General features: G+C 50.1%; 1 pseudogene; it reads left to right on the top strand.

Moving 5' to 3' along the window:
* Window positions 1-24411: 24411 nt before the first annotated feature.
* On the top strand, window positions 24412-136545 carry LOC141938239 (hydrocephalus-inducing protein homolog; annotated as a pseudogene).
* The last annotated feature ends 6319 nt before the right edge of the window (window positions 136546-142864 follow it).

The following is a 142864-nucleotide window of genomic DNA, read 5'->3' as shown; positions in this document are numbered from 1 at the left end:
ACGAAGTCCCTGTGAGCTCATTTCTCCATCTTTCTGAAGTCTCTCTGAATAGCAGCCCCATCCTTCAGGATACTGACTGCTCTCAGTTTGGTGTTGTGTTATCAGTACATCAAGAACATGGTACATGAATAATTGTATGCCATGACCACCGAAGGGCAAAGTGCTTGATTTTGATAGGGTGCATTTCCCCTCCTTACAGTTCAGGACTATTGTTGTATTTGGCATGCAACAATATCCAGATCTGTCTCAGTAGTTGCCCTGAGGGCAGAAGACATATATAGGTTTAGAAGACAACTATATTCTCAGTGTACTACCATGTTTGATACGTTCTCCGTTGGCTCCGTTGCTGTACCTCCAAGCAATACAATGAAAGCCTTTAAACAGTTTAATTTGGGAAGCTCTGGGAAGCAAATAATTTCAGAGCTGGAATAATATTGTCAGAAAGCATCACCAGATGCTTACCCTGCTCTAAAATTATTCTGCAGGCATCTGCTGTTGGCTACTTCTACAAACAGTGCCCTGGGTTAGACTGATCCTTTCTCTGATGAAGCACTGTTGTTCTTGTTGCCTTTTGAAGGGTTTCTTTATTTCCATGGATGCGAAAGAGACTCCATGTCACAAAACAGTTGTTCCAAAAGGACTCAGCATTTGCCTGGTTACTCTACTATTGGTACTGAATTGTCTTGACTCAGAACAGAATTAGCACAGTGTTGAGCATTTCTGAAAACCCTGTCCTGGCCTCTGAACCACACAGACCAAGAGGGAAATCAGGTTGTTCTGTTCCTGGGTGAAGGCTGGCAGGTGGACAGTGATAGTGTAATCCCTTAGTTTATAGGAGTTTGCCAGAAGGTCTGCACACCCTTGTCAGTAATTTATCTTGACAGCACCAACTGTCAAAGAAAGATATCCCAGCGCTGCTGTGCCTGCCACTTTCTTCTGTGCTGATGGCTGAGATAAATGCCAGATGCTGGGTTGCTTGACAGTAGAGGAATGGATTGTGGAATACTCTCTTCAGTCTTTTTTTGCTCATTATAGATGACAGATTTTCTTAAACATAAGAGGTGTTGAGCAGAAAAAATTGAGAGAGTGGTACAGATTGGGAAAGCAAGTCAGTCATCTTGTGCAGAGTACCACTTGTCCAACTTTTGCAGTTTTGATTTTCCACATTAGCTTGTGTAGAAGAAGTGTTTCCACAGACGCAGTTCTCCTGGCTCCTATCCCAAAGCTGGCGGTGTCTACTGGGAGTTTAGGTTGATTTTCCTCGCAGTCCACAAAAGCATTTTTTAACTTTTGGAAGAAGCGAAAGGTAGACACCCCTGCCTAGGTCAAATGTTGTATTTGGGAGCCTGCATTCAGGAAGAAATTCTGACCCCTTAAAAATCAGTGACAGCTGTGTCATGACCATAACCTTACATTCAAGTTGTTGATATTTGGGCAAAGTTTGTGTGTTAATACAACTGCTGAGTAAAGTATGTAATGATAAATGACATTCAAAACAAAAAATTTTCCCCCCCCATGCTTGGATTCATTTAGTATTCTTATAAAATCATGGCGATGCACTCAAAGAACATAATGCAGACCCCCTGTAGGTCCCATAGTGTCAAATCCTGTTATTGAAGCAAATTGGAATTTTGCCAATAGCTTTACTTAAAGCAGGACTGCAGCTGTGCAGGTGTCAAGGCATGCCGTTTGAATTACTCGTACCTGTGTTGGTGCTTTGATAGGTTTGCATATTATCATATAAGAGCAGTGGGATTCTTTCTTGGAGAAGTAATGTTCGGGTTTTGTGGATTTCCAGGTGGTTCTTCATATGAAAACACATCTGAGATAATACTAGCAATTGTGATTAAAAGGAAATAAATATATGAAAATAATCATGTGCTTATTCTCAAGATTAATATATACAATAGATTTGCAAAACTAAATATTCATTACCCTTGATCTGGCCTGAGGTTGAAGTAAGGCCAAGAGCAATATTTTTGAAAAAATTGCAACTTTTATTTTTCTGGGAACCTACGGAGTTGTAGTTAATAGATACCAGAATAATAAATAAGAATGGATATTGCTTTTTGTCCCTCCAAATTTTAAGGATTGCCTTAAATCGCTAAGATCAGATGAGTAAAATTTCATTTGAAGTCTACACTCCTGATGAATTGCACTTGAAGTTCATTTTTTTTTTTTTATAGGATTAAAAAAAAACAGTTTTCAAGGACCCCCCACCTGGGCACTGATCTGGCTAGCCTCCTTGCATGCGAAGGTATTGAGGGTTGCCCAGGGAGAAAACTGGAATGGGAACTTTTCAGCACAAAGTAATGTGTAGGCTCAGGGGATTCCTTTGCTCTCTTTCCAAGTGCCAAACAGCATATTGTGGAAGAGTAGCAGAATGCATTGTATCTGTTCCTAGTCATCAAATATGGGGGATGTTTCGTTTTGTCAGGATCACTGGTTACCCAGGCAGGGAGGAAAGTTGTGTGTGCTGGAGAAGATTTTGAAGATATCTTTGAAGAAGCTATGACTGATTTCTTCTCCCTCCTCTCCCAGCTGATCCCATAGTCAGTCAGCCTCCATTGCAGCGATTTGACCCATGGCCCCATAGACCTTTCACAGTTGGTTTTGGTACTTCTCATGGCTTCTCCAACTTGTCTGAGGCCTGGCACCAGTTATCCTGCACAGAATACTTGCCTTACTCTTTTTTGGCTCTCTTAGTACCCATTCCTGGACACGTGTATGGTTACCACACAGGCAGTGTGACCTTTGGCTGACCCCCTGGTGAATGCCAGTCTTTGGCAATCACAGTATGTGTTAAATGTTGCAGGTAACTGAACTAATAACAGAGTTGCTGTGAGTTGGTTGTCACAAAGATGACTTAGATTTTTTTATGTATAGTCTGTAGTTTTAAGGTGCTTTCTCTGTGGCCCAATAGGATGAGAAGCAGGAAGGAGCTGAGAACTGTGGAGCTGTGCTTCACGGGACTTCTCTGTTGGCATACAAGGCGTAGGGCTGACAGGTTTGTCCGGGTGGTTACAGGAAAGTTGGGATACAAGAGCAGCAATGGCTATGCTAGCATTTACCTCTGTTACAGCAGTATCCCAGGTTTGAAGGGATGGATGCCTTCCCGACAGACTTTGTTCTCCCTGCTTTAACGGGGCTGAATCAAAAGCGAGTTGCCTGCTCCTTTCTGGCTATAAAAGATATTGGGGCTGATGTTTGTACCTACTTAAAGTTTATCTTGTGCTTTTAGTCTCACCACATTAGTAAGTTGTTAAAGCAAGCCACAGAAGAAAAGAGGGGGAGGTGGAGGACTGTGGAAAGAGAAGTAAGTAGGAAACAGCCAGACTTCCATTTAAGTTCTTTAGCTAAAAGTTTTGTGGGCCTGGTAGTTTGGAATGAGCTTCTGATCAATGTGGAGCAGTAGCTGTGTTAGTCATAGTGTCAGAGGGCTGAGCAGTGCGTTACTACTGCTGAGGCCTGGACAAACAGACTGTTGGAAGTACTGCAAGACTTGGAGTGCTTTATGCTTGCTGTAGGACCTCAGCCAAGTAAAAGCTTACCTGTGCTTTAAGTGGAAACACTGGGAAACCGAATACTATAATGTTGTTTTTCTGTGTTGAGATATCTAAAACAAATTCAGATCTGGGGGGAAAAAAGTCTCAATGGGCTACTTGAAACATCATCCTCTCTTTTTGGATAAAGCATTTTGGGTTTGAAATAAGGCCTTAGTATAGTAGTTTACGTATGCATAGCTGGAGGAAGTTTGTCTCAGGGCGAAGAGTGCTTGCCATAGATAGATATATATCAGTATTTGTAGAAGGATGTAAGTGCACATATGTCAGTATTTAATTTCACTTTGTTTTTAACCTGGTTTTTTGATACTTAAGAGAAAGTCTTAAGAATCTTAAGATACTTAAGTCTTAAGATACTTAAGAAAGTCTTACCTGGAGGTCTTTCAGGGCTGAGCAGGACACACTGTATTAAATTTTCTGCTGGAACTTCCTTAGATGTTTTTCCTGAATGGTGTTTGCTGATTTTACTGGGTACCTACTGTGACAAACACATCAGGCTGCCTTGATACTCCACAAGTTTGTCTTGTGTGTTCTTTTTCTGCTCTAGGCCCATGGCCAAAAGAGCTAACATTGGTGTTGTGCCTAAGTGGAAAATCAGTACCCTTAAAAAGACAATGGTTCAATTATGCTGTGGCATAACTCATCCTGCAGAGAAAACAGCTCACTGTAATGACTTCCTAGACTTCCTAACAGGTTGACAGTGGCCTCAGGGTGTCTTGTAATCACTGTTCTCCCTCCTTGCTGCCAGAGGGGCGAATTTCTGGATGAATGGTCACCTTTTCAGTGAAACCCTGTCCCACAAAGCCATGGGAACACTATATTTATGCAGTGACATAGCTCTCAACGCTGTGCTGATCTCTTGCCAAACAAATCACCTGCAAGTGGATTTGACTGGGGTTGGTATCTACCAGGTACAGAGAGAAGGCTTTTCTGTGCTGGCTTTTTTTCTCTTTGACTTTGGGGTAGTGTTAATACTTAAGTTTGTATGCTCTACACAAAGCACAAAAGTATCCCTAGAATTGAAAGTATTTCTTGAAGGTCCATACTCAATGTTTATGGTGAAATAATCTTTTGGCTACCCTGTTTGACAGGGAAAAGTATAAACATTCTTTAGCATGCCTGCTGTCATCAAACACTCAGCACGCTTCTAACAAATTATTCAAGTACATCTTTTCCTAAGAAGTTTTAAGAACAGAAGATGCATTAAGAAAATAAAGGAGGTGAAGAGGTAAGGGATTAGTTTATCAAAGAGACTTGGGAGAGAGGTGCTGCTATTAATTGTCATTATTGCTTGTATTGCTGAAGAAAACTCAGAAATCGAATTAGTCCTGTGTGTTAAACTCTTTTTGATGATGAGGCTTGTTTTACTTGCTATGTTCAAAAAGAAGTTCTGAAGAAATTAAAGCCTAGGAAAATGCTGATGTCTGTCAGTTGTAAATCCTGTTCTTAAGGCTATTTGCTTGCTGTGTAAGAGTTCTGTGGTTTGAGTCATGCTGCAAACAAGCATGCTAGAAAGCTAGATATTTATAGATAATTTGCCAACATGCAAAGGGTCTCCTGTTCAGTCTGTTGTGTGACCATGAAGATCAGGATGAGAGTGCCTGTGGAGTTTCCTAGTGCAAGGATGGGAAGAAAAGAAATCTGCAGATGGTAGTGGTGCAGGAAGTGCTAATAGAGAACTCAGTTCAGCAAAGTCCTCCCCAGAGTAGGCAGGACATGTGCCAAGAAGGGAGGGAATAGGGGTAGAAAGCGACTCTACCTAGAAGGTCATTACAGAAGCAGGTGAAGATAATAGTTGCTGTACTGAAGAGTTTTGAAGAGAGGAATCTAAGAAGATGCACTTCACTTTCAGAAGTGAAACAGAGTTCTTCATGCACTATAAAACTGGAAAGACTGTAATCTAGTCTGTAGAGTGTGTGGGCCAAAAGATATCTGGAAATTAATTTGTTTTTACAGTAGCATTATTAGTTTAGAAAGCCATCTAATCTTCGCCATATCTTTTGCCAGTGATGGGAGTTCATGTTATTTGACTTGTTTGCAAGTTCATTATACCTTAGTCCTATGCTTCCTTGGGATTTTTTGGTGTTTGAAAACTGTAGGCCAAGACCTGATTTCTGTGGAACCCCTGCTACGGAATTAAATGCATCTAGTGATTATTTACTGTTTGTAATTGTGTTCTGGGAATGCTCTCTTAGCTAGTGTTTAAGACACTGCGTGGGATTCAGGTTGTAGCTTAAGGCACCTAAACTTAGGTGTTCATGCGTAGGCATGTAAGCTACAGCCAAGCATCTTGTCTCTGTTTATAGTCAGTGGAGATCTATAACGGACAATGGAGCTTATTCCTAAGTATAGAAGTGGAGACAAGGTAGTCTGGAAGCTGAATCCCACTCTTACTGCACATTTTATGTTCTAATTTAATCAAACATCTTGTAATACCAAATCATATGCCTTCCTGGGGTAGGAAGGGCTATTGAAGAAAGGAGGGAACAGTAAAAATGTGGAAACTAGTAGCTTTATAAGAAGTGGGAAAAGGTGTGTCAGAAGGGAGAAGGAACAGTCCTCTATGTATGACTGAAATTAAGGGGAAAGTGCTGAGATGTATAGAAGAGAAGTCAGGGTTAGAAAAAGGGAGTTGAGGGATACACACAGGAGAAACAAAACATAAGAGCCTCAGGGTTGAAGGTGAAGGTACCTTTTGGGGGAAGGTAAGTACTACAATAGCTCTTGATAGCTGTCTTGCAAGTAATCAATTACATTTGGGTTAGAAGCATGGGAGAGCAGAGCAAGAGAAGAGAGGAGACTGCTGGTTATGGGTCTAGAGCTATTTTAGGTTTTTGGAATAGTAATGAGGAAGCTCTGAAGGAGGGGGAATGAACTGCAGCAAGTCATCTGTCATCACACGGTGTGGTTGTGATGAGGGTGGCTTTGTGGTGGGAACACAGAAGTGACAGTCAAGAAGATAACCTGAATTCAGTTTCCATCACTGCTTTACATTTACACAGTGACCTAGCTCTCAACACTGTCCTGCTGCTGTCTCCCGTGGATAAAAGAAAGCTGACAGGATATTATTTGCTTCTTTTGCAAGAGTGTGATAATTTAGGCCAAGTTTCTTGGACTGCTGTTTCTAGTTGTTACCTATTATTTGGAAGCAGTGATAGAGAATTTGTTAAGTTGCTCAGAACTCCCAGATTAAATCTTAGTCTCAAAACCAAGCCTTGATGGACCTTCACAGCCTCAGATTAAATTTTAGTCTCAAAACCAAGCCTTGATGGACCTTCACAGCCTCAGATTAAATTTTAGTCTCAAAACCAAGCCTTGATGGACCTTCACAGCCTCAGATTAAATTTTAGTCTCAAAACCAAACCTTGATGGACCTTCACAGCCTCACTGGTTTAACTGTCTTCTTGACTGACCAGACGTGGCTCTTTTAAATGAACTTGGAAGCTTTCACACAGAGTTCTGGCACTGACAACTGATATTGGCTTTGAAACTGCTAATTCAATTGAGGCAACTTGAGAGTGTGGCCTTGGAAATGCAAGATCTCCATATGAAGGAAGACAGTGAGAAGGATGGCAGTGTCTTATGCATATACGCTTTCTCGAAGTCAGCACTTCCAGATACGCAACACTATTAGGACAATCAAATCGAACATAGCCTTTTGTCTTCCCACCTTCATGACTGTAAAAGCAGTATCCTTCCATCACTTCATGAACTGCAGGGTTTGCATTGTTTGTTTGGGCAGTGTTCTTACAGAGCAAACTTGAGGATTCAAGTTAAGGCCTAAATATGTTATTGGCACTTTATTATAATGCACCACTGTTCTACCCCAGTCTGGAAAACCAGGTTTTAGTCTCTTACTAATGGACACCTGGTGGTCTGTTGGCTTCTCAGTGGTTTGTTAAAATGAGCAAGCAAATGCTGCCCATCCCACCTTAATGTTACTGTTCATAGGTTTCTTGACTCTCCAAAAGATTGTAAAGGGAGCCCAGAATTTTAGAAGAGGTTGAAGAAAATCACTTAGTTAAAAAGAGGAGAGGAAGTTTTGCTTCAGTGTTGTGGTCAAGTATCAGAGACACTCAGAGGGCTTGTTTATTTGACACAGTTTGCCCTGTTCTGAAAAGAGTAGGGCTTCATCTTGGGCAGACAGAGTCCATAAGGAATATTTGTGTCGCATTTAACTCATAGGCAGCTGCTATCCAGAAATGTCCGTGCTTGCTTGATCCCAAGTGGGTAACTAATATTCCAAATGTCAGGTCAGAGAAAGAGCATTAGGAGTCAATCTGGTCACAACCCTGCTTATATTCATTAGAAAATTGTTTCCTTTGGGGCATTGCTTGCAGATGTAGTTTCTTTACACACTTACACAGATAGATGTTTTTCAACAGCTTTTCAGTATAAAGGGTAGAATGCAGCTACTTCCCAGCCGTGCAATATTCCTCTGTAATAATCACTGCATATGTACCCTTCAGACAAACTGCAGTGCTGTTAATGTTTTGAAATACCATTTATATGCTAGACTATCTAGGAGGGAAGGAAAGAAGTGTGGTCCCTTTCAATCTATAATCCTACTTGCAAATAAGAGGGTTAAATCTCACCAAGTCTTTGGCTCCATCTGTTGCTTTCTCTCCTTCTCCATCAGTCTCACAGCAAGCAGCACTGAAATCCTAGCCACAGATTGCTTTTCCTCAAATGCGGGGCCAGGGGCACTGTCCAGATTATGTAGAGACAATAACAGTAAATGGGCCTCAGTGCAAGTCTCAGTTCTTTTAATTTTGCCTATAACTTTTTAGTGTGTTCTCAACTTTACTTCTTGTAATTGTATGGCTTGCAAAGGGTGTTGAGCAGACATTCTCATTGTAGCAATTTCATGTCAAGCATTTGTCTCTTGAGCTGAGAATGTCAGGTTCAAAAAGTGCTTTGGTAACATTTTCCTGAGTGATTTTATAGCGAGATATATTTTGTATGGTTTTATCTTTCTATTTTTGTTTCTAGTAGACGGCAAGAGACACTCTCTCAATTTTCAGCTTTATGCCAGAGCAATATCAGTTACGGGCAGTGAGTCAGTCGTAGCTCAAAAAAAAATCTCAGGCTGTATAGATAACTAGAATGAAACCCAGAAATACTTTTCTAGGAAAAAATTGTCACAGGTGCTTCTGTGAAACTTAATACATAGAAGTGAAGACAGGAGGATTCAACGTTTTGATTACTTGGTTGCAGCACTATCAAATGGATGAGACAGAGCAAACCAGATATAAGAAATTATGAATGCAGGCAAAAGTTATATTACCTTCAGCTAAATGTTGTGTACATTGAAATGACAGCCTGCCTCTTGACTAATTTTTTTTAACTATCCTTAGGTCATATAACCTTTAAAGAAAGTAAGTTTTAACAGCTCTTTCAACGAGCACTCTTAATTCTCTTCTAGATGAACGAAAGCTTCCAATCTATTTTAGTAATTCTCAGAAATAGAAAAATGGGAAAAAATCATAGGATGCTTTGGCTCAGCTTCTTGTGAAGGTCAGGAGAAGCTTGAGTAGGCTTCATATTCCTGTCATAAGCCCTGGTAGAGGTGGAGTTGGTGCTTGCCCATGGTGCAGCCATGACAGTGGATGTGTCCCTCAGGTGAGGGTGACAGCTACCCTCTGTCCTTACAGGTGTCTCTGTGTGGAGTAGTTCCTGCAGCTGCCTGTTCTGACTGGAGGACTCCTTTGGAAAAATACACTCAACCCACTTCCCACTGCCTCAGCATTTTGCTCTGGGGAGCCAGGCTGAGCAGCCCTCAGCCAGCAGCCACATCTGGCCCTTTGGTCCATTCAAAAGTCAGTCTTTTGATGTAGGGTTTGTGGATGCCTTGGGCTTTGTCATGTGGTTAGGTTGCTATTGGCTTTCTTGTGTCTGTGGTTGTGATTGCAGGGAATTAATGCAGTTCTCCAATTGGGAACAATTGATTTGTAGATGAAAATGCATCATGCCAATCTTAAGTGTCCTCTTTCAGAGATGAAAGAGGACCCTTTTGTAAATGGTCATTTCTGTAGTGCTTCAGGATCCTGCTTGGGTTGTGCTTGGCAGGAAAGCTGGTTTTGTGTTGGAGGCAAAGGAGTGAAAGCCATGTCTGCTGTGGTAGTCTTTGTTAAACGGTCCTGCTATTTAATTTCCTGTTGAAGGGACGTTTATTTAAAGCTAATTACAGGCCTACCTGTAATTTCAGCTCTCCAACTAGTTCTGACGGTTTCAAAGTAAAAAGGCTGTTTGTCTGGAGCTGGTGAATTATCATCACACAAGCTCACATGACATGCAAGCTTAAGAAATTAAGTGAAAAAATGGAGCTTGGAGGAGAGGAGCTTGCCTGATTCTAAGACATGTCTCTATGACAGGAGGGTGGGATGTGTGTTATCTGGTCACTTGGACAAGAGATGGAAAGTCTGACCAAAAGGTATGATGAAACTACAGTCACAAAGACCTTAGCATGAGACACAACACCATATTCCTACCTTGCAGAAGATCAACCTAAAGATGTTAGGAGATAAAGTGATCTTTTCCCTAGATGGTCGTCAGTTCAGGACAGAGCAGACCATAAGCATGCGTATGCCAAGAGCTTCAATAATTTACATCACAAGATCATCAAAATACTTGTGTATATGAATGAGAATATTCTCTTTGTACTTCATACTCAACGTGTTCTCCAGGCTCGTAAGAATTAGCTGTTATGGTGTCCCCTTGGTATGTTTCCAGAGTGTTGGCAGTGATGTCCTTTCTATTGCTTGAGAGCAAACATTCTTGATGATGGGTGGGACTTGTTCTTCTGTGCAGAAGGCAGAGGTTGAACTGCACAAGTACAGACAACATGAAATGTTCCATCAGTGAGACCTGTTACAGCATCTCTAGTCACAATGGTATTCTATGGTTATAGGTATGTGTGCAGAGCACTAAAGGAAGCAACAAAAATTCAGTTCTTCACTGTTAGAAATCATTAAAGTAATGGTGGGTGGCCCTCATCTGATTCTAGTTCAAGCTAATTTTCTTGACTTTTAAGTTGTGCTGCTATAAACCCAGTGAAATCTAGACCCAGGGCATTTGTATGTCTTAGTTCCAAAGTCCATAAAGGAAATTCATGGTGGCAAAACTTGGACACAGGTAGATTGGGCAAAATTAGATGGATCTTTGGTCTCCTGGCCAAAGGTATGAGACTTTGAGCACTTGGACCTATGAACAGAAGCAAATGTGGTTCTGTTCTTACTGACCGCTTTGTTGTTATTGCTATGTTTTGTAATAAACCAGTGGCTTCTTTTGCCAAAAGGGTAGTGGTGATCTTATTTCTGTGGTGGGCAACTGATGTTGCAGGGCTGCATAGGGAAATACGTTCAGTGTTTGTACGCAGTTTGCCTCTAGGCAATGGTGTGGGTTTTTTTCCTGAACTGCTTTAAGAACTGTAAACATCTGTTATACTGTGAAAATGCATATAGGAAGTAAACCTGAAATCCTTGTGATCTTCACTTTTTTCCTTGTGTTTGGAAAATTTGTTGCTCATATGGACGTGGTGGTTAAATACCATTTACATACTACTGTGACAGTGACATAAGTATCATGGCAACAAAATGTGCTCCTGGCATATTAAGGGAACGTTATAAAGGTGGCAAACTTCAGAAAATAATGGATCTTCTGTGCACTATTTCTGCTTGCTATTTAACTGTTGCAAGGCAATCCGTAGCTTTGGAGTCATTGCTTTGGTCGATAGTCGAGAGCCGTGCTAGGGCCTAGTGGTAAAAAAAAAAACCAACAAAAACCAAACAAACAAACAAACAAAACCCCCCCAAAAAAACCCACCAAATTCTGTTGGCTCAACCAGCTACTCATGAGCACTTTGTGCCCTGCTTTCCACTAGCTCTTCATGACTGTATTGCTACTGGGGAGAAGGGGTATTTGAAAGATGTCTTTCAAAAACAACCCACAAACTTAGTAAAGCTGTGGCTTCTTCACAGCAGTAAAGCGGGGCAGATTGTTGGGAGCAGAAGAGGGTTCATTTTGGTTCTCTGCTCTTTTTTTGTTCTTTCAACAATCTGGTTTCAATGCATCACTTACATTATTTCACTCCTGTTGTGATCAGGAACTGGTGCTTCAGTGGCAATCATAAATACTGGATCTTTTAGATCTGTTTGCACAATAAATTGTGACTGGCTGAATAGGCAGTATTAGAATTGGTGCTTGGGAAAATCAACTTGAAAATTAAGTTTATTGCATGTGTGAGTATCTGAACAGTCAATTCTTTCTCAGTTTGAAAAAAAAAAGTTTTCTACTTGGAAGTTCAAAGCATGGAGTCTTGGAGTTCAGCACTAGAGTCACTGAAGCTGCTTCCCCTGCCCCAAGCCCCTGTATGTGTTTTTACCTGGATCTTTTATCCCTGCTTGGAAGCTTGTGGGCTTACAAGTGAGAAATCTAGCCTTATGCTCTGACAGCTCTCTGGGTTTTGAATGGAGCTGAAGAAGTCCAGATGCAGAGCATTTTCTTACAGTAGAGGGAGTAGATTGCCAATTAATGCAAAACTTGCCTTGTGTGGTCAGTAGTCTACTATTATGCAAAACATAGTTATGCTTGGGGGCATCCGTCTATTTTAATGAATGTTAAATTTGAGTAACCAGAGGTAAGGGATGGTATATGCTAAAGGGGATTTATGGGATTGTAAGACTCAGAAATGCGTTCAGGTGCTGAATTTGGACAGCCATAAATTTGGTGGCAACCAGGGTCCAGTTTTACTTGCCTTCTCTTAGGTGAGATGGAGGTGCATGCACCCTTAAAACCACTATAGTATTGTGCTATGGAATGTATTTTGTAGATAATATTTTCCTGACGGAACCAGTTAGGAAAGATGGAAGGAAAAAAGCTTCTGCATGATTCTTCTCTGTTCTATCTGCTGTTTCACTGTGTATATGGCCAAAATGGTTTGTATTGATGTTAGAGACTTGTCTCGTGAGCCATTGGTGATAGAAGATGGGTCAGTGAACCAGGCTAACAGCTGGTTCTGCAACTGTTACTGCAGTATCACTATTACTGGCTTTATAATTCTTATTATTATTTTTTATTTGGTAATATAATAGGCATATATTAACCCTGACTGAGATCAGGCATGTTCTCCAAACGTACGGTGGAGAATTAGTCCTCAGTTTAGATAAGACAATAGCATTCAGCAGAGGCTGGTTTTAGCTGCTTTTGAACTTGGCAAATTTGAAGGCTGAAATTTTTCTTGCTAAATGTCCAGATTATCTTAATATTTATATTTTCTAACTCTGGAAGTTTAACTTTGTGTCTTTGTTCTTATTTATTGTAGCTTATAAGTATCATTTCTGTGTAGTGCTTGAGTGGTATCTTAGGGCCTGTGTCAGGTACTGTCATATGCTATGCAATGCTGTAGTTCAATGGTTACAGGTGCTTCTTTGGAGAAGTAGTGGCGAAATGAACAGTGATTTATAAAAATAAGGGAGATCAAATTGTTCACTAAGTTGCGTGATCTGAACAGCTCACAAATGTTAAACTCTTCTGCAGCAGTTTAAAAATCAGTACATTAATTAACACAATGTTATTTGTCTGATTTTTAAGAATCTATAGATTCATTCTAAATGCCCAGAGATGATTTTCTATGCAGCCACTTGGAGCTTTCCATTTTGTAACTGTTGTTCAAAGGGAAGCTAATTGAAGAGGTAACTGAAATTGCTCCCATTCCTCTTTACACAAATGAGTTTTATAAAGTATGTGCTACTTACTAAATTATCTCACCACGAAGACATTAGAGAGACATTTCCTCCCTGGATAAGAAGGTCCATTATATAAACCTCACTTACTACCTGAAATGTAGAAGGGTTTACATTTTTAATAGAAAAGTTATTGAACCTTTGTCTCAAATGACAAAACAGACTCTGCTTGATTACTTGTTTACAGTAGGGTGTTGCAGAGTGTTCCCGAAGTCATCTGTTGAAAAATTGCTGCCATACCGAAGGGAAATTTGGCATGATTTCTGTGCTCTTGACTGCTCTCCTCGGACTTCTGTGTCCTTCCTGCCAAAGTACTTATCCCCAGGGTACAGTGAATTAGATTTGGATATTGCTTATTTTTACTTTTGGGACATCCTGAATTGTGACCGGCTTTTGCGTTGAACCATAGGTGTGTAGTCTGCTTCCAAGATGAGTACACAGCATACACTTGATTTCATTGTGTGGTGCCTTTTGTCTTAAAAGTACTTGTTTTCAAGTGCTCCGTGAAAATACTGATAGAAAGGTCTGATGACTCTGAAGAACCTAGTTGCAAATACTGCTGTTTTCAGTGTATTGGGCGCACCCATGGAGGGAGTTGCTGCTCTGTTTAAGGTGAGGTATAGCAGCCTGACTGAGAAGGGCTGGGGGAGGCAAGTAGTCATGTGCTAATGAAGGTCCATTACTTCCTTTGATTAAACCCTTTATGCCATCTCTCCCTTCTCCTGAGCAATGCTTTTGAACCACAGATAAGCAAGAATGGGGCCAGGTACTTTTTTCTGTAAGCAGCTTGTATCGTTTTGTCCTCTGCTCTTGGTTGTCCCGAGTGTTTGGTTTTTTCTCAGTTGTAATTTATCTCTCTGATACTCCCCCACCTCCCTGCCTTCCCCCAGAGTGACAGATAGCAGTATCACTGATTGCATCGCCTAGGCAGCATTTCAGGTAGCAGAACTCATGTACCTGAATACTTCATTCAGGTTAAGCACCAAGGGCTGTTCCCAGGTATAGTTTATGAGGCATCTAAAGGAGGAGCCTGATCAGGCTCCTTGTTAAAAAGGAGACTGTGATTCAGCTAAGAGCTACAGCCTCTCTCTGACCTTCAAGTGTGTAATCTTTTTACAGTTCAACATATAACTGAGTTTCTGAAACAACACTTGTGAATGCTGGAAAGTGAGTTCTCTCTTTAGTCTTCTGAGCTTTCTACTACAGTGCTGCATCCTGGTTTTACTGCTGAAGAGCACTCTGGCTCATGGGACAGGCTGTTTCCCTACATGTGTGCATTTCTGAATTCATACATTCTTCAGTGGTTGACATTGATTCTTACCAGTGGTCTCTAGGACAGCTTTTTGATGCCAGCAGTAAATGATGGAAAAGCTACCATTTGATATTCCTTTAAAAGACCACTTACAGCAGGAGTCCTCTTCACCGCATTCTTGGCTAAAGCCCTGCCTTTATTTTTGCTCATCAGGGCATTGAAAACAGAGCAGGAGTTGCTGTCTTGAGCAGTGTTTCTCACTGAAGAGGTTAACCTGAGCAGCTTTTTCTTGAAAAAGAGCTTAAAGCTGGGGGGTCCTACATACAAGAGCAGCCTCCTGAATGGTGTTGACAAAATCAGGCTATTAAGTATGGTTCTGAAAACTTCAGCTTCTCATGTGATTATTGCTTGGAATAATCCTGAAATAATAATCTCGCTTGGAAATCCTGCAGGTTCAAAAATGAAAAGAGAATGGGACAGGGATCCTGTACTTGCAAACATGTTATAAGTAAATTCTCAAATTGATGTGAGACAGGGCCAATAAAAATTCCAATTGTTTATTTAGCAAGCGGCAACAAGCAAAACAGCGCTGGGCAGCCGGGGAGTTCAACTCTGCCAACGGTGCGCGCACACTTCCCAAAAGTCTTTCTTTTTATATCCTCCATCTCCCGGTATCTGTGTTTCGTCAAAGGGTGTATTCTGTGTCTGCGCGCCTTGTTGCTAGGGGGTCGTTTTCTGCCTCCCCGTGGTCATGGGGATGAAGGCTCCGCGCCTTCCTCGCGTCACGAATTTCTCGTATTTCTTGCTTTCCTGAGGGTAGTCTCACAAAACTTTTGTTTATACCTCACAGAGTACAGACACTTCCCCTTTGCCCTTCTCAACCCCCCCTTCCTTTTCCCTGCTTTTAGTCTCTTGCAGTGTAAGTCCTTGCTTCAGCATTTTAACTTAGATAAGCACTTATAGTCTGTTAGTATAGTCTGTTAGTCGTTACACAATGTAATAGTTAAGATTAATCCTAGGCTAGGTTTACATAGTTTATAGAATAACATAACACAAGCTTCCAGTATCTTTGACGGGATTTGATGAATAAACAGTTTACTGTCTATCACAATCCCCCCTTTTTCTTTTTACCATTTTGTTCATCAAATCGTTGCAATTCCTGTTGACTTAACAGGAGAGTTTTTCTCAATTTAAAGTCATCACCCAAAACAGATGTCAGATATGTTACCCGTTGCATCATTCTCCAAGTCATGACGTATAATATTACTGACAAAGTCAGACTAATCAGAATTAATATCAAAAGAACCACAATGGGGTGACACAACTTATTTAAGATGCCTGTAGTAGTGGGTGACCACCCAAAAAGGGTGTCCCACCAGTTATGCTCTGCATCCTTTTTTGCTTTTTCCAAAACTCGGTGTATTTCTTCCACATTGTGATAGACAGTAAAGTGTTTATTCATCAAATCCCGTCAAAGATACTGGAAGCTTGTGTTATGTTATTCTGTTATGTTTGTGCGGACACTCCCGCCCCCCGTGCAGGACACGCCCCCCATGGGCTGGGCCAGCAGGCCCAGGCGAGGGGCGAGCATGGGATTCCCGGGCCTGGGACCCACCCCTGGGTCTGCCCCCGCCACCCCGGGCCTGGGCCCCTCACGGCTCTGAACCCTCCTCTTGAACTGGGACCCCCTGGGCCGGGAACCCCCCACGACTCCCCCCCGCCCCGGCTCTGATCCCTTCTCTCGCCCTGGCCCCAGCTCTGTGCCCTCCCCCGGGCCTGAGTCCCCCCACTCGGACCCCCCGAGGCCGTTTGACCCCGGCATTTGCCCCTCCCTGGCAGATGCTGCCGCGGGGGGGCAGCGCCCGGGGCCCGAAGCAGACTCGCAGCCGTTGGTGAGGGGGGGGAGGCACCGCACCCTGCCGCATGTCCCCCCCACCCCGTGTCACCCCCTGGCTGTCCCCACAGTGCCCCCCGGCCGTCCCTCGCGGTGCCCCGTTGTGTCGCCTCTTCCTCTCCTGGTGCCCCCCTGCCTCCCCGCAATGGCACTCGGTGTCACCTTCCCGTGCCCCCCCAGTGTCACCCCCATTCCAGTGTCCCCCCTTTGGTGTTCCCCTGGTGTCCTCCCATGCCCCTGTGTCCTCCCATGGCCCCCCAGTGTCCCCACTATGTACCCCCCATCCATGTGGCCCCCCCATGTCCCCCCCCCACTGTCCCTCCTGTGCCCCCTGTTGTCCCCCCACTTGTGCCCCCCATGTCACCCTTCTGTGTCCCTCCCTGCCATGTCCCTCCCCAGGCACCCCTGCCGGGACTGACGCTCGCTGCTCCCGGACCTGGAACAGATGGTGCCATGGCCCCGCGGTGGGGGGGGACACCGCACCCAGGTATGGGGGGGTCACCCTTGGGAGGGGGGACTCACTGGGGTTTGGGGGCAGGGCAGGGTGTCGGGGTGTCTGTGGGAGGATCCTGAGTGCTGGGGGGTCTCAGAGAGGGCTGATGGGGGGCAGGGTGCCAGGGGGAGACTGGGGAGAGGATCTGGGTGCTGGGGGTCATCTGGGTGCTGGGGAGATCTAGCGGGGGGCTGGGGGCTGAGGGGGGGCTGCACCCCCACACCCATCTGCACCCCCCGGACTCCCCTCCCCAGGCGCAGGTACTGGAGAACATCCTGGGGTACATCCGGTACCTGCAGATGATCCTGAGCATCGCCCAGGGTGGGGCAGGTAATGGGGACCCCCCCACATCCAGGGACCCCCTCCATGACCCCTACCCCAAATTTTTGAGAACCCTCCCTGGGACCCTCCACCCGTTGGGCCCCCCTGACCCCCTCTTTTGCCCCCCCCCCTTCAAGCTCTACAGGCCACCCCTAAGCCCCTCTGCATTGGGGGACTGCCCCCCCAGTGACACCCCCCCCATCTCCACAGGCCACCCTGGTGACGGTGACACTGTGGAGGTGGGACTGAGTGCTGGAGGCACATGGGGGTATGTGTGTGTGTGGGGGGGGGCAAATGGATGGGGGCACCACTGGGTGCTGACCCCCTCCTCGCCCCCCTCAGGCCCCCCAGGCAGCGGCTGGTGCCCTACAAGGAGGAGGAGGAAGAAGAAGAGGAAGAGATGGGGGGGGCAGCGGCCCCTGGCTGGGCCCTACTGGGAGGCACTGGACTGGGAAGTGGGGGTTCTCCTGACACCCTGCCCAGGGCGGGAGGGGCTGCTGGGGCTCAGCCCCTCCCTGCTGGCCTCACTGCCCCCCCCCAGAGCCCCCTGATGAAGTGGTACGAGGTAGGTTTGTGGGGGCCGGGAGGGTGACGATGTGTCTGTGTCCCCCAGTTCAGTGTCGCCATCCCCCCCAGCCCTCTTCGCAGACGTCTATCTCAGCCCACAGGTGGGGACTGTCAGCCCCCCAGTGTCACCTCCCCCCCCCCCAATGTCACCCCTCCCAGTGTCACCCCCAGGAGACACAACTGTCCCCGCAGGCCCCAGCAGTGGCACCGCAGGAGGCAGCGGCCAATGGCAGCCCGGCGACCCCCAGGGTGGCCGTGGGGATGGGAGGGACACCGTGCACACAGGGACAGGGTGCCCCCCCCGCCCTAAGAAGAAATGTGTGAACGGGTTCATCATGTTCTGCCATCTGAACTGGAAACACTACATGAGGCGGGGACACGGGGACCCCAGGGGGGTCATGGGGGCCCCAGAGAGAATGGGGACTTTGGGGACACGGGGACCCCGGGGGGGACATGGGGACCCTGGGGACAACATGGGGACTCTGGGGACATGGGGACCGGAGGACAGGGATGTGAGGACAACATGGGGACCCAGGAGGTTGGAGACCCCAGCGAGGAGGGGGGATATGGGGACCCCAGGAAGGACATGGGGGCCCTGGGACAACATGGGGACTCTGGGGACATGGGGACTGGAGAAGGATGTGGGGACGACATAGGGACCAAGGAGGATGGAGACCCCAGGGAGGAGGGGGGGTGTGGGGACCTCAGGAAGGACATGGGGACCCTGGGACAACATGGGGACCCCAGGAGGATGGGGACAGCCAAGGGGGATATGAGCTCTGTGGGGCGACACGGGGACTGGCGGAGGGGTGTCCTGAGGTGGTGACACCCCAACGATGGTGCCAGCGCCCACCCCCGGGGCTGGCCTCCACTGTGGCCATGTGGGAGCTGGCGCAGCTCTGGCACAGCCTCAGCCCCGATGAGCGCTGCCCATACTGGTACATCCTGGTTCATACTGGGTGCCCGGATGCCTGGGTGTCCCCCCCGGACACCTGGGATTTCCCCCCCCGGACGCTGGGGTCCCCCACAGCGTCCCCTGTCCCCCGCACCCTGTGGGCCCGGCAGTTCAGCCGTCTGCACAACCGGTGACACGGCCGGACAGGGATGGGAACGGTGACACCAACCCCCCTGTGCCCCTCCAGCTGCTGCTGGCTGCCTGCGCTGGCACACCTGGGGGGGGGCCCTCTGCCACCCTGATGTCCCCTCCTGTCCACATATCCTTGTCCTTATCCCGTCCCTGTTCTTGTCCCCATTCCTTGTCTATCCTGGTCCCTGTCCCCACCCCTGTCCTTGTTCCCATTCCTGGTGGTTTTAACCCACAAACCATTTATTCCCCTGGGGGGGGCTGGTCCTGCCCTGCAGGGGACGAGGACACCTGTGGACACTTGTGCCCCCCCCAGGCAGTGGCTGTCCCAGCTGGGCGCTTGCTGAGTTGGGCAATAAAATCCCTTCTGTGTCTCTGTCCCCCTTGTCCTTCCATGTGTTTCATGTGTGTCCCAAGTGTCCCCCCCATGTCACTGGTGTCCCCAGTGTCCCCAACAAGCCTGTCAGCTTCATAGGAGCCTTTTATTGGGGGGGGGGGGGGGGGGCGGTCTGGACCCCCCTCAATTCTTCTTGGGCCTTGAGACCTGAGCCAACACCCACAGAGAGTAGCAGGTGCCTGCTGGGACAGGGGGGCTCAGGGACACCCTGCCCCCCACAAGGGACCCTGTCCCCTGGGACCCCTCCCTGCCCCCCCACCCCAAGGGACCCAGGTGTCCAGGAGGGACCCAGGCATCCAGGGGGATGTGATGGTGGTGGGTGCAGCCCAGCTGCTGGTGGGGAGGGGACATGGGAGTTTGTGGAGCCTCATGGACAATCATGCAGATGGAGGACACATAAAAGGGGGGGCAGGAAGTTGGGGAGCACAAGGGGGGTTTCAGGTCCCTTGGTCACCCCAGGGTGGTGACAGCGGCGAGGCGATGGGGACAGGGCGGTGGCAGCGGTGGCCGAGGAGGCTGAGACCTGGCGCTCTCGTTTCCCAGATGAGCGGCAGGAAGGTGCAGAGGTGGGGTGGGGCAGGGGGACGAGGTTGGGGACAGGGACACTTGCTGCTGGACATGAGGAAGACACTGCTGGGGTTGATGGCCAGGTGGCAGGGGACGGCATCCAAACGGGCACCACGGAGTGTGCGACTTGACCCGGCGGGGAGTGATGGGGGTGGCAGCAGTGACAGGGATGTCCCCAAGTCCCTCCCCCAGCCTCGTTAGGGCTAATGAAGCGCCCCACAACCTGTCTGGTTGTCACCTGTTCCCCTGCGGTCCCCAATGTCCTCTTGGGTCACCCCAGGGTCCCCAATGTGGGATTTAAGAACTGGTGGTTACACCAGGTGTATCTGCAGAGCGGATCCCCCACCCCAGCGGCATCACTGGGACTGCCCTAAGGAAGGAGCTCAGCCCCTGACCCACCTGGGGCGCCGGGGGACTGCCCCGACAGGGACCTCATCCTGCACCGTCGGTCAGCCAGGCCCAGGGAGCTGAGACCTCTTCCTGCAGGTGCCGTGGCCTGCGCTGGCTCCAGGGTGTTGAGCAGGAAATGGACAGTACAGAGAGATGAAGTTTCCAGGCGCTTTCTGGCTGGTGCAGTGATCAGCGTCTCCATCCGCAACTGCACGTTCACCTGCAATGCCGTCTGCAGGTGTGTCTGTGCCTGGAGCGGGATCTGCCAAAGCACCTCTACCTGCAGTGGGACCTGCGCAGGAATGCAAAGCGCAACAGCATCTGCGGTGTGGCGCAGGCAGTAGTGTCTGAGGGAAAATAGTGTCTGCAACAGTGTCTGCCCCTGCAGGGGCATCGGCAGGGGTGTCTGCGTCCGCAGAGACATCTGCAAGGGCTCCTGCAACGGCCGTGGCAGCTGTGGGGGCATCTGCCGTGGTGTCCCCATCTTCAGTCGGGTGTTCACCTGCAGTGCTCGCTGTTGGTGTTCGCTCCTGGAATGGCATCTGCAGTGGGGTCTGCGGTGGTACCTGTCTGCAGCTGAACTGGCTTCCGAGGGACCTGCAGCTGGTTTGGCGTCTGTAACGGTGGGTGCGTCTGCCGTGGTGTGTCAGTGTGCGATGGCGTCTGCGTCTGCCATGCTGTTAGCACTGGTTTCTGCATCTGCAGGGTTAGGGGGGATGGACCGTGTGTCTGCAAAGGTGTCTGCAAGGGTATTTCATTCTGCAGGGCCATCTGCAGTGGTATCTGCATCTGCAGTGGTGGCACCTGTCGCGACCCGGACTGGAAGCCCAGAGAGTCACAACGGTTCTGTGATCCCCTCTGGTTAAATTACGGTGAAACAACACCAGACAACCGGTTAAAATGTTTTATTTGCAGTAGAAAACAATTTAGACTTGGAAAAGGATAATGAGCAACATGGTCTCTTATAAATCTATAAGAAGGAAAGGAAAGGAAAGGAAAGGAAAGGAAAGGAAAGGAAAGGAAAGGAAAGGAAAGGAAAGGAAAGGAAAGGAAAGGAAAGGAAAGGAAAGGAAAGGAAAGGAAAGGAAAGGAAAGGAAAGGAAAGGAAAGGAAAGGAAAGGAAAGGAAAGGAAAGGAAAGGAAAGGAAAGGAAAGGAAAGGAAAGGAAAGGAAAGGAAAGGAAAGGAAAGGAAAGGAAAGGAAAGGAAAGGAAAGGAAAGGAAAGGAAAGGAAAGGAAAGGAAAGGAAAGGAAAGGAAAGGAAAGGAAAGGAAAGGAAAGGAAAGGAAAGGAAAGGAAAGGAAAGGAAAGGAAAGGAAAGGAAAGGAAAGGAAAGGAAAGGAAAGGAAAGGAAAGGCAAGGCACAGGAGAGTCAAATCCAGATCAGCACCCCTGGATCCAGCGCTGTCTCATGTCCAGTGATCCTGGGTGGTGGGTGCACACCCAGCAAAGTTTCTGTCCCCTTTTAAGTTCATTTTATCAGCTCATTAGCATACTAGACAAGAGGGGCGGGAACTCCATAAACTTATTTCCATGAGAGACGAGGATAAAGGTGGAGCGGGTTCCAGTTGAGTCGGTGGGTGGCCGTACTCGCCCTGCCCAGCTTTGGTTTTTCCTCTGTTCCAGAGATTTTTGCTGACTTTACGCTTCTTATTGGTCACCCCAGAGGTGATCCCCTCTTACCAGTTCTTGTTACCACTTCAGCGGCGAAGGTGTGAAGTCATTAGCAGGGCAAGCACGGTGCCTGGCTTGCACAACAGAGCCTCAGAGTGTCGGGCTGAGGGGTACTTGTGCCTGAGGGGAGACACCTGGTTTCACTCAGTCCACTTTCACCCCTTTGAGCCTCATCTGAGGAGTTTGTCAGTGCAGCTGCAAGGCAGCGGGGGGTGCAGCCTTCTATACACTCCCGCTTCCCTGGGGGACATTCCTTCAACTAACCCAAAGGCCACAGCTTGTCCTGGAGGTTTTCTGTGTCGATGAATGTTTGAGGCATCAATTCCTTCAGTTCCTTACAGCACCTGGGACGTGTTTATTGGTACGTGTAGTGGAACTGGTACCTGTATGTGAAGAATATGGTGGTGATTCGTGTTGTAAAATATGGTGACTTTAATGTGAAGGGCAGGTATGCTGCAGGTACTTTGCAATGTATATAAGTTAAAGGGGATTTACTGTGGTTTTGTTGTTAAAATGGTTCAGAGTTGTTTTCTGTAAACACAGACTCCTATGGACTGCTATTGCGCAAATGGAAAAGTACTGGAGGGACCCTGTCAGAAGTCCCTAGCAACACCAGAAAGACCCGGGAAAGTTCAAGAGGCTCTACTGTGCATGTGCAGACAGGGGAAGGTTCAAGAAACTCTATTGCGCTTGCGCAGCCAGGAGGTGGAAACCTTTTGGGGAGAATTACGCCCATGTTGTGAATATGCATGAGGGTAGACTATAAGGGGGGTGGCACAGCTCCACCTGGTGTCCGTCGGTGCGGAGTGGAAACCCCCCCCCGGCTCACCGGAGTACCGAGCCTTTTTGTTTTACTTGTTCTTATTGCAATAAATTTTTAAAAGTTATTTTCTGGCTCTGCCTCTGCATTTATAACATGTATGTGTAATTGTTTCTGTACCTCCGACTGTATCTGTGTCAGCAATTGCATCTGAGTGTGTTCCAGTGCCCATATCTATAGCTCTTCCTTTGCCTGCGTAGAGGAAGAACAATGTGTAATTGTGCCCATCTCTGGAGTTGTACCAACGTCTGTCACTGTATTTGTATCCATCTCTATATCCTCATCCCTATCTCTGTCGGTGGCTGTTCGTGCAGTTACCCGTTAGTTACCTCTGCCTGTGGCAGCACAGCTCTGTGCTGGTGCTGTATTTGTGTCAGTGCCTTTATGTGTAACGGCTCCTCTGTCTCACGGTACCTCAGTCAGTCATGGTGTCACTTGCTGTATCTGCCGCTGCTTGTCTGGTTGAATGTGTCCTTGTATCTGTGATTGTACTTGTATCCTAAACTGCATCTGGAATTGTAGCTATTTTGTGCCTCATCTGCAACTGTATCTGCAATTCAGTGTGAGTCTGTGTCTGTAATTATATTGACACAGGTGATGGAGCCAGTGCCTGTATTTCTGATAGTGCCAGTATCTGTCTCTCTAATGGTGCCTGGACCTGTAACTGTACCTGTAACTGTATCTGCATTGATAACGCATCTGCAGTGGTGTCCGCAGTGCAAATCCTTTCTGTAGTTCCATCTGGAGTAGTATTTGCATCTGCAGTGGTATCTGCAGCCGGAATGGCATCTGCAGCTGCATTTGTGTCTGAAATTGCACATGCATGGGCATGAATAAAAGAATTCCCTTTGTAATCCTGTATGTTGTGTCCCAGCCTCTGTCCTTGGTCAGCACGAGCCAGTTGCCAAATTTTGGTGACAGCTCCCCATCATGGCCACACAGTAGCGGTACCAGCACCAGTTCTACCGCAGTTGGGAGTGGAGAGGAAGAGGACAACACCAACCCAAAAGCACCCCAACCCCCCGCTCATCCCCACGGTTGGGGCAGGATGGGGCAGCACACACACGTCGGCATTGCAGGGCCACTGGTGCCGGCCCCATCCCTTCCCCTTGGACACAAAATTCACCTCCCCCAAAAAAATCATGCTTGCGATGGGAGATTGCAGATCTGGGGAGACTGTTGGGATAGGAAACCATCACGGGGCTGAGAAATCATCATTGACATGGGAAACCATTGTGGGGATGGGAAAGATTCATTGGAGACAGGAACTCAGCAGGATCGGGAACCGCTGAGATGGGAGTTGTGGTGTGAAGAAGCAAAACCCTGTAAGGCTGGCTGAAGCAGGTGCTGGTGGGATGATCGCCATGGGGCCAGACTCCCAAAACCCTGTTTGCCCCAAACAGACCCCGCACTGCCCAACCACCATGGTAGGTACAGCAGCAGGCTCCCGCTCCTCCTCAGGCTCCTGCTCTCCAGGGAACTCCCCCGCCAGCTCTGCCTGCCAGGCTCTCACCCCATCACCCCTCTTCACTTCCCCCTGCAGAGAGGTTCCCTATCCAGCTGCTGACGGCATCAGAGGTGCCTGGCGGGAGCCTCACCACCCCAGCCATGTCACCGCTGATCCCTGCCTGAGTGCTGCCCTCTGTCATGGTGCTGCCGGTGTCCCATGAGCCTGCCCAGGTCCACACTGTCACCTGCCAGCTGGCCCAGGCCACCGCCTGGCAGGGGGTGCCCAGGGCCCTTGGGGTCCCGGGCAGGTGTGTTGTGGGTGGGTGTTTTAGATCACTTGAAGAGACACTATGGAAGGTATTAGCAAAAAGTGATTTTAATGTGATGTTATAAAAGTGTGCCTTTGCAAAGTTCTATGGCAACGTTCACTCTATGACTTACTACATGGAAGAAACATACAAAGGAAAATCAAGTTAGAATTTATTTAAAATTATTTACACAGAGACCAGAAACGTAAAAAGGTAAGGGAGACCCTCCTGTTCAGTCACAAAGTTCAGAATGGACCCCCTTGCTTTCTAAACTCCTGATGGAGCTTAGATGCAGCTAGATTCAATCTTAATCCCAGACTTGGTCAATGGTTTATGCCTAACGGGAGAGGTACAAAGGGTAAGGAAGACCTCCTGTTGAGTCTCGAGTTCAGAACACACCCCCTTGCTTTCTAAACTCCTTCTCAGAGAGACGTCTAGGTGAGGCTGGATCCAGGCTTAGTCGCAGACTTGGTCAACAGTTTATGTCTAATGGAATTAATATAAAGGGTAACTCTTATTAATATAAATGGTAACTCTTATTACACCAATTTGTGGGGGAACGAGTGATTATGGATCCTACACAATTTGAGGTAGCAGTAATTAAAGATTTATTAACACTGTGTTTTGCTGATCAGGGATATCAATTGAACTCAGACACCAGAGTGAAAAGAGCAGGCGTATTTTACTAGAAATAACTAAATAATATAACAGAATAATACAGAAAACATACAGTAAGAAAAGACAGAACAGTGCACTTAAACAAATAGGAAAATACAGGGTAATGCATCAAATCATTACTACCTGAGAGAAAGAACAGTGATTAAGAAAGATCCATCACCACTTGCATACGTTACCATCATCCAGATCCGCAGTCGCTGGGGAGCCCCGGTTACAGCGAGGGTTTGGAGAACCTTTCCCTGCAAGTGGGAAATCCTACGCGGTGCGTCCACCCGTAGGTGAGGCTTCCAAAGTCGCTGTGAGCGGGCCCAGCCTTATATACCTAAAAATCAGTAAGCCAGAATAGCTGGCACCTTTGTTTTAAGCGGAAATATCTGGTTTTCATCTCACATTAGGTTCCCCCCCAGAGCCTGGCCAGGGCTTAAGGGAGAAGCTAAGGGAGTTTCCCTGCTTATCTAGTTAATTTATGAGCAAGGTCACAAGGCCAGACAACTGTTTCTGTGGCCTTGTTATTTGCTCACACATAAAGAAATATAAGGATACATTCAACATAGACATGTTTTATGATGTTTAAGCTACGTCTTCTATGCATATTTCACTAATGACTACACACGGAGTTAGCAGTTTCAGTTCAGGGCCTGTTGCTCAGGCTTCAGTATTCCCACCTTTTACATCAGAATAGTTGGTTTGCTATAACTTAGTATAATACCTATTAGCACAATGGTTATCAGTTATAAAATGTACAGGATTCATCTATAGGTCAACTCTGGCTTGGGCTTATTGTCCAAGCCTTAGCACTTCACACTGTTACGGTAAACCACAAGATTAGATTGAATGATTTTTAACAATATTTAATCATCAACCAATTATCAGAGTGATTTAACAGAATTTGTTATAATCAACACTACGAAGTTTCCTAAATCGAATGTGCAAACACAAACACACACACACACAGATACAGAATTTAACCTATGATAGTAAATTATTGGTACCAAACGATCTTTGAAACTTTGGAGAAATCTGATTGTAGTGAACTACTCACTATTCTCCATCATCAGCATTTGTCAGCAGATGATCGTTGAACCCTTTATCTTCACTGGCATCTATCAGCAGATGATCTTGGAAATCTTCCTTTGAAATCTTCAAGAAATCTATTATTTGAAATCCTCGTGATATCTACCCTGAGAGGCATCTCAACTCAGAGATACTGGGTCACAGCCTGCTGTGATCCTGGAGAGCTCAAAGGGTCTTACTCAGGATTGCTATTTATAGGATCACAAGATGATTGACTTTGGTCAGTATTTTTTTTTCATTTTGGCCATATTGTTGTTTAAACCCAGCCGGCAGCCAAACACCACACAGCCGCTCACTCACCTTCTCTGCACAGGGGATGGTGGAGGCAAGGCCAGCGGCGGCAAGGCAGGCAGCCCCCCTCCCTCCATGTTTCACCCACAGCCCGGGTGCACTCACAGCCGCAGCCCCGGGGAAGAAAGGGAGACAGGCCGGCACTTTCTCTCTCTGGCAGCAAAGCTTGCTCCCTGCCCAGCTCCGCTTGGGGGGAGAAGAGGCTCCAGCTCCCAGCCCCTGACAGGGAAAGTGCTTCATCCTCCAGGTGCCTCTCGCCCAGCACAAGAGCCCCCCCTGCCCTGTGCTCCGGGGGCAACCTCCCCCCTCAGACCTTCCCCAGACCAGCGGCTGCCGTGCAGGGACACAGATCCCACAGGAGGGTGAGCACAGCCCACGGCCCGCAGAGGTTGGGCAGGACCGTGGGCCCCCTGCCCCGGGCACCACCTTGCCCCAGGCACCCCACTCTTGCACAAGGGATGCCCCCAGCCCTGTGGCATGGGGCAGGGGGTGTCACCACCCCCCCCGAGTTCCCCCGCAGCCCCGGTCCCTGCTCAGCCTCGCTCCCAAGACCCCCCTGCCCATGGGTGAGCCTCCTGGCAGCACCGGCACCCAGAGCCACCCTTCGGCTTTCGGTCGGGGAGGGGACACAGCCACCCCCCCCACCCCAGGATCCCTCACCTCTCTCACTCCGCAAGGGCCACGGGGACACACTCACGGGAGGATCCCCAATGCCAGACAGGCTGTTGCCCCCATTTCCAGGGCAACTGGGCATCCTGGCTGGCCCCCAAACTGCCATGGCAACAGCGGTGATGTGCCAGGGGTGGGGGGAGGCGGGCATCTCCGGGACACGGAGGCAGAGGGGACAGGGATGCTCAACGCCCAAAGCCCCCAGTGAGCACAGCAAGCAGGTCCTGAAACTGCCTCCAGCACACCCGCCAAGCTCCAGCACAGCTGCAGCCCCGGGTGCATTACCCCGGCACGGGGCAGCGGCTACAGCCAGTCCCTTGCTGACCCTGCTCCACTCTCTGACCCAGTCCTGGGCCTCACCATGCCTGGAGATGGAAAACTCCTCAGACAATCCCCCCTCTCACAGAGCTCCCTGCCCAGGTACACGGGTGCAGCTGAGACAGGGAAGTTGAAGGAGGACCAAGTCTCTTCCGGGCTTCTTCCCAATGACTGGGCTTATCGGTTCCAAGAAGGCTTGCAAGCCAGCCACAAAAGGAAGCATCAGCCACTACCCCTAGGGGAGACCCACGCTTTCAAAAAGAGAGCCCAGAAGCTGAAATTTCACCACCGTAGATGCTCAGGACCATGGAGTCAGAGGAGGGACGGGGTTTATATCGCTGCCCCCTCTCCATTCCTGGGGTTGGACATACCCACCTCTGCTCCCTCAGGGACCAACAAGCCCCTCTTCCCTTGCCAACACTCCCTCTGCCCCATGAGCTCCCCTCTGCTTTCCTGCACAATATCCAACTGTTACCAGTAAGCTCAGCTTGGAGCCATCACTCCCAGCTCACACTTGGCTCTCAGCTGGCTGCCTGCATTTCTGACTCCAAGAGGACACATGTGGAGCAGCCCAGGGCATGGAGCGGGGATCACACTGGCACACAGCCCAGCACAGAAGCAAGCCAGCCCCCTCAGCACTTCAGACAAGCCACCCTCCTCCATCCTAGCAGGGTCTGACCAAAGCAGGCTGCTGGCCCTGCTCTCTTCAGAGGCACAGGGAACTGTTGGTTCACGCAGGGAGCTGCTCTACAGGGCTGAAAATCCTTCCCCCATCCCCTGGGAAATGCCACTGACAGCTCTCATCCTCCTGCAGAAACACACGAGAGTACAGCCAAGGCCAGCAGCAGGTGTGTGGCATTATTAACCTCTCTCTTGCTGCAGTGCCAGAAGGACACAGGGTACCATCAGCCTGCATCCCCCCACAGCCCTGCTGCAGACTCCGAGACAAAGCCCCAGCACAGGCACTGCCCAGCTTCTGGACACCAGGACCAGAGCCCCTGGGGGGTGACACAGGCACATCAGAAACGTCTTTCCTGGCATCAGTGCTGCACTCACCAGATCGAACCCACAGAGTAACTGGGCACAGCTGGTGTCTTGCAGAGGACATGGAGCTGCAGCAAAGACAAAGACAAGGGCTGCAGTGAGGACCAAGGGAGAGGAGGGCAGTGCTGGCACAGACAGCTTACACCATCCATGGGAGCATTCCCTTCCCCCGTTTTAACCCATGAAGGAAGAACTCCAGCGCTCAACGAAGGGACTGACTGCAACACTCAAACCGTTTTAGATGCTATCAAAAGGTTTCCTACCAAATAACTGCAGTGAGATCACTTACCCAGCTGCATCGTCACGAAGTCCCAAACATGAATTCCCAAATGGGCAGTCCATAATCCTCTCTAATCCAAGCAGGGTTTGTACTTGTTTTCTTCTGAGAAAGAAGGGAAATAAAGTTGGCTCCTTTCAGACATGTTTCTCCTGCCTTCCCCTGAGCAATGCAATCCCACATTGCAGGGGAGAACATTGATTTTTTTGGTAGCACACACCTCAACACACAGCCCTGGGTTTGCTTTCTCCCTTTCTATTCCCATGTTCGGAATCAATTTTTTTCCTCACTTTCTGTTTATTTTACATCTCACTTCCAAACCCTGAGCTGGTTCTCTACTCCTTTTCTAAATGAAGACAATATCTCAAATGTCTACATTTTGCACACCCTGACATTAGCGGTGCAACCACGAAATCCAAAAAGAGTAAACTCATTTTTCCCCACTACTTTTTGAAACAAATCAAAGTCCTTGGCCCCAACAAATGTAATGCCTCCTAGGTTTTCCTTTTCTGTAATACTACGAAACCATTTAATCCAGCCAGCTGTCTTTGTGTAAATGCAGAAGAAAATTTACAAGCCTCAACAAGTTAATCACAGCTCAAGGGGAATCTCTGACATGGAGGTCAGCAAGGCAGTAACTGTGAGGCTGTGACTGCCAGGAGACAACGCCACAGGAAGATGGGTCGATTCTGGATGGAGGTTCAGGCCTGACTCAGCAGGGTACTGCCCTTAGGCATCTCAGCCTAAACAAGAAAGTGGACAGTTGTCAAGGGCACTGATCACCTACACAGTTACAGGATGCTTCGATAGTTGTTCTGGGGATCACTCTACCTTAATCCCAACTCTCCTGGCCTTGTGTTCCCTCTGGCAGCTAAAAGACACCTAAGTCCCCACCATATTGAGGGCAGAAACACACTGCAGTACCAGTGCACTGTAGGGGCAGGGCTTAGTGGCCTTTCACAGTCACAGAGGCAGAGCAGGGGTCAGTCTCTCCTCCTCCACACCCAGCTCTTCTCCTCAGCTGGCAGGGTCCTGCCAGGGCATTCTCCATCCCACCCTGTGCCATGGGGCACCACAGGCTGGGGAGCACCAGGCCCTCCTCTCCTCCACCCAAGGAGGGCACAGAGCCTCCTTCAGAGCCCAAGCACATGGCAACTCTCTACCACTGGACATCTCATGCATTTAAAACCATGGCAATACCTGAGCACCCACAGCCCAGCAAGATCATTCCATGGTCAGCTCCAAGGACCATGCTAAATACCACAAGTGGTCCTTCCCTCCAACTTCTCCAGGACAAGAAAAAAAAACAATGTGCTTTACCTGGTCCACCACAGCTTGGTTTGCATTTGCAGCTTCTGGCATCACTTGGCAGCTCCATTTGCAGTGGGACGGGTCTCCTTGGCTCCTGGTTTCACAGCAAATCAGTCATCCAAAGCCCCAGCAGGTCCAGTACCTCTCCTGCAGGGCGCTTTCAAACACCAACATCTGTTTCTGTGATTTGAAGCAAAGGAGAGGAAGATTAGAAAAAACAAGAGCTGTAAGTGGGACACAGGGAAGGGACAAACCCAGCCCGTGACATGCATTTCAGCCTCAGCCCACAGGAGCCCCAGGCACAGTCACGGCAGCTACAAAGCACCACAGCGTGTTCAGAAGCAGTGCTGGGAAAGGAGCAACTTGCTTTCTTTATGCCTTGTGAAGCACTGAAGGGACAAACTGGTCTCCTTGCCACTGCCAGGCCAGCGGGTGCAGCTCCCTGCAGCACACGGGCTGTGCCAAGAGGTGCTGGGGCAGCCTGAAGGCACCAGCTCTGCTGGGCGAGGAAGTTACAATGTGAACAGGCATCAAGAAAAAAGGCAAAGTGGAATGTAGTTTTACCTGCTCTGGGCAGTTGCCTTCAGAGGCTTAATACAACCATGCAACAGCCACAACTGCTGAGTTTGAACTCAAGCAAAATCCCAAAGCAATTGCTGGATTTGTCAAATATTTGACTGCATTTGTATCCAAAAGTCTTTTGCCAAAAAAAAATGGGCATTTTGTTAAAGAACAGCCACACAGAGGCAGTCCTGGACTGGAACCTGAGCCAGGGCTTTATGATTTTTAAACAGGGCACCTAGTGCACCCCACAAAAGAGCCTCTGCTCTCTGCCGTGGAAGTACTGTCAGACTCCACAGCTTTGACGTGATCGAGGTCTCCATGCTGACTCCCAGCACATCACATCCTGGCAGTGGGAGCAGAAAGGCAAGTTTTCATTTTCCACATAGAGATCGTCCAAGCTGAACTGTTAAACGAGCTCCTCAGGTTCTTCCTTTGAACCTCTTCCCACCCTTCACACATCCCAAGAACTACCATGAATCAAAGAGCCAGCAACAAAACCAGCCCCAAACATCTGCAGATTCTCCTTGAGAGAAACCTTCCCACTCGTGAAAAAACAGCTCTGTAATAAGCACACGGCCTCAAAAGCAGAGGGGAAAACCCTTCAAAACACAAAGCAGGAGTGGAGCCACTCGTGAAATCAGACTGGTTCATCAGAAATGCTGATCGGTCTGTGCAGGGAGCACCAAAGGCCTGAAAGAATGAATCTGCCAAGCCACTGATATCATTGAAAACAGCTGGGATTTTAGAAGACAAGACAGTAGCCACATTAAAAAAAAAAAAAAAAAAAAAAAAAAGGAGGATAAAAAATTAAAAGATAGGCACCCCAGTGGGTCCAGAATCAGCCATGTTTGCATTTCAGTGACCACCAGCACAAACATCTCCGAGTTTCAAGGCTCAGCGTTGCAGGACAGATCCACCCAACCCGGAGCTGTCAGCCTCACGGCAGAGCTTTTGCTTCCCATTACCAGGTCTGTTATAGGAGCAGCTCAAGAGGGTGCAGGTTTGGTTTGAGCAGCCTCTCTCTGCCAAGGATGAAAACAGGGATCTGAGTACCCCACTTGTGACTTCCTCTCACACTGAAAAGTCTTCCTAGTGCATCCTGGCACCCGATCTCATTAAAAGGGAAGAGGGGAACAGATGGAAACCAAAAGCAGCTGTCAGCTGCCAACCACTGACCCCATCCGACTCCATCCCTCGCCCCACTGCGGCAGAGGCACAACTGGCTGCTCCTGGAAGGACAACAACAAGGCCAGCAGGAGACAAGGAGGATTTCAGGTGGGCAGTAAACAGCAGGAGCAGATGAAATCTTGGTAAATAAGAGATCCTTTGTCAGGAAGAAATTCATCTGCAATCAGGAAAGACAACATGTGAGGACTGTGCCATGTCCGGGACCATCCTGTCCCTGCAAACAGTGAGGAGCGGGGTGCTGGCTGGAACAGCCACCATGTCTCAAGCCTCTCCAGCACATCTCTGCCTCCAGGCACCAGCAAACCCAGCAGCAAAGTCCCGGTACCTGAGCTGGGATCCCCGGCAGGGCCTGTGGGAATCACACTCCTATCCCACAGCCTCTAGTTCAAGTATTCAAGCACTCCAGGAAGCCTCAGCAGACCCAGGTGATGTCCTGTAAGCAAGAGCATAAGAGAAGGTACATATATCCACCACCCTTCCCTCCAAGGTGTTTGCTTCATTGCTATGCCCAGAGCATCCCCCGTGAGCTCCACCACAGACACAGCCCTGACACTTTCCCTTACAAAACTGCACGGGAACTTCCAGGGCAACTAGGCCAGAGAAGAAACCTTCCCCATTTCCCGAACCAACCCAAAACTTTTTCCTCTTTCCTATAGATAGAAAAAAAATCCCCCCCACGACAGAGGCAACACCTAAGATGGACCAAGGGTGACACTGAAGGTCACAAATTTGCACTCATCTCATCACAGCTCTGCCAGGGACCAGGCAAGGTGTTTGATCTCACAGGGACTCAACTTTCCTACCTGCCAGGCCAGTCCAGCAATACAGATTTGGGAAAAGGCAAAGTCACAAGGACAAGCAAACAGCTCACATTCAACACGGTGCTGTGAATGCTGCAGAGAGGCTTAGCTATCCTCTCTGTCATCAGCCTCTCTGAGCAGCCTAGTGTTTTTCACAACATACAGAATAAACTTTCTTAGTAGAAAATGGTATCTTTTACCAGACTAACTCGATGGGAACAAAAAGTTTTACTGACAAACTTTACCTTCTCCATATCCTTACAGCATGTTGGCTAGATCAGCATTCCTTAAAGTATGTGCCTACAGCAGTCCTGAAAGGCAGAGAAAAAAGCATCTCAGCTTGGTGGATAGAACTGTGATGCAGATGATATTGCACAGCAGAATTAAGGTGTAAGTCTATTATGCATCAGATTTTCTCCAGTAACTGCCTACAAGCAGGGTCCTGTCCCACAGAAGACACGAGGTGTCACACTCCCCATTTGCTGTGGGCTTCGATGCCCGGCACATCTGCAGCCAGGTTACAGCTGCCTGCCTCTGGCCTTGGCCACCCACCTAAAACCCTTGAAGAGCGAAATGGAAGGGCACCAAGCACCCAGCTGATGCCTTCAGCCTTCAGCATCTTCCATCTCTAAAGAAAAACAGAGCAGGGCAAGTAAAATTATGCCCAGGCACCAGGACCTTCTAGAGGCATCCATCAGCTGAACTTCTGACTGAGAAACAAATATCTAGGGTTGCCCTTTAGCACAGCCTCAAGGCACATACCTTCTTTTAACCCTCCCTGGCTGTTGCTCCCACCTTTTTAATCAGGAACTGGATGCTGATTTCTCCCAGACAGGTTCACAGTACGTCGCTGGGCTGAATGCAGAAAGATGGCTTCTGTTTAATTTTCCTATGACTAGAAGACAGAGGTTTCCAAACCTGTTTGGAAACTTTGTTTTTCCCTGTCTGGTCTCACCAGCACTGGCAACCCATTTTACAAATGATATCTCATTAAAAATACATCTGGTATTAACCAAGCCAGCTACATCAAACCGTCCCAAGGAATAGCTGGGCTGCAGGGGAACTGATGAACCTCCTTATGGAGCAGATCTGGGTAACCAGCCCAGCAAGGAGACTGGTCAGGAAGCCAGCTTGTCAGTAACACTTCTTCTCCATGAGCAAGAGCAGTGACAGCTTTGCAGGCTGACTCTGGGAGGCTCCAGCTGCTGGCAGAACACAGCTCCCTCCTCCACCACTTTGCAAGCCCTCCCTCCCCAGGCAGAGGCAGCAGATGAGGTAGCCAACCTCCCTTCAGACAGGACATCTGAGTCTATAATGGCAGCTTCGATCCCTGGGCTTAGCTTCCTTCCTCTCCACAGCTCAGAGAGCTTTTCTGTCTCGTTGGACACACTGGTCCCTCCCTGCCCTGAACTTGGGAGAGGGCCCTGGGGAGGTTGGACTGGCCCCTCCATGCTTTCAAGCTTGCTGGGCTGTATCTCTGTGCAATCCACAGTCCCTGCACATAAGGGAAGCCCTTTTTTCAGTCTCTCTGGCAAAGTGAGCTGAAAAGCAGCTGAGGAGAAGGATTCACTTGGGACAGTCGGATTTCTCCTTCCAAGCAAGCAGCATTTGCAGGGCAGCAGACAAACTGGCTGACATTTGCCGAGAGCTCTGAAGGCACACAACCCTCCAGAAATGCCCATCATTAATCCTGCTGCTCTTGACCCACAAAGCTTGTCTGTCTCCCACAAAAGCTACAACACAAAAGCACAACCCTTGCACACATCCTGTCTCCCTATTCTCGTCCTCTTTGACTTAACTGTCCCCTTGAGCCCACAGAAAAATTTCAAGGCCTAGAAACACCTGGTATGAAATGAAAACAAAGGTCAGACATCAAGTGCAACCCCTCCTGGGGATGTACGCCCAACAAGAAACCCTCTCTCATTATGGTCATAATCCAGGTAAGCCTGAAACAGCTGCTCTTGAGGAAAGAAGCAATACAAGGAGCTCCTCCCCAGCACATCACTCCCAGAGTCCTGCTTGGTCTCCGAGCAGGGCAGGGGCTGCTGCCAACATGGGCTCCCTGCCTTCCCAAATTCCCCCCTTGTCATTCCCACTTGCCCCAGGTCTATGTACAGGTTCATCTGGACACTTCACAGCAACAGCAGTTGCCTTTCCAGTCAAACAAATTCATCTAGAAGAGAAAAGGCAGCTAGCATCTGCTCCCTGGCAGAGCTTGCAGCAGACAGCGATATTGACACAATTCTCCATGTTTTACAATGATTTTTCTCTTCCTTTCACTCATAAAGCAGACTGCATGGGTCATCAGCACGATCAGGTAGAGAAACACGGAAAAATTTAGGAGGAAGAGACTTTGGATGTCTCTGGTCCAACCCCTCTGCGCAAAACGGACAATTTCAAAGTTAAAACAGATTGTGCAGGGTGCGTCCAGCAGCGTTAAATGTCTCCCAGGATGGAGATTCCCCACCTCTCTGGATCACAATAAACTTTTACCTGCCTTTAAAGTTACCAGACGTTTGTCCTCAGCTACAGCACAGGCTCCAAGAGAAACTGTGTGTTGTGACCCTGCAGCCTTTGTTCTGGAAGTGAACCTCAGCACGTGCCTTCAAAGTCCTTGGCTCCTGGAAAAGAAGAGAAAGTCTCCTAGTTTGGGTGTTTTTTTATTTTTAAGCAGCCATCTGCTGAGACCAAAATGCCAGTTGCTTCCTACCAAAGACAAAAGCCAAACCCAGCATTCAGCAGAAAGGCAGGGAGGTCATCGACCTTGTGCACAGGAGTGCCAGATGTGCCATGGACAAATAATCCCATGGAAATAAAAGGTACCACTTGCCTTTAAATATGGGTGATTGCAACAAACTGGTGCAGATTTGTGTCTGCTCCAAGTACTTTAAAGTGCTAACGTCTGCCCTGGGGCCTTTTCAGTAAGAAGCCCTTGGAGACACAGGCTGCCAGACTTGTGCCAGCCAGAAGAGAAGAGGGCAGCATGTCAGTGATTCTGGCTGAACTGGCTCTCGCCACAAAGTCAGGAGGAAGAATTTGATTTTTTGGTATGTTGGGCTACATCTCTTTGTGTTTCTCTTACCTGGAAAAACTAAAGGTGATGGTTGGAGCAGTAACACAGAAAGGGCACGTCCCAGTCTCAGTCAGGGTCACCTACGTTATAGGAATGGTAAGGTCTGGTCCCCCAAAGCCACCCGGAGCTCCCTGCAGTGGTAGGAGGGGGTTAACTGGGAAGCAGCGATGCCCGTTCCACTTCCTGGTCTGTCAGCTGAGTACAGACAGAGCAAGTCTGAGATGGACATCCAGACAGTTGCTTGTACAAACCAAACTCTTTCAGCCAGAAAATACTGAGGAGAGGCCAGAGTCCCAAACAACCTGATAGTAGAGCATGTGGTAAATGGGCTGATGGAAAGAAGGAAAAGGGTTCCTCAAGCCCCCAAGGCCCACGAGGCAGGAAAAGTCAGAAGGCAGGTAGCATTCCTGAGAGTCAGGCCAGCTGTAAGTGAGCCCAGCTCATGGGCTCAGAAAAGCAGAGCTGTAACTCGTACTGAGCGCCAAGATCTGCTCAGCTAAGATATGTCAAACAATAAAACAGCAGTTCCGGTTTGGGGCTTTTTTCCCACTGGATGAATAATCTTTTCTATCGGGATGCAATCAGGAACCCAACTCCAATTTGGCTGGGACAGCCCCTCCTCTGATCAGGAACCTGGAAATCTCAGCTCAGCCACTCACAAGTTTCTTGCTCGCAGGGAGACTGCTTATAACAGCGCAGCAGACTAAACACAACAAGCAGCCACTGCAATAATCAAGGCAAACCCAGAGCTGCTGCTTGCCAGCAGAGCATTTTAGTTGAGGGAGCAGAGCAAAGGATCCTCCTTTCACTGATCCCTTGAAAGTATGCAACTGCTTTCCATCACTCATCGCCACCCAGATTGAGAAGGCTGAAGGGGTTCAGTTCTTCCTGCAGTCAGGGCCAAATAACAGGCACTTGTCACCTCACATCTGCACTTGGGACTTACACAACCACTGCAATAACACAGCACAAATCCAAAAGTCTGTCCTAACACTTGATAACCACACCTAGAGGGCACAGCTCATGGAACAGCAGGGCCAACCCTGAAACAGAGATCTGCCCAGGGCATGGGGGAGAACGCGGAGGAAGATGCAGTGCTGGAAGCACTGGCTTCCTGAAGCTAACAGCAGCACGGATGCAATCTAGACCAAAAGCTCTGCCTGCTGCATTCCCATTGAGTAATTAGTGGGAGGTTCAGCTTTCTGTATTTGTAAGGGTGGCCTGTACCTTGCTAGAGGGGTATGTCTCGTGCAGATCTGCAGTAGGGGATGTGCCAATTCACTCAGCCCTGGCAAATCAAAGCTGTATCCTAATGACAGAAAGCAGAGCTGAGCTGAGAGATGGGACCCCTGTGAAAGCCACTGCCTGACGTCCAGGACAGAAGAGCAGAGGTCTCCAGTCTCCATCACAAGGGGCCACTCCCAAAGTGACTCCTAACTTCTGGTCAGTACAGCCATAACTTACAGAGCGGTGACATCTTTGAGAAAGGGTCCGAAACCTCCACTGCGAACAGCAGACGAGCCCCAGATGTCTTCAGCACAGGGTTGGCTGGATTATTCACAGCCAGGGAATCAGCTAAATGCAGTTTAACTCAGTTGCCTGCTTAATCCAGAGCACTTTTAAATCCCCATACACTGATCCAAGTTGCCAGAGGTATTTTAACCCTTGAGACCCCCAAGATGCTAAACATTGGTTAAGAAAGCAATTTTTAATATACAAATAGAATTTCCTTCAGTGTTTAAGCAACTGTGAATGAACTGCTCATCCATCCTGGCTACCAGCTCTTGCTACGAGGAGGATTCATTCGGCTCCATCTTGCTTAAAATACTGAGCTGAATCAGCAGATCCTGTCCCGGAGGAACAGGTAACCCTGCCCTGAACCTCTGTGCATCACGCAGCCCCAATCTGCTGCTGCAGATTAAGGGCCAGAAGCAAAACACAAACAGGACAAAGAATAAACTGACAAACTGCTGGATTTGGAGGCCTGGTAGCCCCCTCCCAAAAGACACGTCCAAAGACACCCGGGCTAAAGGATTGTTCCTTCAAGTACAAGAGGTAATACAGTAAACCCTCTTGTTTTCTCCTGGATTTGGTCACCAGAGAGCTGCCCACCAGCCCCTGGACAGAAGAGCACACATCCTAATTAAAGGCAACACATAAAAGCCCAAAGCAACAAGGTGGCATTTGGCAAGTGACAAAGATACAGAAGCTTTTGGTAACAGTTCTTTGAAGGGAAAGCCAGAGTTGATAGGCATCACCGCTGGAAGGCTCTTACAGAGGAGAGTGTTAAATAGCATCAACTGGCAGGTTTAAGCATTGTCTGGGAAATATCAAACACTGTCAAGATACCACAAAGCTCTCTGCAGCCAAGCCCCAGCGAGGGACTCCTGTGGGCTCATCTCTGAGAACACAGACTGATGGGCCACCAGACCTGCCGACAGAAAACACCTTATTAGCAGCTGGTGCAGAGAGTACAGCGCCCTCAAAACAACCAAACCAGCCAGGTCAGCCCACCCAGACACCCAGCATCTCCCCGCAGTACCTGCAGCCACAGCTGCAGCCCAGCCCTGCTGTCAGGAGTCCTCTCGGACTGGTCGGGTCAGCGCTCCCAGCCTTCCAAACCCCGCCCTTCTGGGAGCTGCACTCAGCCCAGTCCAGGGAAAAAAGATGAAGACACCCCTTAACTCGATTTGGAGACTTCCAGGAATTCTCCCACCTCAAGGAAAAGGAAAAGGAATGAAAATTTTTGTTCAGTTTTTCCAAAGCAAAATAAAACTCAACCACTGCAGCAGCGAGACAGCTGTCACAGGAGTACAGATCTTCAAAGCTCTGAAATAAATAGTCTTGCCTCTGGCTTCCAGCTGCATGGGATTGCTTTATAGCACCTTACACAAAACCCACAATAAAATACCTCCTACAGGTTGTCAAAGCAACAGCATTAAGGTTGTCCACGGGATTAGGCACTGGCTTCTAAACCCCCCATTCTTTGGTACCTTCAGCAAACCGCCAGCTCTGATTCAGCCCTCGGTTGGTTTTCTGAAAGGGTGACAAAAGCAGCTTCAGCAAGATCAGAGTCAGACCACAAAATCTGCTTCCTTTAGAGATCAGGCCCTGCTGTCTCTGAGCAGCTCAGATCCCCCTACAGCCGCTGGGCCTGCAGGAACTGAACAGCTCGAGTCTGACCAGGGGATGAGGCAAAGCCTGGGGAAGAAGGCCAGCTGTGAAACAGTTTGACAGAGAAGAGGGGAGAGAAAAAATGTGGGACAATGGAGCTTCCAAAGGAGATTAATAGAATCAGGTGTTCATGAACCCAATCCATGAACTAGAGGTTCTGTATCTGTACAGATGTTACTGTACTTGGAGCGGCAGAACACTAAAACCCATTGCCCAGGGAGAACAGAGAAGCTTTGGAGATGAGCACAGAGCACAGCGCTGCCAACTCTTTTAACAGCCAGCAGAGCACACCTCCTCCCAGGGGTGGCCAGCTCTAACTGCCACACTGCTGCTCAGGGAGGACAGGGAAGGAGAGTCAGGACAGCTGCAAAAAGTTCATGAGACTTCTCAAAGGGGAAAAAAAGGAAAGAAAAAATAACCAAGATCTTTTTACCAGGCTGTCTGTGACACGAGCCATCAAAACATGAGAGTGGGTGATGGACAGTTGGGGAGAACAGTCAGGATTGGACAAAACAGTTCAGGCTGCATGAAATCAGAATGAAAATGAACATTCGTCAAAAAAATCACATAGTATTTTGCTTTGCCCGAGAGGCACCTCTGTGTCACAAGGTAAATATCCCATTCCGCTGCCCAGATGCAGATTTATTCCAACAGAGAATTATTCCACTAACCAAGGGCTTTTCTACACAATAACCTCTGCAGCCTGGGGCAATGCAGCCGTGCATTCGAGTACATGCACACCCAGTGTGTGCAGGCTTGCAGCTGAAACCTTCCCATACTTCTCTCTTCATTGCTGCTGAAACATTTTGACTCCCCAACCCTACACTCTGGTTCTGCAATAATTCCCCACACAGTCAAACTACAGTTTCAGGCACATCCCATCACCTGCCCAGGATGGAATCCCCAAAGTGCGACTGTTCCCAATTCCATTTTTCCCGTAGGAAACAATGGGATAGAGAGGAATGTGTGCAGGCGCCTCAGCAATGCACACAGCTGAACCACCAAGAACAGCTGGTGTGATGTGGAAGATGGTGAGACAGAAGCGAGACCTCTGGGGTTGTCAGCTACCAGTTCAACACCTGGTAATGACAGAAGTAGCAGAGGAAATTCTAACTGTTTTTAATATACCAAGAAATAACTGCTACTTGCCTGAGGTTTAGAGTGGAAAATCCCTTTATAACACAAAATTAAACTTCATGATGTCCTGGTGACCCCGTGTGACCCATCTTCAAACAAATCACCATTCTGAAACCTCTCAGCTGCTTCTCCTGTGAGACTGAACACCTGACAACTCTTTCACTGCCAGTGGTCCTGCTGCCTCTCCTGCTCCATCACATTTTCATCAACACCTTCAGATGCCTGCTACTCAGCAAGGTCAGTGAAGGATGAAGGAAAACAGGACCATGACAACAGTAACCAGAGCAGGGTATTAAATAACTGACAGCAGAACTCTGAAACAGAAGGGACAGACAGCAAGGCATTACTGTGCACAAGCTTTCACAGTGCAGATGCAGTATAGACAGGGTAAGAATCTGCTCCCCAGCTCTGGAAAAAACAACTGGTTACAGCACATTTACAGCAATCCACAGCCACATGCAGTGAAAAGCGACTATTTTATGCAGAGCTGGCGCAGAGCAGAGAGCTGGAGATGAAGGAGCAGCTGACGGGGGAGGCTGAAGCAGTGCCACCCACGGCAGGAGCTCTGCCGGCTGTTTGCAGCCTGAGAGCAAGTGGTGCTGCCGGATTTCACAACCAGAAGCACTCCCAGGATCCCAGCACACAGAAACTTGTCCTTTAATTACTTTTCAATTACTTCTTGTACCTTCATTGTGTGAGACTTCTGCTCTGCCTGCAGATGTCAAGAGATTCTTTTCTGAAAGCAGAGCAGGGTTGTTCCAACTTGAAACAAACAGGATTTGTCTTTTGGAAAAGGTGCAAATTAGAAGCTCAGCACAGAAACTGAACTTCGTCCCGAAAGCCAGAGGAGCAGCGGGGCTCTGCAAAGGGGCTGGGCTCCAGCACACCCCCATGCTCACCCCCCCACATCGCTCCCAGCACCCCCGACCTGGGAAAAACTGTCCCACAGCCAGAAGGCAAGAGCCCGCCTGGGCCAGCTCTCGCCCTCAGGCTTAAGGCCGGTTTCTGATCAGCACCTCTTGGCTCTGGTGACTGGCACCCTCTGAAGCACCACTCTGAGGTGTTTCATCAGATTGAACCCACCCAACCCAAATCACCACAGAGAGCAGAAAATATGAAATGTGTCACTTCTTTCACACTTGAAGTAAAAATAAAGGGCTAAAATTCACTTTCCCTGGGGTAACCTGACAGATAAACCCCGCAGACACAACAGACCCTTACAGACAGCAAAGACCCACCAAGTTCAAGGTAAAAGCACAAGCACAGACACACATCAGAACGTCTGAACAGCCCGAACTGTGACAACAAACCTTTATTTTAAAAAAAAAATCAGAATCATGAAAAAGTTTGGGTTTTTAGACCAAAGCTTTCCCCTTCCCTGGTGATCCCACCACCCCCTCCAGGGAAATCGGCCCCAGCCCCTGCACTCACCCACTGCTAGGCCGGAGCCACCACCACTGGTGCTGGTGCTGGTGCTGGTGCTGGTGCTGGTGCTGCTGGTGCTGGTGCCACCTTTGCAGGAGAAAAATTCATTCAGCCATCCAGAACAAAGCGAGTGTTTTAAAAGGAGGAATTCCCACTTGCTGGGTGAACCAAACTCTCTTCCTGGAACATCCCCCAGTGCAGACCACAGAGAGCTGGAGGACCTCCTGCCTAGGCCGCCTCACTGCAGACCATAGGCCCTCGCAGACTGTCAGCAGGAAGTAGGCCCTGTGGGGGCCAGGGGACCCCCGGGGGGGCTCCAGCACGTTGTCCCCCCCCCCAGAACCTGCCCACACTCCTGCCTGTGCCGTGAGTGGGGGATTTGGGAGCTGGGGGGATTCTTGGGGGGGTGTTATTTGGGTTCTGTGGGAGTTGTGGGAGTTATTGGTGTCCTGAGGGGGTTATTTGAGTCCTAGAGGGAGTGTAATGGAGTCGGGGGGTGGGGGGTGTCCTGGAGGGGTTTGGGAGGGTTATTGGGGTCCTCAGGGGGGGTCTTGAGGGAGATATTGGTGTCTGAGGTGGGGGGATTGGGGACATCCTGGAGGGGGTTCTGGGGGAGGTACTGGGGTCCTGGGGGTGTTTTGAGGGAGGTATTGGTGGAGGGTCTTGGTGCTTGGGGGGTGTTATTGGGTCATGGGGGAGTTCAGGGGGTTATTAGTGTCTGGGGGTGGGAAGGGGGGGGGGGGGTGTCTAATGATCGTCTCCTGGGGGTGGTTTCTGGGGGAGATATTGGGGTCCTGGGGGACAGTAATGGGGTGCAAGAAGGGTCCAGTGGGGGCTGCTGGGGTACTGGGAGGGATCTTGTGGGGGATAAACCCCCCCATAACATTTCAAAACACCTCTTATATCCCCCATATCCCCCCAAACCACCCCATATCCCACCAAATCACCCCCAAACCCCCCATATCTCCCCAAATCACCCCAAAACACCCCATATCCCCTAAATCAACCCCAAAACCTCCCCATAACCCCCCAAACCCCCATATCTCACCAAATCCACCCAGATCATCTCAAAAGTTTCCCATAGCACCCCAAAACCCCACATATCTTTCCAAAATAACCCTTATATCCCCCAAACACCCCCATATCCCCCAGGTCTCCCCCACATATCCTTCCAAACTACCCATATGCCCCCAAATCACCCCCATATACCCCCAACCCCACCATATACCCCCATATCACCACAACCCCCCCATATATCCCCAAATCACCCCTAAAATTCCCCATACACCCCCATATCCCCCAAAACCCCCATAAACCCCAAATCACCCCCATATCCCCTCAACCACCCCCATAACACCCCCAAACTTACTATACCCGCTAAACCTCCTCTATATCCCCAAATCAACCCACAACCCACCCATATCCCCTAAATCACCCCCCAAACCTACCCATATGCCCCCAAACCCCCCCATATCTCACCAAATCCCCCCTAAATGCCCCATATCTCCCCAAATACACCCAAATCACCTCAAAACCTTCCCATATCACCCCAAACCCCACCATATCCTTCCAAAATACCACTTCTATCCCCCATATACCCCCAAACACCCATATATCCCACCAAATCACCCCCAAATAAACTGTATCCCCCCAAACCACTGCCCCATATCCCCCAAAACTCCCCAAACACCCAAATAGCTCTAAAACACCCCCATAGCCCCCCATAGCCCCCATATGACCCCAAAGCCACCCATATCCCAACAAATCACCCCCAAATTCCCCATATCCCCTAAATCACCCCCAAAACATCCCCATATGCCCCCAAAATCCCCCATGTCTACCCAACCCCCCAAACCCCTCCATATCTCCCCATATCCCCACAAATCATCTCAAAACCTGCCCATTACACCCATAACCCCCCATAGCCTTCTAAAGTCCCCCTTATATCCCCCATACCTTCCCAACCCCCCACATATCTCAGCAAATCACCCCCCCAAAACCCCATATCCCCCCAAATCAACCCCACATCCCCCAAAACCCCCATAACCACCCAAATAAACCTAAAACACCCCCATATTCCCCCATATCCCCCATATGACCCCAAAACCACCCGTATCTCAACAAATCACCCCAAAATTCCCCATATCCCCTAAATCACTCCCAAAACCTTCCCATACCCCCCAACCCCCCCAAATCCCCCCTAAATCCCCCATATCTCCCCAAATACCCCCAAATCTCCTCAAAACCTGCCCATATCCCCCCAAACCCCCATATATACCCCAAATCACCCCCCCATCCCCTCAAACCACCATACCCCCCAAATCACTCCCCAAACCCTCATATCCCCTCAAAACACCATATCCCCCCAAACCACCCCAAAAACCCCCATATACACTAAATCACCCCCAAAACCTCCCCATATGCCCCCAAGCCCCCCATATCATCCCAAATCAGCCCATGTACCCCAAATCACCCCAAAACTTCCCCAAACACCCCCGTGGCCAACCTCCACTCCAGTGACCCCCACACACACCAGGGTACCCCCCGGACACCTGGGTTCCCTCAGAGTGGGGCTGGGGACTCCCCAGGTGCCTGGTTCCTCCCAAGACACCCCTCTCTGTCACTCTGTGTGTGTGTGTGTGTGTGTGTGTGTCCCAGGCACCATTATATTATTATTATAATTATTATAATATTATTGTATTATTATATTGGATGAGAAAAGGGGCTTCTGTGTTCATGGAGGTGCTGGGAATGCCGCAGCACGTCCTGGAAACATGAAGGAACGAAGGTCATTGGAACTAGGCGTCAGCATGGAGTCAGCAGGAGAAACCCTGCTGGCCCCACCTAATAACCTTCTGTGGTGAAATGACTGGCTGGGGAGACGAGAGGAGTGCGGTGGCCACTGTCCACCCAGACGTGAGGAAGGCTTTCCGCAGCGTCTGCCAGAATAGCCCCGTGGAGACGCTGAAGCAGCGTGGGCTGGCTGAGGAGAGGGGGAGGTGGGTAGAAAGTGGCTGACCAGCCAAGGCCAGAGGGTGGTGAGCAGCGGCACCAAGTGCAGCTGGAGCCCGGGAGCCAGCGGGTAAGCCCAAGGCAAGAGGCATTGCCAGCAGGTGGAGGGAGGAGGGGTCCTTCCCTCTGCTCCGTCCTGCGCTGGGCTCCCCAGGGCAAGAGAGGCGGGGCCATGCTAGAGAGGCGGGGCCATGCTGGAGAGAACGCCCAGCCTGTGGCCCCTCCCACTGTCCGTTGGGCTTGGGCTGTCAATCAGTTGGAGCCAACAGCCCCAGCGCCGGCAGCACGGAGCTGTGCTGGCACAGAGCGGCACTGGGAGGAGGCAGGGTCTGGCCGAGCAGCGCTGACCAGGCTCCGGCAACCCGCTTCCCATCCTCGCTGTCACCGGCTGGGCCGCATCCTTGGTGCACAGCGAGGGTCCTCCTGTCCCGGGCAGGATGGGCCAGGCCAACGGCTGCTGCGGCTCCAGGTGGGCTCCCCCTGTGGCTCGGGGACAGGGGGGCACGGCCGGGCCCCGCAGCAGCGGCCTTTCTGATGCCTGCCGTGCTCTGCTCCGCAGGGACGCTCTCGCCGATGCAGAGCCGGTGCTGAGCGCAGACGTGCAGCTGACCCGGGGCTGCAAGAGGAGCGAGAGGCGCCTTCTCCTCCTCCAGGAGGAACTGGTGGTCACCAAGCTGCGGTAAGACCCTCCGACCGAGCTGCCCTTGCCCCATCCCTGGCCCCGGCTCAAGGGCTGGGACACCCTGGCCCCCGGCCCCAGGACCTGTGTGCTGGATGCACCAATGCCCATCCCAAGGGCAGGAGGGGAGCAGGGCTCTGCCCGGGGGGGCACCCCAAGGAGGTCACCTCCAGCTCACTGCCTGCCTCTGCTCTCTGCAGAGGTGGCACCACCCTGCGCCCACAGCTCCGCCTGGCCCTGGACCAGCTGTGGGTGCTGAGTGACGGGAAGGAGGCGGCGTGGGAGGAAGAGGTGGAGGGTGTCGGCAGCCGCGAGGAGAGGAGCTCCCTCATCTTTCTCTGGCCCAGGGGCTCCTGCACTGCCACTTTCGGGTGAGTCGTGGTGCCATGTCCCACGGCCGGGCAGGAGAGGTTCCTGTGAAGGGCCTCTGCCCTCCGTGCAGAGCCTGGGCAGGGAGCGGGCAGCACGCCGGCAGGGAGGGATGGGGGGCATTTCTGCGTCCTGCATCCCCTGGTCACCTTTTGATCCCCAGAAGGGAAGGACCAAAGCAGGTGCTGTGGCAGGACAGAGGGAGCCAGGGCTTGGGCAGCAGCTCTGTCCCGCCCCATGGCGCTTCGTCCTGCCCCTGTGTCCTTCCCCAGGGGGCAGGGCTGTGCAGGCATCCGCCTCTGCCCACGGGCTGGGGGGCAGCGGGGCCTGACGCTGTTTCTCCTCTTGCTGCAGCTCCCAGGCGCTGAAGGAGCTGTGGGTGCATACATTGCTGGGGTAAGCTGGGGGGTGCTGCAGCCACAGCCAGATGGGGGAACACAGCTCCCCAGCTGGGGAGAGGTGCCCCCGCGGCTGTGGGCAGCTCTCGGGGAGAGCTGCCTGATGAGAGAGAAGAGGTAGCTTGGGGCTCACCCAGCTCTGTCCCTTCCCGGTGCACAGGATACCTGACGGAGCCAAGAAGCCCCAAGTGACCCTTGTCCCGTCACTCAAGCTCCTGGAGAAGCTGAGCCGCCGCCATGCCGTGAGTGTCTGTCTGGCCTGGGCGCTGTCCCCAGCACTGCTCCTCCAGCCGAGCAGCACAGGCATCACTGCTCACCTTCTGCCGCTGCTTCTCTCTTGCCAGTGGAGGCCGTTCAGCACCAGGAGCCTGGAGAGGCTGGTGGAGCACCAGTCAGAGGTGAGAACGGCTGCCTTTCCCCTCTGGCTGTGCTGGGGTGCAGGGATGGGCGTGCAGTGGGGTGAGCTTGTGAGGGAGGGAGGGAGGGAGGGTCCCCTGGTGCAATTCAGGGAGTGGGGAGGGTTGAGGAGCCACCAGGAATGCTGGCATATCCTTGCTGGTGGCACTGGGAGGAAACCTGCCACACGGGTCAGAGAGCCCAGGAGGGCAGAGGGTCCCCACTCCGCGGTGCTCAGGCTGCTGGTGCCGGGTTCTTGCAGGCTGATCTCAAGCAAGGGCCTCCAACGGTCCCGTCGAGCAGTGAAGGGAGACTTTGCCGTTCACCAGGTGAGTTTGGGAAAGAAAGGACCCTCCTGCAAGCAGCTGGGCTGTGCTCACTTGTCCCTTGAGTGTCCCCATCCAGGTTGGGCAGCCCAAGGGAGGACATCAGCCAGAGAAGGAAGGACAGCGCTGGGCAGCGGCCGATGGACGTGGCTCTGCAGGGACACGCAGCCTCTGGTGCTGCCCACAGCCTGGAGGAGGACAGGGCTAGGACTGGGCCAGGCTGTCCCAGGCTCTCAGGAACCCCCGAGCCGGAGCTGTTGAGCTGGAGCCGTGGTTCCAGCTGCCGGCTCCCTGCCTGTCCTGCCTCACTGCTCAGCACCATGCTGCAGGCAGGGCAGGGCAGGCTCCGGGAGCGCTGGCCTGGCGGCATCCACTGATGGGCTCTTGCTCTCTTTTCCTTTGCAGCAGGAGGGATCAGCAACAGAAGCAGTAGCAGCAGCAGCAGCAGGAGGTGGAGGGGGCTGCCCTGGCCCTTCGCTCTGCGGCGGAGCCCGGCTTCTGTCCTGGCGCCAGGGCAGGCGGGCTCCGGCTGCAGCAGGGCGCTCTTTGGGCAGCCCCTGGCAGCCCTCTGCGAGGATGGCACACTGCCCCGGCCCATCCAGGTCAGCCAGCCTGTCCAGGGGGTCCCCAGCCCTCCCTCCGCAGGCTCCGGAGGGGCAGCAGGTGTCCCCAGGAGCTCCGGGGATGGGGCACTGGGCTCTTCACCCCCAGCACGGAGCCAGCTCTGGGGCAGTGCTCTGGCCACCGCCGCTGGAAGGTGGCTCCTCAGCGACGCAACTGTCCTCCTGCCTCTCCTGCAGGAGCTGCTGGCTGTGCTGAAGCAGGAAGGACCGTCGACGGAGGGGATATTCCGCAGAGCCGCCGGTGGGACAGAGCTTCGGGAGCTGCGGGAGGCCTTGGACTGCGGCGCAGACGTCGACCTGGGAAGCCAGCCCGCGCTGCTGCTGGCCGCCATCCTGAAGGTGAGCGCTTCTGCCCTGTGGCTGGAGGAGCTCCTGGCTGGCCCCGAGTGCTCAAAGGCTCACCTGGAGCCCTGGGCCTTGCAGGACTTCCTCCGGAGCATCCCCTGCAAGCTCCTTGTGACTGACCTCTACGAGGACTGGATGGCGGCGATGCAGAAAGCCAGCAGGGAGGAGAAGATCAGGGAGCTGAGAGCGTAAGTGTGGGCAGCAGCCTGCCTGTTGAGCAGGAGCCCTGACCGCTGGCCCAGAGCACCTGGAAAGCTGCGCTGGCTCCCACCAGCCTCGGGCGAGTCTGGGGAACGCTGTGGGCAACATCTGCTTTATTAGCGCCGTGTTCCTGTTCCCCCAGGGTGGCCGAGAAGTTGCCTGCAGCCAACCTCCTCCTCCTGAAGCGGCTGCTGTCCCTCCTCCAGCACATCGGCCACCACGCAGCCACCAGCAGGATGGGCTGCAGCAACCTGGCTGTCTGCGTTGGGCCAAACCTGCTGAGCCCAGCCCACGCAGACCTGCTCCCACTGGAGGCCATGCTGGAGGTGACCCACAAGGTACACGTCCCCACCCGCCGGGGCAGCCTTCCCGGCCCACCAGCGCTTGGCTGCGCAGAGGGCTCTGCAGGCCTCCTCCCACCAGCAAATGCTGTCGGGGTGGCTGCCTGGAGGAGCAGCCCCACAGCCACAGCCTCTGGGCAGGAGCAGGGGGCAGGGGTGGGAAAGGCTGCTTGGTCCCTTGTCAGGCAGGGGGATTGAGACCCACGGTTTGATGTGTGCAGGTGAACGTGCTGGTGGAGTTTCTGGTGGAGAACTGCAGGGATCTTTTTGAGGAGGACGCAGGCAGCCTTTCCAGCCCAGCAGACAAGGAGCTGCCAGTCCCCCTGGAGAGCTTCAGAGGTGAGAGGGGGGACTGAGGGTTGGCACCGGCTGGGGCTTGGGACACCAGAAACCTCCGTGTTGCTTCTGACAGGGCTGGGCATCGAGTGTTGTCCTCTCAGTCCCGCTTGTCCTGTGGCCTCTCTTGCCACTGCTCTCCAAACATGAACGTCTTCCTCTGCAGGATGAGCTGAAGCCTGCAGACAGGGCATCGGAGGGCTGACCACAGAAGTGTAGGGCTTTGGGTGGGGGTTGCTTTAGCTCTGTTTGCTTCCAAGAAGTCACCATGTTGCACATGCTTTTGCTTTCTAGACCTGAGTTTGGAAGAGAAAAGTGTCCCTGCAGGCAAAGTGGACACCGAGCACCGAGCAGAAGCTTTGCCGCATGCACCCCCCTCTCTGCTCGGTGTCCTCACGGAAGATGGGGGAGATACGGCGGTGGAGTCTGAAGTGGGAGAGGTACGTCAGCTCCCCAAACACGGTGACAGCGTGTCTGGGGTAGGAGGGGAGTCGCTGCTGTGCCTCTGCCTGGCAGTAGAGCTGGTGTGGGTTTGGGTTATTCCTCCACCCCTTGGGATGATACATAGCAAGGGAAATTGGCAAGGTTGTGTCTCAAATGCACTCGGCAGGTGCTTAATCAAACCAAAGGCCCACAAAATGCCTACAAAGAGGCAGAGGGGAGCAGCTGTCAACTTCAGGGGGGTTTTGCTCAGGCCCTACTTCATCAGAGCTTCCTCAGGTCTATTTGGGGGTCAGCAGGGGGACTGTGTGAACTGTGGCTGATGCAAACCAGCCCAAGGCATCTCCTCTGGAGATCTCGGGTACCAATTTAGCAAAGAGTCGCTTACCACTCCAGGTCACCCCTTGCCACATGCCAACTGTGACATTTCTGGTTTAGGCACCGCCAGCTTTGCCTCTAGCCACCCCCGAGAGCATGGCAGACTCCCTGGGGCGCCCAGAACAACTGGCCAGGTTTCCAGAGGAAAGAAGGTAAAATGAGCTCGCTTTGGTTAAAATCAGAACTGACTCCAGTGGGTCGTGGCTTTCCCTATCTAATCCCGCTGTGGGATGGAAAGATTTGCAGGCTCTGCCCATGACGAGGAGAAGAAGAGGAGCCGGAAGAGAAGAGAAGCCTGGGGAGAAGAGAGCGAAAGCTGCGTGGAAAAGAAGAGGAGGAAGAGAGAAGGTGCTTCTGGCGACGGACCAGCGAAAAGACGCGGGAAGGCGCAGCAGGTCGGGCAGCCCAGGTGCGTGCCGGGCTCTCTGCCCAACTTTCACACCTCTCCACACTCCTCTGCGTCAGCCCAACGCGCTGGCGAGGGACAGCGAGGGACGGTGCTGCGCGGGGTCTGGAAATAACTCCCTGGCAGGGCCCAGGGGCTCCCGGCCGAGCCCTGCGGCGTGGCACAGGGGCACTGCGCGTCTCTGCGCGTGCTCGGGGCTCGAAGGGCATTGCCTGGGGGACGAGGCGCCAGAGCCACCCCGTAGCCAGCGCCAGCAACAGCTCTCTGCTCTGGGCCGTCAGCAATTCCTCACACACGGTGTTCCCCGGAGAGGGCAGCACAACCCTGCCTCTTCCTGCCGCCAGGGACTCACCAGAGCTTTCTGACTCTCTCCTTGCAGGTGCCGATTCATTGTCACCGCCTGATCCGCTGACTTTGGGGCCCCCAGCGTTGCTGTTTGCAATAAAAAGTTGTTTTCTCTCTTGTGACGGAGTCTGCCACAAGACAGTCTGGAGTGGGGGCTGTTGTTCTGTGATGGATCCTGGGGGAGGAGTTTGGGCTGGTCCCTTGTCCCAGCACCCTTCCCAGTGGGCGTCAGGGCTGAGTCGAGGTGCTGTAGGAGGGAAACCCAAGCCCAGAGTCACGCGGGAGGGTGGAGGTTGGACGGAGCAAGTGACAAGAACAGTGACAAGTTGGTATCACTCAGAATCTAAACGTAGCTGCCCCCAGCCCCCCTGACACCTGAGGATGAACTGGGACACAAGGGGGTTTATTTTCTGCCAAATTACCCTTTAATGTGACAGGTGTCAATGTTGGGGACACTCCAGGCATGGAGACGTCACCACAGACACCCTGGGGACATCCTGGTCCCCTCCCAGTTGTGGGCCATCAAAGTGGGGTGCACCCCGGGGATGGGGATGTCCCCAAGAGCCAGCTGGGGGTCTCCTGTGTCCCCTCAAAGTCATGGGGTGTCAACTTGGGGGACACCCCGAGGATGGGAGCATCACTAAGAGCCACCTTGGGGTCCCTCAAGGTCATGGGGCATCAACGTGGGGGACACCTCATGGATGGGAATGTCCCCAAGAGCCCTCTTGGTGTCCCCATGTCCCCTCCCATGCCCAGGGTGACAATTTGGGGACCTCCAGGAGACCCTGAGTGGTGTGTGTGGGGTGTCCCCATGGCCCCTCCGGCGTGCCCCTGTGTCCCCCATCCTGGTCGATGCCGTGGATGTACAAGTGGAGGCTGTTGGTGACTTTCCTCGTCAACCTGGTGTTGTCCCCTTCCTGGGGGGTGGGGGGGACACACGGGTGAAAACAGGCTCCCCAATCTGAGGGAAGTGGTTGTGGGGGGCATTGGGAAGCCCCCCCTTCCCGGGTGTCCTCGAGAGATTGGGGGGGCAGGGATAGGGGTGTGGCATCGGTGGGACCCCCCCAAAAATCCTGCAGGGGGTGGTGGGGACAGCAGGACACAGTGTGTGGGGTAACTGGGGGGTGTGGGGGGGTGACAGTGCTGGGACCCCCCAGAGCTCCTGCAGGGGACAGTAGGGATGTGGAGGAGGGGTTTGGGGGTCCCAGCGGGGGAACTGGGGATGCACAAGGGGGTTGACATCCCTGGGACCTCCCCCAGACCCCTGCACGAGACAGTAGGAATGGGGGGGTTGGTTCCAAATGGGAAACTGAGGGTCTCGGGAGAGTTAAGGGGGGTCCTCCCAATTTTGGGGGGTCCTGGGGAGGTTTTGGTGGTCCCAGAGGGGCTTAGGGGTCCCAGGTTGGGGGGACCCCCTGATTTTGGGGCACCTCAGGGGGTTTTGGGGGTCCTAGGGGGAGCTTAAGGGCATCCCCACTATTTTGGGGGGCCTCAAGAGGTTTCTGGGGGTCCTCAGCAATTTTGGCGGGCTCAGGGGGGGGGGTGTTGGTGGTTCCAAGGGGGCAAGACTGCTAGAGAAGAAAAAAGCTCTCCTCTTCAGCACCAACCCTCCACCCCCCACCCCCCCACCCAAAAAAAAAAAGCACCCTCATTCACTGTTTCCCCCTAATTCTTCATTGTTCAAAGCTGTGTGGCAGCGACAGTATGATAAAGTGATAAAGAGCTCACTTTGGAGCTGGAGGAGGAGAAAACCCACAGAGGCCTCTCAGGTGTCATTTCAAGGACTGAGAAACCTTAAAACATGGAGAGAGAATCTACTTGCTGCATCCCGAGGTGAAGGGTGTCACTGCAGAGAAGCCTTAGTGAAAGAGACACCTGCTCCTCAGCAACTGCTGCCAAATTGTAACTCTCAGCCAACTGTAATCTCTGCCGTAGCTGAGCTAGTAACCTACATATGGAACTCCTCTCCCTGCTAATCCCCGGAATCACCCCATCCATCTGGGGAGGGGCAGTGCAGATCCTCCTGATTCCTCTTGAAACAAAGAGCTTCACTCCACAGTCAGTATAACTGTTCAGCAGGGATTCTTTATTCGCAGCGCTGGGCAGCACTGGGGATCGCTCCACCACAAGTGCCGCACTTACTAACAAAATTCTTGACTAACATACACCAAAACATACATATGCATCAGATTTCTTAGAAAAGGCAGTCTTATGCTAATGGGTTCTCAGAATCCATTTACATAGAATCACAGAATCATCTAGGTTGGAAAGGACCTTGAAGATCATCCAGTCCAACCGATAACCTAGCACTGACAGATCCCAACTACACCATATCCCTCAGCGCTATGTCAACCCGCCTCTTGAACACCTCCAGGGATGGGGACGCCACCACCTCCCTGGGCAGCCCATTCCAACGCCTAACAACCCATTCTGTAAAGAAATGCTTCCTGATATCCAGTCTAAACCTTCCCTGGCGCAGCTTGAGGCCATTCCCTCTTGTTCTATCGCTTGTTACTTGGTTAAAGAGACTCATCCCCAGCTCTCTGCACCCTCCTTTCAGGTAGCTGTAGAGGGCGATGAGGTCTCCCCTCAGCCTCCTCTTCTCCAAACTAAACCCCCCCAGTTCCCTCAGCCGCTCCTCGTGCTACATGTGCTCCAGACCCTTCACACCTTCGTTGCCCTTCTCTGGACACGCTCGAGTCATTCAATGTCCTTTTTGCAGTGAGGGGCCCAATACTGAACACAGTCATCGAGGTGTGGCCTCACCAGTGCCAAGTACAGGGGCAAGATCACTTCCCTGTCCCTGCTGGCCATGCTATTGCTGATACAAGCCAGGATGGCATTGGCCTTCTTGGCCACCTGGGCACACTGCTGGCTCATGTTCAGCCAGCTGTCAATCAACACCCCCAGGTCCCTCTCTGACTGGCAGCTCTCCAGCCACTCCTCCCCAAGCCTGTAGCGCTGCTGGGGGTTGTTGTGGCCCAAGTGCAGCACCCGGCATTTGGCCTTATTGAAACTCCTACAGCTGGCCTCAGCCCATCGCTCCAGCCTGTCCAGGTCTCTCTGCAGAGCCTCCCTACCCTCGAGCAGATCAACACTCCCACCCAACTTGGTGTCATCTGCAAACTTACTGAGGGTGCACTCGATCCCCTCGTCTAGATCATCAATAAAGATGTTAAACAGGAGTGGCCCCAAAACCAATCCCTGGGGGACACCACTCGTGATCGGCTGCCAACTGGATTTAACTCCGTTCACCACAACTCTTTGGGCCCGGCCATCCAGCCAGTTTTTTACCCAGCAAAGCGTGTGCCCATCCAAGCCGTGAGCAGCCAGTTTTGCCAGGAGAATGCTGTAGGAAACGGTGTCAAAGGCCTTACTGAAGTCAAGGTAAACAGCACCCACAGCCTTTCCCTCATCCAATAAGCAGGTCGCCCTGTCGTAGAAGGAGATCGGGTTTGTCAAGCAGGACCTGCCTTTCATAAACCCATGCTGACTGGGCCTGATCATCTGGTTGTCCCGCATGTGTTGTGTGATGGTACTCAGGATGAGCTGCATAGTCTGAGCATGTGTAGTAAAAATAGAGTGAGGGTCTTCTCCCCCTCTTAGTGGTCCACATCGTCTTCCTCACACTGTCCACTAGTTGAGCTTCAGGTTTCCCGTGTCCATACATCGTCACGGAGTGACCTCATCTGTCCTTCGGCTCCTGTTTGTTCCAAGGAGGTTAGTTTAGATCAGCTTCCAGTCACTTAACACTGGTGTCTTCTTAGACACTTGTTTTTAGGTTCCTGTTATCAGGGATGTACCCAGGGAGTTTTTCAGGCTGTCCAAGGTCTGTCTTATCTCCACTAGGCAAGGAGTTAAAGGTTTCAAAACATCTTACAAGTGGGTAATGATGGTAGTTAGGAAAACTGTATAAATGAAATTATATACGTTGCAGTAAAATATGGGAAAAATAAAAGCTAGTAAAACACAAGTGATGCTTAACGTTAAAGCTAAATGTTCTACTTTACAGGTCCATGTACATTAGCAATTTCAAGTATACTTGTAGCAACTTCCCTTCACTCTAGACAGCCTTCTTCTCCGTTACAGACATGTAAAGCAGTTACCTGGAAAACGAACGCCTGCGCTCCTTTGGAGTCTTTTTAGATTCCATCCGTTCCTGAACCATCTGTAACTCATCAAGTCTGGACTTCTTCTTCTCCCTGTTAAAAGAAGTTTGACCTTTATTACAATTACAGCTTGACCTTTATCACAAAAAGACACCAAGAAACAAAACATGGCCAGTATGAGAAAATGTACTGCTTGCAGATGCAAAGGTGGACATGCTATTTAAGCAAAAGCTTTCTTAGGGACAGTTTTAGGATGACATTCGTCTTGTTTTAGTTTTGCATGATTACCATCTGCACCCAGAAAGTCTATTGGAGAAAACACTCTGTCATTTTTGCTGATGTCAGATGCACTCGAGTGTAACTGCCGTCCGACAGGCCATCGAAACACAGGCATGAAAAACAGCCCAACTTCATTGAGTCAAGCCCCCACTCTTCTTTAAGTCTCGTTGTTCTCTGTCAAACTCCTCCCTAGACAAGGGAGGCCAAAGGCATCCTGCTTGTGTCAGAAATTGCAGCAGGACCAGGGGAGCGACGGTCCCCCTGTCCGCGGCTCTGGTGAGGTTTTTTTCCAACCTCAGTGATTCTACGATTCTCCAAAAGAGGTTTTTGTGTCATTGGGATGGCATTTGAATGAGCTATTGGAACTGCTGCTGTTCCTCAAGCTGGTGACATGTCTGCAGGAGCTGGGGCATATCCTGGAGAAGGGGGAGTGCACCCAGCAGACGGAGGCTGCCCAGGTGGAAACTGAGGAGGAAACGGTTGTGGTGGTACCCCCGGGGGAAGAGGACATGCGCGGGGTGGTGGAGGATACAAGGGAGGTGGAGGCACAGGCACAGAGAGCGGTGTTGATGCTGGTAGTGTTGGGGCCTGAGTCCTCTGGGTATGTTCACTGTGCGGATGTCCTCGATTTGAGCTTCTAAAGAAACCCCAAAACACGAGTCACTGTTTGTTACACTCTGCCCTGATTTTAAAGGGGAAAGTGAATGGAGGAGGAGCGTGGTGGCGAGCACTTCTTGTTCTCAACTGAAGCATTTTTCTCCCCGCTTTTTGTTCATTTGAGACTACGCTCATTTCTTGGTCCTCAGACTTGCCTTCCACATCGTCACTCCCAGCAAATCCCTCAGTCTCCCCTTCTTATGGTCAGTTTGGCAACTGTGGCTGGAGGCTGCCCGTGCTAAAAGAGACACGTGCCAAGCGCTCCTCTGACACACCTTGACACCCTTAATACTTCACAGTTCTGGTCTTCAAAGTACTGCACAGACATTAACTCATCTTCTCTCAAACTTCTTTTAACATCTTCCGCACACGCTTCCTAGGTTGTTGCCTCATGGTGACATCTTTGGCCTGTTCTTGGCCCTGAATTTTCATTTTTTGCTTACTGAACTTGAGGTTTTAGACAATCTGTGGGATGGATCCTGGTTTTTGTTTTGACTTATTTTTAAGATTTTATACACACAGTGCACCCTTACAATCTCTCTATAACACACAGATACCAAAAGGAAGGACTAACCTGACGCTGCAATAAACCAAAAGAGACTCCTCTCTCTCCAACCGAGAGAAAGCAGCTTGGCTATTTGAGATGACTAAGTAGTAAAATAACAGCGTTGCCTTTTCCAGTAGTTTGCTCAATCAGTATTAGTTAAGTTGTTAAAAAAAGAATATTGGAGGCTGATTTCTATTGGGAAATCAATTTCTTCAGCCCTATTCAGCCAGTAACCAAGAGGGTGCCTTTCCATCTGATCCTTTAATTATGTTTCATTTTTACACGTAATTATGATTTCCTCACAAAGACTTCATTCTTCAGAGTCCTCTTTTCAATCATGTACTGGAGTTTTATTTTAAATAATCTTCCTGAGAGCACAGATCCCCTTTGTGAAGGCCAATTCAAATTAAGCCATTTTAAAATTAATTACCACATGTATTCTCCACAACGATCTGTGCATACTTATTCCCTTATAAATCAGCTGTTGTGTCCGTTATGTGTTTAACATGGTTAACAAGGTTACAAGCAGCAATATATTGAATTTCTGTAGCATACTTACACTTCCCAGTCTGGTCTGCCACTCGCCGAGCGAATTTTGCCAGCTCTCATTGGATGACCTTTTGGCATGGGGAGAGAAAAAAAATCCCCTTCAGTTTACCTGAAGAGAATTTTTTAAGAGAAATTTGTAAGTTACGGTTACTTACCAGTTGTGGGTATGGATCGTCCTTGGTAGCCCAGAAGACTTGGCAATGCTGGCCGTGTCAGTGCAGGAACCTGACAGCCCTTGTGAATCAGTGCAAACAGTTGGAAAATAAGCTCTACTAAAATACGAGAATCACTGCATATGGTGGAAGAAAACCTACCTTCTCTTCCCACAAACTGCGGATTGACAGGGGGGAAGATTGGGGACGTCCTGTGGCAGCCACCAGCGCAGCAGGAGGGTTCAGAGCCACGAGTGTTGGTGGAGGTGCTGGTGGCTGCTGCTGCTGCTGCTGCCTCTGCTTACAGATCCTCTGTGCGTAACCAGTTCCATTTCTGAAGCTGTTCACAGCCTAGAGGCAGAAAAACATTTACAAAGAGGTAACATGAACCTTCAGTAGCTCTAGGAACAAAAGCCTCCACAGAGTAAAATGACTTGTGTATTCCCGTATATACTATCCATCCTAAAATAAACCAACATACGGATATATTCAGATTAGATGTAAGGAAGAAATTCTTCCCTGTGAGGGTGGTGAGGCCCTGGCACAGGTTGCCCAGAGAAGCTGTGGCTGCCCCCTCCCTGGAAGGGTTCAAGGCCAGGTTGGACGGGCCTTTGGGCAACCTGGGCTAGTGGAAGGTGTCCCTGCCCGGGGCAGGGGGGTGGGACTGGATGGGCTTTAAGTTCCCTTCCAAGCCAAACCCTTCTGTGATACATGAACGCATCCCATTAAACACTGGTGTTAATGACTGGTAACTCAGACTATCTGTGTGTAAAGCACTCCAGCGTTAACGCTGAATTTGAAACTGAGGCAATCCTGTTAAACACAAGTGTGACCTGAATTTGCCAGATTGTCTCTCAAGGGTTGCCAGCTTCTGTAACAACAGGGAATGTATTTGCAAAGTAAATTTAGCCTTATTCCACTTAGCCTTGTTCAAGGAGGTGTAAATTAATATTTTCTTCCCTTTCAGCTAATTGACTGACTAGACTTTTCTTACAAACAGTTTATCTAAAAGTCACTGCATTACCTGGCGTAGGCACTTGTTGGCAACTAAAGTATCGGGAGAAACACCTGCCTGATGACACGCTGGGCATGTATGTTCCTCACATTCCAGTAATGCCGTTCTAATACCTGGGTATAATCAGAATCATCAAAATAGGTTTTAGCTAAACTAAGGACATTGTTGGGGTTCTAATCAATTATAAAGGCCAGTAGATGGTTAATGGGTGAATATGAGTCCTGAACTGAGAGCATGAAGCTATAAATGTTCAGCAGTGCAAAAAATTTCTAGTATGCAGGAAACAGCTGCCCAGTTTTGTTATTTCACTATTGTAACATTTGAAGATGCAGAGTAGGCCGTGTCCTGATGTTTTGACTAGTCAGTTCTCCACTGTCTAGCACAGTGAGAAGTCCCCAACCTCAAGGTTCATGAATAAGACACATCTCCAGAAACCATTAGTAGGTTCAAGTTCTGACGGTTTTAACCAACTCTCCCGTGGAGAAGAATGTGGATTAAATGCCTAACGAGCCATTTGCTGCAGACCACAGTAAGTCACCAGCGTTGGCTCTATAGTTTTGTATGAGAGAAAGGACTGTGCACAAGCTCAATGCATTTGATAACTAATACTGTAATCAGCTGCAGCATTACGCACTCTTCTCGTACTCATCCTTCCGCATGGAAAGAGGATTTAACTAGATGTATAAAAAGGCAAAAAAGCCTTCTGCCTCTGTTTTTTCCTTTCTACAAGAAGAGTCCTTTCCTATTCGGGGTATACTGAAGTATTAACCAGAGCTGGTAACAAAGGAATGTTATGATCTTTCTGCTGTCAGAAGATCAGGTGTGATGTTTGGAATTAACAAACACGGGAGTAACACTTGCATTCGTCACAGTAACTGTTTCCACAGAAGGGAATAATAACTGCATGGGACGTGATTTCTTTACAAATTAAACATAACAGCTCCTCCAGAATAGGATCGTCTGAGGAAAAGGAGGAAGAGGAAGGCTCCTCAGGTAAAAAGGGAGGCTTTTCCTTCTTTCCTCTGGCATAAGCTTCCCTGGAGGGGGGATGGGGAAGGAAAAAGAAAAAAAGTTAAAGATGGGTAAAGGAAAACTTTCCCAAGCTTTGGATTTTATCCAATGAAGACAGTAGGTGGCATTCTCACTCCACATTAGCCTTCAAAAATACAGGCATTTAGTTTAAACTACTTTTCTATAGCCAGAGCACTAGAAAAGGAAGGGGGGAACAATTTTCCTGCTGCAGAGCTCTTCCATTCATTGGATCAACTAAGAAATTAGCTCAGACTAGAGAAATCATTTTCTGACAGCTAGAAACCAGGTGAAATGAATCCCACCTCTCCTTTGCCATAGGATAAATGTAAATCGCAGGCTCAGGATAAAATCAGTCTCTGCCTAATTATGTTTTATAAACGGAAGAAGTCTATGTTACAGCTTCTGCAAAAGGAGATCCATGACAGAAAAACAGAGGTGCTCCCAAGTGCATTTTAAAACAGCCACTCTTGTCAGCACACAGCAGGATTTTCTTAGTTTACAGCAACAGGAAAACATCCCTCTGCTTCACACATGGGATCTGATAAATGTCAGAGGGAGAGGGAATCTCAGTCCAACAGCTACTTGTTAAATTCTGCAAGAAGCCTTAGCAAGATAAAACAGAAGCAAAAGGAGCTTGCAAAAAGAATGACGCCACTGTAAACACGACTGAAATGTTTTGCAAAAATATGGATTCTTAGCATACCACAAGCTTAACCAGCGTTCAGGCGCGTGAACAGCAGCACTGTCCTACTTTAATGTTAGAAATCATCACAGATTTTAAGGTTAAGATACAATGACAGTGCTTCTTCCCCCATAATTACAGATGCTGGCCAGCTTGGTGGCATTGCCACTCAGACACTGACACGTGGCTTCTCTCCTTCACTTTTTGGTCAGACCAACTAATTCCATACTCACGCATTAATGATTGGTATTGCCTATCTTCCAGTCTTTGTCAGCGTAGCGTCCTTTGTATTGGGATCTTCCACCTCCACCATGAAACTCCTGGGAATTCCTGTGCACTTTTTAAGTCTGGGAACAGACTGAAAATTACTGTCCTGTTAAGAAAAGCAATGCAGACATAGCTCATCTTAAGACCCACATTTAAAATGACATTTCAACCACTATTCTAAGCAGCAAAAGCCTTTAATCCTCTCCTTTTACCTAGCCTAAGGGTTGCTCAACTGAAATATTCTTTTTCCTAATTGAATATAGCCAGGACGCTCCAAAGGCTCGAGCGGTGTTCTGAACTCATTCGACATTCTTTGGCTCAACTTCAGGGTCCTTAAGGGTGAAATATCCCTCAGCTCACCATCCCCTCAGAGGAGAGGCACAAACCCCCTCTCCTCCAAAGTGCAGTTCAGAGGGAGAGCTTAATGCAGGGCTCTGGGTCGGCCACAGGGGAAACTGATATTCACCACCTACAGGTGAAGGTTGAATTCAGAGCTGATGCACGTACGTTCAGTGAGTAACGTTAAATGGCATGAATACTCAACCGGAGACTTGTGTAATTATAACACGCAAATATTCAATAGATGGGATCAAGAGAAACGTCATCTTTTTCTGCAAAATACTAAAAACTACAAACTGTCATTAAAAAGAGTTAAGACGAGAAAAATTTGCAGTAACATTGAAATATATAAAAATATACATTAAAGTTCATAGAGAAAGATCTATGGACATATATAATGACTATGACCTCGAAGAAAGAAAATTTCCCATTGAAAATTCCAGCTTTCCCTGGAATTTTGAAGGGCTTTGCACCACTGCCATAGAACCTCTGTATTTCAGCCCAAGAGACACAATTCCTAATAGGGGTATTGATGTAATTGCTGTGTAACTGCCAAGGTAAAGCAATTAAAAACCAAGTGACACCAGAAGCCCCCCACAATCTTACCCCATTTGTTGGGCAGTTCTTTATATAGTGCCCAGGTTTTCCGCAGCGAAAGCAAGTATAGGACGGTGGAGGTGGACCCAAGGGTTTCTTCACATAACTAAAAGTTTTTTGGGTGAGGATCCCCATTACATGGTACTGGTCTGAGGGGTTCACCTGGCATGTTAAAACAATTGTGCTTAGCATCAGTTTAGGTTAGAAGAAAGTTTAAAGGCTTCTGAACTCAATTTTTACACACGCTAGGGTCCTATAGTGGTAAATTAAGATTGCTGTCTTTGGGTTGTGTCAGCAGTGCAGGATTTGGCCATTCCCTATACAAGAAAAGCCAGTAACTGTCCATCTAAAACTCTGCCATGTAATTCAGGGTAGGACTGAATGTTGTTGACGTAAATCTTATATAAAGAACTACCTCCAGAAGTGTTACTACTTCTTTCTGCAAATTAAAATAAACAATAGCTCTTACCATTTTGAAAAAAATAACTTGTTCACAAGAGCAGAAGCCAAAGCATTTGGACAGAGTGGACATGTGCTTGTTACCAGCATTGCCCAGGAAACCCCACCAGGAAATCCCAGCAGGTTGCAGTACATGCCATGTCCTAGAGCGGATACACTGGAGTTAGCCTGCAGTCTTTCAATACCCAAGGATACTCCTTCAAATTTGCAGCACCAACTTCACAATCTATAGAATACTCAGTACACTTCAGCCTCAAAGTCAGTTGTTATTGCAGCACAATGAGACAAAACTGTTGGTCCTTAACAGCGATGAGAAAAAGAATCATTACCACACCGCTTCCCAAAATACCGCTACTCTGAAATTTGCCTACACTGCTACAGCTACTGCTTCACTCCAACTTCCCTTAAGACAAAATTTCTGCCATTCTTCTAGCACTTGCTCTAGCCACATGCACAAACAATACTTTCTTATTCCTTATGGATCAAGCTTTTACACTTGACTTGGCTTTTTTACCATCTGTAGTCAGGTTCCTGATAAGCAGTAAAGCACCTTGTCTTGTAGGCACTCCCCTCTTCTCCCCACTCTACCCCCATTAAAAACCACACTCACTCTACCCCATGGACAGACCTTGAGTCTAAACTAAAAAACTGGCTTTTGTTTGAAAACTGTCATTTAAATGGCTATCCATGGCTGAAGTACTTCTAATGGTCTTATTTTTTCAGCATGAGGTGCCTCTGAAAAGCTTAAAGATTACAAACAATCACCTTACTCACGTTTTGCCCACAGTTTAATCGCACGGAGCGTGAGCCGGAAGTTCTCCTCATTTGGCACTAGATGTAGCATTTCATCTGTAACTCTAAGAAAAAATTGAAGGACAGAAGTTCCTAGTAACAGGTACAGGTCTGTTTTATGCTACGCTGGATCAATAGCTTACAGTTTATCGTTCCAATCTATGAAAATAAGTTTGGATTACTTGCTTTGTAGTATGTTAAAAATTACAGATTACACATAACATTCAGTATCCCTTCAGGTAACTGGTGCCCTCAACAGCTTTGTCATAGTTCATAGATTATCGCCAACCATTTTTAACAAGGCCTTTCTAGAGGATTCCAAAAGCCAGGTTTCTTTCGACAGCCAGGAACAATTAAACCAGTCACTGTTAAACAGTAAGCAAGTTAGGCTTAAATATCTTTATTTTTTCCTATGAACTACCACACATTTTTCTCTATCAAGTGCTCCACCTATTCACCTGAAGCAGTCTCTGTGGCAAACTGGAACAATGCACACACCCTTATCCAAGAAACATGAAATACAGGTCTATCTAAACACACAGCTCCTTGAAACATCTACATTTAAGCCCACTCACCACCTCCTCAGATCTCAAGTACACAGGAGATCAGCTTATGCCCCTTGTACAGAAACTGGAGTTGTGTCATGTGCATTCTAGACAACTTCAGTAACACTTTCTTCTTAAAGATGTGTAAATATGCTCACCATTTAAGCTCAGTATACATCCAGGCTTCTCAGATGCCAGTCATCTCCGTGATCAAGATTGTCAGAAACAGTTTGCACAGATGGTCTTGCAAACACCAGGTCAATCTTAAGAGGAAAAAAAGTGCCAACCATGAGTTAGAATGCTGCACTGTTTGTGAACAGCACACCAGTGGGGGACAGTTAGTCAAGTCTAGAAAGAGGGGTTAACATTTGCATTTAGAACTATGTGACTATAGATACATCTCCCAAGAGATTTATTTGCCAAAAAACTCAAGAAAATTGCTAGAACTTTCATATTTTATTTACAAACCCCTTAATCTACAAAACCCCCTTTCTAAGGGAAAGGAAGGGGTTTTTAAGTTGAAAAAGATTACTCTAAACTTAGAATTTCCATTAAAAGGGAATTTAAAATTAATCATAGAATTAAGACGTAAGTTCAACCACCTCAGGTGTACTTCAGCAAAGGAGAGAGCATTTTCTCTATTCAGTAAGCCCTTTTGATCCTGAAGCATCTGGTTCATAGCACAGTCTGAGGCAAGGAAGTTATTCTGTGAATGTCTGCACCAGACAAAGGCCACAAGAAGGTCACGGAACAAGTGACTTCATGAGAGTGGTACCAAGCAGTGACTTGCTTAGGTACTACAGCACGCAGGTCTCCATTCACTGTACAAGAGGCAGTCAAGATACAAGGATTCCTGCAGCTGACAAACCCAGGCAGGAGTCACATGAGTACCTTCACTTGCCATTTTCCAGATTGTTTGTCTCATGACCACTTCATTTTTGATTTGCAACAAAGCATTTAGTCTGCTGACAGGATTCACACAGTGAACTACCCCATACCCATCCCTCTGTAGAAAGCCAGCTTGTCAGAGCTGGGAGGAGTCAGCAAAGACCCTGTCTCTGCTCCCACTCTGCATGGTCCCTGGGAGATAAGTGCCATTCCAGCAGGCTCCCCCACTCTAAGCACAGGGCAGAAAGGGGTGTCCCTGATATCCCCCCACCTGCCAGGCTTCCTGGGGGCTTATTTTCCTATCAGCTCCCATTTTACTGCAGCGTCTTCTCCTGGGATCGGCTGTGGTCAGGCCGTTTAATTACAGTTTCCTGAATACACTCTAAGGTACCAATAACCTTGTAAAACAGCATGGTCGCAGCTCCCTGGAGAAGTTCTCCTGTTCCAAAGGAAGAAAAAAAGCAAAACGCTTACCTCAAAGCCATCAAACTCAAACTTGACAACTGGTACAGACGCATCTTCAACTGCCTGTAAAGGAGCGGATGACTGTGTAAGAAAACATCTTTTTGTACTTTCATGTTCTTCCTAAATGGTGATAAACTACAGAATTTACACTGCTAAACTACTTAGTATAACAACTGAGTTGCTTCCGAACCAAAAAAATTGTTAGTAAGCTGCAAGCAGTATGGCACTAATACGGTCTAATATTGGCTTTAAAAAGTTCCTTAGCCAGGAGATTCAGAGGCTGATCCTGTGTTGTAATGAACCAGCAGTGCACAACGAGCCGTCAGTGTCAGTGCTGGTAAGGCACTTACCTTGGCAGTGAGGAAGAAAAGTAAGAGATTTCTGTTGCTATCTTACTACTGGTTAACATCCAGAGAAATCTAAAAAGTTCTGTCCACATCTGACAGTGCGCACTAGCCTCCCTTATTTTGATTTTCTACCGTGCCTGAGGGGCTGTCAGATACCTTATGGGACAGTTTTCAGTGCTGCAGACCCCTTGTCAGAACTGTGCCACAGCCCACTGAAAGTCTGTTCTCAGGGGACAGTCATCCCAGCAAAGGCTCATTCGCTGTGCACATGAAGTCTTTCCAAATGTCTACACGAGGAAGACCAGGCTAAGAGGAACGCTTCTCAGGAGCTCAGTGTCACAGGCGAGGTGCACAATACATCACCCGGGGGTGATTTTACAAAGCAGTCTGCACGTTCACAGCGCAGCCCCTACTCACTTGATGTCAAGCTGACAGCGTGTGTCCCTTCTGCAACGTCTCGGGCTGAGTGGCCAGAGAGGAACAGGACCAGGGGAGAATGAACTAGAGGTTCTAAAGTACATCCAGAGGGACACCATGGCAAAGGCGCTGACAGAAGCCTTTCCACATCACCTTCAACTGCCTTAGCTTTCAGGCTGCCCCTTCCTCTTCTGCCCCTTACTAGACCTAAGATTAAAGCAAGGCTCCTAGGGACAAACTTGCTTTCTGATACAGCTGACTCATTCTCAAACCACGGGCAGGGGAGAAGTGTACTGATACAAGGAAATGATCACCTGCTTTGCAACTTATTTACTTACAGCAACTTATAATGATTTCTGAATATTGCTTAATAATCCTGCTTGCCCAGACTGTTCTGTGGAAACTTACCAAGAACTACAATGTTCAGCAAAAGTAAGAGACATGTCCTTGGAAAGCAGATGGGTTCTAACAAGTTTAGTCTTTGTAGTGGATAGATAGCCATGTATGGATGGTAGAAACTAATAGACTGGTGCTTTTAGATAAGATAGAGGTGGGAACCACTCTTGTTATTCAAGAAATTGGCTAAGAGAATCTGCACATGCTCCGAGGAGAAGTAAAAGGTGAGGAGGACTGTGAGCCTTCCTCCAACAGACCCCCGGAGACGCCCACCAGGAGGCAATGCGCAGGTGCAAAGAGAACATAAACTGCTGACACCAGCCTCTAGAGCTAACGCAGCCTCACTTATGCATATGGATGTTTGTGTTATGTAATCCGATGACTATGTATATCCACACTCTAGAAGTTTCCGGTAAAATGTGCTGTTGGGGTGCAAGCTTTGTGGAGAAATCCCCTTGCACCCCAGCACCAGACTGGTGCTTTATAAATCTCTGTAAGTTGTAGAGTCTGTTTCCGCAAATCAGGTTAAAAAGAAATTCTGGGGGAAAACTGTGGGATTTGGTGGTCAAACATCGATCTGGGGACCAAGGGCCATTTTGGAGTGAAAAGGGGGGGTCTGGGATCGGGGGGACTCACCCCGCAGCACCCAGGTGAGGGTGGCCCCAGTGATGGTGGAGGCGCCGTCCCCCACCCCCACGGCATCCCAACACTGGTACTGGAGGTAGTCGGGGCTGACGCCCTTGGGGTACCCCTGGAGCAGCAGCACCTGCTGGGGTAGGACAGGTACCCCTGGGACCTCCAGGAATCCCAAATCCCCCCTGCAACCCACCCAAACTGCATTTGCCACACCCAGGTCAGTCCAAAACACCCTCAGCCCCCCCAACCCTCCCCACCTCATTAGCACCCCTCCAGATACTATTGGCCCCCCAGTTCTCCATTTTACCCCCCAAAACCCCAAATATCTCCCCGGGACCCTACCAGCCCACCCCCAGGACTCCCTGAAGCCCCATTAGCCCCCCCAGGAGACCCCCAGTATCCCAATAACAACCCCCAGGCAACAAGACCCTCCCCCAGACCTCAATACCTCCCTCAAAACACCCCCAGGACCCCAGTACCTCCCCCAGAACCCCATCCAGGACGTCCCCAATCCCCCCACCTCAGACACCAATATCTCCCTCAAGACCCCCCCCCGAGGACCCCAATAACCCTCCCAAACCCCTCCTGGACCCCCCCCCCCCGACTCCATTACACTCCCTCTAGGACCCAAATAACCCCCCCAGGGCCCCAATAACCCCCATAACTCCCACAGAACCCCAATAACACCCCCCCCAATAATCCCCCGGGTCCCCAATCCCCCCTCACGGCACAGGCAGGAGTGTGGGCAGGTTCTGGGGGGGGACAACGTGCTGGAGCCCCCCCGGGGGTCCCCTGGCCCCCACAGGGCCTACTTCCTGCTGACAGTCTGCGAGGGCTCTTTGGTCTGCAGTGAGGCGGCCTAGGCAGGAGGTCCTCCAGCTCTCTGTCGTCTCTCTGCTATGGGGGTGTTTGGGGGATATGGGGTGTGATTTGAGGGTCTATGGGGGGTTTTAATGTGATTTGGTGTAATATGGGGGTGTTTGGGGGGGAAACGTGGGGGTGATTTGGGGGGATCAGGGGGATTTTGGGGGAATATGGGGGATAGAAGGGTATTTTGGAAGGATATGGGGGTTTGGGGGTGATACGGGGAGGTTTTGAGGTGATTTGTGGGGATTTGGGGAGATATGTAAGGGTTTGGGAGGGTTTCAGGGCATATGGGGTGTTTGGGGGGATATGGGGAGGTTTTGGGAGTGATTTAGGGGATATGGGGGGGGTTTAGGGCTGATTTGGGGGATATAGAGGAGGTTTGGGGGTATAGTTGGTTTGGGGGTGATATGGGGGGGTTGAGGGGATATGGGGGTGTTTTGGGGTGATTTGGGGGGTTATGGGCTGTTTTGGGGTGATATGGGGGATATGGGAGGGGTGATTTGGTGGGATATGGGAGGTTTTAGGGTAATATGGGGGCTATGGGGGGGTTGTGGTGATATGGGGGTTGTCTGGGGTGATTTGGGGGTGCTAAGGTCTGTGGGGAGCACTGTGGGGGTGCGGTTTGGGGGCGGCTGTACTGCACTTTGGGGTCACAGGCCCCCCCTCTCCGCCCCCTCTTCTCCCGCAGCCGCACTGATGCACTTTGGGCAGCGTCTGTGCATGGTGGTGTACCCCTCCCCCCCCGGCCCCCAAAGTGACACCCCCCGCCCCCCCCCTCCAGTGACCCCCCCATCTCCGCCGGTCACCTCCCAGCCCCTCACTTCCCCGCCCCCCTTACCCCTGAGCCTGGTGGGTTGCTCCCCCCTGCCCCACAAGTGCCTTAAACCTGCTGGGGGGGGGGGGGGGGGGGGGGAGGGGCGTGGCTTGTGGAAGTCCCACCCCATTTCATTTTTGGTGTATTTGGGGGGGGTTTTCTCTCGGGGGGGCGGGTGGGGGGTCCTAAGGGAATAAAGGACCTTGCAGTGAAGGTGTGGGGTGGAGTCGGTGTCAATGTGGGGGGGGGGTTGTAGGTCCTACAGAAATATTTTGGGAGTGGGGCTGGGGGGGCTGTGAGCCTCCAGCTGCCTTGTCAGCAAACCAGGCTGCCCCGGCGTGCCCCAGCACGGCTGTCTTCTCCATCTGAAGCTTTGTTTTAGGCTATTTACAGCATTTTTTATTTGTTTATTTACTTGTTTATTGATTTAAAAAATCAAAGGCAAGCTGAGGTCTTGCTCAGTACCGTGCCTGCGGGCCATCTAAAAGGTATTTGTACCCCCTGGGGCTGGCGGGGAGACCCAGCGCTACGGCTGCCCCCTTCACCCACCAGAAACCCCCGACCGGCTCCTTACTTTGGGAGCGTTTAGTATTTCCCTGTGCAGAGGAAAATTCTGTTGGGGGAAACCCCCTGGCAAAGCTGCGCCTGGCACTGCTGCAGGACTCCAACCCAGGAGTGGGTGCAGCGTTTGAGGGGAGGGTTTCTACCGCCCAGAGGGGACGTTTGGTTTGTACCATTGCCATGAGTTCTGGGGCTCTGAGGAAACTGCCCGACAATCCGTGTGCAGGGATGAGGGCCCTGGGGGACAGCGAGCTGCTGGGGATGGTGGCCCCATAAGGACCTTCAGCCCTTCCTGGCCACCGTGCACTGCCTAGGTCTTGCCCTCACCCTGAGCTCACGGCGCTGCTCCTGGGAGAAACCCAAAACTCCCCAGGACGTGCTGCTGGGCAGCCTGCTCGAGCTGAGCCTGCTTGAGCCCAGCTTGGACCAGACGACCTGGACAGGCTCCGTCCAACCTCCACCCTCCCGTGTGACTCTGGGCTTGGGTTTCCCTCCTACAGCACCTCGACTCAGCCCTGACGCCCACTGGGAAGGGTGCTGGGACAAGGGACCAGCCCAAACTCCTCCCCCAGGATCCATCACAGAACAACAGCCCCCACTCCAGACTGTCTTGTGGCAGACTCCGTCACAAGAGAGAAAACAACTTTTTATTGCAAACAGCAATGCTGGGGGCCCCAAAGTCAGCGGATCAGGCGGTGACAATGAATCGGCACCTGCAAGGAGAGAGTCAGAAAGCTCTGGTGAGTCCCTGGCGGCAGGAAGAGGCAGGGTTGTGCTGCCCTCTCCGGGGAACACCGTGTGTGAGGAATTGCTGACGGCCCAGAGCAGAGAGCTGTTGCTGGCGCTGGCTACGGGGTGGCTCTGGCGCCTCGTCCCCCAGGCAATGCCCTTCGAGCCCCGAGCACGCGCAGAGACGCGCAGTGCCCCTGTGCCACGCCGCAGGGCTCGGCCGGGAGCCCCTGGGCCCTGCCAGGGAGTTATTTCCAGACCCCGCGCAGCACCGTCCCTCGCTGTCCCTCGCCAGCGCGTTGGGCTGACACAGAGGAGTGTGGAGAGGTGTGAAAGTTGGGCAGAGAGCCCGGCACGCACCTGGGCTGCCCGACCTGCTGCGCCTTCCTGCGTCTTTTCGCTGGTCCGTCGCCAGAAGCACCTTCTCTCTTCCTCCTCTTCTTTTCCACGCAGCTTTCGCTCTCTTCTCCCCAGGCTTCTCTTCTCTTCCGGCTCCTCTTCTTCTCCTCGTCATGGGCAGAGCCTGCAAATCTTTCCATCCCACAGCGGGATTAGATAGGGAAAGCCACGACCCACTGGAGTCAGTTCTGATTTTAACCAAAGCGAGCTCATTTTACCTTCTTTCCTCTGGAAACCTGGCCAGTTGTTCTGGGCGCCCCAGGGAGTCTGCCATGCTCTCGGGGGTGGCTAGAGGCAAAGCTGGCGGTGCCTAAACCAGAAATGTCACAGTTGGCATGTGGCAAGGGGTGACCTGGAGTGGTAAGCGACTCTTTGCTAAATTGGTACCCGAGATCTCCAGAGGAGATGCCTTGGGCTGGTTTGCATCAGCCACAGTTCACACAGTCCCCCTGCTGACCCCCAAATAGACCTGAGGAAGCTCTGATGAAGTAGGGCCTGAGCAAAACCCCCCTGAAGTTGACAGCTGCTCCCCTCTGCCTCTTTGTAGGCATTTTGTGGGCCTTTGGTTTGATTAAGCACCTGCCGAGTGCATTTGAGACACAACCTTGCCAATTTCCCTTGCTATGTATCATCCCAAGGGGTGGAGGAATAACCCAAACCCACACCAGCTCTACTGCCAGGCAGAGGCACAGCAGCGACTCCCCTCCTACCCCAGACACGCTGTCACCGTGTTTGGGGAGCTGACGTACCTCTCCCACTTCAGACTCCACCGCCGTATCTCCCCCATCTTCCGTGAGGACACCGAGCAGAGAGGGGGGTGCATGCGGCAAAGCTTCTGCTCGGTGCTCGGTGTCCACTTTGCCTGCAGGGACACTTTTCTCTTCCAAACTCAGGTCTAGAAAGCAAAAGCATGTGCAACATGGTGACTTCTTGGAAGCAAACAGAGCTAAAGCAACCCCCACCCAAAGCCCTACACTTCTGTGGTCAGCCCTCCGATGCCCTGTCTGCAGGCTTCAGCTCATCCTGCAGAGGAAGACGTTCATGTTTGGAGAGCAGTGGCAAGAGAGGCCACAGGACAAGCGGGACTGAGAGGACAACACTCGATGCCCAGCCCTGTCAGAAGCAACACGGAGGTTTCTGGTGTCCCAAGCCCCAGCCGGTGCCAACCCTCAGTCCCCCCTCTCACCTCTGAAGCTCTCCAGGGGGACTGGCAGCTCCTTGTCTGCTGGGCTGGAAAGGCTGCCTGCGTCCTCCTCAAAAAGATCCCTGCAGTTCTCCACCAGAAACTCCACCAGCACGTTCACCTGCACACATCAAACCGTGGGTCTCAATCCCCCTGCCTGACAAGGGACCAAGCAGCCTTTCCCACCCCTGCCCCCTGCTCCTGCCCAGAGGCTGTGGCTGTGGGGCTGCTCCTCCAGGCAGCCACCCCGACAGCATTTGCTGGTGGGAGGAGGCCTGCAGAGCCCTCTGCGCAGCCAAGCGCTGGTGGGCCGGGAAGGCTGCCCCGGCGGGTGGGGACGTGTACCTTGTGGGTCACCTCCAGCATGGCCTCCAGTGGGAGCAGGTCTGCGTGGGCTGGGCTCAGCAGGTTTGGCCCAACGCAGACAGCCAGGTTGCTGCAGCCCATCCTGCTGGTGGCTGCGTGGTGGCCGATGTGCTGGAGGAGGGACAGCAGCCGCTTCAGGAGGAGGAGGTTGGCTGCAGGCAACTTCTCGGCCACCCTGGGGGAACAGGAACACGGCGCTAATAAAGCAGATGTTGCCCACAGCGTTCCCCAGACTCGCCCGAGGCTGGTGGGAGCCAGCGCAGCTTTCCAGGTGCTCTGGGCCAGCGGTCAGGGCTCCTGCTCAACAGGCAGGCTGCTGCCCACACTTACGCTCTCAGCTCCCTGATCTTCTCCTCCCTGCTGGCTTTCTGCATCGCCGCCATCCAGTCCTCGTAGAGGTCAGTCACAAGGAGCTTGCAGGGGATGCTCCGGAGGAAGTCCTGCAAGGCCCAGGGCTCCAGGTGAGCCTTTGAGCACTCGGGGCCAGCCAGGAGCTCCTCCAGCCACAGGGCAGAAGCGCTCACCTTCAGGATGGCGGCCAGCAGCAGCGCGGGCTGGCTTCCCAGGTCGACGTCTGCGCCGCAGTCCAAGGCCTCCCGCAGCTCCCGAAGCTCTGTCCCACCGGCGGCTCTGCGGAATATCCCCTCCGTCGACGGTCCTTCCTGCTTCAGCACAGCCAGCAGCTCCTGCAGGAGAGGCAGGAGGACAGTTGCGTCGCTGAGGAGCCACCTTCCAGCGGCGGTGGCCAGAGCACTGCCCCAGAGCTGGCTCCGTGCTGGGGGTGAAGAGCCCAGTGCCCCATCCCCGGAGCTCCTGGGGACACCTGCTGCCCCTCCGGAGCCTGCGGAGGGAGGGCTGGGGACCCCCTGGACAGGCTGGCTGACCTGGATGGGCCGGGGCAGTGTGCCATCCTCGCAGAGGGCTGCCAGGGGCTGCCCAAAGAGCGCCCTGCTGCAGCCGGAGCCCGCCTGCCCTGGCGCCAGGACAGAAGCCGGGCTCCGCCGCAGAGCGAAGGGCCAGGGCAGCCCCCTCCACCTCCTGCTGCTGCTGCTGCTACTGCTTCTGTTGCTGATCCCTCCTGCTGCAAAGGAAAAGAGAGCAAGAGCCCATCAGTGGATGCCGCCAGGCCAGCGCTCCCGGAGCCTGCCCTGCCCTGCCTGCAGCATGGTGCTGAGCAGTGAGGCAGGACAGGCAGGGAGCCGGCAGCTGGAACCACGGCTCCAGCTCAACAGCTCCGGCTCGGGGGTTCCTGAGAGCCTGGGACAGCCTGGCCCAGTCCTAGCCCTGTCCTTCTCCAGGCTGTGGGCAGCACCAGAGGCTGCGTGTCCCTGCAGAGCCACGTCCATCGGCCGCTGCCCAGCGCTGTCCTTCCTTCTCTGGCTGATGTCCTCCCTTGGGCTGCCCAACCTGGATGGGGACACTCAAGGGACAAGTGAGCACAGCCCAGCTGCTTGCAGGAGGGTCCTTTCTTTCCCAAACTCACCTGGTGAACGGCAAAGTCTCCCTTCACTGCTCGACGGGACCGTTGGAGGCCCTTGCTTGAGATCAGCCTGCAAGAACCCGGCACCAGCAGCCTGAGCACCGCGGAGTGGGGACCCTCTGCCCTCCTGGGCTCTCTGACCCGTGTGGCAGGTTTTCTCCCAGTGCCACCAGCAAGGATATGCCAGCATTCCTGGTGGCTCCTCAACCCTCCCCACTCCCTGAATTGCACCAGGGGACCCTCCCTCCCTCCCTCCCTCCCTCGCAAGCTCACCCCACTGCACGCCCATCCCTGCACCCCAGCACAGCCAGAGGGGAAAGGCAGCCGTTCTCACCTCTGACTGGTGCTCCACCAGCCTCTCCAGGCTCCTGGTGCTGAACGGCCTCCACTGGCAAGAGAGAAGCAGCGGCAGAAGGTGAGCAGTGATGCCTGTGCTGCTCGGCTGGAGGAGCAGTGCTGGGGACAGCGCCCAGGCCAGACAGACACTCACGGCATGGCGGCGGCTCAGCTTCTCCAGGAGCTTGAGTGACGGGACAAGGGTCACTCGGGGCTTCTTGGCTGCGTCGGGTATCCTGTGCACCGGGAAGGGACAGAGCTGGGTGAGCCCCAAGCCGCCTCTTCTCTCTCATCAGGCAGCTCTCCCCGAGAGCTGCCCACAGCCGCGGGGGCACCTCTCCCCAGCTGGGGAGCTGTGTTCCCCCATCTGGCTGTGCCTGCAGCACCCCCCAGCTTACCCCAGCAATGTATGCACCCACAGCTCCTTCAGCGCCTGGGAGCTGCAGCAAGAGGAGAAACAGCGTCAGGCCCCGCTGCCCCCCAGCCCGTGGGCAGAGGCGGATGCCTGCACAGCCCTGCCCCCTGGGGAAGGACACAGGGGCAGGATGAAGCACCATGGGGCGGGACAGAGCTGCTGCCCAAGCCCTGGCTCCCTCTGTCCTGCCACAGCACCTGCTTTGGCCCTTCCCTTCTGGGGATCAAAAGGTGACCAGGGGATGCAGGACGCAGAAATGCTCCCCGTCCCTCCCTGCCGGCGTGCTGCCCGCTCCCTGCCCAGGCTCTGCACGGAGGGCAGAGGCCCTTCACAGGAACCTCTCCTGCCCGGCCGTGGGACGTGGCACCACGACTCACCCGAAAGTGGCAGTGCAGGAGCCCCTGGGCCAGAGGAAGATGAGGGAGCTCCTCTCCTCGCGGCTGCCGACACCCTCCACCTCTTCCTCCCACGCCGCCTCCTTCCCGTCACTCAGCACCCACAGCTGGTCCAGGGCCAGGCGGAGCTGTGGGCGCAGGGTGGTGCCACCTCTGCAGAGAGCAGAGGCAGGCAGTGAGCTGGAGGTGGCCTCCTTGGGGTGCCCCCCCGGGCAGAGCCCTGCTCCCCTCCTGCCCTTGGGATGGGCATTGGTGCATCCAGCACACAGGTCCTGGGGCCGGGGGCCAGGGTGTCCCAGCCCTTGAGCCGGGGCCAGGGATGGGGCAAGGGCAGCTGGGTCGGAGGGTCTTACCGCAGCTTGGTGACCACCAGTTCCTCCTGGAGGAGGAGAAGGCGCCTCTCGCTCCTCTTGCAGCCCCGGGTCAGCTGCACGTCTGCGCTCAGCACCGGCTCTGCATCGGCGAGAGCGTCCCTGCGGAGCAGAGCACGGCAGGCATCAGAAAGGCCGCTGCTGCGGGGCCTGGCCATGCCCCCCTGTCCCCAAGCCACGGGGGGAGCCCACCTGGAGCCACAGCAGCCGTTGGCCTGGCCCATCCTGCCCGGGACAGGAGGACCCTCGCTGTGCACCAAGGATGCGGCCCAGCCGGTGACAGCGAGGATGGGAAGCGGGTTGCCGGAGCCTGGTCAGCGCTGCTCGGCCAGACCCTGCCTCCTCCCAGTGCCGCTCTGTGCCAGCACAGCTCCGTGCTGCCGGCGCTGGGGGCTGTTGGCTCCAACTGATTGACAGCCCAAGCCCAACGGACAGTGGGAGGGGCCACAGGCTGGGCGTTCTCTCCAGCATGGCCCCGCCTCTCTAGCATGGCCCCGCCTCTCTTGCCCTGGGGAGCCCAGCGCAGGACGGAGCAGAGGGAAGAACCCCTCCTCCCTCCACCTGCTGGCAATGCCTCTTGCCTTGGGCTTCCCCGCTGGCTCCCGGGCTCCAGCTGCACTTGGTGCCGCTGCTCACCACCCTCTGGCCTTGGCTGGTCAGCCACTTTCTACCCACCTCCCCCTCTCCTCAGCCAGCCCACGCTGCTTCAGCGTCTCCACGGGGCTATTCTGGCAGACGCTGCGGAAAGCCTTCCTCACGTCTGGGTGGACAGTGGCCACCGCACTCCTCTCGTCTCCCCAGCCAGTCATTTCACCACAGAAGGTTATTAGGTGGGGCCAGCAGGGTTTCTCCTGCTGACTCCATGCTGACGCCTAGTTCCAATGACCTTCGTTCCTTCATGTTTCTCATCCAATATAATAATACAATAATATTATAATAATTATAATAATAATATAATGGTGCCTGGGACACACACACACACACACAGAGTGACAGAGAGGGGTGTCTTGGGAGGAACCAGGCACCTGGGGAGTCCCCAGCCCCACTCTGAGGGAACCCAGATGTCCGGGGGGTACCCTGGTGTGTGTGGGGGTCACTGGAGTGGAGGTTGGCCACGGGGGTGTTTGGGGAAGTTTTGGGGTGATTTGGGGTACATGGGCTGATTTGGGATGATATGGGGGGCTTGGGGGCATATGGGGAGGTTTTGGGGGTGATTTAGGGTATATGGGGGTTTTTGGGGTGGTTTGGGGGGATATGGTGTTTTGAGGGGATATGAGGGTTTGGGGAGTGATTTGGGGGGTATGGTGGTTTGAGGGGATGGGGGGGGGATTTGGGGTATATATGGGGGTTTGGGGGGATATGGGCAGGTTTTGAGGTGATTTGTGGGGATATGGGGAGATATGGGGGATTTAGGAGGGATTTGGGGGGGTTTGGGGTATACGGGGAGGTTTTGGGGGTGATTTAGGGGATATGGGGAATTTTGGGGTGATTTGTTGAGATACAGGTGGTTTTGGGGTCATATGGGGGATATGGGGGAATATGGGGGTGTTTTAGGTTTAATTGGGGAGTTATGGGGTTTTTGGGGGATGTGGGGGTGGTTTGGGGGGATATGGGGTTTTTTGGGGGTGATTTGCTGGGATATTTGGGGGTTTGGGGTGATATGGGGGATATAAGGGGGACTTTAGAAGGATATGGGGGTTTTGGGGTGTAATGGCAGGTTTTGAGATGATTTGTGGGGATATAGGGGAGATTTGGGGGGGTTGGGTGGATATGGGGGGTTTGGGGGCACATGGAGAAGTTTTGGTGGTGATTTAGGGGATGTGGGGAGGTATTGGCGTGATCTGGGGATATACAGGATGTTTGGGGGTAAAATGGGGGATATGGGGAAGTTTTGGGGGGGTTTGGGGGGATATGGGGGGTTTTGGGGTGATTTGGGGGGATATGGGATGTTGGGGGGATATTGTGGTGTGATTTGGGGAGATATGGGTAGTTTTTGGGGTGATTTGGGGGATATGGGTGGGTTTGGGGTCATATGGGGAGGTTTTGGGGTTGATTTAGGGTATATAAGGGGTTTTTGGGGTGAGTTGGAGGGATATGGGTGGGTTTTGGGCCATATGGGAAGGTTTTGGGGTTGATTTGGGATATATGGGGAGTTTGGGGGGATATGGGGGATACGGGAGGGGTTGGGGGGATATGGCGGGTGATTTGGGGGGATATGGGTGGTTTTGGAGGGGATTTAGTGGCATATGGGGAGGTTTGGGGGGATATTGGGTGGTGATTTGGGGGTGATATGGGGGTGTTTGGGGGTATATGGGGGATAGAAGTGGTATTTTGGAAGGATATGGGACGGTTTGGGGTGATATGGGAAGGTTTTGAGGTGATTTGGGTGTATTTGGGGAGATATGGGGCATTTAGGGGGGATTTGGTGAGATATGGGGGGGTTTGGAGGCATATGGGTAGGTTTGGGGGGTGATTTAGGGGATATGGGTGGGTTGTGGGTTGATTTGGGGATATAGAGGAGGTTTAGCGGGTATAGTAAGTTTGGGGGTGTTATGGGGGTGGTTGAGGGGATATGGGGGTGACTTGGGTTTTATGGGGGTTTTGGGGGATATGGGGGATATGGGGGTGTATGGGGAATTTTAGGGGTGATTTGGGGATATAGGGGGGGTTGTGGTGATATGGGGGTATATAGTGGGGTTGGGGGTATATGGGGGTGATTTGGGGGCATATGGAGGGTTTTGGGGGTGATTTGGTGGTATATGGGGGGTTTGGATGGGATATGTGGGGGAGACCTGGGGGATATGGGGGTGTTTGGAGGATATGGGGGATATAAGGGTTATTTTGGAAGGATATGTGGGGTTTTGGGGTGCTATGGGAAACTTTTGAGGTGATCTGGGTGGATTTGGTGAGATATGGGGGTTTGAGGGGTTATGGTGAGGTTTTGGGGTTGATTTAGGGGATATGGGGTCTTTTGGGGTGATTTGGGGAGATATGGGGGGTTTGGGGGTGATTTGGTGGGATATGGGGTGGTTTGGGGGGATATGGGGGATATAAGAGGTGTTTTGAAATGTTATGGGGGGGTTTATCCCCCACAAGATCCCTCCCAGTACCCCAGCAGCCCCCACTGGACCCTTCTTGCACCCCATTACTGTCCCCCAGGACCCCAATATCTCCCCCAGAAACCACCCCCAGGAGACGATCATTAGACACTCCGCCCCCCCTCCCCACCCTCAGACACTAATAACCCCCTGAACTCCCCCATGACCCCAATAACACCCCCCAAGCACCAAGACCCTCCACCAATACCTCCCTCAAAACACCCCCAGGACCCCAGTACCTCCCCCAGAACCCCCTCCAGGATGTCCCCAATCCCCCCACCTCAGACACCAATATCTCCCTCAAGACCCCCCCCGAGGACCCCAATAACCCTCCCAAACCCCTCCAGGACACCCCCCACCCCCCGACTCCATTACACTCCCTCTAGGACCCAAATAACCCCCTCAGGACACCAATAACTCCCACAACTCCCACAGAACCCCAATAACACCCCCCCAAGAATCCCCCCAGCTCCCAAATCCCCCACTCACGGCACAGGCAGGAGTGTGGGCAGGTGCTGGGGGGGGGACAACGTGCTGGAGCCCCCCCGGGGGTCCCCTGGCCCCCACAGGGCCTACTTCCTGCTGACAGTCTGCGAGGGCCTATGGTCTGCAGTGAGGCGGCCTAGGCAGGAGGTCCTCCAGCTCTCTGTGGTCTGCACTGAGGGATGTTCCAGGAAGAGAGTTTGGTTCACCCAGCAAGTGGGAATTCCTCCTTTTAAAACACTCGCTTTGTTCTGGATGGCTGAATGAATTTTTCTCCTGCAAAGGTGGCACCAGCACCAGCACCAGCAGCACCAGCACCAGCAGCACCAGCACCAGCACCAGCACCAGCACCAGCACCAGTGGTGGTGGCTCCGGCCTAGCAGTGGGTGAGTGCAGGGGCTGGGGCCGATTTCCCTGGAGGGGGTGGTGGGATCCCTGGGGAAGGGGAAGCTTTGGTCTAAAACCCCAACCTTTTTCATGGTTCTGTTTTTTTTAAAAAAAAGTTTTGTTGTCACAGTTTGGGCTGTTCAGACTTCTGTGATTACCAGGTGTTGAACTGGCAGCTGACAACCCCAGAGGTCTCGCTTCTGTCTCACCATCTTCCACATCACACCAGCTGTTCTTGGTGGTTCAGCTGTGTGCATTGCTGAGGCACCTGCACACATTCCTCTCTATCCCATTGTTTCCTACGGGAAAAATGGAATTGGGAACAGTCGCACTCTGGGGATTCCATCCTGGGCAGGCAATGGGATGTGCTTGAAACTGTAGTTTGACTGTATGGGGGATTATTGCAGAACCAGAGCGTAGGGTTGGGGAGTCAAAATGTTTCAGCAGCAATGAAGAGAGAAGTATGGGAAGGTTTCAGCTGCAAGCCTGCACACACTGGGTGTGCATGTACTCGAATGCACGGCTGCATTGCCCCAGGCTGCAGAGGTTATTGTGTAGAAAAGCCCTTGGTTAGGGGAATAATTCTCTGTTGGAATAAATCTGCATCTGGGCAGCGGAATGGGATATTTACCTTGTGACACAGAGGTACCTCTAGGGCAAAGCCAAATACTAAGAGATTTTTTTTATGAATGTTCATTTTCTTGCTGATTTCATGCTGTCTGAACTGTTTTGTCGAATCCTGACTGTTCTCCCCAGCTGTCCATCACCCACTCTCATGTTTTGATGTCTCGTGTCACAGACAGCCTGGTGAAAGATCTTGGTTATTTTCTCTTTCCTTTTTTTCCCCTTTGAGAAGTCTCATGAACATTTTGCAGCTGTCCTGAGTCTGCTCCCCTGTCCTCCCTGAGCAGCAGTGTGGCAGTTGGAGCTGCCCCCCCCGCCCCAGGAGGAGGTGTGCTCTGCTGGCTGTTAAAGGGTTGGCAGCGCTGTGCTCTGTGCTGATCTCCAAAGCTTCTCTGTTCTCCCTGGGCAATGGATTTTAGTGTTCTGCCATTCCTAGTACAGTAACATCTGTACAGATACAAAACCTCTAGTTCATGGATTGGGTTCATGAACACCTGATTCTTGTAATCTCCTTTAGGAGCTCTATTGCCCCACATATTTTCTCTCCCCTCTTCTCTGTCAAACTGTTTCACAGCTGGCCTTCTTCCCCAGGCTTTGCCTCATACCTTGTCATACTCGAGCTGTTCAGTTCCTGCAGGCCCAGCAGCTGTAGGGGGATCTGAGCTGCTCAGAGACAGCAGGGCCTGATCTCTAAAGGAAGCAGATTTTGTGGTCTGACTCTGATCTTGCTGAAGCTGCTTTTGTCACCCTTTCAGAAAACCAACCGAGGGCTGAATCAGAGCTGGTGGTTTGCTGAAGGTACCAAAGAATGGGGGGTTTAGAAGCCAGTGCCTAATCCCGTGGACAACCTTAATGCTGTTGCTTTGACAACCTGTAGGAGGTATTTTATTGTGGGTTTTGTGTAAGGTGCTATAAAGCAATCCCATGCAGCTGGAAGCCAGAGGCAAGACTATTTATTTCAGAGCTTTGAAGATCTGTACTCCTGTGACAGCTGTCTCGCTGCTGCAGTGGTTGGGTTTTATTTTGCTTTGGAAAAACTGAACAAAAATTTTTGTTCCATTTCCTTTTCCTTGAGGTGGGAGAATTCCTGGAAGTCTCCAAATTGAGTTAAGGGGTGTCTTCATCTTTTTTCCCTGCACTGGGCTGAGTGCAGCTCCCAGAAGGGCGGGGTTTGGAAGGCTGGGAGCGCTGACCCGACCAGTCCGAGAGGACTCCTGACAGCAGGGCTGGGCTGCGGCTGTGGCTGCAGGTACTGCGGGGAGATGCTGGGTGTCTGGGTGGGCTGACCTGGCTGGTTTGGTTGTTTTGAGGGCGCTGTACTCTCTGCACCAGCTGCTAATAAGGTGTTTTCTGTCGGCAGGTCTGGTGGCCCATCAGTCTGTGTTCTCAGAGATGAGCCCACAGGAGTCCCTCGCTGGGGCTTGGCTGCAGAGAGCTTTGTGGTATCTTGACAGTGTTTGATATTTCCCAGACAATGCTTAAACCTGCCAGTTGATGCTATTTAACACTCTCCTCTGTAAGAGCCTTCCAGCAGTGATGCCTATCAACTCTGGCTTTCCCTTCAAAGAATTGTTATCAAAAGCTGCTGTTATCTTTGTCACTTGCCAGATGCCACCAATGAATCTCTACTTTTGTTGCTTTGGGCTTTTACATGTTGCCTTTAATTAGGATGTGTGCTCTTCTGTCCAGGGGCTGGTGGGCAGCTCTCTGGTGACCAAATCCAGGAGAAAACAAGAGGGTTTACTGTATTACCTCTTGTACTTGAAGGAACAATCCTTTAGCCCAGGTGTCTTTGGACGTGTCTTTTGGGAGGGGGCTACCAGGCCTCCAAATCCAGCAGTTTGTCAGTTTATTCTTTGTCCTGTTTGTGTTTTGCTTCTGGCCCTTAATCTGCAGCAGCAGATTGGGGCTGCGTGATGCACAGAGGTTCATGGCAGGGTTACCTGTTCCTCCAGGACAGGATCTGCTGATTCAGCTCAGTATTTTAAGCAAGATGGAGCCGAATGAATCCTCCTTGTAGCAAGAGCTGGTAGCCAGGATGGATGAGCAGTTCATTCACAGTTACTGAAACACTGAAGGAAATTCGATTTGTGTGTTTAAAATTGCTTTCTTAACCAGTGTTTAGCATCTTGTGGTCTCAGGGGTTAAAATACCTCTGGCAACTTGATCAGTGTATGGGGATTTAAAAGTGCTCTGGATTAAGCAGGCAACTGAGTTAAACTGCATTTAGCTGATTCCCTGGCTGTGAATAATCCAGCCAACCCTGTGCTGAAGACATCTGGGGCTCGTCTGCTGTTCGCAGTGGAGGTTTCGGACCCTTTCTCAAAGATGTCACCGCTCTGTAAGTTACGGCTGTACTGATCAGAAGTTAGGAGGCACTTTGGGAGTGGCCCCTTCTGATGGAGACTGGAGACCTCTGCTCCTCTGTCCTGGACGTCAGGCAGTGGCTTTCACAGTGGTCCCATCTCTCAGCTCAGCTCTGCTTTCTGTCATTAGGATACAGCTTTGATTTGCCAGGGGTGAGTGAATTGGCACATCCCCTACTGCAGATCTGCACGAGACGTACCCCTCTAGCAAGGTACAGGACAACCTTACAAATACAGAAAGCTGAACCTCCCACTAATTACTCAATGGGAATGCAGCAGGCAGAGCTTTTGGTCTAGATTGCATCCGTGCTGCTGTTAGCTTCAGGAAGCCAGTGCTTCCAGCACTGCATCTTCCTCCGCGTTCTCCCCCATGCCCTGGGCAGATCTCTGTTTCAGGGTTGGTCCTGCTGTTCCATGAGCTGTGCCCTCTAGGTGTGGTTATCAAGTGTTAGGACAGACTTTTGGATTTGCGCTGTGTTATTGCAGTGGTTGTGTCAGTCAGATGTGGACAAGTTCTGAGTGCAGGTGTGTGGTGACTAGTCCCCGTTATTTGGCCTTGACTGCAGGAAGAACTGAACCCCTTCAGCCTTCTCAGTCTGGGTGGAGATGAGTGATGGAAAGCAGTTGCATACTTTCAAGGGATCAGTGAAAGGAGGATCCTTTGCTCTGCTCCCTCAACTAAAATGCTCTGCTGGCAAGCAGCAGCTCTGGGTTTGCCTTGATTATTGCAGTGGCTGCTTGTTGTGTTTAGTCTGCTGCGCTGTTATAAGCAGTCTCTCTGCGAGCAAGAAACTTGTGAGTGGCTGAGCTGAGATTTCCAGGTTCCTGATGAGAGGAAAGGCTGTCCCAGCCAAACTGGAGTTGGGTTCCTGATTGCACCCAGATAGAAAAGATTATTCATCCGGTGGGGAAAAAAAAAAGTCCAGAACTGCTGTTTTATTGAGTGTTTGACATATCTTAGCTGAGCAGATCTTGGCGCTCAGTACGAGTTACAGCTGTGCTTTTCTAAGCCCATGAGCTGGGCTCACTTACAGCTGGCCTGACTCTCAGGAATGCTACCTGCTTTCTGACTTTTCCTGCCTCGTGGGCCTTGGGGGCTTCAGGAACCCTTTTCCTCCTTTCCCTTCCATCAGCCCATTTACCACATGCTCTACTATCAGGTTTTTTTGGGACTCTGGCCTCTCCTCAGTATTTTCTGGCTTGAAGAGTTTGGTTTGTACAAGCAACTGTCTGTCTGGATGTCCATCTCTGACTTGCTCTGTCTGTACTCAGCTGACAGACCAGGAAGTGGAACAGGCATCGCTGCTTCCCAGTTAACCCCCTCCTACCACTGCAGGGAGCTCCGGGTGGCTTTGGGGGACCAGACCTTACCATTCCTATAACGTAGGTGACCCTGACTGAGACTGGGACGTGCCCTTTCTGTGTTACTGCTCCAACCATCACCTTTAGTTTTTCCAGGAAAGAGAAACACAAAGAGATGTAGCCCAACATACCAAAAAGTCAAATTCTTCCTCCCGACTTTGTGGCTAGAGCCAGTTCAGCCAGAATCACTGACATGCTGCCCTCTTCTCTTCTGGCTGGCACAAGTCTGGCAGCCTGTGTCTCCAAGGGCTTCTTACTGAAAAGGCCCCAGGGCAGACGTTAGCACTTTAAAGTACTTGGAGCAGACACAAGTCTGCACCAATTTGTTGCAATCACCCATATTTAAAGGCAAGTGGTACCTTTTATTTCCATGGGATTATTGGTCCATGGCACATCTGGCACTCCTGTGCACAAGGTCGATGACCTCCCTGCCTTTCTGCTGTACGCTGGGTTTGGCTTTTATCTTTGGTAGGAAGCAACTGGCATTTTGGTCTCAGCAGATGGCTGCTTAAAAATAAAAAAACCACCCAAACTAGGAGACTTTCTCTTCTTTTCCAGGAGCCAAGGACTTTGAAGGCACGTGCTGAGGTTCACTTCCAGAACAAGGGTCACAACACACAGTATCTCTTGGAGCCTGTGCTGTAGCTGAGGACAAACGTCTGGTAACTTTAAAGGCAGGTAAAAGTTTATTGTGATCCAGAGAGGTGGGGAATCTCCATCCTGGGAGACATTTAACGCTGCTGGACGCATCCTGCACAATCTGTTTTAACTTTGAAATTGTCCGTTTTGCGCAGAGGGGTTGGACCAGAGACATCCAAAGTCTCTTCCTCCTAAATTTTTCCGTGTTTCTCTACCTGATCGTGCTGATGACCCATGCAGTCTGCTTTATGAGTGAAAGGAAGAGAAAAATCATTGTAAAACATGGAGAATTGTATCAATATTGCTGTCTGCTGCAAGCTCTGCCAGGGAGCAGATGCTAGCTGCCTTTTCTCTTCTAGATGAATTTATTTGACTGGAAAGGCAACTGCTGTTGCTGTGAAGTGTCCAGATGAACCTGTACATAGACCTGGGGCAAGTGGGAATGACAAGGGGGGAATTTGGGAAGGCAGGGAGCCCATGTTGGCAGCAGCCCCTGCCCTGCTCGGAGACCAAGCAGGACTCTGGGAGTGATGTGCTGGGGAGGAGCTCCTTGTATTGCTTCTTTCCTCAAGAGCAGCTGTTTCAGGCTTACCTGGATTATGACCATAATGAGAGAGGGTTTCTTGTTGGGCGTACATCCCCAGGAGGGGTTGCACTTGATGTCTGACCTTTGTTTTCATTTCATACCAGGTGTTTCTAGGCCTTGAAATTTTTCTGTGGGCTCAAGGGGACAGTCAAGTCAAAGAGGACGAGAGTAGGGAGACAGGATGTGTGCAAGGGTTGTGCTTTTGTGTTGTAGCTTTTGTGGGAGACAGACAAGCTTTGTGGGTCAAGAACAGCAGGACTAATGATGGGCATTTCTGGAGGGTTGTGTGCCTTCAGAGCTCTCAGCAAATGTCAGCCAGTTTGTCTGCTGCCCTGCAAATGCTGCTTGCTTGGAAGGAGAAATCCGACTGTCCCAAGTGAATCCTTCTCCTCAGCTGCTTTTCAGCTCACTTTGCCAGAGAGACTGAAAAAAGGGCTTCCCTTATGTGCAGGGACTGTGGATTGCACAGAGATACAGCCCAGCAAGCTTGAAAGCATGGAGGGGCCAGTCCAACCTCCCCAGGGCCCTCTCCCAAGTTCAGGGCAGGGAGGGACCAGTGTGTCCAACGAGACAGAAAAGCTCTCTGAGCTGTGGAGAGGAAGGAAGCTAAGCCCAGGGATCGAAGCTGCCATTATAGACTCAGATGTCCTGTCTGAAGGGAGGTTGGCTACCTCATCTGCTGCCTCTGCCTGGGGAGGGAGGGCTTGCAAAGTGGTGGAGGAGGGAGCTGTGTTCTGCCAGCAGCTGGAGCCTCGCAGAGTCAGCCTGCAAAGCTGTCACTGCTCTTGCTCGTGGAGAAGAAGTGTTACTGACAAGCTGGCTTCCTGACCAGTCTCCTTGCTGGGCTGGTTACCCAGATCTGCTCCATAAGGAGGTTCATCAGTTCCCCTGCAGCCCAGCTATTCCTTGGGACGGTTTGATGTAGCTGGCTTGGTTAATACCAGATGTATTTTTAATGAGATATCATTTGTAAAATGGGTTGCCAGTGCTGGTGAGACCAGACCGGGAAAAAAAAAGTTTCCAAACAGGTTTGGAAACCTCTGTCTTCTAGTCATAGGAAAATTAAACAGAAGCCATCTTTCTGTGTTCAGCCCAGCGACGTACTGTGAACCTGTCTGGGAGAAATCAGCATCCAGTTCCTGATTAAAAAGGTGGGAGCAACAGCCAGGGAGGGTTAAAAGAAGGTATGTGCCTTGAGGCTGTGCTAAAGGGAAACCCTAGATATTTGTTTCTCAGTCAGAAGTTCAGCTGATGGATGCCTCTAGAAGGTCCTGGTGCCTGGGCATAATTTTACTTGCCCTGCTCTGTTTTTCTTTAGAGATGGAGGATGCTGAAGGCTGAAGGCACCAGCTGGGTGCTTGGTGCCCTTCCATTTCCCTCCTCAAGGTTTTTAGGTGGGTGGCCAAGGCAGGAGGCAGGAAGTTGTTGATTTGTGGAAACAGACTCTACAACTCAGAGAGAGTTATACAGCAGGTATGTTTACTCCGGCACCGGGGTGCAAGGGAATTTCTCCACAAAGCTTGCACCCCAACAGCACATTTTACCGGAAACTTCTAGAGTGTGGATATACATAGTCATTGGATTACATAACACAAATATCCATATGCATAAGTGAGGCTGCGTTAGCTCTAGAGGCTGGTGTCAGCAGTTTATGTTCTCTTTGCACCTGCTCATTGCCTCCTGGTGGGCGTCTCCGGGGGTCTGTTGGAGGAAGGCTCACAGTCCTCCTCACCTTGTACTTTTCCTCGGAGCATGTGCAGATTCTCTTAGCCAATTTCTTGAATAACAAGAGTGGTTCCCACTGGTTTACCACCTCTATCTTATCTAAAAGCACCAGTCTATTAATTTCTACCGCCCATATATGGCTATCTATCCATTACAAAGACTAAACTTGCTAGAACACATCTGCTTTCCAAGGACAAGTCTCTTTCCAAGGACATGTCTCTTAATTTTGCCAAACATAGTAATTCTTGGTAAGTTTCCACAGAAAACTGCTTTGTTTTGATGAACACAGTAGCAGTAGCCCTTGGTAAGCTTTCACAGAACAGTCAGGGCAAGCAGGATTATCAAGCAATATTCAGAAGTCATTATAAGTTGCCATAAGTTGCTATAAGTAAATAAGTTGCAAAGCAAGTGATCATTTGCTCGTATTAATTCCCCCCTTTTCTTTTTCCTAAGCAAATTCCTTTGCTGTATCAAAGCAGGTATTTGAGTACATATCTAACAATTGATCTTACCTAGAATTAGGGAGATATTATGTGTTAATGTATAGTCCCATGTACTTACGATCCCTCCCCATAGTTCGATCATGCTGATAATTAATGTCCATCCTTTTGTTGGATTCGGAGCCTCAGGGGTCCAGTCGATTTTGATTTGCGTTGCTGTTTCAGGGCTCCTTTAACTTGAGTGTGATGTATCCACGATGATCGTTCTTTAATCTTGATAGCTTATGCTCTTGCTTACAGGACATCACCTGGGTCTGCTGAGGCTTCCTAGAATGCTTGAATACCTGAACTAGAGGCTGTGAGATAGGAGTGTGATTCCCGCAGGCCCTGCCGGGGATCCCAGCTCAGGTACCGGGACTTTGCTGCTGGGTTTGCTGGTGCCTGGAGGCAGAGATGTGCTGGAGAGGCTTGAGACATGGTGGCTGTTCCAGCCAGCACCCCGCTCCTCACTGTTTGCAGGGACAGGATGGTCCCAGACGTGGCACAGTCCTCACATGTTGTCTTTCCTGATTGCAGATGAATTTCTTCCTGACAAAGGATCTCTTATTTACCAAGATTTCATCTGCTCCTGCTGTTTATTGCCCACCTGAAATCCTCCTTGTCTCCTGCTGGCCTTGTTGTTGTCCTTCCAGGAGCAGCCAGTTGTGCCTCTGCCGCAGTGGGGCGAGGGATGGAGTCGGATGGGGTCAGTGGTTGGCAGCTGACAGCTGCTTTTGGTTTCCATCTGTTCCCCTCTTCCCTTTTAATGAGATCGGGTGCCAGGGTGCACTAGGAAGACTTTTCAGTGTGAGAGGAAGTCACAAGTGGGGTACTCAGATCCCTGTTTTCATCCTTGGCAGAGAGAGGCTGCTCAAACCAAACCTGCACCCTCTTGAGCTGCTCCTATAACAGACCTGGTAATGGGAAACAAAAGCTCTGCCGTGAGGCTGACAGCTCCGGGTTGGGTGGGTCTGTCCTGCACCGCTGAGCCTTGAAGCTCAGAGATGCTTATGCTAGTGGTCACTGAGATGCAAACATGGCTGTTTCTGGACCCACTGGAGTGCCTATCTTTTAATTTTTTGATCCTCTTTTTTTTTTTTTTTTTTTTTTTAATGTGGCTACTGTCTTGTCTTCTAAAATCTCAGCTGTTTTCAATGATATCAGTGGCTTGGCAGATTCATTCTTTCAGGCCTTTGGTGCTCCCTGCACAGACCGATCAGCATTTCTGATGAACCAGTCTGATTTCACGAGTGGCTCCACTCCTGCTTTGTGTTTTGAAGGGTTTTCCCCTCTGCTTTTGAGGCCATGTGCTTATTACAGAGCTGCTTTTTCATGAGTGGGAAGGTTTCTCTCAAGGAGAATCTGCAGATGTTTGGGGCTGGTTTTGTTGCTGGCTCTTTGATTCATGGTAGTTCTTGGGATGTGTGAAGGGTGGGAAGAGGTTCAAAGGGAGAACCCGAGGAGCTCGTTTAACAGTTCAGCTTGGACGATCTCTATGTGGAAAATGAAAACTTGCCCTTCTGCTCCCACTGCCAGGATGTGATGTGCTGGGAGTCAGCATGGAGACCTCGATCACGTCAAAGCTGTGGAGTCTGACAGTACTTCCACGGCAGAGAGCAGAGGCTCTTTTGTGGGGTGCACTAGGTGCCCTGTTTAAAAATCATAAAGCCCTGGCTCAGGTTCCAGCCCAGGACTGCCTCTGTGTGGCTGTTCTTTAACAAAACGCCCATTTTTTTTTGGCAAAAGACTTTTGGATACAAATGCAGTCAAATATTTGACAAATCCAGCAATTGCTTTGGGATTTTGCTTGAGTTCAAACTCAGCAATTGTGGCTGTTGTGTGGTTGTATTAAGCCTATGAAGGCAACTGCCCAGAGCAGGTAAAACCACATTCCACTTTGCCTTTTTTCTTGATGCCTGTTCACATTGTAACTTCCTCGCCCAGCAGAGCTGGTGCCTTCAGGCTGCCCCAGCACCTCTTGGCACAGCCCGTGTGCTGCAGGGAGCTGCACCCGCTGGCCTGGCAGTGGCAAGGAGACCAGTTTGTCCCTTCAGTGCTTCACAAGGCATAAAGAAAGCAAGTTGCTCCTTTCCCAGCACTGCTTCTGAACACGCTGTGGTGCTTTGTAGCTGCCGTGACTGTGCCTGGGGCTCCTGTGGGCTGAGACTGAAATGCATGTCACGGGCTGGGTTTGTCCCTTCCAGTGTCCCACTTACAGCTCTTGTTTTTTCTAATCTTCCTCTCCTTTGCTTCAAATCACAGAAACAGATGTTGGTGTTTGAAAGCGCCCTGCAGGAGAGGTACTGGACCTGCTGGGGCTTTGGATGACCGATTTGATGTGAAACCAGGAGCCAGGGAGACCTGTCCCACTGCAAATGGAGCTGCCAAGTGATGCCAGAAGCTGCAAATGCAAACCAAGCTGTGGTGGACCAGGTAAAACACATTGTTTTTTTTTCTTGTCCTGGAGAAGTTGGAGGGAAGGACCACTTGTGGTATTTAGCGTGGTCCTTGGAGCTGACCATGGGAGGATCTTGCTGGGCTGTGGATGCTCAGGTATTGCCATGGTTTTAAATGCATGAGATGCCCAGTAGTAGAGAGCTGCCATGTGCTTGGGCTCTGAAGGAGGCTCTGTGCCCTCCTTGGGTGGAGGAGAGGAGGGCCTGGTGCTCCCCAGCCTGTGGTGCCCCATGGGACAGGGTGGGATGGAGAATGCCCTGGCAGGACCCTGCCAGCTGAGGAGAAGAGCTGGGTGTGGAGGAGGAGAGACTGACCCCTGCTCTGCCTCTGTGACTGTGAAAGGCCACTAAGCCCTGCTCCTACAGTGCACTGGTACTGCAGCATGTTTCTGCCCTCAATATGATGGGGACTTAGGTGTCTTTTAGCTGCCAGAGGAAACACAAGGCCAGGAGAGTTGGGATTAAGGTAGAGTGATCCCCAGAACAACTATCGAAGCATCCTGTAACTGTGTAGGTGATCAGTGCCCTTGACAACTGTCCACTTTCTTGTTTAGGCTGAGATGCCTAAGGGCAGTACCCTGCTGAGTCAGGCCTGAACCTCCATCCAGAATCGACCCATCTTCCTGTGGCGTTGTCTCCTGGCAGTCACAGCCTCACAGTTACTGCCTTGCTGACCTCCACGTCAGAGATTCCCCTTGAGCTGTGATTAACTTGTTGAGGCTTGTAAATTTTCTTCTGCATTTACACAAAGACAGCTGGCTGGATTAAATGGTTTCGTAGTATTACAGAAAAGGAAAACCTAGGAGGCATTACATTTGTTGGGGCCGAGGACTTTGATTTGTTTCAAAAAGTAGTGGGGAAAAATGAGTTTACTCTTTTTGGATTTCATGGTTGCACTGCTAATGTCAGGGTGTGCAAAATGTAGACATTTGAGATATTGTCTTGATTTAGAAAAGGAGTAGAGAACCAGCTCAGGGTTTGGAAGTGAGATGTAAAATAAACAGTGAGGAAAAAAATTGATTCCGAACATGGGAATAAAAAGGGAGAAAGCAAACCCAGGGCTGTGTGTTGAGGTGTGTGCTACCAAAAAAATCAATGTTCTCCCCTGCAATGTGGGATTGCATTGCTCAGGGGAAGGCAGGAGAAACATGTCTGAAAGGAGCCAACTTTATTTCCCTTCTTTCTCAGAAGAAAACAAGTACAAACCCTGCTTGGATTAGAGAGGATTATGGGCTGCCCAGTTGGGAATTCATGTTTGGGACTTCATGATGATGCAGCTGGGTAAGTGATCTCACTGCAGTTATTTGGTAGGAAACCTTTTGATAGCATCTAAAACGGTTTGAGTGTCGCAGTCAGTCCCTTCGTTGAGCGCTGGAGTTCTTCCTTCATGGGTTAAAACGGGGGAAGGGAATGCTCCCATGGATGGTGTAAGCTGTCTGTGCCAGCACTGCCCTCCTCTCCCTTGGTCCTCACTGTAGCCCTTGTCTTTGTCTTTGCTGCAGCTCCGTGTCCTCTGCAAGACACCAGCTGTGCCCAGTTACTCTGTGGGTTCGATCTGGTGAGTGCAGCACTGATGCCAGGAAAGACGTTTCTGATGTGCCTGTGTCACCCCCCCAGGGGCTCTGGTCCTGGTGTCCAGAAGCTGGGCAGTGCCTGTGCTGGGGCTTTGTCTCGGAGTCTGCAGCAGGGCTGTGGGGGGATGCAGGCTGATGGTGCCCTGTGTCCTTCTGGCACTGCAGCAAGAGAGAGGTTAGTAATGCCACACGCCTGCTGCTGGCCTTGGCTGTACGCTCATGTGTTTCTGCAGGAGGATGAGAGCTGTCAGTAGCATTTCCCAGGGGATGGGGGAAGGATTTTCAGCCCTGTAGAGTGGCTCCCTGCATGAACCAACAGTTCCCTGTGCCTCTGAAGAGAGCAGGGCCAGCAGCCTGCTTTGGTCAGACCCTGCTAGGATGGAGGAGGGTGGCTTGTCTGAAGTGCTGAGGGGGCTGGCTTGCTTCTGTGCTGGGCTGTGTGCCAGTGTGATCCCCGCTCCATGCCCTGGGTTGCTCCACATGTGTCCTCTTGGAGTCAGAAACGCAGGCAGCCAGCTGAGAGCCAAGTGTGAGCTGGGAATGATGGCTCCGAGCTGAGCTTACTGGTAACAGTTGGATATTGTGCAGGAAAGCAGAGGGGAGCTCATGGGGCAGAGGGAGTGTTGGCAAGGGAAGAGGGGCTTGTTGGTCCCTGAGGGAGCAGAGGTGGGTATGTCCAACCCCAGGAATGGAGAGGGGGCAGCGATATAAACCCCGTCCCTCCTCTGACTCCATGGTCCTGAGCATCCACGGTGGTGAAATTTCAGCTTCTGGGCTCTCTTTTTGAAAGCGTGGGTCTCCCCTAGGGGTAGTGGCTGATGCTTCCTTTTGTGGCTGGCTTGCAAGCCTTCTTGGAACCGATAAGCCCGGTCATTTGGAAGAAGCCCGCAAGAGACTTGGTCCTCCCTCGACTTCCCTGTCTCAGCTGCACCCGTGTACCTGGGCAGGGAGCTCTGTAAGAGGGGGGGGTCGTCTGAGGAGTTTTCCATCTCCAGGCATGGTGAGGCCCAGGACTGGGTCAGAGAGCGGAGCAGGGTCAGCAAGGGACTGTCCGTAGCCACTGCCCCATGCCGGGGTAACACACCCGGGGCTGCGGCTGTGCTGGAGCCGGGCGGGTGTGCTGGAGGTGGTTTCAGGGCCTGCTTGCTGTGCTCACTGGGTGCTTTGGGCACTGAGCATCCCTGTCCCCTCTGTCCCCATGTCCCAGAGCTGCCCGCCCCCCCCCCCACCCCCCGCCACATCACCGCTGTTCCCATGGCAGTGTTGGGGCCAGCCAGGATGCCCAGTTGCCCTGGCAATGGGGGCAACAGCCTGTCTGGCACTGGGGATCCTCCTGTGAGTGTGTCCCCATGGCCCTCACGGAGTGAGAGAGGTGAGGGATGCTGAGGGGGTGGTGGCTGCGTCCCCTCCCCGACCGAAAGCCGAAGGGTGGCTCTGGGTGCCGGTGCTGCCGGGAGGCTCACCCACGGGCAGGGGGGTCTTGGCAGCGAGGCTGAGCAGGGACCGGGGCTGTGGGGGAGCTCGGGGGGTGGTGGTGACACCCCCTGCCCCATGCTGCAGGGCTGGGGGCATCCCTTGTGCGAGAGGGGGGTGCCTAGGGCAGGGTGGTGCCCGGGGCAGGGGGCCCTCGGTCCTGAATTTAAAATCCATAGGGATTTTCTGAGCAGCAGTTCTTGCGTACATCCAGGGAAAGGAGTGATGGGCTTGGCAGTGCTAGGTGTACAGCTGCACTCAATGATCTGAAAGGTCTTTTCCAGCCTAAACGATTCTATGAAATGTGGTCCAGATGCCAGAAAAAGACTAAACAAAAAAGGAGATGCAAAGTTGCCAAGCCAGGATAGCAGAGATCAGATGCTGGGAAGGGGAAAATGGTACTGTAAAGACTTAAGGCAGGAGCCGCAGCAGTAAATGATAGTATGTGGAGCTGGGGACTCTCCAGCAGACCCTTGGAAGGGACCCTTGGTGCATCTCACTGTTCAGCTGACAGATAAAGTTCATGAAAAGATATAGTTGTGGCTCATGGGACTGCACCCACAGCAAAAGGCTTTTCTGTCTCAGGGAATATTTTTATGGAGTTTTACTTCTATGAATCTTAACTCTGCCACTTAAATATGGTCTAATCACGAAACAGTGTGGGACGGCCTTATGTTCTCCACGTAGGAAGGATTCCACAGCCTGGAGACACAGGTGTATCCTTTGGGTCTGCTGTGAATGGGATTCTGGATTTTCAAAGTCTCATTGTTACTCCTTCCAGGTTTGCCTAGTCATGGCCACTGGCAAGATTCATCGGTCCATGGGATCCTCCAAAACGGCTGATGGACTCCAGAGTAAGGTGGCAGTACGTTGTTATCCGAAGCTGGTCAGAGAGGCAGAGCAGTGTGTGACTGTAAGTACCTGCTGGGGGCCAGGTAGGAGCTGGGTTAAGGCTGGAAGCTGCCCCTGTCCCTCCTCTGCCTTCCCCTCCGGTTGTCAGGGTGCTGTGGAGCCAGGCACCACCTCCCCACCTGTTTGCTGCCGTGCTTCTGTTGGAGGGGGCTGTCACGGTGCAGTGGGGGGTGGACTGTGTTGCTTCAGGATAAAGTCCAGGGTCTTGCCTGAACGTGCCAGTGAAGCCGAGATAAAGGAATGTACTGGGCATTGCACGGGAACAGCTGAAGCACAAACATCTGCTTCCTTCCGTCCTCTTTGCTGTGTGGGCAGTAACATCTTCTGTCACGTGGGCATACCTGCCAGTGCTGCCCTGGCCACACCGCTGGGCAGCTGGGCATGTGGTAGGCTGCTCAAACCGCCTGGAGTCTTGACAGGACACGGCTGGTTCCAGATAGAATAGCTTCCAAAAGAGTTGTTTCATGGTATCTCGTGTCCTGTGTGGAGCACAGATGCAGCCCTGCAAACAGCAGTGGATCCAGGGCGATTCCTTCTTCCCATCCACAACTGTCCCCTTTGCTGGCTGGAGCTCCCTTAACTGGAGGTGACCCAGTGCTGAGGCTCTGTCAAGGAGACATCTCTGTATCCTTCTGTGGAGGGGTCTGTGAGGCCAGAACAGAGAGAAAACAAGTGCTAATGGAAAAGAAATAATGAAAACTTGGACCCATTCCTCTCCACCTCAGTCTTGGCACAACGCTGCTTTTCTGCTTTCCTCTGACTCATCCAGCAGTGCCATCTCCACCTGCGTGTTGGTTGTGAGCACTGTGCAAGGGTGAAGTTAGGGGATGTCTGATAACTCCTCCCCGCTCTCTTCAAAGGTCTCTGGCTCAGTCCAGCAAAACTCAAGAGGGTACAAATACCCGAAGAGCAGAAATCCCCAAACATGTCACATCATCTCATGAAGGAGAAGCTAATGGGACAGAGCCACTTGCTTAGAGCGTGTGTATTCCGCTCTATATCATTAATTTACTGATGTTAAATATTTCAGCAGGTAATTTACGGGACTTCCAGGACTATCCTAGTGGCTGTGATCACAAATTACTCATCAGTGGCACTTGAACGAGAAAAGTCTTTCTGCAGAAAGGCATTTCTGTAGCTCTTGCTGGTGTTTTGCGTTTCAGCTGACTCCCTCTGCCTTCCTGAAGGAGATGTCTCTTACCACCAAGCAGAGGCTGGCCAGCACCCGAGAGATGAGGTGGCCCCGGATTACCCAGCTTCTAGACATGGGTGAAACCTCCCATCACAAGGTAGCCTTTTCCTGTCCTTTGCCTTGCTGTTTGATGTGACATTTGAAGAGGGTGTGTGTTTGTGACAGGAGTGCCTCCGGCTCATCTGAATACCTCAGTGACTAGGGCCTGTTGTCTTTTCAAACTGCTGGTGGTGGTGGAGTTCCTTCTGCTGGGGAAAGGTAGAACGTTTTTCCCTGGTGAGAGGTTGGAAGTCCTGATCTGTGCTAAGTCAATATAAATAACCTCTGCTGAAGTTGGTGGGTTTTGCTGGAGTTTAGCTGATACTGGGGGAAGGCTGGGGCAGGCCACAAGGGCCCGAGCTTGCCATTTTCCATCCTCCTGGTGAAATAGCCACCTCGTGCTTTGGTGTAGTCACTGTCAAATGCTTGGGGTCATGAGACTCCCTCAACGGTGACAGCATTGGCCTTTGAAGGCTGAGGGCCTATAGTAATTCCTTAAGATTTAACAAAACCAAGTGCATTAATGTTTTGGGTTGGAACAATGTGTGGGACCTTTACAGGGTGTTAGATTTTGCAGGCTGCCAGATATACAGGGGAATTGCCCTGGGCAGAGGGGAGTGGAAGTGCGTTCTCTGGATCACTTAGATGTATGTTTAAGCTGCTTTTCTCACAGGACTGCTCACTGTAGCACACAGTCCAAACGGGTGGATCGCTGAGGTAGGCTGTTGAGTGGAAAATTGGCAGCAAGAGACCTGTAACCAATTGGTTAAGGATTGCCCTAGGCAGCACAGGAGGTTGGGAACGCATCAGATGAGCGCACACATAGCTGGCAGCGTGCTGCAGGCACAAGCTGCCGTGTGAGCGTGGCTCCTGTGGAGCAGCAGGAGGCCTGCCTGGGTCTTTTGAGTGGGAACAGTGCAGCTGGGAGAGGGGAGACAAAGCAGGGAGGAATTTTCTCAAGTATTGCCTCTGCTCTGTGAACATTTGCGGTTTGTGTATATTTTCAGACGTGCTTCTGCGGTGGTATTAAATGAAATGGCAATAATGGAATATAATAAAGCATCTATTTAAAGCCTGTGGATAAAGGAGATACCAAGTCCAGTCTTACTCAAGTTGCCCAGTAATGCTGAGAAAAGAGCTAAACCTTACCACTATCCAGCATTCACCTCCTTTGTCTTTTTCCCAACTACTGTGTTACTTTCTTTTTAGCCTTACCTCCTCTGGTAGTGTGGTCTTCTAAGTGGTTTCTAGGCTCTCTATCAAAAAAGGTATTTAGGGATGTGTGGGACTCGGTCTCTCTGTCTCAGAGCAAAGATCATCCCAAAATTGTTTCCCATGGAGTCTCATGTAAATTCTTGGGTTTCGCTTGCTCCATGAGTGCTCGTGGCTCTTCCAGGAAGTGCTCTGGAGCTGTGTGACCACGTTAGCACAGGGCTCTGCTGGCAGTAAGCGCTGCCTTGCATTCTGGAGAAGGAAACCTGGAGGAACACCCACCAAAAGAGCTTCTTAGCTTGAGCCTGCTCAGTGTGGTCCAGAAACTTTTGATCAGCTCAGAACACAGGTGGGGGGCTGTTTCCCTAGCGTGAGCCACGTGGACGTACTCACCAAGAGACTGTACTCCACTGGAGATCGGTAGGATTCTTTCATGAATCTTTCTCCCAGCAGCTGACCCTCCTCTCACCGCTCTGTCTTGCCTCTCCAGTTCTCAGCAGTTGACCTGGAGCAGAGCTTGTTTCAGCCTTTTCCTTCAGAGGTGGTATTTCAGAACTACGTCCCCGTCGAGGTCTACGAAGTGCCACTGATTCTGAGGAACACTGACAAGGTAAGTGCTGGGATGCGGAGCTTTAACACTGTGCTGGAAGAGGAGAGCAGTGTAATTCCTGTGGTTTACAGCATAACAAGTTACCTGCTGCAGCACAGCACATCCAGAATAAAATGTCTCACCACCTTTATTTTGCAAGACGGTGGAAATCTTCCCATGCTGGGAATCCTCCCCCTGATTTTGGCCGTGCATTGGTGGTATCTAACTCAAAGGAGCTTTTCTAGTCAGCGTCCTTCCCCTTGAAAGCCCTGGATTGATGGGAATGTTGAGGGTTGTACAGTTCTTTCTGCTCTCCTGCTTTACCTCGAGTGTGCACCATGTGCTGGTGGCTCCCTGGTTAATCTCGGTTTCTGGCAGGACACCTCTGCCTCTCACAGCCTGTTTAGCTGCCTCTGTGCAGCTCACTGTCAAAGCCCAGGGCTTGAGCCTTCTCCATGCTGGAGGAAGTTATGGTTAGTGGCATTAGCACTCCAGGAAGGGTGTTTTGAAGCAGCAGGGGAAACGGACTGATTTAGCAGAAGCAGTGGGAGGCCTTTAGGTGCCACTTTAGGCTCCTGCTAAGGTTAATGCAGTTCTGCTCAGGTTTTTCTAAGCAACGTGGCTCTCTGCTTTCCCTTTGGAGAACCACAGCACATCCAGAGTAATGTTCTCTTGAAGGTCTCCACCTTCACTTGAAAAAATTGTGATCGTTTGAGATTTCCCAGGAAAGTTGAGAAGGGAGAAGTTGAAAAATGCCAGCAATGTTGTTGCACTGTAAGGAGGAAAATTGAGACCTTTTGAATTTTGGCAGGGGAAACGTTTGCTTGAATGAGGCATGTGCCAAGAGCAGCTGGTGGGAAAAGACAGGAGGGAGGAAAGGAGCTGAGTGGGAAGGTGCTCTGGGAGAGAACATTGTACATGCAAGGGTTTCTCTTGACATGTAAGAGTAAGTGTGCTGGAAGCAGAGAATGTTCAGAAAAAGAAAGGTGTAATTAAAGATACTGTTCTGTAATAAAGAGTAAGATGTGTACGTGAGAGGAGGGCAGGATGGGCAGGTGGAAGTGTACGTGAGAGCACGTGAATTAACCCCCCCTCCAAATCTACCAGTCTTGTTGGAAAACAAACAAGTGGACAAAAAAAGCTGTCAGGGCATGTTGCAGGTGGGGGAACAGCAAGAGAAGTCAAAATGTATTCTGAGATAACAGGTTTTGACAGGGACATGGTTGGAAATGGAAGACCCTTTGGCAAAGACAGTTGCGGGGTGGTCCCTCAGTTGTTCCTGGAGAGTCCTGCACCATTCCTGGCCTGGCGTTTAGCTTGGGAATACTGGAAAGAGCAGCGTGGGTGCCCCTGTCCAAGGGATACCATTCATGGGGTCCACGCTGATTCTGGGCACTCTTTGCTGTGGTATCCTCTGTCCTGATTAAAATGTGCCTCAGCTTCTCTTTTTTTCCTATAGCTCTGCTTTGTTCCCATTAAGTCTTTTGGCTTCAGCTGCTCTGTTATCCAGACAGCACTTCAAAGTATTTGACGTTGCCAAGTACCAGCCAACAGGCAAACAGTCAATTTGCTCTATTCATGCTTCCTCCAGTGGAAAAGAACATCTGCATCAACATGTCTGCTATTCCCAGTAAGAAATAATAAACTTGTACAGCTGCACCTTGTGATTTTTATGCCCTGTAAAGGGGAGGCAATGTGTGAGCTGTTGATTTTTTCCAAAAGGAGTTAGTTTTGAAGCTAGTAAGACCTCAGCCATTGGACAGCTCTGGTGTAAAAGTAAGATCAGCTTTAAGGAAAATCCTTGGCATATTTAAGTATACAAGCATAGAGATGATAATCCCAAGAGAAGTGGTTATATTCTAATTTTGTTGGCTTTTGGTGATGTCCAGCAACATTGTACTCTGTCTCAAAGTTTTCTCACCAGTTTCACAGATTCCTCCAAATCACACTGACCTATACTGCATGGTAGCCTGAGGTTGTCTGATCCATAAAAATCCAGCTGACAGCAAAGTATATATTCCAGATAGAGGCTCTGTAATCATTCAAATACAGAAGTGCTTTGCTGTATAGTTACTGCTCTTCCCTGTGTGTTGTAAAATTGCTTTTCTGTCTTCAGGCTGCTCCTCACCACCCTCAGCGATGTTCTGGGTGGCTTTTGCTGAAGGTCTTAGCTCATCTCCCAATGGACTTGGTGACCAAAATGTTTGTCTGCAGTGTGAAATTGGCTCCTGGAACTCGCTGTCCCAGGGCACTGCTGGGAGCAAAGGACGTTTGGAGACTTCAGGACTGCCTTGGCCATGGGTTATCAGGCTCGAGCGGGTGGTGAAGAATGAACCTCCATTTTTCCCAAGCCTCACGTGCGTTTGTTGTTTATCAGCGAAGCTGCCTGTCAGTCAAAATTGCCTGTTTTAGACTTTCTGAGATGAGATTTGATGCTCAGGGGTTGATATCAGTGTGCTAGAAAACACCTATTTGCTGTGTCTGTGCTTGTGGTATCCCAGAGGGCAGAAACTTGCAGCAAGGTGCCTGCCTGGACTCCTGGGTGTGGGGAGGAATGCCCAGAAATCTGCCTTGCCTGCACTGGGAGCTGCCTGGCTACAGGCACCAGGCAGCAAGAGCCTCCAGAGAGCCGAGAGTGGCTTTTAATAATGAAACCACACTGTGAGTCAGTGCTGGTCATGTATCTCAAGGCAGAAAATGCCTCTGAAGCCCATAATTGATAGGCCCAGCCTGGGGGGTTGTCTGGCTTTCCATCATTTTGGCAAGTTGACCGCTCTCATCTTCTGCATCAGACTTTCCTTGTAGTGTATTGGGCTTCTCCCTTGCTTCTTTACAGCCCCCTTTACATTCCCTTAGCCATCTCCTTGTTTCTTGTCTCCTTGTCTTTCTATGTTCCTCGTTTTGCTCTTCAGGTTTCCTTTTATTCCCAGTAGGGCCACAGTGTCTGTGTCTCCTCCTCTTGCTGATCTGCCTGCATGACTGTAGCACTGCAGCTTGACTGTCCCACTCAAACCCAGTATGTTAGTAGTGAATTTCTTCCTCCCCCCAGTATAACAGGTACTGTTTTGCCTTCAGGTCTTTCATCCCCCTCCAGAGGCATGACTGCTTGGGTGTGTGCAGGCAGAAGCCCGCAGGTTCTTTGGGCTGGTTGATATGTGGACTTGATTCAGGTATTATCGCTCGGTGCTGCTGGTGTCTCACCTGCTTGGTGATTCCTTCACAGCAGGGCGTTGCCCTACTGCCTCTGGCCTAGAGCTGTTTTGCCCTGGCAGGATGGATTCCATCCTGGTGTATTAGGTGAATGTACCTCTGTAAGGAACTGAAGGAATTGATGCCTCAAACATTCATCGACACAGAAAACCTCCAGGACAAGCTGTGGCCTTTGTGATTAGTCTAAGGAATGTCACCCGAGGGAGCGGGAGTGTATGGAAGGCTGCACCCCCCACTCCCTTGCAGTTGTATTGACAAACTACTTATGTGGGCCTCAGAGTGGGGAAACTGAGTGAAACCAAAAGTTTCCCCTCAAGCACAAAGACCGCTAATCACTGTCTGCACTGTGTAAGCCCGGTACTGTGTGGCTCTATTGTGTAAGCCAGACACCATGCTTGCCTTGCTAACGACTTTGTGCCTTCACCATTGAAGAGGCGACAAGGCCTGACGAGAGGTGAGCATTTCTGCCCCAGAAGCAGAAGTATGTTAATCAGCTGATAAGATGAAACTGAAACTTTGCTGTGTGTGCACCCACCACGCAAGATGGTCGGACCTGAGACAACTCTGGATCCAGGGGTGCTGATCCAGATTTCTTTGACTCTCTTTCTCACCTTTCTATTTCTTTCCTTTCTTTTATTTCTTACAGATTTATAAGAGATCACATTGTTTATTATTCTTTTCCAAGTTTAAATTGTTTTCTACTGCAAGTAAAACATTTTAACCGGTCGTTTGGTGTCATTTCACCTTAATTTAACCCAAGGGGATCACGGAACTGTTGCGACTTCCTGGGCTTCCAGTCTGGGTTGTGACAACCTCAAGAGTTAAAAGTGCTTTGGAAAGGTGGTTAAGGCAGGATGTCCCCAGGGCATGGCCAGGTATTTTCTCCTCATGTTTCCATATGAGTGGCAAAATCATAGTTTCCTGTCTTTCCTGAAGGTTTTTCGGCTGGTGAAGGTTGTCTTGGAGACGTCGTCTTACTTCAAGTTGACCAGCCCCGGTGGTGTGTGCTGTAAGGTAGCACCTGGCATGTGTTCAACTTTCCGCATCCAGTTCAACCCTGAGGAGAACAAGGTGAGACTGGAGGTCCAGAGAGGTTGGTGCCTTCAGTGGAAGCTGAACCTGCTGGGCTGGATTCAGAACAGGGCATCTGCTGTGGGTTTTGAGGACTGTCCTGGTTCCAGTGGGGTTGCCCTGGATCTAGAATGGGGGGAAACGCTTTCCCCATGGTGAAGATTATGCTCTCATAGGCTGGAGTCTCTTATGTGTTTCAGGCCATTTTTATCCTTCAGTGATGGAACATTTAGTGTCATGTCTGCTGGTTTCAGAGATAAGAGAGTCTTCCGTCTGTGGTGGGGCGGCCTCCCAAGGTGTTGGTTTCTGGTATCTGTCCAGTGCTGTGTGATTATGGGTTTGCTCCACTAACGGTAGATACAGAGATCTGTTTAAAAGTGACCTATTATTTGGAAGACCCAAAGTGAGCCTGATCAGAGTGGGGACCGCCACCTTTGAAAACTGGAGTCACCTTAATGCCTAGCGTGTTGGACACGGTAGCGAGACAGCGGAACATTATGTCTGAAGTCATCGCGGTTTTTACGCACTGGTTATAGCCCACAGCCTGCTGTGGGGTCTGCTCCAGGCTGTGGTCGGGCAGTCTGCAGCTGGTCCCCTCTTGGCACTGCAGGATGCTGTTAGCTGCTGCAGCAGGGACTGACGGGCTGTGCTTTCCCTCCCTGCGCTTCCTTGAGCGTTTACGAGGGAAGATGCATGTGGAACAGTAGGAAAATGGCAGGGTGGGGTACTCAGATAGTAGGTGCTTTAAATTCCCATGGGCTGCCCATCCCTTTTATTTTAGATGGCTTAGGCTGCAGGATTGAGTACAAAATTGCTAATTCAGAAAGACTTGCTGAAGATGAAACACTCTCCTGAAATGTGATACTCAGTTCTGTAGGACGTTTGCTGCAGTTCCCTTCCTGGTATTTTACCTTCCAAATAGGAGAAGCAAAAGCCCTTCTGCAAGGTCCAGTGTGAATATTTGATACGTCTAGGGAAGAAGATCCTTCTTTATTCTTTTTACATCTTGGCTGTGACAACATCTGTTACAGCAACCTTAAACCCCAGCTGGTGGGTAGCGCTGGGTGTTAGTTGTTGTGTTAAAGCAGTAGCTCTGTGTCTGTGCCTCCTCTGGCTGCCTTAGGTCCCTTCCAGGCTTGGAGGGGGCGGGTGTGGGAAAGCAGGAAATCCCAAGCACAGAGGAATCTGAATCTGTTCTGGTTAAGAGTTTGTTGTGTGCAATTCCTAAATCAAATTATCTGCTTGCTGCTTCAACAATGATAAAAATATCAGACGGCTTCAAAGCACCGAGGAAAAAAGATCAGGACAGCAAGCGAGTGATAAGATGCAGAGGTTCCATCAACTCATGGATAAGAGAGCTGCTGGAGGTAATGGCTCCTGGCCCTACTGCAACAGTTTTACCAGTGATTTCAGCGGGGGCAAGGGGATACTTGCAGCCCTGCAATGGCACACCGTCCATCTGGAGATGGATCTGCTCCTCCCTACAGTGAAATGATTTGGGTGATTTGATTTGCCTTCCTACTGCTAAACGCCAGACAGCTGGGGGAACTGTCTGTCTCTTTTGTGATCAAGCCAATGCCGGGGAGCAGCACAGTTGAGTTTGCTCTGGCAGGGCTGTCCCAGTGTCTCCCATCTGCAGCTCCTGCTACCACCTGCCTCAGGTAGGCATGCTAACAAGGCATCAACCCTGCAGCAGAGAGGAAGCAAAGCTATTTCCCACGTCCCCTGAGGCTAGGTGAGCTGGAAAGGGAAGCTGAGATTAGACACAGGAAGAACTCTTAAGTCTAGGGTAGAGCTGGAATAGGCTGCTGAGCGCAGGGGTGGAATTGTTAGTGCTTTTAAGTACTTGTCAGACATCTTGCAAGAATAGTTTGGGTGTAGAGCTGAGCCAGTTCTGGGGTGGGGAGATAGATCAGATAGCTTTTTAAGGGAGTGTGTTCCCACCCTTGTCCCTATAATGCTCTGGGAAGGGGTGGGAAATACACACTTACCCTATGCTCACTTGAGATTAAAACAATTCCCGTGTCCAGCTTGTTAAATATTTCACCAAAGATTGCGTGTTGGTTGTGCCTGTGGCAAAGTCCTTTTGAAAATGCACCTGAGCATCCCCTGGCCAGTGTCAGTGAAGTCGCTGCGTTGCTGGGATTGGAGTTAGTGCTGTGGCACAGCTGGGTGCTTAGTGGAGCCTTTGATCATCTGTGGTGGTGATCGAAGTGGGTTCTTGTTACTACTGGAATCCCTTACATGAAATTGCTCTATTTTGGTGCCTCCGAATCAAAGTATCAGATAATTTTGTCTGGTTCTGCCAGCTTGTTGTGAAAGCAGGTGAATCAATGGGATTGGTTCTTCTTTGCAAGTTAACAGCCCTGTTCAAGTCATGCTGCAGGAATGAAAGGTTGCTAAGGTAAAAAGTACTTTGACATTGCTGGATGCTACTGTTAGAGTCATAGAAAACAGCAGTTTTTCTTCTGCCGTGGGATGGTACTGAATGCACTGTGCTGAGATTGTTTCTTTCCCTGCAGGATTATTTCTGCCAGCTCACCTGCATCACAGAAAGGGAAAAGTTTATTGTGCCAATCTGAGCTATAGGTGCCCGAGCTATCCTGGACTTCCCTGACCAGCTGAACTTCTCCGTCTGTCCAGTCAAGTACAGCTCCCAGAAAACTCTGCTGGTTCGCAACATCGGTAACCGGGAGGCTCGCTACCGCATCAGCAGTGAGAGGTAAAGGAACTCGTCTTCTTTGTGTAAAACACTGTTGCATGATAACGTGGTTGGTAAACAGTAACAACAAGGAACCAGAGCATCTGAGCTGCTGTATTGCAGCCGTAGCTGGAAACGGGCAGGACACATGGGGTTTGCTGTTGCTTATAGTGTTTTAAGTGTGTTAGGCGTTGGAATGGGCTGCCCAGGGCAGTGGTGGAGTCCCCATCCCTGGAGGTGTTCAAGAGTCGGGTTGACATAGCACTTAGGGATATGGTGTAGTTGGGAACTGTCAATGTTAGGTTAATGGTTGGACTGGATGATCTTCAAGGTCTTTTCCAACCTAGACGAAAAGAAAAAAAAAAAACCAAAACAAACGCGTGATGCAACCTTTGATAAAACTCTGCATGCTGCAGCGAGGTTTTGTACTGCAGTGGTGTCTCTGACACAGCATCTTGCAAGAGTGATTCTGTTAGATTGAAAGAGCAAACGAAGGAAGGCAACCTGGCTGCCCGTGGGCTGTGTAAGATGCTGCGTGGCAGGCGACAGCTCTAGGAGCTCAGTTCCTGTAGACCAAATGCAGTGTTAAGAAATGGGCAAGCTGTGAGCTGGTGAGAGAGACATTTAAGAATTTACCAGCAGCTGTGTCTTTATTTGCAAGTGCCATTAGAGATCATAGATCAAAGTAATTGGTATTGAGGCTCTGACAAGAACACTGTGTGGTCCAGGAACTTTGTTTTCCAGTAGGTTTGGTCTGGTCCCTGAGACCAAATATTAAGTAGAATGAGCTTTTAGGTGGAGATGAGCAGACACTGGCTTCAGAACTGCACCACAGCCCCAAAGCAGCATGCTAATGAGGGCACAGGCAAAAGATGCAGCAAGTGTCTGGTGCGTGAGTTGGGGGCCTTTTCTTCTAGAGCTTTCTCTCTTCCAGATTTCCTGGAGAGTGCTCGAATCTGTAAGGATCCAGCTTGCAACCTCCTGATCCTGAGTACCTTCTGAAACGGTTACATACCAGTGTCGGCCAAAGACACCCACGCTCTGGGAGGCTGCAGGCACATGGTGTTCCGATGGTCCCGAATCAAACGCCTGACATGAGTTGTGTTGTGAACAGCCTGTCCTGCTCCTTTTGGTCTCAGAAGAGAGTCACTGGTTTCCCAGTTTGCTGAATGGGAGAGGGTGATGCAGCTGCAGGGAAAGTGGTTCAGTTGGCTGGTAATTCGTGGTGAGTTGCTTGGTCATGGAGGTCTTGGTGTAGGAGCTGAGGTCAAGAATGCAGCAAAGACCAGCGCTCTGACTTGGTACACCTGAGTTGCTTCAGCTTCTTCTCCAGGAAAACAGGGCTCACAAGGCTACTCTTTACTTCTCTCTTGTGAAACGTGAGGGTTTAAGAGGAGCTTCCACCAAAGCTTGTCAAGGTTATTTAAGCAGGCTTCTAGGATGCTATTTAAGGAGGCTTCTTCTTTTCCCTGTGGAAACACGTAGGCAGGAACTTGTAAATCACTGCACAGTTTTCCTCTGGGATCTCCAGATCTAGTTGTTGCCACCAAAATAAATACTCAGTGAAGTCCAGCATCTTTTTGCAATGTACTCTCCAACTCTTCTATTGAGTGATACAGCACATGTCGAATCCTGCTTGATATGGATTTTAAGAGTTTCTGAACTTCAGCAATTAAATATTTCAGTCCTGATTTGCAATAAAGAAATGGGAAGCATTGCAAACGTTTTATTTCAAACTACACAAAAAAATATTCTGAACAACTGGATTGGATGTGTACAGGGATGGAAAGCTGGTATGATTTCCTTTGTCAGCTGATGACATCTGCCATCTCTTCCATTTCATTGTGAACTTTTGAAAGCCACTTTGACATTTCAAACAGATGATTTAAATCTTTGACTATAAGTAGCATTTTATTCTAATTAAGTTGCCCTGACTTTCATTCAGATTTCTTTTTAAATACTCTTAAAAGAGTATTTAAAAACACATGCTTGCATGTGAGAGGAGGAGGAGGATGATTAGTGGCGTAGAAGGGAGTGAGAGATCTGTGTAAGCTTAGATCCATCAGGTGACCTCTGTATCCTTTATTCTCTATCTAAACAATTTAAACTTGTGTTCTGGCCTGAGCATGTTCAGGCTCTTGCCCATTCACAAGTCAGCTGCAGATGCCACCATTTCCTAGTCCATCGTGCTGCTCATATCATGTTTCCTTGCAGCTTTTCTCTGGATTTCCTTCTCTGTGGCACCAAGCATAACCTGTTTGCCTTCACCTTCAGTGCATTTTTCAGCCCATCTCCAATCCTAACCTTTCCCCTCAGTACTGAGAGCTCAGCTCTTGCATCTGGTCACTTCATGATGATGTTCCCTGCCTGTTACTCATTTATCTAAAGGCTTTGATGTTTTCTGTTGTGCATTTCCCTCCAGGGAAGAGCTCTTAAGTGAAGCCATGGGGCCAATTCAGCATCCTTCTGCTGTTCCCTGTTTGGAGCTCTCCCTTGCCATGGTTTCTACCAGAAGCATGGCTGCATTTTGACCACTTTTTCATGAAGGGAGAAAACCACCAAAGCACTCCCTGTTATGCAGTCTGGCTTTGTGCCTCTCCTCCCTCTGCATGTCCATACCCAGCTCTTAACTGCATAGCATGGTAATAAATAATAATAATAGTATAAATAGAGAAAGTCTCTTCCTGTTGTCTCATTGTTAAGGCAGGATAATGAGTTTCTGCTCCATGACATTCACAGAGATAAATGTCATTCCAGTACATTCGAGTTGAAAATGGTGTCTGGAAGCAGATCTCAGTGCAGCACTGCCTTTTCCTGACATTGCTGACGTTGTGCTATGCCATGCTATGGGGCTAGAGGGGATCAGTCCGAGATAAGATCCATTTAGGAATGTCCCCAGCAAGCTCTGAAAGCTCAGGAAATGATCCTGCGAGGCACAGTGCCTCAAGCCCCCTTGCATCCCTCCCTGTAATACCCATACGCTACGTGGAGGCGTGAGATTGGCCAGTTACCATAGGACGTGCAAAGACCATCCAAGGACATGAAAATAGAGCCTAGGTGCAGTGAAAGAGGGAAATACAGAGCTTGCGAGATGCTGACTCCACACAGGATTTCTCAGCACGGAGATGGAGTCTTGGATGCTTTGACTGTAGCAGACTGGGTTTACTGGAATGGCTATACTGCTTGACTTTGGCTGTTATACCATTACTAAAAAATAATATATGTGAAGATTAAACGACCTTTGTTTTTTTACCTGCAATAGATCTTAGTGGACAGAAGAGGCAATTCAATCTCCGGTAATGTTACTGTCTTCCTTGGGTTTGGAGGTAGCTTGTAATGAAATCAATTCTCCCAAACTCAAATGATTTTATAGTGCACCAATAGACCAAAGAAAGGTTGGCTGCAGAAGATAAAGATGCCACGGCACTTGAAGCGTATTGCAGCCTCCTTGCACACTGCATGTGCCAAAGGTGTGGTTGCAGGAGAACAGGCGGCATGGTGGTTTGAGGGCCTGGGCCACAGAACTGCCAGCTTTGTTCACTTGTCAGTTGTGTTTCTCAATTCTGTCAGGAGCATTTGGCCTTTGGTATCATCATGGGATGCCCAGCTGTCAAGATGGTGAAAGTAAGCAAGATGTAAATGCCAAAATATATCATTATGAAATTGCTTACAAATCTAGTGTTGCTTTCTTTCTGAAGGGCAATAACAAGCCAGATCTCGGCAAGTGCTGATGTGCAGGTCTCTCCTAAATTGGTGTGGCTAGATAAGTTTATACAAGCTGGGGACTGCAAGGTGCCATTGGGAGATCTGGACTTGTGAAAGTTTAGATGTCGTACAACAAAGCAAACCTACAAACGGACATAGTTAAAAAGCATGTCAGAAGAAAATGAGCTATTAAAAAACCTCCAAACCTTATCTTTTGTATCTTTCAGGAGCAGTAGTGATTCATTAGAAGGGTAGGTCTAACAGGATGACAATTATCCTAAAGAACAGGTCACACTTAATGGATAAAAAGCCAACGTCTAAATCACTAGCGTCATCTCTCAGCAGTGGTTTTCATTTGGCTATGACAATGTGTCAGGGGTGTCTCCTTGGCATCTCTTCTTATCTGTAGGCTACAGGCAACAGCTTAGTGACGGTGACTGAAATTCAGGGGAGTTAAATTTAACCATGGAGCTTTCATCCTTGGGTCTTGGAGAACCAGGTCCATGTGAGGAATAACGAGCTCCTGCTACAGCAGTAAGAGAGTTGTCTTGTGGGTACAGCATGGGGTGGGATGTAGGACATGCAGTGTCTGATTTGTGCTCCGTTTCTCAGTCCTGAGAACTGAGTCCTGAACTTGGTTGGATCCTCTTCTTCTGACAATTTGAAAAGATGAAGATATCTTCAGGAGTGTTATTCCCATCCTATCCCATCCATCTGAGGGCAGGAGTATGTAGCCATGGGGAAGGAGTAGGAAGGTGATGGGATGGGAGGTAGTGCTGAAGTGTTGCCCGGGATCCCCCTTAACTAGCAGCTTTTCTGTTCTGGCAACATTTCGGAAAAAAAAAAAAAAAAAAAAAGGAAACAAACAAAATCTCTGCCTTTCCCACACCAGGCAATGGTCCCACCCAAGCCCTGGCAGAGACCTGCAGCAGTCCTGCCATAACCATCAGTGCGGATTCAGGACCGTGTAGAACAGCCTAGTTCTGAGGCTGGTGGTGCCTTGTCTTTCCTCCTCTCTCTCCAGAGTCTCAGGTCCAGCACACAAACATTGCAGGCCCCGTGCTTCGGTGGCAATGTTCTCGCTGGTTGTAATGGGAACAGGTCAGGCCCCTAATTGCAGCGATATCTCCTTAATGAGCAGAAACTCCAGCAATTTCATCAGCTGTCACTACTTACATGAGCGAAGTTCAGCTTGCGCATGGCTCCAGTTGTTCTCAATATTTTTGTGTGTGTTGCATTCTCTAATCATGGTAAAACTCTCCAGAACATGTTTTTAAGGTGACAAATTGACCACCAGCAAAGCACTAAACCAAATAACTTTTGTTTTCTAAGTGGGGCTGTAGAAGAGCCATGAACCCCAGCTGCAGAAGCATGTTTCACTTGACTTGTCCCTTTGCATTAAAGCACTGAGTTTTGTGTCTGTCAGCCAAGAGCCATTTACCTGGTGACAAATAACAATTGCTCATATTAAATTCAAAGTACCCCAACACATTTTCATAATTATTTTCAATGCATTGCACAGAATTTGCCTGGTGGGCCAAGCAAACAGTTATTGAGCTTGGATTACAACCCAGAGTCCCAGATTGCAGTGCTTGTGAATACACAGAAAACCTCCTGTTAAACTCGCCTTGATGTGCTCCTGGTAATGGCACTTCATGTAGCCAGGGGTTTAATGGTTCAGGATGTAAATGGGATCCCCCTTCCGTGTCTTGTTTCCGTGTCATTGTATTGCTCTAATCTGCGTTTGCACTTATTCAGCTTTTTCTGATTGTTCCTTTTCTTAGAGCAGCTTTCGTTGTAATGCCGATAAAACATGCCCTTTCTTAGGCTAAACTAGGATGTTTTCAAGGTAAAAAAGTGAATTCTGCAAATTAAACCATAATTATTCTCTGGTCTTCCAGAAGGACACTTATTCTCCCTGTCTGATTCCTAGGCTGCAGTCTCACTGGGACAAGTAATGCCCTGACATTTGCATCTCTTGAGGTGGAGTTTATAGGTGGCAGGAAAAGACAGATTCCTGAGGAAGTCAGTGTCAAGTTGTGCAGGCAGATAGCTCTCACCATCTCTGTGCTCCTCAAAACCCATCCTCTGTCTGTATTGCTAGCGGTCGGACTCCTGAGCCTCCCTGCAGAGAAGGGGATGCAGAGTATGGGGGAGATGAGGTCGTTTGACACCACAGGATGTTCGGAGAGCTGGATCTCTTCAGAAGTGAGAGTCAGTAGAGCCATTTCTGATCCTCTATGTTCTGGGTTTTTTTACTGACTGTGGCTTGTTTGCTTTTTGCTTGCACAAGTGAGCTGAAGTGGAGTAGACTGCAAAAGGAGTGTAGTCCCCGAATCGCCCACAGTAGCCCTGATGTGTCTCTTTCTCTGCGTTGCAGCCCCTTCTCTGTCAAGCCGTCCATTGGAACTCTTGGGATTGGCGATGCCATGCAAGTAACAGTGGAGTTTCACCCGCTGAAGACTGGGGATCATTCCAGTTCCCTGGTAGTTCACTATGACACAGGTAAGTGCTGGGCACTGCGTGGTGCACGCTCTCTGTATCCTTCAGAACAGAGCCCTTTCTAAGCAGAATAATGTTAAACTTCCTTTGCAAACTACTTCTGAAAGCTTTTCTTTCAAAACCTCTGCACGTTTCAGTGCTTAGAAGGGAGCAGATAAGGGACAAAGGCTGAGTCTGTTCTGTGTGTCCTGTGTGGCTGTGTGCTGGTCCATCCCTGGTGTCAGCATGGTGTTCTCCACCCAGCACGCCCCCATGACAGTCATCTATCATCATTTCCCATTGCTGCAGCCACCTTAATTCCCTCTCCAGGTGTGCCTCCCCTGTCCTTTACCTCAGGGAAAAAGTGACAAATAGTTGGTGTTTAGGGGGTTGTTAAAGTGGATCCCCTCAAGCAGGAATGAGATTTTTGGCAGGCTGTTTTGCTGGGAGTTGCTGAGTGGAGGAAGGAGGAACCTTGATTCTCCATTGCAGTGCGCACATGCAGGTGTGAAGTTTTATTCCTAGACAATGCTCTGTTTGAAGTGTAACGTGGGGAATGCATGTCTCTGTCGGACTCTCTCTAAATGCCCCCGTCTCTTACACACCTCTGTCCCCTGTACTGCTTCTCCGTTGTCTTGCCACAGACCCTTTTTTTATGTTGCCCTCTACTCACCTACATCCCACACTTCACAGCATCAGGACTGAAGCAGCCAGGACTTGAGGGCTCTTGGGGTTTGGCAGGGAGTGCTCACTGCCTCCCAAGATAGGTATAAAATTTATACTAGGGTCTACTAGAGAAGCCAAGCTCAGGCCACAGAAATGCTGTCAGCTTTGTAAGTCACTTTAAGATTAAGTGGGAAAAACTCAAGAAAAGGTGTGATGTTAAAATGCCTCTGTCTGCCTTGGTTCAGCAGAGGTATCTTGTGATGCCAGTCGAGACACTTCCTCAGTTGCCTGAATGCATTTGGTGTGCCTTTTCTCTTGCCTGAAAGAGAGGTTTGTTTTGTCCCTATTCCTGAACTTTGGTCCTGGGAAGTGTGATGTCCTCACCTAGGTGCTGCTGTGATGCTTTAGCCCAGCAACGAGCATTTTATTGTCTTGAGTTTGTAGAAGTTCTAGAAATGCTCCTGTATCTTCCAAATGCTCTTTGTAGGCTTCTGAGTTATCACAGCTTTGTTTAATATTTTTCAGTCAATGACACATTCACAGAGAATGGTTTATGCTCACTCAGAAAAGCTCATTGGTTTGGGCAACACTGTCTTGACAGAACTACTGAAATTTCAGATAGAGAAGGACAAAAGGTGCCTCATTTGTATGCATATAGGGAACCTATAGGATAAACTTCAGAGGGATAGATCTTCTGAGTTAGATCAGGGCTAACTACCCTAGAGGTTAGGGCTGTGGGGTTTATACCATGTGAAATGAAAGGTCCAAGTGAAGAATCCAGGGCCAGGATCTTCACAGCTTGCTTTGAAAACCTGAGTCTTGTTCTTACTGAAACACCTGATTCCTCCATGGTTAATCTTTGAAAAAGTGATTTTCATGGATAGGCCACAGGGACCAAACTATCTGCTGGCTCTGGAATAGGCAACCTCCCCGGAACATGGTGCAGCCACCTGGGAGATGAAGCCAGGATTCGTTCCTGCCTGTCAGTACAGCACTGCAGTTATTTTTCAATAAACCACAGACTGAGAAGGAGAGCAAGGAATAATTAAGGGATTATCTCTCAAGCTTTGAAGCATACAAATAAGTAAAAGGCTGCTGAGATTAATTGCTGAAGTGAAACCAAAACATTTAATCAGTCTTAAAAGCTGCTTGTTGCAGGTGTAGTGCAGAGCAGCAGACAATGTTACCCAACCTGGCGGGGCGAGCCCTGGCTGATTTGTCCTGTGCTAAGTCAGACTCCCTGTGACTCACATACAAAAGCAGCTGGGTTGCTCTTTCAGAGCCACCAACAGACTGTTTCTTAGGAAACAGAGGCACTAAGAGCAAAATATCAGTGTAGGGTGTTGGGAGGCATTTTCCTTGCTTTACTGTGTGTCTGTATTGACTTGCTCACAAGTGGCAGTAATTCTCAGTGAATCACACTGTTGTTAGTGTGACTGACGCAGGATCAGGTGCATGGTGCGTGGGTTTAGTTTTTGCTGAACTTGAGTCAAATCTGTCCCTAGCATTGCTTAAGCAAACATGGAGCTCTTCCCTTTGCCTGCTATTTGGTTGATTAGAATTGTGTGTCCTTTAGACTGTCCTGGTTAGGAGTACAGGTGTTGTCCCCTAGATAGACTGTCTATGTGGTGGTAGTTGTGTTGCTACAAACTTTACAGGTGAGTGTGAAGAAAATGTCTTTGCTGCTAAGAGCATAATGATTTACAATGAAAATTTGACCTTCACTGCTTTATATGTCCAAACTCCTCCATTTCCCCCATGTACATGGGTCTGGTGTGAAAAATCCCAGCTCATACTCCAGCTGGGAATGTAAACATGTCGGGATGCTGAATCCCTCTCTTCGGCTAAAATTGGTGCTGGGTTTGGCTGAACCGGCTTACTTTGGTAAATGAGGCCACCCATGCAAGGGCTTGGCGCTGTGTTAGTGGTCACTGAACACATGCAGGAAACTCATGAAATCCCAGCCCTGGTTGTTTACTGCTGTTTGAGGTTGAATAAGTAACTGTAGCATGGACGTGCCAGCACATCTGAACATCTCAGCTACCCACAAGGATAAAGCATCCGAGAAAAGCACTGCCTTGCTGTGATACTCATCTGTGGTTTTGTGTAGGCTTTGGAGAAAACAACCACCTTTGCAGAGCTCTGTTCTCTTTCCTTTAAGAACCCCCTTTCAACCAAGGGTCTTGTCATCTGTCTTGCAAGGCTGGCATTGCAATCAGTGGCTTCCAGGAACTTGTTTGAAAATGAAATGAAAATCCTATTGATGTAGTCTCTAGATCAAGCCTTTTCCTTTCTCTTTTTTCTCCTTTGTAAATCCACTGAGGCATGTGGACAGGCAGCAGGGTTTAACTGAGGTTTAGCCCTTGTTGTGCTGCATTTTCCATTCCTGAGATCACTCAAACAAGTTGCTGAGTGTTCTCAATTTGCACTGACTTCAGCCAGAATGGAGGAGGCTCAGTACTTGTCTGAGCAAACTCCCTACCTCGTTGCATACTTGAGTCGTCCCTGTATTGTGCAGGATACCAGGGTGGGAATACCGAAACCATTTTCTGGTTTTAATCTTAGTCTTGTGCCAGTGTTTACAGGGACTCTGACGTTGCCGTGAGCAGCGTTAAGTTACTGTTGAGCTAAATTCATGGCAACAGACCATGAGCTTCTGGCGGCCACCGCTGTGTGCCACTGCCACTCCAGCCTGCAGTTGTTCATCTTCATGCACTTCTCCATTCCTTCCACACCAGGCAGATTTATAGTAGCTGCTTACAAGTGCTAAGAGGTGGGGAAATCTTCCACTTCCTAAGCAGCAGGCCCTTTTGAATCCAAAGCTTCACTGTAGTGCACTAACCGATGTAATTCTTGTTTATTTGTGTTTAGTGCTGGCAGATGGTTAGAAACTTACAGTATTCTTACATTATTACAGTTTTTAAAGAACATCTTGTTTCCCGTGTTATCCTAAAGTGTAAACCAGAATGCCGTACAAGAGGCTTCTCTAGATTTTCCTTGGTCTATCAGGCATTTAAAACCTTTGCAAAGGGATTTTTCTTTCTGCCTGTCATAGGTGGTGAGTGCACGTTGTGCTTTTTTTCCTTCGCTTGTGAGAATTCCCAGCAGTGTGGATGGTTTCTGTCAAACTTGTATGTTCTTGTACATCTGCTTCAAAGTGAGTGGAGGAAGTCGTATATTGTAGGCAAAAGAAGTGCAAATAGGAGTTTGTGCAATTATATGTTGTCTTTGCATCTTAATAGTAGCAGCACTGCAACAGACCGAGGATTGGTAACTAATACTTTATACAACTGATTGGTTATATGCTTTTATAGTTCAAATCACTTAGATTAATGGGTGAGTCTAGTTGGTCTCCAAAGTGTTCGTTTCTGTCAAAACAGCTAATAGGTAACAACTGTTTCCTGTCTTTGTTCCCCTCTTCTAGAACTGCTTGTAATAATGAATTTTTCTTATACTGTTTTTGATAAGGTCGTTCTGCTCCTTGCAGAGTATGGCCCCTCTCCAGGGCCTTGTGTTTCAAGAGAGATGATCTGTCACTTTGAGGGTAGATGAAGGGGAGTTAAATTTGTGCTTCATTTGCTTGAGGTTTCTTTGCACAGCTTTGTAGCTCCACAACTCCATAACACCTCTCCGAACAAAAAGCCTGCTCCAGCAACCCATGGAGTTGACTGCGTGAGCACAGACTGGGATATATGTACTAGGAGGGTCACTTGGAAGTTAAAAATCTCCTTCTGGCTGTTTTGTTCATCCTCAGGCATGCACAGAAACAGACTTCTGTGTGACGCTGCATACCCCATTTTTAGCACATGAAAGATTTCTGGAAGAATGTGGTTTTCATCTCTTTGCAGGTCATCCTTGACCTCAGCTTGTCTACTCTATCATCAGTGGAAATCACTGACATGTTCTGAAGTGTCATTACCGGTGGATGTGTTTCAGGGCAGAACTGACCATTCATTAGCCTCCTTTCCTTGTGGATCGATCAGCATCTGCTGAGAAGTAGAAGAGCAGCTTGAAGGGTGACTGATTTATTACGTGGTCTATTGGGCATGTCTTTGCCAGGCAATCAGAATGAAAGTTCCTGCACTATTTTCCCCATGGCCAAAAGCAACGTTTCAGCCAGTCAGGTACCCCATCGTATCGTTACTGTAGTAGCAATAATGGTTAAAAATAGCCCGTGGCATCCTGGGTATGCAGCAGTGGTCTTTCATCATCCGACGGTTTCATCGTCCTTTTCAATACATTCTGCGAAGCTCCTTCATGCTGGGCAGGACGAAGCCTCCGTGCTGGCTCCCAGATATTCCTGTGCCAGAGTATTTCATCCTGGAAGGAGGCAAACAGTTCTTCCTAAGCACAGTGCAGAGGGGGTGATGGGGAATGCTGTGGGTGCTCGGTCACAGAAGGAGTCACAGCGAGAGCCTGACTGCAGAGGAGATAACTTAACGTGCAGGAGAGCTGTCTGAAGAGCCTGCAGCCTGTCCTGTGGAGCACTGCTGGCTGGTCACTGCTTTCCACCTCCCTTTTCATCCCCATCTGTTGTCTTACGGCTCCTTGCAGGGCCTCTGGGGTAGAGACCCTCTTCTTGCACTGTGCTGCGTGGGCTCAGTGGGTGTTTTGCCGAGGCCGGGGCCACACTGGGGACTCTGACTGTTACAGCAATAACTGTGGCCACAGTAATGACGAGGATGCTCTGAGCTTTGTTGTAGCCTGGGAATGGTTCTTTAGAAACACCTGTGTTAGCAGCAGCAGTTATTTAGTGGTGAGGTTTATAAACGAGGTCTGGAGTAAATAACGTGATGGTTTAATGATGTCTGAAGGCAGCTCCTGAACACCACCTCGGAGAAGCACTTACAAATGACTGTCGCTGCTCTGCATTTTGCTCTAGGGCTGGAAATACAAGCGTGGGGACGGACAGACAGCCTTTCTCAGGCCGGCGGAGACTCAGTGCATCTTGTAGGTGAAGCCATTAGCTTCCCAACAGCGAAACAACTCAGAGCAGTGCTCCTGACTCTGATCTAGTGGTAGCTCTGTGGGAGACGCAGCAAAAACCACATGGTGGGGGGGCTGGATCAGGCTGTAGGTGACTTCTCCAGCTTTCCAGAGGTCGCTTAGCCTGGTGAAGTGACTCGCTTCTTCGGCGGTGAAGTGGTAACAGAGACCTCTGCATGCTGTTTGAAAAACAAGGATATGCCGGCAGTGGAGGCAGCTGGGTATGATAGTAGCAGGAGCAAAAGAATTACTTATCATAGGTCGATATGGGGGTACAGTAACATCCTTTTGACTGAAGAGCTCTGCTTTCATTGCTTGCTTGTATTTTCAGTGAAAAAGCAGCAGGACCTGTCTCTCTCCAGCTGCATTCATAGAAGAGATGAGCGCAAGGCACTGTCTTCTGACAAACTGGGCAAACGAAATTACACTTGCTTTCCATGCTACCTAAATATTCCAAATTTGACTGTCATTCACTCCTAAAAAGATTTAAAATCCAAATTCAGCAGAGAGGGAGACACAGGGATAGAGGAAGAATATGTCTTGGTGAAGACAAAATGCATCAGGGTGCTGTTTTGTTTCTGTTCAGTCTAATCAATCTGGCTACCAGCTTCCTAATGTTTAGAGCAGTAATCAATGAAGGAAAGTACCAGCTGTTGAATACTAGGAAAGCGTTCTTCATAAAACCTGAAATTTGTTTTGAAATCTTGTTCAAGGGTTTGCTCATCCATTCATTGATCTATACTTTCAGGCTAAACAAAATCTGTCTTTCTGTTTAAGAACAGTTTGTACTGCTCTGAAAATTATTCCCCCTTGCACCAGGATGATCATGCAGTATTAGAAGAATTCAGAAAGATGTTTTAGCTGTTCTGTAAATTCTCTCTTTGTCTGTTTCCCTGCACAACAGGAGCCCCACAGAGGATGACCCAATGCTATATTTCTCACTTCAAGATAGTGAAAAGTTATCATGGTGTGCTCAGATACCTGTGTCCGTAGTCACGCAGATGGATGCTGGGATAAAACACAGTGGTGTTTCTGCTGTGTCAAAGAGCATTGCTCAGGAGTGCACAACCCAAAGCATCTGCTCTACTGCTCTATAAAAAGTCTAGCTTTTAATTTCAAGTTCAGGCATTGCTTTGTTCAGGTTGCAGAGAAAAAGCTGTGTCCTGCCACCTGTAGGAAATGTATCAAAAGCATGTAAGAATGAGAGAGTTGACAGCCTGTAATAAGATCATGTTGTGTAAATAACGATAGGGCAGATACATCTAGATTCAGTAAATGCGCTTTCATGGCAGCCAAGCATCCCAAACCACACGCCATGGACATTACCCTGTCAAGTGAAATACCTAGTGCTATGTCGCTGTTACAGTACAGAGGGTTTTTTTTAAAAAAACTTATATATTAAAGAGCCAAGAGTCTTAAATGAAATGTCACATCTAATTTGAGACCCAAGACATGAAGCCTGCAGCCGCCCGTAGCCGACCCTGGCAGGTCCGCTCTCTGTGTCAGCTCATTGGCCTGGCAGACAGATCCGTGGCTCCTCCTGACTCGCTGGCAGCTGTGCACGCTCTCCTGGACCCAGAGATTTGTGGGTTTATGTATTCAGAACGATGCCGAATGCTCTCTGTGGTAGAAGGTGCTCCAGCAAACCGTCCAGCCTTCAGAAGAGTCCTCGGTGCCTGCAGCCAGGACCGCAAGGGTGGCTGCGTCCCCAGCTCCTCCCTGGGAGAGCAGCAGTAGGGGATGTTTAGCAAATTGTGTAGAAACAGGCAGTGCATATGCTTTCTCCCTCGTGGGCTCTAGAGTTAGCATTTTTCTGTGCTGGAGGCTTTATTCTCATCACTGCTTAATAGCTTCTGATGGCTTTATCTTCAAAGAATTTGTCCAGTTGCTCTCTGGATTTACAGCTGTTAGCCTCTACAGCCTCCTGTGGCAGTGTGTTCCAAAGGAAGGAATACTCCCTGGAAAAGTGCTACCACTTTTGTGTAATTTCTGACTAATAACATTATTTCAGGCCCTCAGGTTCCTGTTTTATGACAAATAGTGACCAGTTTTTCCTTATTCATGTTTCCCAGGCCATTCATGCTTTTACAAGTCTCTCCCATCTATCTCCCATATGATTTCTAGGATGAGGAGTCCTATTCAATCTTCTTATAAAAGCTGCTTCATACTTTTAATTGTTCCTTCTGCCCTTCTCTATTTAGCTTCAAATGATTCAGCTTGTTTTTTGAGATCAGAGCTATACCCAGTATTTCAAGACGCATGTGGCCATGAGTTTAGACAGTGAGACGATGATAGTTTTCGTGGTGTTTATTTTGCAGTAGTTTGTCATCTTGATCGTTATAGAGTGCTGGCTCGTGTTTCCATAAACCTGAGCTCGAAGCACTGTGCATGTCTCCCATTTCTTGGCTCCTGGCTCCTTTGTTTGCCAATATATGCCAAGGATTCAGTGGAGGGAGAGGCAATGCTTATAAAGCATACCCACCTCTGTAACCCTCCTGAACATCAGTTATTTTTGTATGCCAAGTTGTTCATTATAGAAAGCAGATTGCCCAGTCATTGTAAACATTGCTGCTGTCCTCGCAACGTAACTCATCTCTGGCCACAAATCCCTACCACTCCAGACTCCATTAAGAGCAGAGAAATTGAGGCTATACAGGCATGAAGACTGAATTCTCTGTGTGTGGAGATGAGTGAATGACTCTAGAGATCTACTGTTTTAAGGGTGAGTCTTGCTTCATTCCCCAGTGCCCCCCCAAAAGAGGGGGCTCCTTTTTTTTTTTTTTTTTTTCCCTGGAATCAATGTGATTCTGCCGTGTTGTGTCTGGCTTAGGATTTCAGGAGTCCACCCAGCGCACATCCAGCTCTCTCCCTGTGTTGTTGCACGGTAGCTGTTTAAAGGCAGGTCCGTTCTCTGGCTGCCTTGCTGTGACCTGTGCAGTGAGGAGGAGGCTCTGCCTTTGCAGATGGATGCTCTCCAGGCTATGGCACTTGTCTATTGGGGCTGGCTCTGAGGCTTTAAGCACCACTCCACCGAAATGCCGTTTCTAGAGAGCATGTCTGATGTTTGCTGTTTGCAAGTTTGGGGAACACTTGCCTGCAAGAGGAAGAGTGGGCTTGGTACTGAAGTTTGAGCTCATTTGACTCCCAGGAGTTACTTGGCTGGGAAGAAGGAAGGTTTGAAAGCTCTGGAAATGAGGGAGCCTTTGGTGGGAGTCTGTTCGGGAGGGTGACGTGCTGGCAGGTACTCCAGCAAGGCTCCAGTCGTTAGTCAGTTGATGTGCACAGCCCGGGACACTCTCCTCTTCAGCTGGGTCTGAGGTGGAAAGCAAAGATGCCCTCGCTCTGGTCATTGAATGGCTTGGGAAGACGCAGCGTAGACTTGCAGACTCAGGCATAAGCAACAGGGTCCCAGCTGAGGAAATGGGCTTGCAGGACTGTAATGGGCAGGTTGGGGTGGGCCGTGCCCCACCAGTCTCGTTTTGACATGTCTTCAAAACCCACAGCAAGTGAGGGCACTGCTTCTGCAACACAGTGAAGCTCTCTTCTGTGTCCCATCCTGCCTTGGGCTGTCAGTTGTTCCTCCGAACCTCCATTTCCTGCCCGCGTGCCCCCAGGCATCTTTGCTTGTCAGCAACAAGGGATCAGGAGAGACACAACACTGGGCAAGCCCTGACTGAGGTGGGACTCCTCAGAGTCACCCGAATGACTTGGATGCAGAATTCCCTGTGACTTGAGTGGGATGGCAACCCAAAGGCCTCCTGAGCACATCTGAAAAATCTCACTGTAAATACTGTGACCTTGGGGATAAATCTCTACAAACACACCCAGAAATAAGGTGCTGACGGTGATGCCCAGGACATCCTCATTCTGTAGACGGGCATCTGTCAGGATGTGATAAATGTGCTGATCTGTGGAACTGCTAATACAGGTAAAAGCTGTAACAATTTCTTCTGTTACTGGTGGCTTGCTTTGTTCCTCGTACTTCGACCAGCGAGTGAGATGAGCAAAGACTCCCCTATGCTTTTTTCCGGGTGAAGATATTCACACAAGCCTTTATGGAGCAGCTGTAGATGTCAACATCGGGCTGGCCAGGAGCTCCCTGACAGTTGAGAAGACTTACCTCACGCTGTCAAACCACAGATCTGTGGTCATCCACAATCGGAGTGAAATCATAGTCCACTTCCAGTGGAAGGCTTTTGTTACTCAGGCAGAGGAAGATTATCAGAAGCTGAGGTTTGTTTGAAAGATTCATTTCAGTAAGATACACTGCCCAAGGGTAAAACTAACGTATGGCCTCAAGGGGTGTTGTTGCATTGAATGGTTTAGGACAAGTAAACCATCTACGGCATCAGGTTACGTGTCCCTGGGCTTTAGGGTAATGGAGCTCAGTGCCTCCCATTCCAGCTCCATCCATACTCCAGCTGAGGATGGTGTTTTGGGGAGGAAAGGCTGATTGCAATGACTGGATTTCCTCAGAGAGCAAATTTGCTTTGTGGGAGCACCAAACCACTGAGGTCCAGAGGCCCCTGGCTATGGAGGGTCCATGAGGCTGAGGAAAGTGTCAGCACTCGTTACCTGGGACTGCACTGAGTAGCAGCACTTAACATAGCTACAGGTAGCATAACTGATGATATTCACTGCAGCTTCTTCCACTCCAGCTTTGATAAGGTGGCAGGCTCCTTCTCCAGTAATGTGCAGGTAAAGTGCTTCGTTGGCCCAGCAAGTTGAGGCCATCCTGCTGTAGGATGTTGAATTGCCTTGCACTGTCCCGGTTTCCAGCACAACGAGGTATTTCTACCCTTCCTCAGAGACTGGGGAGAATTCGGAGGTGAAGGGTTCTGCAGGGAAGGTAGGGCAGCACAGGTAGGACAGAGCGCATTTGGGGTGCAGCAGCCTGTGTCCTCATGGTGCTGAGAGATGGGGCAGGTTCTTCAAAGGGTGTCTGTGGTGAAGCTTTGAAATTCCCCTTTCAGGCAGCAGAGAAACACTTATAGCGCGGGGGGATGAACTGGAAATGACACTTAAAAGTTTGGGTGATTAAGGGAATCCTTGTGGGACTTTTCAGACTTGCATGAATGTAGGTGTATAGGAGTTAGCTCATAGCTGATCAGGAAACTGCCTTAAACTGGAGCACTTTTTAAGGGCTTCTGAGCCAATAAAGATCAACATAATTAGGTCAAAAATGCCTTGAAGGCCAAAACTAGTTTTCCTCTGTTCTCTATTTTTAATTACACAGTGTGTGACTTCCATGCAAGCTCAGTGCGTTAAAAGAAAATCTCATTACCTTCTCTGGGCACTTGCCTGGACCATTCCTTTACCGCTCTCTTCTCGCCTGCCTGTCTCAGATTGGACCCTGAGTGATCCTCTTTCCCCTCAGAGGCAACCAGGTTTCCCCACAGTTCACTTCAACCTGATTCTTTTCCAATTACATTTGATCTCGTGCCAGATTATGTCCTAGAGTCTGATCAGGATGTTTTTTTCCTCCTACTTGCAATCTCAAGGATGGTCATAGCTCCAAGGCCACTGTCCTGCTGTCAGAGAAGCTTTTGAGATCTCAGAGCAGAGAGGGCTTTTTCCATGAGAGGAGGCAGTGCAGGACCCTGCTCTGGGCTGTGACCCCAAAAGACCTGGATCATTAGAAGGTCTATCCAGGGGTTTGCTCTGTCTCCCTCCTGCAGGACTTTCTGGGATGTAATGGTGGAATTATTGTCGTTGATGGAGGTTGAGTTGAGGGTTGCTCCTCGGTGGCTGGAAGCCCTCCTCATGTGCAGCGCTGTAGGTCAGCCATGGAGAAACATTTCCCACTGCACTCCAGGGGGAGCGAGCCAAAGCAAGTGGTTTTGGCGCTGGTGCCAGCCTTTGCCTGAGGCTCTGTCTGTGTACAGCTAGTAACGTCCATGACCGTATTTCCTTTTGAACTGTATTTGAATTTAGCTGAGTGATGATTGCTATCCTGTTTATACTACGTTGCCTCGATCTGCTATACGTGGAGCCTTCCACTCATCCCCCCAGAGTTGTCACCTGCTGGTTCTTCATGGCCAGGGACTGGAGCGTGCAGAGGGGACAGTGATATGCCAGCTAGGAAGCAACTGCTCTGTAGCTGTGCTCCCTTATCTCTTGGTTGTGATCTTTAAACACTAGAATAATTTCTGCTACAGCTACCAAGTAAGGGAGAGATTAACTGCGTCAAAGCCCTACAGAGGTGGCCAAAAAGAGGAAAAAGATAAGGTGGTTCAAGGCTACATGTAAGGGTTTGGATTCAGAGATGCTGGTCCAGACTTCTTTAGTGTGTGATGCTAGGCAACGCCCTTCCCCTCTCAGGGCCTCTATTTCCATGCATGTAAAGCCATTGGTTTCACCAAAGTGATGCAATGCCTGAATTCATTGGTTTGCTTTTACAGTGCTCTGGGATCCTCTGGTGGAAGGCGGTATAGGGCACAGAGAGCACATTTAGCTTGCTTATCCCTGCAGGTCCAAAGGGGAAGAAAAGAGTGATGCCAGTAGCCTGCAGCTGAAACCCAGCTGCGTCTCCCCTTGCCAGTGAAGCCCTGCAGTGGGTGCTCCTTCATCTTGATCTGCCTCCCCCAAGCAGCTCTGTGGTAGGAAAAGCCAGTTGGGGTTGTTGGTGGATTCTCCATCCGTTGTGGCAGAGACTTTGAGCCGGGAGGCTCTCGAGGGCTGCTGGCTTTCAGAAACCTCCGCTGACCTTGTAAGCATGGAGTAAAACTACGTGCCGTGCCCGTGAACAGCAAGTGATAATCTGATCCGTGTGGGACCCCGCAGCTTGGGGTCAGCCCCTTGCTGAGCTGCTGCTGTTCCTCCCCGAGCGCTTTGCTGCCCCTGCGCTCACACGAGTCTCTGCAAATATGTTGCTCATTAAATTATCTGCTTGGTTTGTCTCTCCCCGTGGCTGCAGGCTGCAGAGGCAGAAAGAGGACGAGATGGATCATTGTCTGAGGGAGTGCAAGGTGGAGCCCGCTCTCCAAGAACGCCGTTCCTTTCTCTCCCGCCCCTTCCAGGACCAGCGGGCAAAGGCGCAAGGAGACTCCATGCTTTTCTCTGACGATGTGTTCACCCTTGAGCCTCTGGTAAGCGATAGCTCCCTTCCTTCTCCTCCCTGGCTGAGGTCACTTGGCAGGTCCCTGCATCAGCTGGCTTGATGTGCCGAGAGAAAACACCAGGTTTCTAGTGAGGCTGTGAGAGCTTGTTGCAAAAAGCATTTCTGTGGGCTCCTGACAGAGCGAGAGGCTGCCTAAAGCTGAGCTCTGCTGCAAGGGCTATAAATTAAGGGCACTTCATAAGTGTCCTTACACTGCTGAGAGCTATCGATAATTATGAGTAAGGACACAGTTTACACGTAGCGTATGGGGATTAACAAAGGATATCAGAGCACTCTCAGTTCACATATTGACCTGAGAAATGAAATGGTCCTCTGAAGGAGGCCAAATTCAACCCAAGTTTGATCACAGACATATCAATCTCTTCATATAACCTGGATGGATACCATGGCTGAATCTCCCTTCCAGTGTCATCTGTGAGCCTGGACACAAGGCTGGCAGGTTTAAACAGACTTTTTGAGTTTCATTGCACATAGGTACAGAAATTTTTTTGCTTTTTCTGTTTATGCAAGCAAAACGCCATATCCTTCAATCAGCCAGAGCCCTGGTTCTGAGTATTTGCATGGTCTGAGATGAAGAATGGCCACTGTCCGAGCAATGCAAAATCCCTTTTCATCTTGGAGTAAATCCTAGGATAATCTCAACCTCTTCTTCCTTTTAAAATAGGTGAAACTATTTTTTTTTTTTTCAAGGAAGGGGATCATCTTCTCTTCTCAGTTACTCCTATATCACATATAAGTCTGAGAGCCACCAATGTTGACACAGCTGCAGTTTCACACCACTATAGCTGACAGCAGCATGATGTGACCAAGAGGTTGTGTCAGAGTGGTGGGAATATTGTAGAGCGTGGGAGCTGATCAGCTGAGCATTAAGAGCACGCTGCGGTGTGTCAGAGCTGGTTTTGGAGTGTGTCCCAGGGCTCCTGCTGCTTTTCAGTCGGACTGTGTCTCCACAACTAGCTTAGCCTGCTCTTGAGCTCCTGAAGTGCGTTAAGGTGAGGTCCAGAAGTCCGGCTGCCCACAGCGCCGAGTCCTGGTACTCCATGTAGTGACATACGGACATAAAGGGTAGCGTGGCCTCAACTCTCGAGTGGAAACCTTTCCTGAATGTCTGTGTTAATGTTACGCAGTTTTCTCTAGGACTGAATATAAGTGGGCTACTGCATGAGTCTCTCCCCTTCTGTATTGTCCAGCATTATCAACCTTTTGATTTCCATTAATTCCATTATTTATGGAACAATCAGGTTCACATTCAGTTTTGCTCATGCCTGTCTTTCCCCCTGGCATATGGGTGTCTTTACATCAAATGGTAGTAAGTATTTTCTCCTCTTTATCAAATGTAGAATCTAAAAATCCACTGCTGCTGGCTTCCATAACCTTCTCTCCAGTGACAGCCCTGTAACTTTTAGCTTGGGCAGACACCCTTCTTGCACTGCCATGTAAATCTGCTGGAGAGGCCCCCCAGAGATGGGACCTTGCTGCCTCAGACCTTCTGGCCAAAAGTGGCTGCTCTCTTCTTCCCACCTCTCAGCCGTGATGTGTGGGAGCTCCCCACAGAAATAATGAAATCCTTGTAACAGGTGACAGGAGGAAATAATTGCTTCCAGAGGTTAAGAAGCTGGTGGAGGGAGAGTAATCTTGGAAACGCTTTCTGGGTGGGATGGCTTTGCAGGGTTTGTGCAGAAGCTTTGTTGTGTCAGTGGACCATTAGCTGCCAGTATTTTCAGGTGCTGCAATCTGTAGAAGCTGTAGCAGGTCACTTCAGTCTGTATAGGGTTAACTTGCTGATGAAAATAATAACAAAAAAGAGGAGGCATGATTTTGGAATTACCGTGTGACCGAGAACATTTTGAGCAGTTGTCCAAGCCTATGGGAAACAAGCTGATACACAGCTCTGACTTTCTGAGCACATCTCAAATTTGGTTTATTTTTGCATCTACACGTGTTATGTCAGCAGAGGCAGCTGTGATAGAGGCCCAGGTGGCTGCCAAAGGACAAAGTCCTTGCTGTTTGCTGCATCCTCCCCGCCACAGCTCGGCTGTAAGTCACATTGCAGACCTGTGGGAGCTGACTCCTTGGAAATGGCAACCAGAGGAGAGGGAGGACGAGGACTTGTTACTGTTACACTGACCTTGACAAGTCATCGCTGTCCTGTCCTTGCCTGGTAGTGACTCTTCAGTGTCACGTGTGAACTCTGAGCTGATGGAGGTGGTCTTCAAGATGTCCAGGTTGCGAAGGTGCTACTGTTGTTGATCCAGAGGTTGGGCCAGGAGGTAACAGTGTTGATTGTTGCTGCAAATCTGCACCTCAGCTGGGGAACCAAGCTGTTCCCCATCCAGATGAGAGGCTACTGCAGAGCACTTTGTTTTTTGGCAGAAGACACCATCTCCAGTGGGAGCCGTGGTCCATCCCACAGCTCCCTGTGGGTTCAGTTATTTATGGAAAGAGGCAGATGTTGGCTTTGGCACTGCCTTTCTCCTAAGTGCCCTGAGCTGACAGGATGCACTTTGAGTGTCATTTTAGTACTTCTGTTGCCAGCTCTGTCTTTTGTTTCTTTGACTGCTTTGAGCAGTGATTTCCTTCCACTGCCTTCCCCCTCTGCAAAGCAAAGCAGGTGATTTGGCCAGCAGTTGGTGGTGCCCGGCTTTTCAAGATCAGCTTTTTCTTACTCAGACTGGTGGAGATCTAGCAGATTCTCATTATTTAGGGGCTGAGGGAGAAATAGGATCTGCATGTATTTACGGTTGGGCTCTTGCAGAGAGACAGCTGTGAGTCACGGTGTGCCATCCCCTCCCGTATCACCTTGCTTATGCTGTAGCAAAACCAGGATACGACACCTGGAGTGGTTGTGCTGTACCATCATACATCCACCATCTGTATTTTATGGCACCGGCCAGCTGCAGCCTGTCTGAGGCCAGAAGTGTTTCAGCCAGAAGTGTTGCAATACCATGTTCACAGCACTGCGTAGTTTTACATCTGTCCTGGTTACCATCCATGGTGGTTCTCCATGCTCTGACTCAACTGCCATCCTATAGAGAACACGTAGCCCAGGCAGACCGCTGGCTCCTGAGGTGCTACTGGAGTGTGAGCCAGTTTGGTTGCTTCGTTATAGCCCTAATTTAACAAAACGCCTCTACCAGATGCCAGTAAAGGTAAGAGACTTAGAAAGTTTTTTTGCAGCTGCTTCCAAACTCCCATAAATTTTGTTGATAAGTGTTGCTTGTTCCCTGCTCTTCATTGATGCTCTAAATAAAGGCTACAGGACTGTGGTTGAAAACAAGAAATGTGACATTTGAAGACAAATGGTTTGCTGTCTCCTTCTGTTTCAGGAGGGAGATATCTGGCCAAATTCCTCAGCTGAAATTAATGTGATCTTTAGACCCCGAGAAGCCAGAGTCTATCAACAAACGGTCTACTGCGACATCTCAGGTACGGCTCCTTTCTCCTGCTTCTGTTGCCCACAGTGGAGGCACAAGTAGTCTTGCAGCCCACTCGGTTCTCGTGTAGTTGGTAGGAAGGGTCAGTGGTCAGCAGGGTGCTGGTACGTGCCCACTGTCCCTGCGGTTTCCAGGTGGTCTCCTGTCCAAGGCCAGCCCTCAGGATGTGTCGCTACAAGCCTGGATCACTGATCCCAGAACAACCAAGGCAGTGAAGGGATAGGTTTTCATGCCGTGGGTTTGCCAGCATTTGCTCTGCTGCCAGGTGCCTGTAGAGGCCAAAGAGCTACAGTGGCCAGGATTCAGGCACTTGAGGCTGCTCCAGTGGTTCAGAGCATCCTTCAGACAAAGATCCCACACTGTCATCTTAGCAGGCTTACGGAAGAAAATGAGCATCTTAGAGTTTAGCTATAAGCCTTGCAGTCTCAGTTCCTTTGCAGCAAGGGGTGTGTGTATTAGCAGTATGTTTATGGCTTCTCTGACCTCAGCAGTGAGGTTTTCCATAACTGTTCAGCGTGCTTCAGGTAAGGTGTCTTTACAAAGCTGAGCTCTCGGTATCATGGTGGGCATAGGTGAGTGCTTCTCTCTGGAGATCACAAAGCCCTGTCTTATTTAGGTGCCACTGCAGGAGGTGAGCCCTGGAGCCCCGGGCACGGAGCTGTGTGTCAGGCACGGGCAGTGGCTGAGACGCTCTGCCTGCTGGAGGCAGTCTCAGACGTGCATACTGCCGTTAGCAGGGAGCTTCGCCTTGCCTGGGCTCGTACTTCTCGGCTCCTGTTCTCTTGTCTCTGATTGCATCAGTATAGATGGCGTATTTTTATCTTCTGTTTTGTGAGCTTTGTGCCTTCACTGAATGGATTTCAGAGCTCATCTAAGCACATGGGAAGAAATTCAGAGATTGTGTTTTAAACTCAGCATCGCTTTTTCAGGGTGCAAACTGATGGCTCAATGAGAAACCAGCCCGAGGGGTTGGTTAGAAATTAGAAGCCAGCCCCAAGGCATATCTCTTGAGGGAAGGGAAGAGTCCTGTATCTCCTCCTGGAGCACCTAGAGCTGGTCCCATCCAGCCCCGAGTCAGGGAGTAGCACTGAGGCAGCCTGGACAGTCCAGGATAACAGAGGGAATTACTGTACTGAAGTGGAAATCTCTCCCTAGGCCGCAAGACCAGGCTGCCCCTGCGCATCAAAGGGGAAGGCACAGGGCCTCGGCTCCACTTCAGCTTTGAGCAGCTGGACATCGGGAAGGTTTTTGTTGGATTAGAGCACAGCTATGAGGTGATTCTGAGGGGCTGGGGGGGGATCCTGATGGCTCCCAGGGCAGCAGTGAGCCTGGTGGACCTGTGGGATTTCTGGCAACTCAGGTCATTGTGAGCAGGGAGTATTTGACATACTAGTCAAATCCGGGGGCTTTCCCAGAATCTGGATACTTCTGATGGGATCTGAAAGGTGCATATGTTGTTTGTGAAGCCTTAATCCCTGCTTTTTGGCAACCTTCCCTGGAGATCAGCTGGGAGGCTTCATGTGAAAAAATACCCCCTTGACACATGGAAGCAACACTGGGACAAAAAGATAAATATTCAGAGGCTTTTGTTTCAGCCCTGGATGCAATGCACCTTTGTACCCGGGCTGTTAAAAAGCAGCTGGAACAAATTTACTGTGTTTGAACTCCAGTCCAGTGCAGCCAGTTTTCGGTTAAGTGCGTGCTGCTGGTTCCTGAGAGTTGGAGGAAAGCTGTCCAGCCTCCTGGCTCAGAGCTGTGTCTTGCAACAGAACTGGGAGTGCTTTCCCTTGCTGACCAGTCTCTCGCCACTCTTCAGATTTGCTGCATCTCTATGAAGAGCAAAGCATTTCTGGAAATGAAGCAAAGGAATTTTCTACATATTTGCCTCCCCCTACCAATGGTGTCAAGTCTTCTGCAAAAAAAATAAGATAGGGCAACTGAAAGAGGTAGATCTGAGGCAATACTTTTAAAAGCTTGACTGTGGCAGGGAAGGACACATTAAGGTGTTTTCTTACCAAAATATTGTGCTCTCTATGCATTTTTAATGGTGATACTTTATTGATTATCGTTTTATTATTTTCATGACTTGAGAAAATGTGACTAAGTAGATGATACTGTTAGTGCTGTACTAAGCAGCTAGACTGGAGGTAAACCTCAGCTCAGCGTTGGATCCCTAAGTGCAATTTGTAACTGAGGTGTAAAAGACAAGAGAGGAGAGAGTAGTTTTCAGGTTACCCTTGCAGAGCTTGAATACGTGAATATTTTTAACAGCAGCTGCAAAATTAAAAAAATAAGGGACATCTCTCTGCTTCTGTCTCAATTTTTCTACCAGGTTTTACAAGGACAAAAGTTAGGGAAAAGAAATCCAAAGCAGATAGTTAAGTCCATGGAAATGGCAGGATTTCACCCTGCAGCAATCAGAACCTTTACCGCTTTGCTTCGGGTGGGTTTGTTGGTGACTGACAGCGTGCTGGTACTCGCAGCAGCTGTGGGCATTTCTCACCCAACATGAGAAGAGCTGACTCTCAACAAGTGCTACGGGATTGTGTCACTTGATCGAGGCAGTAGATCTCTCAAGTGTTCAACAAAATACGGCTTAGTTCTAAATTTGCAGTTTATTCTGATAACGGTAAAGTCTTAGATGGTGGCTGTGAATATTTAAGAAAGAGAAATTCTTTGGAATAGATAGAGCTGCTGTGCACCGCACGCTCATCCTTTCCTGACACGTCTGTTTGAGCAAAGACTAAGAAAGTATCCCATTAAAGGAAAAATAAGAAAACTAAATTACATACCGTAGCAGAGTTGGGGAGTGCTTCTGAAGTTGGTTGTAGTGCTGCCCTGAGGTGTCTTCTACATGCAGTAAACTTGTTGGCTGCAACATGTTCTGCCCTTGGCAGGATCGGACTCATCGGGAGCAGAATCAGTTGTGTGATGAATCACTAGTAATGCTGCAACTGCCCTTCCTTGTTCTTAGGGACAGGTCTGAATCGACTTGGTGATGCTGAGCAGCTCCTCTGCACTGCAAGTCGAAGTGGGCTGCTCTGCATCAGTGGAATAAACCCTGAGTGACTGTTTCTATGAAGCTGTCACTGCTTTGTACGAAAAACCCAAAGGCAGAACTTGTCCTGTTGCATTTTCTTTGGCTTCTGCCAAGCAGCAGCACACAGCATCTTCTGCTTTTTACAGACGTTAATTGCTTAATCAGAAGACAAATCAGCCTTCTGTAAGAAAGGAAGATTCCTTATGTATTTCCATTTTGCTTTCTTGCTGCTGCAGGTGGTCCTGTTTAACAAAGGAGCCATTGACACTGTCTTCAACTTGGTCCCTCCAGCTACAGCTCTGGGCTCCTGCTTCACCTTCCTCCCCCAGGAGGGCATCATTTTGCCGGACGGGCTGCAAGTCATCCGGATCTCCTTCAGTTCCGCCATCCTGGGGGAGTTCACAGAAGAATTCAGGTTCAGTGTGAATGGATCCCCTGAGCCTGTGACCTTGACTATCAGGTGAGGAGGGTTACAGGAGCTTGGTGGGAACATCTGTAGCTGTCTCTGGGTAATCATCTCCCACCTACCTCATTTTAGGATGAAACAGAGAAAAAAAGGTGTTGTCTAAGGTCTTAGTCTTGGCTCGGATCCTAGCATCCCCACACTAAGAGCCCCACTGATTTAAAGTGGGCAGAGGAACGATGAGGACAGGTGGTGGCTGTTAAAAAGAGAGATGTCATTATATAAAGCAGTTTGCTTTTCTTCCTGGTCTTATATATCTTCTCCTGAAGAGCAGAATGAGTTGTATTCACTACGGTGATCTCCAGTGGGGACTGAAAAAGGTCTGGCAGCCATGAACTGCACAGCACCTGCTGGGCTGCATTTTGCCCTCAGCTTCCCAATGTAAAGCTGAATCTGTTGAAGTTAACAGATTGACTCTGGATTTATGCTGTTGTAGTTGAGATTAAAAATTCGTCCCTTAATTTTAATACAGTGGTGAGTAGAGCATTAATGTAATCGTGCTTACATATGCCCTGGTAAGGGCAAGGTGTATTTAACAAAGCAGATTTGTCAGAAGACTTTTGTTGCTCCCAGCAACTGTGCTCTGTACATGGACCAGCAGAAGAGTTAGGGCAAAATCCTCCCTCTCCTGCTCGTGGAACAAGAACCGGAGGACAGCACACATGGACGATGGCTTTTGGGAGTGATGAAGTGTTTGATGCTCTTCTCTCCCACCAGGTCACCCTGTGTTCCAACACTGTGAAGAGCTACGAGCTGGCACTGGTGGTGGACGTGTGCGGTGTTGGCAAGGCGGTGTCGGCGCTGCTCCTCACAGCCAGGTATCAGCGCTTTCCTTGCAGCTCGTCGTCTCTCCTCGTGCATCCAGCACCACGCTGCCTTGCACGTGGTTTGCTGGCTCCATCTCCAAATGACAAGTGTTGCTTAATGAGCTAGTTCTGCCCAGCTAGATGTGAGATTGGCAGTGTTCTGAAAGCAGCACCTGTACTCCACGGACAGGCACGGCCCTGAGCCTTTTACTAAGGGGAACAGTAATTATATTCATTATTGGCCTGTTTTTTGGTGCTTGAGGTGTAATAAGTTTCCAAAGGGCCATCTTTCCTCCTTCCCGCAAGTGGTGGACTTGTGCTGGGTTGCAACCAAAATACAGCATTCATTTGGGCCGCAATGAGCAGCCTGCTGAGAGCTGGTGTCTGGGTCAGTTAACGAAGGTGCATGCGAATGGGAAAGGGGCTTATGGCAGGACTGGTGAGGGAAGGCTCAAAGCACGATTGTATGAAGGGGAAAATAGTCCTTGATGTGAAAGGTGAGCTCAGGTTTCTCTGCTTCCCTCTGGTTCTTTTGAGCACTAATGTTCTCAGACTTAAGCCAGAAGATCTTGCTGCAGCCAGATTCAATCCTGTTGTGCTGCAGTGGGTGTTGGTTTGATTACAAGAGGGATGAGTTCACTGTGCTGTTCCCTCTCCCAGGCAGAGTCATCCAGTCAGTGCCTGGGCTGCAGTTTTGTAAAACAAGTGCAAATGGGGACAGACAATGCATGGAGCCGTGGGGGTGCAGGAACTGGGAGAGGGTGATCCCCCACTGCCTAAGGCAGGGGGTGGCTTGTGCCCTCCATCGCTGGGGCAAAGGGCTGAGTTCTCAGGCAGGGCAACAGCGGTGTGGGAGAGGAGGGAGTCATTTTCACTGAGACACTGGAGTCTTGTGTTCTTTGAGCCTTGGTGAGCACTGGTCCTCAGTGGGAAGGCTCCCCCAGAGCTCACGCCTTGCTGGGACTGTTGGGAGGGTCCTTGCAAGCCTCCTGGGGCAAAGAGCGGGCAGAGCTGATCAGGGGACAGTTGAAGTTTCGCCCTTTGCTGCTGCCTTAGGCTGCCTGGCCATTTATTGATGGGAAGAAGAGAGGACTGAATAATTTTGGAGATAAAATTTGAGATGTAGTCAGGCATCAGGGTGAACTGCACACGTACATCTGAGAGCAGAGGCTGTCCCTTAGCCTAGATGGTGGGTGACTTGGACATCCTGCATCCAGTTGCGCCCCTGAACCCAAGTCTTGTGTTCTCTAAGATGGAAAAGCTGCTGCTTTGATTTCCTGCTTGGAGATTGCTGCAGGACGGTGAGCTGTGATTTCCCTGTCTCCGTTTGATGGCTATTCTTGAAACTGTGGCTGTTTGCAGTTAGGCTTATAGATCACGGTCCCTGCTCAAAGGAAGGAGCTATGATTGAAATTTTCACAGCAGCATTGGATCAGCAATGTTACAGCACGCTGACTGGCAGCTCAACAAACTGAATGAGATTAAATTAAGGGACAGCAACAGGGCAAGTCAAAGGTTGGTATCTTGTTCGAAACAGGAAAGGAAAATGCTGTAATGCAGATGGTCACGGTGCCACCTTGGTGGTGGTATTAACCATCACACGCAAATTGCTGTTCCTGTCAAGCCAAGATTTCTTCTTGCTCTATGGGAGAAAAGAGCATTATCTGAGCAAGCCAAGATGCTCTTTTGTGGATAACTTCACTTTGGGGTGGTGACTTAAGGAATTACCTGGAGTACCCCTCGTGCACAGGCTTCCCCGTACCGTCTCCTCTTCTCTCTGTTGGATGAGTTGAGTCTTTTATATTCTGAGTTGTGGGGAGTAGCACTGAACATCTCTGCCACCAGAAAGAAATAAATAAAAAACCTCCAAGTGTGTGCATTGAGATGGGGCTTTTCTGGGTTTGAAGAAGAGCATAGGGACTTTGTAGCCTAGTCCTCTGTTGGCTTATCCCTGCGTGCCAGGGTGTCTGCAGGTCTGTGACCCCTGGGACCAGTGTGTCATCCCGTGCTGAATCCTGTGTGTGTCTGACGTACTTTTCCTTGTCAGATTGCTTTCCCAGCTGCCAGGCAGCCCTGTTAGAGGATCCTCTGGATCCTGCAAGGCAAGAGTTTGAGCTTTTTTGGGTAGAAAAGACTGGAGGAACAGGTCAAGGTGAAGGGGCTGCTGCAGCTTAGCTGGGACTGATGCGACCTGCTGAAAAAGATGGCTGTTTCTCCTCCTTGCTGCCGCTGTCATCTTCTTTCCCTAAGTGCCTGATTTTTTTGCCATATTGACCAGTACAAAAGAGTTGTATTGGTTAATGGAAGTGTTTGCTCTCCCTGCAGAAAGGCAGAAAGGAAAAAGCATCGTTCTTTGATCATTTCCTACTTGTTCTTTGTCACTCTGTCTTCTTGGGGATCTTTTATTCAGCTGCTAAGAATGACATCTCTTGGCACCACGGAAGGCAGCTGCATATCATGCCTGTGTGATCAGAAAAGAAAAGACAGAGGTGTAGTTTTTGTTAATCAGTGGCAGCTTTCTTCTCCCTGCATAACCACCATGCTGGGTCTCTCATGTGCTACCATAGGGAGCCAAACGGTGGTTTCCCAGTGCCTTGTAATGAGGGAGGAGGGAGAAGACCTTTCTTGGGATTTCCTCTTCTTATGACAGTCCTAATTTGGGGTCCTGACTCCTTTGACCTGATCCTTGACCTCCCTAATCCAGAGCCCTGTGCTGCTGGTGGAGCTTGCTGCTGCCTGGTTTCCAGCAGCGGTCATACAGCCAGATGTGTTGTCTTCTTCAGGAGGGTGCCTGCTGAGTAGATCCCCCTCCACCTTCCCAGGGATGAGCTGCTGTCAGATTCAAGTGGAGCTGACATTGCAGAAGAGACACAGGTTTTTTAATTTAAAAAAAAAAAAAAAAAAAAGCTGTAACTGTTTATCTTCTCACTGGGATTCACTGAAGAAAAGTCAGTTGATTTTCAGGCAGTGTCTAAAGGCTCATGGTCAAACGTGATGTAAGCAAGGGGAGGACACGCAGTTCCCATTCCCGTACTTGCCTCTCTCCTCATTAGTGCAGGATTTGTTTCATTTACTAATTTCGTTGCTTAGTATCTCAAGCTTTTGACAACATTCCCTTTATTAAAGAAATGGCCATATGGAGAGACAGCAAAACGTGGAGATAAACTTAAAAACAGTGCCAATAAAGGGATGCTGCTTTAGTGATTCTGTTTCCTGTTCTGGCTGATGGGCAATTTTGCTGATATCCAAGCGAATTGTTCAGGCTGTGGGGAGGGAAGGCTTTGAAGAGCGTGTTGGCATTGTTTGTAGCTCTCTCCAACTGAAGTTGGAGCAGACTTGAATTGGCAAGAGGGGCTGGTTTTTAAATCTACTGTAAATTGCTTTTTTTTTCCTCCAAGCATCTGAATAATTAGCCAGCCCGTCAGTGTTTGGTCGTAGCAAGACAGGCAGACAGACAGTGCTGTGCCCTTCAAATGATATCTGCAATGCTATTTAGAAATGAGTGTTAAATTAACTTTCCAGGATACGGGCAGCACTGGCCCTGAATACGTGATCACCCAAGGTGAGCAGAACTTTTGAAGATAAGATGCACAGGCTTAACTCTTTCCAGAGCTGTCCCACCGGAGCCTCATGGTGCCCCAAAAGCTCACCTTTAGGCTTAAACCATTAGTTTATATTTTAAAGGCCATGTTTTGCTAATACAGCAGTACCAATTTGCTGATTTCCACCCAGTTTGGTCTTGCCAGAGCTGGAGAGAACCATTCATTGTAGCCAACTGTGCCTGGAAACACACGGCATCAGTCGTGAGCAGGGGTCATGGCCAGGAGCGTCAGTCTTGTCCTGGTGACCGGTTGTACCAAAACCTGAGGAAGGTGGAAGGCTCTGTCCCTCCCAGTGTCGCACAGGCTTAGGTCCAGCAGGCTTAAGTCCAGAGCATGTGGCTCTTGGAAAGGGGAGCAGAGGTGTGGAGGAGACCTTGGAAAAGGTGCCTGAAACCTGGCCACAGGGGAGAGTTTGGTTTTTATCACGTAAGGTATCTTATATGAGTTCATGCCCTTTCAGAATTTCTGTTTTTCAGCAATGGAAGAAATTGTTATTCTGCTTGTCTAGGGAAACTAAACTTGTCGTATCATGCTGCACCTGTTGGTTAACTGAATTAAAGAAGGGTAGAATCTTCAAGGCAGTTACGCTCCTACAAGCAAGAGTGACTCAGCCGGGTGCTTTTCCCAAAGGAAAAGCAGGAGGAGTTTGGTTATCAAACCAGGTGGCCCTGATCTCCCCAGCCCAGCAAGGAAGCGCAGATGGAATCTGGAGGGGTGAGCTATGGACTGAGGACACAAATGGAGACAAGCTTCGTTAGCTCACTCAGCAGTCTGCTATTGGCTGAACCAAGCTTGACAAGTTAGGCTCTGTTGTCAGTGGCAGTGAGTGCCACACTACTTTTTTTTTTTAGAGGCTCTGCCTTTTGATTTCATAAAACATCCCCTTGATGGTGTTCTGGGGCAGAGGCTAAACCAAAGTGGTCCCCATCTGTGCTTTTGCCGAGGAGATGCTGGTGCTGAGGTGCCAGGAGGCGGCTGGTGGTTGGTGGGAGCATCTAGCCAGCCTCATGCCCTGACCTCCACCTCCTGCTGGGGCTTGGGGCGGTTTGGGGCTCTCTTCTGCCACTGGCAGTTTGTGTGGATAAAGAGCAGCTTCAAAATGAAGAACGCAGGGTCCCCCACCTCAGGACTGCTGAAACACCTGGGAGAGGCTCTGTGCACAACTGATGTAGGATGAGGTTTTATTTCCCCTTCTTGTGCAGCCTCCGTGAGGAGCGATGGGTCGGCTGACAAAGGTGTGAATGGTCTCTCTCTAGAGCTGTGGCTTGGTAAAGTACAGCTGCATTTTTAATACTGAGTTCTGCTTCCTCTTTCACTCGTGCAAGGCCAGAATGACCAGATCACTTTAATTAACTAGCTTTAAGTAGCTTCGAGAGAACTGAGTATGGTGGCTCCTCAGTCGTCCCTTAGAGGAGCCATCCATCTATCCCATCTATCGATCCCTTCCTCCATCCCTCAATTGATCCCTCCCATCGATCCCATCCATCCATCCATCCATCCATCCATCCATCCATCCATCCATCCATCCATCTCTCGGATGCACGGTGGTGTCTTATAACCAAATTTTGGCAGCTCTTACTCGCAATGGAAATCTGTCCTGGGAGAAGCTAATAATCTCAGCATTGAACTTCTTGAATAAGTGATTGATCACCACCCTTGCCTAGCACTCAGGGACTCTGTGCAAGCTCCTACAGGGACAAAAGTAGCCACTGTCTTTGTCTATCCAGGGCACAGGGCGACTGGGTTGTGTTCTGGAGCATTCAAGGATAAGCGAGTAGCAGGGACGTTTTCAGAAGTTAGATCGTGGTCTTCAAAGTGGGGGGATTTTTTAGCGTGGCTCCAAGAGATTCCTTGTCTCTGGGACACAGCCTGGATCCACGTAGGCAGAAGCTGACCTGGAAACCTGAGTGAATCTGGCCCGGCAGAGCCTTTTAGTCCCGGCAGGTCTCCTGTTCAGTGGTGCCCCGTGCTGCCCCTTGGCCCCACATCAAATGCTAACCGAAAGAATGAGGACACGATGTGAATCCTCCTCCTCTGGAGTGGGCTGTTGGCGCTGGCTCGCCCTGGGAAATTCAAAGTCTGGCTCCATTGAGACAGCCTATCATTATTCCTCAGTCATAGTTTCTTGGGTACAATTTACTGCCTGGCTTGCTGCCAAGCTTTGATAAATGAGCTTTGCCAGATAGCAGACATGCAGATTCACCTCTGGAGCAGATCTATTGGGTCTCCTTTTCCAGTGAGCTACCATGAATCAGAGGGCAAAGACAACCTAACACTCACCGGCTTGAACGTGTTGGCTGGGTAGCCCTTGGCTGGTCACAGCGCAGTGGATGCCTCTGAGGCTGGTGATGGGCTGTGCATGGGATGCAGGGGCAGCAGAGGAGGGTTGGTGGGATCCTGTGTGAGGCCCCAGAGTTTACCCTGTGCCAACGACCTTCCTCCATCCCACTCTCATCTTGTTTTTTTTAAGACTTTCTTTTGCAGCTCTAGAGGACAAATTAAATGGAGTGGAATTGATTGATTTTGCCAGCACCTGGAATAATTTTGATGCCTTTGGCATGCTCCATCCTGGGATGCAGACGTGCAGACCTGACCTGCTGTCTGTGCAGGGCACAGCCAGCCTAAGGAGCTAGCCTAGCTGGGGCATCCTACACACGCTGCTGGGACCCTGCCTGCTCAGCAAGTTATTGCTTCCCTGGCCCCCAGTCTTACGCTTGCTAGCAGAGGTCGCTTTGGGGGGTTATTTAAAATGCTTCTCAAGACTTCAAAGTGCTGCTTGGTTTTCTGATGCTCTTCTCCCTTGGGCTGGCTGGTGTCCTGTTAGAGCTGAGTGCTGCCAGTCTGACGGATGGAAACTCGAGCTAACTTCACCTGGATCAAGCATGTGCTTGGATCATGGCAGGATCATGTTGCTTTCCATTAAAAAAAAAAAGGGGGGGGAGGGGGGCAGGAAACCTCTTCTCTTAGAATACTGCAGAGTTTTGGGTGAGTAGTGCCTGTCATCCCAAACACAACACTGAACTGTGGAGTGCAGGCACCACCACCACTGTGATGGACACTTGGAAGCTGTACACCTGCCTCCCAGTGCGTTTCCTGCTGGCCAGAGAGCACTGTGTGCGTTTCCTCTCTGCAGGCTTGCTCCCTGGGAATGTGGTTTTAGAGGGGCTGGAAGTCCAGCACCTTCATCCTTGGAGAGAGGTCCATGAGAAACCAGAGGGAAGAGAGTGCTTGGGAAGCTCGGGCCATGCCTACAGGGCACGTGCCTTCCGGTTTGCTTTCTGCTTATTCCTTTACTGCTCTGCTATGAACATTTATAGCTGAATTTTCCAAAGCAGAGGTCACTGGGGCACCTCACTGCAGCTGGTGATCAGTGGGAACCGAGTGCTTCAGTTCTTCGGGGGCTGTCGAGAAGCACTGAGTAACTCTTGGGAAAGAAGACGTTGGTGTCAGGGTTTTGATCAGCCGGTTTTGCAGAGTTATTCTTCAGGCTCTCAGCAGTATCCCCCAGCCATGTGGCTGCTGCGGTGGGATTTGAGCAGTCCTGGCTTCCTCTGGCCTTAAGCCTTTATGCCAACCCAGCCACCATTGTCAGGAAGCCAAGAGAGGTAAAGTAGCTTCCTTTGGTGTGCACTCCAAAAGAGAGACTGGAGGGGGAATAACCTCCTCCTGAGGATGAGCATCCCTTGGATTGGGCAAAACTGGGTTAATGAAGTGAGTCTGTTAAAGGAAGGTAAAATACAGGTTGTAGAAGCTCCTGCATAGTTGCTGTTTTCAGACACTAGCTTGGATTTAGGGAAATGGAGCCTTTCTGATTTTTATCCTCATATCTTTAGTCCTTCCTTTTCCTGCACCCCACAAGAGACCAGTGTCCATCGTTTCCATGCTAAGTTAGTGTTTGGCTTGTCTTACAGGCTGGCAAATGCTTGTGCTGGAGGATTGAACCCAGTGAAGGAGTGATTCCCCCCGAGACAGAGGTGTCTGTGGCTGTCATAGCAAACTTGGATGACACGGAGAAATTCAAGGACGAGGTGAACCTGTTCATAGAGAACAGCCACACCTACGTTATCCCCGTCCGGGCTGTTGGCATTGGCACCACGATTGTCACTGACAAACCCTTTGCGCCGGAGCTCAACTTGGGACCCCACTTCAGGTAGGGTATCTCTCAGCGTCCACTTCTGCCGTGGGCTCAGTAAGAAGGAGTTTTGCTGTAGTCCTTCAGGTTAGTTGTTCTTCAGCACTCAAGGTCCTGGCTCTGTTTTCCTGAAGCCACAGGGCTTCCTTTAGAAACCTTCTATGGCCATTTGAAAGTTGTTAGATACCCTCAAAAGCCACCAAAATAGAAACCAGCTGTTAAATTGTCACTGATACATATATAATACATGTCTTTCCTCACTTTTTCAAATAAAGATTTGGAGGAAGACAGCAGGTCCTGGAAGCCTCTGGGTGGAAAATGCTACATTACAAGTATAAACATATTTCCCTTTGCGATAATGTTGCTTGTTTTTCCCTTCACTATGGAGTATCATCTCGCAACAGCGGAAAACCTTGGTGGTAGCTTGTTAGCAGGTCCTTGACTAAATTAATGGTGCTGTTTTGTTTGCCCTCTGCCCAGCAGTCCTGGAGGAGCAGCAGAATTTCCTTGCCCCGTACCATCCCTCAGTTTGCTCACCTTCCCCGTCTCCCCTGCCAGGCTGCTCTTTATTAGACGTAGTCGCTCTTTCCTCGTTTCTCCCACCGGCTTTCCTCGGTGTCACTGCCACAGCGGCAGCCTGAGGCACGGGCAGGCGAGGGTGGCTGCAGGACCAGCTCTGAAAGGGAGAGGAGGAGAAGTCCACTGAGTTTGGGTGGGATGAATGGAAAATGTTAATTAAAGAGCTTAGCTCAAAGGAGGGGATTCACTGGTCCTAACGCCTGTGTCTGAAACCAGGCATGTTCCCGTAAATGGGAGAAAAATAAGCCTTTTCAAAGTGCTGCCTGCCTTGTGCTGGAGACCTCTTGGGACAGGAAGAAGAGCCTTCTCGAGGTGCCTGTTCCTTTCCCTGGCTGCAAAGAGGGTCCATGGTGGTCCAATACCTAAATTTTGGGGTAGAAAGAGCAGGTTGATCCTACTCTTTAGGATAGACTTTGGGGGGTTTAAATATGCATGCACAAGCCACCCACATAAGCAAGGACATTGCAGGGAGGTTGATGCTTGTCCAGCGTGTCCTGTGCTCTGTGCAGCCACAAATTGGCTACCCAACGGAGTGGACAATGTCAGTGTGATTTGTGTCATCGTCCTCTGCCCCCCTTCACGTCTTGGTCTGCAGATGCTCTGCAGGGGCAAGCGCATGCCTTCGTCCCCTCCAGTCCTGCTTTGCTCTTCCACGTGGACGGTGCTGAGGTCGCCTTTGGTGTCCCCCATGTGGTCCCAGTAGCAGGCAGAGGGGGGGCTGGGGAGGAGTGACAGCGCTGCTGCTCATCGGTCCCTGCTTGGGGCAGCTCGCCTGGGCAGAGCCTTGTTCTTGCATGTGGTTGCAGGAAGGACAAGTCAGGTGGGATCTCTTGGGGGTTGTGAGGCACAGAGCCTCTAATCCAGAAATGGAAACCAGCCTTAAATGATGAGCTGCAAAGCTAGAGACAAATACTCATTTGGGAACACGTCGTTAAAGTCACTGAGTTCCCAGCTGGGAAGGAAGCACCCACATTGCTGTAAAAGATGGGCCTCGTTTGCCCTCGGGAACACTTGCAGATAGGTGTGGTGACAGGCAGGCATGGTTCCAGTGTGTCCTCCATGGGGCATCAGAAGGGTGAACAGAGTTACTGTGAGCACCTGCTGCAATTTGAAACAGGGAATGTAGTCTGAGTCACTGGGAATGTTTGAAAATGTTAAACCGAACACTCTTTACTGACATGTGTTGGTCCAACTATCAACTCAGTCCTGTCAGTAAGATGAGCTGTTGAACTGCTTTGCTGAATCATTTGCCAAATTGGTCCTCAAATGGTTTGCGTTTAGAAGCTGCTGGGCAGGTGATCATGCCGTTGGTAAGTGCCACATCGGTTATAGCCTTGTTTCAGCAGAGCTGCTGCCCTTTTAGCGCGAGGTGCGGTTGGAGCCGTTGTTTCACAGCCAGGGAATACCGGCAGCACAGCAGGAGCTGAACCTTGTCATCGGCATTTGCTGTGTATTGATTAAAAATGACCAAAGCTTCCTTTCCCGGAGCACCAATCGCTGCTGCTTCGGTGCTCCTCAGGGATCAATGGGCTGTTCAGTTGTGAGTCTCTGCCTGGAGTTGCTCAGCGTGTCTTTCCACGCTGCCCCGTGTGTGTGGGGGTGTCCCGTACCGGGCTCCATGGGTGCCCCCGCACGGTGCTGGGCTCTGTCGGGGTTAGGGCACAGCAGGCTCCGGGCTTATCCCTGCTCCTGCCGTACGGCACTTGGAGAAAGCCTCGGGCATTGCTGCTTGCTTGTACTGACCTGCAGCTGCGGGTGGGTGACAGGGGAAATATTCCGGATTAGCACCTGGTAGAGCTGCAGAAGTTCTTGCTTTGGCCCTCTGGGTGGGGGAGGCACAGTCTGCAGCTGTGGGTGCTTTCGGGAGGGCACTGGTGGGTCTGCACTGGCTTGTTGCTGTCCGGATCTGCCCCTTTGTGTCTCAGGTTCACCTTTTCGCACAGTTTGTGTATCTCTTCCTCTCCTGCTGTGCTTTTTACCTCCCTACAAGGCTTTCACCTGTGTCCTCTTCCATTTCTCCTTGCAACCAGTTGCCAGCTGCCTGCGCTGCTGCTATACCAGCGTCATCCCTAGGCAGCCCCATATGCTGACCTGCTCCATCCTGGTTTCGGAGCTGTTGGGTCAGACCCGTTACTGAGTTCACACCACCAGTGCCCAGCCGGGGGCCGCATCCTGCTGAGGAGCTGTTCGTGCAGGCTTCCCTCCCTCCCACTGCAGGTCCACAATCAAAGTTATGTTCTTTTCCAGGTTCAGCCCTCCAATACCTAAATTTTTCATCAAACCCCAACCACCAAAGGAGGGGGGAGCCTGGTCCAAGTGCTCAGTGTCTGCAGGGAGCAGCTGCAGGGATGGAGGTGTGGAGGAACCAGCCAAAGCCCTGGGAGCCGCAGGGGATCCTGCCCAAGAGCCAGCAGATGCAGATGACTCCCTGGAAGCAAAGGTAGATTTTCTTGTACACCTACTGCTTGCGTTGCCTCCCCCAGCTTGCCACCAAAAAGCCGTGCTTGTGCCCATCCCCCTTTTTGCTGCCCTGCTGTCATGTGCCCTGAGGGCGGGCTGGGCAGCAGGGCCAGTGGCTGGACACGGGGCTTCTGGGGAGGGAGAAATCGGATAGCTTTGCTTGGAGAAGCCCTCTCAGATCCTACGGACCTATGCTGAGTTTGGGGGTTTTTTGGCTTGTTTTTACACTGTAAAATGAGGCTTTTATCTGCATCATGATGTGAAGGCTTCCAGTTTCCTTCCTGTATCAAGCTGTGCCAAGTACTGTGATCTCCATGTACCACCTTCTCAACCCCAGCTGGAGCCGCCTGTTTTTATGTCTCTGCCTTCACCCGAAACCTGCAGTATTGCAGGGATGGCCACAGAGCTGTCTTTGATAAAATGAGACTTTGCAAAGTCATTGTCTCTTCCTCCTGGCATGGAAAATGGCCTTTGGTCTGCTGACCTTCCTGGTGAACCTCGGTGCTTTGGAACTCGACGTCCATGCTAGTGGGAACTGGCGCCTTGTTCTGCATTGTGTGGGACAGAGGCTGCTCCTGGGGCAATAAAAAAGGATGCAGGAAAGCATGGGAAGTTCTGAAAGCACTGGCGTTGGCATTAAGTTCAAGGAGAGGGGTTGCATCTGCTCACATCCAAATATCGGTCATTTTAACATTATAACTGCACATTTTTTCTGAATCAGGAGAAATGATACCCTGTAGACGTAAAGAATAGTGTGGCTGAATGTTTTCAGATAGAAGGGTGGAATCATCTTTATTTCCTGCTTTGTTGCCATGTATGCAGAAATAAAGCAAAGAAATTCAAGTAGATATGGCTAAGTAGGATCCAAAAGTGCCTCAAAGGATATGTCTGGATTGCAGCTTCATCTTCCGCTTGTGTCACTGTACCACATAACCTCCCTGGGGAGGTGGGAGACCATAGGCCTAGGAAATATGCGGGTTAGAATCTTTGGGAACAGGCGCTTGGCAAAGCTTTGCTAGGCTTGAAAATGTGAAGATGAGAGAAAGAGCATTGAATCTTCTGATTCTGAGCTTCATCTACCGGGGAGGTGTAGCCTCTGATTAGGTGTAAAGATGTCCCATAAATATTCTTGCAGATTCTGCTGATGTCAAGGCCCCAGCACAAAGCACTTCTTCACGTTACTGAAGAAGCAGGTATTACTACATTTCAAAAGCACTCACAAAGCCCTCGCTTATTAAATTAGGGATCAGAAGCCCAGGGATGAGGTTCCTTTTGAAAGATGGCACCTCTGAGGTCAAACACCAGCTCTCAGCTGCTGCAAGACAGAAGAACACCTCGGCTGCCTTCTTCAGGAAGGTGTTGTTCAAGAGAATGACCTGGTGGAGATCCTCAGCTCTCCAGCACTGATGGCTGCACGAGATGAAACCTAAGCACTCTCTGAAATGGAATAGTTGTGCCAAGTCCTTATTTTCCTGGTTTTGATACTTCTCACTTGCAGCTGTGTTCCTGTTTTTGTCATGAAGAACCTAACCTGTCGAGGCTTGGGGTTCTGGGCACATTCCTTGGGCAGGAGCGAGCGAAGCTGGGCTGGCACAAGGGTGCAAAATGCCCTTGAGGTCTCTGCCAGGACTGAGGGCTCAGTGCACTCAGCTTCCCCATGCAAGCTTGTGCGTAGGAAGTGCAGATGGAGCCCGTGTCTCACCTGTGGGTGGGCTTGGACCCACTCTCAATGGATGGCACGGACATACCCATACTTGATTTGCACCCAGGTCCCATCTCAGCTGCTCCTGGCTGGATGAGGTGGTGGAGCCTGCAGCAGAGTGGTCTCACCCAGACCAGCCAGCTGCTTACTGCAGCCCATGATGCTTGTTTTCCAGTTGCTGCCATCCACTGCTGCGGAGCTGGAAGGTGCTGTGGAGACTCAGAGCCTGGTGGGGATCAACAGACTGATGCAGTTTGTGGAGGCAGAGCCCGTCACCTTGGGAATGGAGGAGGTAAATGGGAATCCATCTTGTGCCACGTTTCCAGTGTGGCAAGCAGTTATGTAGCCCCCCTCCCACTGGTGGCCCTCAATGCTGCTCGCAGAGTGGTCTCACGTCCCTCCAAGCCCATCGCACAGCGCCGCTGAAGCAACTGGTCACTGGAGAGGCCACGCAGGACATGTCGTAGGGTTGACCTGTGCAGCAGCTATGGAGGGCATTATTCATCTTGTTGCTAATCAAGTGGTCAACAGGAAATTTCTGCAGTAGCTTTTGCTGTAGCATCTTGAGAGAGCGCAGCATGCAAATCGGAGAGAGTGAAAAGCATCAGGAGTCAGATGAGCTGGGCTGGAGTCCTCCCTCCCCAGCTCTAAGGGCTTTCACCTCCGAATACTGTGTTTTTCTTAAGGCAGTAAAAGGTGCTTTTAAAGGCAAGTTCTGCAGTGAAGAGAATTTCTTGCTGCCAGGAGACAGCCCAAATTACTTTAATATGTAGTGTATTAATTAATGCGTTAATGAGTGAGTATGGGAGAAAATTTTTCCCGTGGCCCCTCCACTGGTAAGTGGAATGGATACAGGATGAGATTAGGGTGATTTTGCCTGTGTTTGAGGAAGAGCCCCCTCCAGCCACGTCTGTACTTCGCTCCAAGCCATGGCTGCTCTTCTGCATCAGTTTCCATGCTCGACATCTTGATCTCTCCTCGCCTACCTCCAGGTTTTCGATGTCCTGCCGCTCTACGGTGTGCTGCAGCCAGGTGAGAGCCAGCGGGTCATGTTCACCTTCTTTGGCTACACAAATATCGTCGCCCATGTCATGGTGCTGTGCAGGGTGGAGGGAGGCCCGACCTATGACATCGTGCTAAGTGGAGAGGCTTCGCTCATCAGCTACCTCCTAGACATCACAGAGATCGACTACAGGCTGCAGGTACCACACGCTTCTCTTGGCCGAGGTCCTTGTCGTGAAACCATCACCGGCGGGTTGCCACCCACCTAGGGCTAGGGCTCTCTCCCCTTCCCAACTACTTTGTTGGCTCTATGGCTTGGAAGTACAACCTTGGAGTGATATGTCCTGCATTCAAGCTGGTTTTTAAAGGCCATCTCCACCCCCCTCCAGCTGGGAATTCCTCCTCCTCAAGGTAACTAACAGCACCTCCTGGGGCAGGCAGGGTCCCAGTGGTGATCTCCAGAGGGACGTGCCCCAAGACATCCATCTGCTGATCCACTCCTAAAGCCTGAGGTCCAAGGAGGTGCTCTCTTTTGATGTTCTTGATTAATCAACAAAATAAACGAGGGAGGAAGTTAACTTGGGCTTCCCAGTCACTGTAGCTGGAGAGAATGTCCTAGAATAATCCCCACTTCTTTTTGGTTAAAAACCCCACAGATATTTCCAGCTGTTGCCCTGTCTCCCATTTTGCTGTCACTGCAGGTGCTTTTTCTTCTGCAATGTCTTGATGCCACCTCCTTTGTTCCAGCTGGGTGTGAGATGACACCATGAGGTGCAGAGAGCTTGTCTCCTCCTTGGTTTCCTTATGACTGATCTCTGTGGTTGGCATTGCCCCTCTGCATGCCGCCATCAGTATCTGTTCCTGTGTAGGGCTAAGGGGTGCCCTGTGGCGGTGGCTTCCCCAGGTTAACCTGGGAGACTCAAATGCCTGTACCTCCTCTGCCTCTGCTTTTCTCCTGTGTTGAGTTCATTTGCTCGCATCCCAATGAAAGCAGAAGGAGGTTCCCAGTATCAGGCCTGTGTCTTCAGCTTCCCACTCCTCTGTCCTCTCTTCAGCTGTTTAACAAAGTCACCGAAGCAGAGGTCACCCTGCCGAACAGCGGGAAGATGGGATTCACCTACGTGGTGCTAAGGCCCAGCGCAGGCACCGCAGACAGCCCTCTGCCCGGCGTGCCCCTGGTCCTGCCCAGCACAGTGAGTACGGAGGTGGCGCGAGTGATGGACCCTGGCTCTGGGTCAGGCTGCCCAGCAGGGGGTTGTAGGGGAAAAAAACCAAAATTAAA

This window comes from Strix uralensis, chromosome Z (assembly GCF_047716275.1).
Source record: "Strix uralensis isolate ZFMK-TIS-50842 chromosome Z, bStrUra1, whole genome shotgun sequence".
Lineage (NCBI taxonomy): Eukaryota > Metazoa > Chordata > Aves > Strigiformes > Strigidae > Strix > Strix uralensis.
The sequence above is the reverse complement of the archived record's forward strand: the minus strand, read 5'-3'. Positions and strand labels throughout refer to the sequence as shown.